The 139,585-nt window shown below is 63.5% G+C and overlaps 2 protein-coding genes across 4 annotated transcripts; both read right to left on the bottom strand.

Annotated features, from left to right (window-relative positions):
- Window positions 1-19,505: 19,505 nt before the first annotated feature.
- Window positions 19,506-23,013, bottom strand: FADD (Fas associated via death domain). Its single transcript, XM_056131956.1, has 2 exons — window positions 22,669-23,013; window positions 19,506-20,434 (listed from the first exon to the last, which is right to left on the bottom strand). The coding sequence occupies exons 1-2, from the start codon at window positions 22,952-22,954 to the stop codon at window positions 20,157-20,159; spliced, it is 564 nt and encodes a 187-aa protein (XP_055987931.1). The 5' UTR covers window positions 22,955-23,013; the 3' UTR covers window positions 19,506-20,156.
- A 10,819-nt stretch (window positions 23,014-33,832) lies between these two features.
- Window positions 33,833-133,612, bottom strand: ANO1 (anoctamin 1). 3 transcript variants are annotated; one of them, XM_056131692.1, is made up of 27 exons: window positions 133,549-133,612; window positions 84,579-84,748; window positions 78,641-78,958; window positions 72,555-72,653; window positions 72,038-72,189; window positions 70,905-70,959; window positions 68,719-68,770; window positions 67,323-67,388; window positions 66,949-67,004; window positions 64,135-64,176; window positions 62,671-62,735; window positions 62,339-62,473; window positions 60,180-60,340; window positions 57,015-57,097; window positions 55,180-55,251; window positions 53,399-53,476; window positions 52,743-52,817; window positions 50,014-50,215; window positions 49,813-49,924; window positions 49,121-49,178; window positions 47,793-47,893; window positions 47,503-47,645; window positions 45,426-45,578; window positions 38,341-38,393; window positions 37,065-37,249; window positions 35,428-35,533; window positions 33,833-34,108 (listed from the first exon to the last, which is right to left on the bottom strand). In XM_056131692.1, exons 1-27 carry the CDS (start codon window positions 133,604-133,606, stop codon window positions 33,860-33,862), a joined length of 3,099 nt encoding a protein of 1,032 aa, XP_055987667.1. In that variant the 5' UTR covers window positions 133,607-133,612; the 3' UTR covers window positions 33,833-33,859. The 3 variants fall into 3 exon arrangements, with proteins under 3 accessions (XP_055987667.1, XP_055987668.1, XP_055987669.1); XM_056131693.1 differs by lacking the exon at window positions 67,323-67,388; XM_056131694.1 differs by lacking the exons at window positions 53,399-53,476; window positions 67,323-67,388.
- Between the last annotated feature and the right edge of the window lie 5,973 nt (window positions 133,613-139,585).

The following is a 139,585-nucleotide window of genomic DNA, read 5'->3' as shown; positions in this document are numbered from 1 at the left end:
ACCCCTCGCAGCACCCCCCCAACCCGCTCCTCGGGGGCTCCCCACAGCTCAGTGCTCATTTTCCCTTGCGGCCCAGCCCGGGCCCAGCCCCAGCTGCACACCTGTCGGACGCAGCTAACAGCACACGGCCGACCATGCTGGGACCTGAGGAGACACGGCCGGAAATGGGAGGTGGCCGCCCTGGCACACTGCCCAGACCACTGACTGCACCAGCTGGCACCCTGCCCAGTCCAGTCACCGTTTCCCTCCTGGAAAGGCACTTGGGCACACTGGTCCTCCCCCTGTGGAGCAGGAGGGACTGCTGAGTCACTTCACCCTGCTTTGGGCACCTGCTGGGCTCTCTTATCGTCGGCTGAAATGCTGGACCTGGAGGAGAAGCTGAGCCAGGCCCTGCTGGCCCCGCAGGCAAGGTTCTACCCGCAAGGTACCCACCTCTGACTTCCGGGAGAGTGTTCAAAGACTCACCTTATGCTCCATTGGGAGTCTCTGGGGATCGGTGGCCTTTAGGTCGCCCAAGTGGTGCTCCCTAGTGTCATGGGTTTGGCGGAGTCCTCCCTGGACACCTTTAGAAGAAGTGGACTAGTCAATAAAGATTTTGCAGCGAAAGGAAGAAAGAAAGAAAGAAAGAAAGAAAGAAAGAAAGAAAGAAAGAAAGAAAGAAGGCAAAGTGGTAAATTTTATGCTAAACTGATCTTGCCACGGTCACGGTCACGGTCCTCCCGTTGTTCATCAATTTGCTCGAGCAGGCCCAGTAACGTTTCCAATCGTGAGACTTATTGTTACTGTGTTTGGCATATCAAATACGTCACGGGTAGCTTGCCAGGCTCTCCCATGCGGGCGAGATGCTCTCAGTGGCTTGCCGGGCTTGCCACAATAATAATAATTTGGGGGGCCACGCCCAGCGATTCTGAGGGCTTACTCCTGGCTCTACGCTCAGGGATCACTCCTGGAAGTGCTCAGGGACCATAGAGGATGCCGGGGATTGAACATGGGATGACGGCATGCAGAGCAAGCACAGTATCTGCTATCACTACGGTCCTGAAATAATTTTAAAGAGCAAACCTGTCCTCTAGTATGGCCCAATTCAGGAAGGATCTGGACCCGGGCCGGAGCCAGGCGGAGCCAGGCCAGCTCTCCTGGGAGACAGAGGGTGGAGATGACACAGTGACATGGAACTGTGATTGAGAGACATGGAGGGCGACAGCGGCCAGACATGAACCTTGGCCTTGGCTGGGGAAAAGCATCGCCAGGGAAAAGGGAAACCGAAGCCGAAGTCAATGGGGCCCACATCAAATCAAGAAGCTTTACCCTGGGGGCTGGAGCGATAGCACAGCGGGTAGGGCGTTTGCCTTGCACGTGGCCGACCCTGGTTCAATTCCCAGCATCCCATATGGTCCCCTGAGAACTGCCAGGAGTGACTCCTGAGTGCAGAGCCAGAAGGAACCCCTGTGCATCGCCGGGTGTGACCTCCAAAAAAAAGTAAAAAAAAAAAAAGAAAAAAGAAGCTCTACCCAGAGAAATGGAGGATGAAAATGATTTGCCCCGTCCTGAAGTGGCCGCAGCCAGCTCAGGTGCCAATGCTCCATCTTCCCGCACCCTTGCTCTCTCTCTGTCTCTCTGTCTCTCTGTCTCTCATTCTCTGTCTCTCTGTCTCTGTCTCTGTCTCTCTCTCTCTCACACACACACACACACACACACACACACACTTCCTAAACAAACTATGTATTCAATTTTTAAAGACACCTCAGGACTGGAGTGAGAGTGGCGTCGGGCGCGTGCCTTGCACGTGGCTGTCCCAGGTTCGATCCCCGGCACCCCCATGCGGTCCCCTGAGTCCCACAGGGAGTGAGCCCAGAACACCACTGGGTGTGACCGAATACCAAAATCAAGAAAAGGAAAAAAACAAACAGAAATGAGCTTAACAAAACAACACAGACAGATTGTCAGCGCAGATAAGAGGTTGGGGCGGGGGGGGGGGGGGGGGGGGGGGAGGAGGGGAGATGAGGAACAGGGTGACGTAGGTGGAGAAGGTGGGGGCGCTGTAGGAGCACGAAGGACCAGAACACGCGGGTTCTCGCCGGGCTCACCTTAGACTTCAGAAGCACGCGGGCTTGGCACAATTTTTGCCTTGGACTCCTAAAACCACAGGGGTTTGTCGCGATATACGGCTCAAACCCTCAGAACAACACGGGTTTGTTGCGATGGGCGGCTCAAAACCACACGGGTATTTTAACAAATGAGAAATGTTTTTAAAAAATAATAAAATTAAATTTAAAAAAAAACCACGGGCTTGTCGCGATGGGCGGCTCAAACCCTCAAAACCACATGGGTTTGTTGCGATGGGCGGCTCAAAACCACACGGGTATTTTAATAAATGAGAAATGTTTAAAAAATAATTAAATTAAATTAAATTAAATTAAAAAAAAACACGGGTTTGTCGCGATGGGCGGCTCAAAACCTCAAAACCACATGGGTATCTTAATAAATGAGAAATGTTTAAAAAAAATAATAAAATTAAATTAAATTTAAAAAAAAACACGGGTTTGTCGCGATGGGCGGCTCAAACCCTCAAAACCCCGGGGGGTTCGCCGCGATACGCGGCTCCCCCCCCCAAACCACAAAGGTTTGTCACAACGCTCGCCTCAGACTCACAAAATCACGGTTTGTCACAAGGCGTGCTGAGAGAAAATCACACAGCTTCGTCACGAGGCTCTCCTCAGACTACCCAAACCACACAGGTTGCCGTGAGGCTCACCTCCAACCCTCAGGGTCTGTCACAATGCTTGCCTCAGACCTCGGAACCTTGTGGTGTCACAATGCTCACCTCAGACCCTCATGATGCGTGCCTCAGACCTCCCAGCCTCAGCTACTCTCACCTCAGACCTTCAGAATGTCCTGATAAAATGCTGTTTTCTCTGAAAAAATGAATTCTAATACAGGACCATGAAGCGATCTGTGACTGGATATTTGTGGAGGGGCAGGTTTTTATTTTTTTCATTTTTTTATAATTTTATTTATTGAATCACCGCGAGAGCAGTTACAAAGCTTTCGGGTCTAAGTCTCGGTCATACAATGAAACCCCCGTACCTTCACCAGTGCCCATTCTCCACCCCCAACAACCCCAGTATACCCCCATCCCACGCCCTCCCCCTACCTGTGGGGCAGAGGATCTCCACATTACTCTCTCTCTACTTTGATCTCATTCAATATTTTGACACCAGACCCACCATTATTGCTTGAGATTTTACCCCAACACTCAGATCTGCTGAAAAGGCAACACTAGACAATTTGTGTTCTATTGCTGGTTATGAATAACACATGATGTCGCGTGGCTGCAGTAGTGGCTGCAGGATTTTGAAATTCCAAAATTTGAACACTTAAATCTGGAGGGGTTTCTGCCAACACCTGCTGGGTTTCGAGATTTGGAAAGGCAGTTTTCCTCTTTCTATTCCTGTGCTTTTTTAGGGGGGAAAGAGGGAGGTTGGGAGCACACCTGGTGGTGCTCGGAGCTTCCCCTGTGCTTAACAATAACAACTGGTGGAGTTCAGGGGGTCCATATGGGGGCCAGGGATAGAACTGGGTCAGCTGTGTGCAAGTCAGGTGCCCTGCCCTCTGTACGATAGCTCTGGCCCCCAAATCTGTGGAATTATCTTTAAATGCTTCTTTCAGGGATGGGATTGGGGCCACACTTCACAGTGCTCAGGGATCACTCCTAGTGGGACTCTCTCCCCAGCCCACCTTTTTCCCTTCTTTCTTTCTTTTTTTCTTCGCTTTTTGGGTCACACCTAAGTGATGCTCAGGGGTTCCTCCTGGCTCTGCACTCAGGAATTACTCCTGGCGGTGCTTGGGGGACCCTATGAGATGCCGGGGATTGAACCCGGGTCGGCCGCGTGCCAGGGAAACGCTCTCCCCACTGTAACTGTAGCTCCAGCCCTCCCCTCTTCTTCAATGCTTTCCACGCTCAGAGATCTAGACCAGATAAATAGTTCCAGGCTCTTACCAATAGGGGCGATCGCGGTGGTGTCTGGGGCCCATGTGTGCTGTCTCCTGACCCCCTTTCGGATCTTATTATCACACTGTAGCACTGTCCTCCCGTTTTTCATCGATTTGCTCGAGCGGGCACCAGTAACATCTCACAACAAATGGTGAGACTTGTTGTTACTGTGTTTGGCATATCAAATACATCACGGCGAGCTTGCCAGGCTTTGCCATGCCGGCGAGATACTCTCGGTAGCTTCCTGGGCTCTCCGAGAGGGGTGGAGGAATCGAACCCGGGTCGGCGCATGCAAGGCAAATGCCCTACCTGCTGTGCTATTGCTCCAGCCCCTCAGATCTTATGAAAATAGATGCTTTGTGGGTTGGAGCGATGGCACAGCGGGTAGGGCATTTGCCTTGCACGCGCCCTACCCGGGTTCGATTCCCAGCATCCCGTGTGGTCCCCTGAGTGCTGCCAGGAGTGATTCCTGAGTGCAAAGCCAGGAGTAACCCCTGAGCATCGCCGGGTGTGACCCAAAAAGCAAAAAATAAAATAAAATACTTTGTTGAAGCAGCTGAAGACCTTCGGAACCAGCCACAGCCATGCTGAGACCACTCTCCACACGTTCGAACAAGCCTCATGCATGAAGGAACCGGCAGAGGAACCCAGGCATGCGGGTCCCGGGGCTGAGATCTCCAAGCCTGCTCGGATCGGGACTGGGCCTCCTCCACCCAGATCCCCATCTTCCAGTAGGTAGACGTCACACCCGCCAACTGCCTCCAGTGCCGTGTAATCCCCTCAACGGTCAAGACCCAGAGACTATAAAACCCAGCTCCTGGAAGTGCACAGCCGCATTTGTGGCCATGCGACATCTCATTATCTAGTTCTTACTCTGGAGAACCTGGCAGACTACCAAAAGTATTCTGCCCACACAGCAGAGTCTGGCAAACTCCCCGTGGCATACTCAATATGCCAAAACCCAGTAAGAATAATGGGTCTCATTCTCCTGACCCTGAAAGAGCCTTGAATATGGCACTTTCTAAAAATCTCAGGGCTAGGACTAAGGAGACGTTACTGGTGCCTGCTTGAGGAAATCGATGAACAACAGGATGACCGTGGCCGTGACTTTGTTGAAATATGCTGCCTTGCAATAAGGCAAACCATGGTCCAGCTCCGCCCACAGCGTCTCAACCCCGATGCCAGTTTTCCATGTCGGTGATAAACTGTGTCTCTGGAGACCCTCCGCCCTCACTGTGGCCCTCTGCGGCCTCCCTCTGGCAGGGGCGCGTCTCAGAGTCGCCCCAACTCAGGCCAAGCCCAGGCAGGTCCCAAGCAGGTGAGGGAAAAGCGCCCCAAACAGGGGACAGCCTCTGTCCCCTTGACCAGAGTCGCACCCCTGCCTTCTCCCATAGTCTGGCCCCCAGCAGCCCCCGGGGCTGCCCCCTCAAGCCCTTCCTCCTGACTCACTCAGCCTGTGTGGACCCCCCCAGTCTGCTGATTCAGAACTGGGCAGTGGAGGCACCCCTTCCTCGGGCTGCGGGGTGGGGTTGGTTGGCGTTTTGTTTGGGCAGTGGGTCGGGGCCACACGCAAGGGCTATCCTTCTTCTGTACTTGGGTCAGTCCTGGCCGTGCAGTGATGGGGGCCCATGTGAGCTGTCCTGACCCCCTTTCAGCTCTTATTAAAATAGATCATTTCCATCCCCATCTGCGGTGACAAGGACGGAAGCAGCAGGTAGGGCCCGTGCTGTGTCCCTTGTGCCATCTCTCCAGCCTGGGGAGGGGCTGGGATTTGAGCCGGTGGCTGAACTCCCGTTTCTGAGCCAGCAACCCTGAGGCAGGCCCCGAGGCCGACCCAGTGGCAGCTCTGGGAAGCCAGCAGGAAGGGACGTTGGTCTGAGTTCCTGGAAGAAGAGCCACGCGCCTCAGATGGGGTCAGGGGGGGACCTGTGATGCCAACCTCGACAGAGAAGCCCCAGGATTCTACCTGCAGGTGCTGGCGCCGATGCCAGAAGCCGGGCGGGCTCCAGCCGGGCACCCACAGCCACAGCTGCCGTGGGACTCCCCCTCGGGTGGGAAGGGGTGCTTCCGTGGGCACAGCCCTGGAGACACTCAGGGGCGCCCCCTCCCCCGCCCCAGCCCAGAGAGGGGAGCAGCAGCCAGTGTGAGGAGGGCAGGGCTGTCTGGGTCTGGGTCCGGGCCCACGGGGCGACTGTCAGGCTCCGGAGTTGGCCCTCGTGTTCCGTGCACCCTGGAAGGCCGGGGAGGGGCAGGGAACAGGAAAGACTGGGTCCCGGATCCCACGGGGAGATTAGCCCCGTCACCCCTTTATTTCTGTAATTGCAGGGTGACATTAGACGCCCCAGGGCAGCGGCAAACCTGGTCCCAGCTGACGTGGGGAGGCACGGGAACAGATGGGGCCCTCTGGAGCGATAGCACAGCGGGGAGGGCGTTTGCCTTGCACGCGACCCACCCGGGTTCGATTCCCAGCATCCCATATGGTCCCCTGAGCACTGCCAGGGGTAATTCTGAGTGCAGAGCTAGGAATAACCCCCTGTGCATCACTGGGTGTGACCCAAAAAGAAAAAAAAAAACAGATGGGGCCCTGGCTGGTGGGGGTTCGGCCACGCTCGCTACGCTCAGGGATTCCTGAGTACCAACCCCAACCACTGGCCCCACGGTCGAGACGAAGCCCCCCCGCCCAAATCCACTGAGCAGTGGAGGGCCCCAGACCCACCACCCAGGACTCCCCCATTTTTTGACCAGGCACTTTGTCTAATCTTTTCCTTCTGGGGGGACGTGCTGGGGGCCGACCCCGGGGTCTCTCACCCCCACGCAGACCCCCTGACCTAGGTTTTATAGGCCCCCTGCGAATTCCCGTACCTTGCCACCCCCACCCGTGGACCCTACAATGGTGGGTTGAAGAAAGGGGCCTTTGGGACCTGGCGGTCCAGTGCCTGTTATAATCTGATGACTTCATGCCTGTTATAATCTGATGACTTCATGCCTGTTATAATCTGATGACTTCATGCTTCTTATAATCTGATGATTTAATGCCTTTTATAGTCTGGCTTAATCCTGCACCCACATGGGCCAGCCTGGCTGCTCTTGCTTCATCGCTGGAATGTCCCTAGCACCCGTCTCAGCCCTGAGGGTGACTGAAAAATAGGTTCGCTCAGCCCCGCCCCGCCCAGTTCTCATGGGGGTGACATGAACTCTGGGACCGGAAGGATGGTTCACCCTGCGTCCTGCCGCCCACCCCTGCCCACCCATTGTTCATGTGCTCTCTGCGCTGGGCAGGGGTCAGCCTTTCCTCTGGGCCATGTGACCCCCCCCCATGCTGGGTCCCCATCAGGCCCCCAGGTGTCCGTCCCAGTGTCCTGCCCAGCTCACTTAGACACCCGAGCGCTCACTGGTGGGCAGGGCTGGTTCCTTCCAGCGTCCCCACCCAGGGACTGGACCCCTGAGCCCCTCCCAGCTGCCAGGCCTCAGCCCCGAGTGTGTGTGGCCCTGTACCTCCGTCCTGCTCACACCCACCACCGGACCCCCACAGAGCTGCCACGGGGGCTCCAGCCTGGAACGTCCAGTCCTATTGGCTGAGAATCGACAGGAGAGGTCGCCAGGGTCCCTGGGACTGCGTGGGAGACCCCGAAAATAAAAGGAAGATAAAATCAATAAAATCAAGATAAAATGAGATGAAATAAACTAAAAATGAGATGAAATCAGGCAAAACAAAACGCACAAATAAATACCATGACGCTTGTCCCCTGCTGTCTTGGCCCGTCCTGGCCAGACCTGGTGGCTTCTGGGCCCCCCTTCCCCTGAGATCAGGTGACGTTTCCGCCCCCTGGACAGCAGGGTGACTCCCCAGGTCTCCACTCGCTGTGCGTCTTGGGGTGAACCCCTCCTGGGTTTCTTCCCCACCATGCAGAACCCAGAGAGATGGAGGGGACCCAAGGGGGGCCGGCCCCACCCTGCAGGAAGGGGTGGGCAGGGCCACTGTCATGGGGGCAGCTTCTACTCCTCCCAGACCCGAGCTCCAACACTGGGGCGCCCCCAGCCCCACAGCCCCAACCTGGTGGGGGGGGCGCTCAGAAGCCCCTGAGGGGCTGAAAGTGAAGCCCAGAGAGACGTGGGGGACCCGTGGACGCAGAGAGGAAAGGACAGAGCAACAGCACCCATGGGGGCAGCGGGTCCCCCCAAAGTGCGTCCGTTCCATGCCCCAAACCGGCACCTTGGGGGGGGAAGGGGAAGGGGGCCGTGGGGTGCAGAGGGCAGGGGGCCGTGGGGAGGGGGGCTCGCGGTCAGCGTTGGAGTGACGGCCACCTGCAGCACATGGGCACCGGGATGTCACAGACGCACACCCCCTCCCTGCGCCCGCACAGAGGGTCTGCCCCACACTGGCACAGGCCTGGGCACCGGGACGGGGCCCGGAAGGCTGCAGGTCCCAGGGACAGCAGTAACGTGCAGAGAGCCGGGTGTGGGTGGTGTCGGCTGCCTCCACCCCGTCTGTCTGTCTGTCCGTCTGTTTGGGCAGGGCCTTCCTCTCACTCCACAGTGCGGGTCCTGAGCTGCCTTACTTGGGGACCCCCTGGGGGCCCCTGCCCTGCCCCCGCGCCCAGCAGTGACCAACTCCCCCACTTCCCAGTTATAAAGGCTTCTGCCCCCGGCGACCCCTAAGTCCTGAAGGTTCCTTCGTCCCCCGTGCCGCGTTGTCCCGTCTGTTTGTCTGTTCGTTCCACACTCGGCCTCACCCCGTCACGGTGTCCACTCTCAGAAGGTCGCTGATGGCCCCTGGGAGGGGGGAGGGGTTTATCCTGGCCCCAGGCTCCCACCGCAGGACCCTCAGAGTAGGGTGCCTTGTTCTCTTTTTTCTTTTTTGGGTCACACCTGGCGGTGCACAGGGGTTACTCCTGGCGGTGCTCAGGGGACCATATGGGATGCTGGGAATCGAACCCGGGTCGGCCGTGTGCAAGGCAAACGCCCTACCCACTGTGCTCTCTCTCCAGCCCCTTGTTCTCTTTCTCTTTCTGGTTTTTGGGCCACACTTGGCGGGGCTCAGGGGACCCTGGGCAGTGCTGGGAATCAAACATGGGCCTATTTGGAAACAGGGTCTTTGTGAGTTATAACAAGGCCACACTGGCACGGGGTGGGCCCCGGCTCGTGGCCCATAGCCATGAAGAGTCATGGAACCCCGGTCCCCTCCTGCTCTCTTGCACCCCCTCTGTGGCCCTGCGTTGGCCTCCCCGGCACATGGACCCCGGCCCCCATCGATGCCCGCTTCCGTGGTCAGCTGGGCTCACATCTGCTGCCAGAAGGTTCCTCCTGGACCCCTGCCCCACCCAATGGGGCCACCAGGAGAGAGCTGACCCTACCCCCGTCCAGTGACGTCAGTGACATGTTCGAACTTGCTGCCAAAGCCCATTCAGGAGCTGGTCCTGACAGTGGGTACGGTGGGGGCTGGCTTGGGTGGGCAGGGGCATGGCCCCCTGGGCCTTGGGCTACGCAGGAACGTGCCCTCACGCCAGGGGAGGCAGCTGAGGGGCCATCGGGCCAGACCGGCCGTGACCTTGAGCAACAGCTCGGAAGCGGAAGTCCTCCCCCAACCCCTTCCCTCTTCAGTGGGCACAAGCAGAAGGATGAGCGGGCTGAGAGGCGGGAGGCGCCACCAGCCCAATTGTGTCCCCTGGCAGTTAGTTGTCAACAGCAGAGGGGCCACCTTTTTTTCTTTTCTTTCTGGGTCCCACCTGGCTATGCACAGGGGTTCCTCCTGGCTCTGCACTCAGGAATCACTCCTGGCAGTGCTCAGGGGACCCTATGGGATGCTGGGAATCGAACCCGGGTCGGCCGCGTGCAAGGCAAACTCCCTCCCCACTGTGCTATCGCTCCAGTCCCCATAAGGAACATCTTGATAATGAAAAGTGTGTGTGTGTGTGTGTGTGTGTAGGGGTACAGAGAGATGGGACAGTGGGGACGGCTCTTGCCTGGCGCATGTCTGACTCAAGTTCGAATCCCAGCACCACACAGGGACCCCCAAGCCTCACAGGAGTGACCCCTGAGCACAGAGCCACGAGTTAAGTCCTGAGCACCACTAGGTGCGAGCCCCAAACAAAACTAGTGGGAGGGGCCTCCCCATGCCACCGCCAGTCTGGCTCTGCCCGCGTGGTTTTGGTCTCGCCCCGCGTTCCCAGGCTTCCTCGCACCCACAGCCCCCTCGGCAGCCAGACTTATCTCTGGAGAGACCGTTATCGTGCCCCGCCCAGGGCCCCAGCCCGTCTGCTCTAGGACAGAGTTCAAATTCCTCCCCTGGCGCTACAGGCCCGGCCAGGCCGTGGCTTTGCAGCCGCTGCCTTATCTCGCTCCTTCCTGGAATGTTCTTTTCTCAACTTCCCTGGCTCTGCCCTCTTGGGTCTTGATTCAGATACTCCTTTGCTGCAAGTTACATGCTGGGACCCCAAGGACTATACCAGCACAGATCTCGGCACACAATCACCCCTCAGTGCTCGAAAGGAAGTGCCTTCACTCATCTGAGGGCGTCTTGACGAGGAAAGGAGCAGCAGGAGGCAGCAGCCCCTCCACGGGTGCTGAGACGGTGCGTGGGCATGCAGAGAACGACTGATGCGGAGGGCACTGGATAGAGGCTGGTGGGTGGGTGGATGGATGGATGGATGGGTGGATGGATGCTGAGTGGATGGAAGGATGAATGATGGAAAGATGGATGAATGATGGATAGATGAATGGAAGGATGGAAGATGGAAGGATAATGTCTGGATGGATGGGTGGATGGGTGGATGGATGGGTGGGTGGATGGGTGGATGGATGGATGGGTGGATGGATGGGTGGGTGGATGGGTGGATGGGTGAATGGGTGGATGGATGGGTGGATGGATGGGTGGATGGGTGGGTGGATGGATGGGTGAGTGGGTAGATGGATGATGGAAAGATGGATGGATAGATAGGTAGATGGATAGAAGGATGGATGATGGAAGGATAATGTCTGGATGAATGGGTGGATGGATGAGTGGGTGGATGGATGCTGAGTGGATGGAAGGATGGATGATGCAAAGATGGATGGATAGATGGATGGAAGGATGGATGGGTGGGATGGATGGATGGGTGGATGGATGGATGGGTGAATGGATGGATGGGTGAGTGGGTAGATGGATGGATGCTGAGTGGATGGAAAGATGGATGGATAGATGGGTAGATGGATAGAAGGATGGATGATGGAAGGATAATGTCTGGATGAATGGGTGGATGGGTGGGTGGATGGATGAGTGGGTGGATGGGCAGTTGGATAGATGGGTGGGTGGATGCTGAGTGGATGGAAGGATGATGGAAAGATGGATGGATGATGGATAGATGTATGGAAGGATGGATGATGGAAGGCTGGGTGGATGTTACTGAGATGCATGTATACATGGAAGCAAGTATGCATATATGACTAGACATGTGATGGACAGGTGAGTGGAGAGATGGATACTGAGGGGGTGAGTGGGCAGATGTAGATGTGTTATTCAGAGAGATGCAGGGATGGATGGATGGAGGAACGAGTAGGTGGTAGGGGGCTGTGGCCAGATGGTCCAGTGTTCAGGCCCAGGGTTCCACTGGCAGTGTCTGGAGAGCCCATGTGGTGCCAGGGATTCCCGTGCCAGGAATGTGGCCCTGGTCCCCGCATTATCTCCCTGGGCACAATCAAACCCATTTGCAGATGAGCTTGACTGAGGCAGGTGGACATTACGCCCCCCAGGTCTCTTCCGTGGCCAGCAGAGTCCGACAGCAGGAGCCTGGCCCCAGAAACAGCTTCGGACCTGCAGCGTGTTGGGCAGTGAGCGGGCACCGGGTAGGACGGAGAAAAGAGGCGGACTGCGAGGGAGGGAGAAACGGGAGCTGGTGTCGCTGTGGGGGCAGGGCCCACTGTGGGGAGCATGGGTCGCTGGGAAGTCAGGCTGTACCCCAAAGCCTGTGCTCCCAGCCTCGGGGGTGTGGGCAGCTGGGGGCTGGCACTTGGGGCAGAGCGCCTGAGTATGATGGGCTTTCTTGTCCCCCTTGGCCATGGGCAGTGAGCCCTGAGGTCAGGCTGTGCTGGGGGGTCGCTCAGTTCTCTGCACCGAGCAGCGGGCAGTGGTCAGTCGCTGCAGGATACAGCCCTTTGCTACACGCATCGTTAGCGTTGCCCGCTGGCTCAACTCTCCCCTGTGTTTCCGTTAGAACTTGGCTTGTGTCCAGCGTTTCATCTGGAAATCCCCAAAGTCCCATAACTTGGAAAGCTATGTCCTTCTCTCTCACAAACACAACCTCAAGGGAAGAATTGCAGAGCTCACGGGGAAATTTATCCAGAACCCACGGCCTTTCCATCTCGTTGCTTTGTCTCCTCAGGATCCAAAGTGGCTGCCAGTGCTCCAACGACCCTGTGTGCATTCCGGCCAGGAGAGATGAAGGCACTGAGGTGGCACATCCTGTCTGAAGTCGAAGGCACTCTGTGTGCTGCTTCTGCTCACATACAGAAACGTTCTTGGTGTTTCACTTGGGGGCCACACCTGGAGATGCTCAGGGTTGACTCCCGGCTCTGACAGGGCTCAGGGCACCATACACAGTGCCAGGGATCAAACCTGGGTCACCACCTGCATGGGGGGGGGGGGCACCGTTCCCGCTGTACGACGTCTGCAGCCCCCAAAACTCCGTGGAATAGTCACGCCTCCCTGCCAGGGAGAACCAGAGCCTTTCTCTGGGGCTGCGACGTGGCAAAGACCACGTACAGCAACGGGTGCGAGCCGCAGTCTCTTCCAGGCCGTTCTTCCCGGGCTGGAGACGTCCTGCTTCCCGTTTCATTTAGAGGCTCCCTGGGACGAAATCAAATCATCGCAGGCGGCAGAGGGTTGAGGCGGGGTGACAGTGGCAGCTGGGCTGAGCACTGAGCTCCGGGCATCAGTGGGGACTGTCCTGGCCCCACAGGTGCTGTCGGCAATAACCCCTGACCTGCTGCGCAGGGGCCCCCAGGGGGAGCGTGGGCAGAGGTGCCCCCGAGGGGTGGGGGTAGCTTCGCAGGGCATGATGGGACCAGAAGGGCCACCCGTGTCCCGGGGCTGGGTGCTGGCGAGAGGGTCCCGGCTGCCTGCTTTGCTGCAGGTGCCGCCCTGGGACGCGGTGGGTGGGAGAAGAATGACGATTCACAACGGGAGAAGGGTGCTCGCGGCGGGAAGGCCAGAGGGCCAGGCGGAGAATCTGCCGAGCGGAGCCCGCAGAGAGGCGACAGCGCGGCTGACCGACCCATCCGAGGCCTCCTGGGCCCCAGTGCTGGGCACAGGCGGGCACAGGACGGTGACAAGGACACGGGGAGGGAGAGCGGACGAGGCAGTGAGCGAGGGAACGCACAGGCGACTCCACGGATAAACGTGCGAATAAACGTGGGGATGAGGGGGGGCACCAACGGGGAGACGGAGGAATGGACGAGCGGGTGGCCGCGGCAGTGAGCCAACGAGAAAGAAGCCAATGGATGAGTGTGTACCCGGAGAAGGCGCTGGGGGGTCCCTGGCGGAAGGGACAGATGAGCGAAGAGGTCGCTGAACAAAGGAGGGAACGAGTGTCTCTGTGAAAGAATGAATGAATGGCTGGAGCCATAACACAGCGGGGAGGGCGTTTGCCTTGCACGCGGCCGACCCGGGTTCGATTCCCAGCATCCCATAGGGTCCCCCGAGCACCGCCAGGAGTAATTCCTGAGTAGCCTGAGCCAGGAGTAACCCTTGTGCATCACTGGGTGTGACCCAAAAAGATAAAAAAAAAAAAAAGAATGAATGAATGAGTGTGCAGAGGCGGGAGGAGCTGAGCTGGCGCATGAATAAGTGACTAAGCGAGTGGCCAAGTGACTCAATTAGGCGGGGGGGGGGGGGGGGGGGGGGGGGGGGGGGGGGGTGGGAGGGCCGAGCGGCTCCGTGAATGAAGGTGTGAATAAATGTGTGAGTCCGTGAATGAATGAGCTGTGCGTGGGCGAGGACGGGGATGCGGGTGAATGAATGAGTGAGTGAGTGAATGAATGAATGAGGAGTGACCCTCTGCTCCGTGTGCCTCAATTTCCCCAGCGAGGGGCAGGGAACCGTTCCTGCTGCCCCCCGTGCAGCCCTGGTGGGGAGTTTATCTGAGGATTCCTGGAGCCCGTCAGCCTTCATTTAGCTTTGGGGCTACTCTCACGCTAGCACAGATGCTCAGGGTCCGAGGCCGGAAGGGTGGAGCCCCCCTGGAACAGCCCCCCCCCCCGACCCCGAGCTCTACAGCTACCTCAGTCCCACTCCCAGAGAGAAGAATCAACACCAAGGGCCCCAGGAAAACATTCCAAACGCTCCAGCCCGTGCTGAGCTCACGGGAGGCGAGGGCTCAGCCCCGGCCCCGCAGGTCCCCTGGGCGATGCGGAGTGGACCTCCCAACGAACCTCACAGGGGCCGGAGCATCTGTGCAAGTCACAGGTGCAGGGAGTTCCCGGGCCAGGAATGTGGCCCTGGTCCCCGCGTTATCTCCCTGGCCACAATCGAACCCGTTTGCAGATGAGCTTGACTGAGGCAGGTGGATGTGACGCCCACCCAGGTCTCTTCCATGGCCAGCAGAGTCCGGCAGCAGGAGCCTGGCCCCAGAAACAGCCCTCGGACCTGCAGCGTGTTGGGCAGTGAGCGGGCACCGGGCGGGGACGGGAAAAAGAGGCGGAGTGCGAGGGAGGGTGTTTGCCTTGCACGCGGGCAACCCGGGTTCGATTCCCAGCATCCCACAGGGTCCCCCAAGCACCGCCAGGAGTGATTCCTGAGTGCAGAGCCAGGAGGAACCCCTGTGCATCTCCAGGTGTAACCCAAAGAGGGAAAAAAAGCCACACAACACAAAAACTGTGAGTCTTAACCCAGACAGGACAAGCTCCCGAGAGAGGGCTCTGGGCTTGGGCCACTCCTGGTGGCTGCGGATTGCGTCTGGCAGGGCCCTCGGGGCGGCTGTGTTCTAGTCCCCACCAGCCTGGGACAAGGGACAGGGACAGGGACGGGCCATCTGACAGGCAGGCAGGTGCTGCTGAGCCCCTGGAGAGGGACGGCCGTGAGGGAGCCCCGAGACAGCCAAGGTCACATGCACGAGGACAGAGGAGAGGAAGTGGCTGGCCGGGGCGCAGGGCCAGTGACGCGTGGCAGGAAGCACAGAGTTGCGCGAAGCAGCCGATGGCTGTCGGTGCTTTGGGGGGGCGGGTGGGCCGTCCATGGGGGTAGGGGGATACAGCGAGCAGGGAGCCGGGCCAGGCACAGTGCAGTGTTACCTAGTGGCCACACCAGCTCCGCGAGTTGCCGCCCTGCTATCCTGGGCTCCCAGGATGTGCCCCCTGAGTCTCGGGGAGGGGGGGGCTTTGGCTCTCCAAGACAAGGGCTGCTCTTTGCAGGGAACAGTCAGCCCTGAGCCCCCTTCTCTGCGCCCCTGCCCGCTGGAGAGGAACTGCAGGGACAGGCGCAGGAAGTGAGAGCGGCTCACTGAGGGATGGTGAGAGGAGGGAAGAGAGAGTTCTGGAAAGGGCCGGGCCATCTCCGGCACCACCCACAGAGAGCGCAGAGCCAGGAGCGAGCCCTGAGCACTGCCAGAGCAGCCCCCAAACTTAAAAGCAAATGGAACGGGGTTGAAGCGATAGCACAGCGGAGAGGGCGTTTGCCTTGCACGAGGCTGACCCGGGGTTCGATTACCAGCATCCTATATGGTCCCCCAAGCATTCCTCAGGAGAAATTCCTGAGTGCAGAGCCAGGAGTATTACCCCTGAGCATCACCAGGTGTGAACCAAAAGAAAAGAAAAGAAAGAAAGGAGGAAAGAAAGAAAGAAAGAGAAAGAAAGAAAGAAAGAAAGAAAGAAGCTATGTGTCCAAGTCGGGGTGCAGGGCCCCACATTACACAGGGACGTCCCCTGCCAGCGGGTCCTCCTGTTCCTCCCGGTGCCCCGTGGCCAACCTGTCCCAGCCCTGGACTGTCAGGTCCATGACCCGGTGGCACGCCCAGGGGCGCGATGCCAGCCCCAAGTGGCAGCCCAGCAAAGGCCTGGCTGCCCCTTCCAGGGGGTTCCTGCCCTGTCGTGTAGTCCTGAGGCCTGGGGGAGGGGGAGACCACTTTGGGGCTTGGGGTGAGAGGCGGCTCCGCCCCCGTCCCCACAGGGGGCGCAGACAGTGAAGCGGCTGCTTGAACACGTTAGAAGCAAGGCCGCAGGGTGACCCGGAAATAGACAGACCCATCCAGATCCCACTGAGGGCACAGTTCAGGGCACCCAGGACAGGGCACCCGGCACAGGGCACCCAGGGACAGGCACCTCTCCAGCGGCCTTCCCGCCCTGGGTTCTGGAGGCTCGAGGCATGCAGGGGAGGAATTGTTGGGGTGAGGCAAGACCGAGGTGGCCCCAGGGAGACTCGAGACCGGTTTTTTTTTTTTTTTTTTGCTTTTTGGGTCACACCCGGTGATGCTCAGGGGTCACTCCTGGCTTTGCACTCAGGAGTCACTCCTGGCAGTGCCCGGGGGACCATATGCTGGGAATCGAACCAGAGTCGGCCGCATGCAAAGCAAACGCCCTCCCCGCTGTGCTATTGCCCCAGCCCCTCGAGACCAGTCTTACAGCCTCATCTGAGCCCAAAACTCAAAGGGGCTCCAGGCTGAAGGTGGAGGGGACCCAGGCTGAGGGGGTCTGGCCTGAGGGCTGAGGCGGCGGCGGCCTGGTCCACACAGTGGTCAGTGAGGCCTGCAAGGCACTGGCCGTTGGCCACATCTTGGCGGGGGGATGAGGCAGCCCTTCAGCCCCGAGGGTGGCGGCTGACCCAGGCCCCACCCAGGCTGAATCACACCTGTGCTGTGCACGCATTACCAGAAGATTCCTTGTGTGCACCCTGGCTCGGGGCAGGACTCGGGCGGCCAGGGGTCCAGACCCCACCTCCTGCCCCAAATGACCCACTCAAAGCTCCCTCCAGCTCTGGGGTACTGCGCCATCCCCCCTTCCTGCCCCAACGCCCACTTCAAGTCGCCCATCCTGCCCTTCCCTCTGGCCCCAGAGCTCAGAGGTCTGTCCAGGCCCCCGGGGCCCGCTCGGGCACAGGCGTGGCTGTGGCATACGGGCGGCTGGAGGGTCTCACAGCACTCGGTGCCCACTTCATCTCCCCACTCTGGCTCCGGCCCACCAAACACGGGGTAACCGTTAGCTGGAAGGTTCCAAGGCTGGCGGCTGGGCCGAGGAAACCCAAGGGGCTCTCCCTGAATTTCTCCCTGGGAGAAGCATCCGTGAGTGTCAGAGGTAAGGGCCGTCGTGGCAAGTCATCGGGACTTTGTAAAGACCTCTGTGACAAGGACGAGGCCTTTGCGGTAACCCCCACTGGGCTGCCCCCCCCCCCCCCAGGGATGCTCATTTCCAAAAGGGCTCGCGTCAAGTTCAAAGGCGGATTGAAAGAGAAAAGGAAATACGAACAAGCTCTGAGCAGTAAATCCTGAAGCAGCTGCGGCTTGAGCCTGAAGACGCTTCCTCTCGAACCCAGACCTGCACCTGGAGAAACAAACCCGGCATGGCCGGGAACCCCAGGGTCATCCTCTCTAGGAAGAGCCCCCGCAGGGGGCAAGGAGAGATTCTTCTAGAAAGTTCTTAAGGCATAATAGAAACATCAGTTGCCTGGAGATGAGTTTTACTTCCTAAGCCCCAAACGAGTCCCAGGAGGGGCCGAAAGGGGCCGGGGCAGGTGGCCGGCTTGCAGGTGTCACGGCCACAGCGGGTCAGGGGCGCTGTCTTCCGGGGCCAGAAGCTTTTGGGGGGGGGGGGGGGCAAAAACTTCGTCTTTTCTTTTTCCCCCTGAAAATGTAGGACCATGGAGTGAAGAAAAGTGAAGACCAGGCTGGTGCTGCTGAGGGGGTGACCGCTTCTGGGACATGCCCGAGAGTGCTGGACACTTCTGTGCTCCTGGAGCTTGGCGCGGGGACTGCCCCGCACGACTGCATGCTCAGGACTTCTCCTCTCGTGTCCTGCACCTGCGACGTCTGTCTGTCTGTCCACTGTGTGCCCCTGGACGGCGCACAGCTACCCCCTTGGAAATCTGCATCTCCTGGACCAAAGCTGAGATGCGGCCCAAACCCCCAGCCTGCACCCTGCGCCCCGCCGCGGGCACCCCTCCCCACAGCCCCCTCTGCCCATCGGTGGGCCGGCTGGATACGGACACAGGGCTTCTATCTCCGGGCAAGCCCGTGCGGGCACTCAGTGACCAGAGAGGTGGCCCCTGGGATAGCTGCGGGTCCACATGGCACACCCCCCCCCCCCCCCCCGTGGTGTTGCCTGTGGATTGGCAGATGTGGAGGCCACCCACCTCGGGGAGCTGCCCACAGCTGAGTGGGGGCTGAGTGGACAGGAGACGGGCCACGGGGTGCATGTGGCACTTGAGGCTGAGGTCTGGAGTGTGGAGCACGCATGGGTGCGGTGAGCACCACTCTCAGGTAGCCTGCAGGGGTGGCGTGGGAGACGGGAGAAGAGACCCAGGGGCCCGGCCTGCCCATGGCATAAGTGGGCAGCCGTGGCATGCATGGGGTGGAAAGAGCTGCAGGGGTGTGGAGCGGGCAGGACACCCTGACCGCGGGACACTCAGATCCTGGTCCCGGATGCTTCCTCAGACCTCAGGGTGAGGTCAGGGCCAGAGTCATGTGGGAGCCCGGACGGAGAAGGCCAGTGGCACTGGGGGGTAGGAGTGGGGGGGCAGAGAGAGAGAGGCCGGAAGGGAGCGGAGGGCCCTGGAGTCCAAGCAGGGCACGTGCAGGGGGCACCCAGGACTTTGGCGAGCATCGTGCAGGGGGGGCCTCGGGATGAGGGAGGAGGGTAAGGCAAACAGGATGAAGAGGAGGGGCCGCCAGGCCTGCTGCAGGCGTGTAAGAGAGCGACCGTCAAGAATGCATGTGTGCATGTATGTGTGTATGTGGATGTGCTACGTGTGAGAGCATGTGCACGTGTGCATGTGAGTGTATGTGTAAGAGTGTGTATACAAGTATATGTGTGCGTGTGTGTGGACACTGGACCCCGCCCCACCCCCATCCCCTGTCCCCCTGCCTGTCCGGGGCAGTGAGCAGAGTGGGTGCAGCCTTTCTGCCTCGGGGAACACAGCTCGGGTGCTCCTTCTCAGGGCTCCAGAGCGAAGGGGACGAGGAGATGCGTGTCCTCCTGTGGCAGCCCCTTTCAGGGTGGGCCCGGACCAGCCCCGAAGACCGCACGGGGCCGGGGAGGCTCAGCACGCATATCCTGGCCCACCGGGGGGGCAGTGCGTCCTTGAAGGGCAGAGCAGGGCACCGTGACCACTCCAGGATGCTCCCGGGGGCAGCGCCAGGCGCGACGCTGCTAAGTGAGGTCCCTCGGCCCTGGGGGATCCTGTGTCCCCCTCTGCCGGCGTCGGCGGGGTCAGCAGCCAGAGGTTTAAGTGCCACAGCTCGGCATCCCACAGGCCGTTGTGGGGCCTGGCCGGATGGGTGGGTGGGCAGAGCCGCCTGGCCGGGAGGAAGTTCACTGGAGCTGGTTCCCATGGAGAAGGCACCTGCTTTAATGGAGCGGGCAGGGGTGGCCGGGGAGGACGGGGCAACTCCCGCCAACAGCCAACTCAGCACGAGGCTAGCGATTCAGCGTGAGACGGCGCCACGCCGTGGAAGTGCGGTATTTCCAGAAGGTTCCTACAGGTGGGGCAGTGTGGCGGCCCCTGAACCGGCCGACCGGGTCCTCACTGTCTGACTCTGGGGGCCTCTGCGCCCGGACTCACACAGGGCCAGGGGCGGGCGCCAGGGGCCTGCAGGGGCGGTGTCCAGGTCTTCGGCCAAGCGTGGGGTGACATCTGCCAAGCAGAGCGTGCAGAGCCCACACCCCGACTCTCCTCCGTCTCGGGCTGCCTCTACTCCCACACGCTCTCAGTGGGTGGCCAATACGCGCTTTAGGCTCCTTCCTGGCTGGACACGGCCCCATCGCGTCTGCCTGCAGGAGCCACAACGGGGCCGGGTCCCGGGCGATCACCAGGTCTGACGGGACCTACGGGGACACCGGGGCCCTGGGCCAGCTCCACACCGCCGACCAGCAGTCCCTGCGGAGCTCTCCTGCTGACGGAGCTGGCCGGCAGGACGCGGCCCGGGTGACAGAGGCCCACGGGCAGAGCGGGGTCGGGGCCAGGGCGTCTCCCCCGGGTCCTGCTCTAGGTGCCCTCGGCCTGCTTGGCGCCGGCCTCCACGAAGTCGGCCACCAGGTTCATCTGGCAGGCCCGCAGTGCCGCCACCAGCTGGGCCACGGTCGCGGCCTCCCTCCGGGCGTTCTTCCAGACCCGCAGCATCTCCCTCACCTGCTCGGGAAGCTTCCGGGGAAAGCGCTCCTCGATGGCGTCGATGCGGGCGTCGGACAACTGCAGCCGCCGCGCCAGCTGCCGCCAGTCCCTGCCCACGTGCGTGCAGACGATGTCGAAGGCCGCGTGCAGCTCTGGGGACGGAAGGACAAAGCGACTCGTTTCCCTGGGCCTGGGGGCTCTCGACGGCCTCCCGGATGCTCGGAGGAGGGGGCCCAGAGGGCCGGTGGCCACCAGCCCACGTGTGGCTCCCGCCCTGGGTCACGTGGCCGGGTGGGCTGGAGGGACATTCCCTGCCGAGGACGGGGGACCGGGGGGGTGGGGGACGGGGGCTGCTGAGACAGAAACGAGGCTGCCCCAACCCGGCCCTGAGTGTGCCAGGAAAGCGGCTTCAGCACGAAGGCCCTGAACCAAAGAGGGAACCAGCTGAGACCGCTCGGCCGGCCACGGCCGACTCCCGCCGGCCAGGGCTCCGTGGGGAAAAGGACAGGGGTAACGTGTGTGCGTGTGAGAGGGGGTGTGAGTGTGAGAGCGTGCATGCCTGAGCGTGTGTGTTTCTGTATGTGTCTGTGTGTGTCGTGTGTCTGTGCACGTGTGAGAGCATAAGAGTGCGCATGTGTGAGTGTGCCTGTATGTGTGTGCCTGTGAATGTGTGCCTGTGAGTGTGTGAATGTGTGAGAGTGTGTGTCCGTGTGAAAGTGTGTGAATGTGTGAGTGTGTGCCTATGTGAGAGTGTGTGCTTGCGTGAGTGTGTGGCTGTGTGTGTGAATGTGTGTGTGTCGTGTGAAATTGTGTGAATGTGTGAGTGTGTGCCTGTGTTGTGTGCCTGTGTGAGAGTGTGTGCTTGTGTGTGTACCTGTGAGTGTGTGTCTGTGTGAGTATGTGGATGTGTGCCTCTGTCGTGTGCCTGTGTGAGAGTGTGCTTGTGTGAGTTTGTGCCTGTGAGTGTGTGCCTGTGTGTGTGTGAATATGTGTGTGTCCGTGGAGAGTGTGCGAATGTGTGTCTGCCTGTGTTCTGTGCCTATGTGTGCCTGTGTGAGTGTGTGAATGTGTGAGAGTGTGTACTGGTGAGTGTGTGAATGTGTGAGAGTGTGTACTTGTGTGAGTGTGTGCCTGTGTGAGTTTGTGTGTGTGAATATGTGTGTGCCTGTGTGATAGTGTGTGCCTGTGAGAGTGTAAGTGCGTGTGTGAACCTGTGTGAGTCTGTGTGTGCATGAGAGTGTGAGAGTACGTGGGTGTGTGAGCAGAGTAGGCGGCGCCTGAGGCCGGGAGCTGGACAATGGCAGAGTCTGGAGGTGTGCCCCCCCAGACCCCTTCTCAGTACTAAGGCCCACCCTCCCCAGCCCCACCCCAGCACCGTCACCCGGACTCCTCCCCATGGCACTGGCCCAGGCCGCCTGGCTGAGAGGCTGAGCTGCTTCGTCACAGGTTTCGTTTCAGGCAGCTCTATCGGCCCCGGCCCCAAGAACCCAGGAAACAGGACGCCCTGACCCACCGTCCACACAGCACCGTGTACACGGATGAGCGTGCACACGTGCATGTATGGGGGTGTCCGACTCTGATTTACTTGCCATACTGTGTACACATGTACACACACATTGGCGTGGACAGCGGAAGCCTGAGGCTGTCTCCCTGGACACGCACACACACACACACACACGCACACACCTGGGCCAACTCTCCCAGCCCACTCTGCTCCTCCTGCCCGGATGAGGGGTTCACCCATTCTCCGGGAGGAAAGCAGAGGCTGGGGTGCCGGATGGGTGTGACTCCCCCATTCTCCCCAGTGAACGCGTCACGTATCCGCAGGGCTTGGAGGAAATCCACACACTGTGCACGGGGTAAAATTAGGGTTCCATACTCTCCTGCTCTAGAACCCCCCCGCTGGCACCCGCGGCTCTTCTGCCTCCTGCCTGTGACCCCCACAGCCGGCTCCCAATCCGGCCCACCTCACCGAGTTCCTGCCCCACTTTGGCCCCGCCCCACCCGCCTCCAAGCCCCGCCCACACCGGCCTCCAGGCCCCGCCCACCTACCCCGCCCCAGACAGTGTTCTCAATGGGCTCCAGGCCCCGCCCACCACCCCGCCCCCAGGGTGCCCAACGGGCTTCAAGCCCCGCCCACCCTCCCCGCTCCGTGTTCCAGGCCCCTCCCACCTTCCCCGCCCCGGGCTCCAGGCCACGCTCACCCCCCACCCAGGCCCCGCCCACCATCCCCGCCCGGGCTCCAGGCCCCGCCCACCTGCCCCGCCACCAGTGTGCCCAACGGGCTTCAGGCCCCGCCCCGGGCTCCAGGCCCCGCCCACCCGCCCGCCCCGGGCTCCAGGCCCCGCCCACCCGCCCGCCCCGGGATCTAGGCCCCGCCCCCCACCTCTCAGCTCGGCGGCTGTCTCTTCGGCCGCGCCCGCCTCGAAAGCGTCCAGGAGCTGCAGCAGGTCCTCGCGCCGCACGGACGAGAGCAGGTGCCGCAGCAGCTCGGTGTGCTCGCGGTCCAGCGCGTTCTGCTCCAGCAGCACCGAGAAGAGGTCCAGGCCGCTCTGCATGCGCTCCAGCTTCCGCTTGCCCACGCGGTCCTGGCAGAGGAACTTGAGCTGGGTCAGCTCTTCGCTCGCCAGCTTGGCCGACAGCGAGTGCAGCAGCACCAGGAACGAATCCATGGCGCCGGGCGGGCGCGGCGGGACCGGCTCCCTGCCGTCGGGGCCCGGGAACCCGTCGCTTCCGACCTCCCCGAGTCTCGCGAGAAGTGGGGAGCTCGCGCGTGCGCCCCGAGCCCGACTGTAGCCATTTCCGCCCGTGCACTCCCGCCGCGGGATGGCCAATGCGCCTGCGCACATCTTCTCTCCCCCGCCCACCCTTCGGAGGCTCTTGGTAGGGGTCCTATCTGGAAGGGCTCCCTGTCTTTCCCGAGGACGGTGGCACTACGGACGCCAAGAGCATACCCATTACTAATAACTGTAAAGATGCGAGATGATTAATGCCCCATGGACATCTCCGCAGAGTTCCACGTTGGCTTTAATAAGATTTTAAAAAACATTTATTTATGTAGCTTTGCTTTTTGGGTCACACCCGGGGATGCACAGGGGTTACTCCTGGCTCTGCACTCAGGAATTACACCTGGCGGTGCTTAGGGGACCCTATGGGATGGTGGGAATCGAACCCCGTTTGGCCACGTGCAAGGCAAACGCCCTACCCGCTGTGCTATCGCTCCAGCCCCAGCACATTTTTTTTCTTTTCTTTTTGGGTCACACCTGGCGATACACAGGGGTTACTCCTTGCGGTGCTCAGGGGACTATGTGGGATGCTGGGAATCGAACCCGGGTCGGTCGCGTGCAAAGCAAATGCCCTACCAGCTATCTCTCCAGCCCCAACAAATTTATTTATGTATTTATTTATTTATTTTGGTTTTTGGGTCACACCTGGCGATGCACTGGGGTTGTCATTCATGGTTCTGCGCTCAGGAGTTACTCCTGGCGGTGCTCAGGGGAACCATATGGGATGCTGGGACTCGAACCCGGGTCGGCAAGGTGCAAAGCAAACGCCCTACCCGCTGTGCTATCTCTCCAGCCCCAACAAATTTATTCTTACTGAATCACAGTGACATACACAGAACAGCTTTGAAAAAAGTTCATGATCGCCTTTCAGTCACACAATGTTCCAACTCCCGTCCCCAAAACGGTGTCGATTCAGTAAGATTTACGGGAACGGGAGAGATCACACCGCGGGCAGGGCACTTGCCTTGCAAGCGTCGCACCCGAATTCGACCTCAGGCACCTCACGTGGTCCCCGAGCCCACCAGGAGTGATCCCTGGGCACAGCCCGTTGTGGCCCCAAACACGAAAATTTTAAAATCAGTAAGATTTAAGACGGAAAAACTCTTAGTCATGTCCTCAAAACACGCTGTGGCGCACCTACTGTGTACCAGGGCGTGGTGCTGGCAGCAGGGATATCCCTGCTAACCGGAAAGGTGCCAGGTAGCAAGGCCTGGAGCGGGCCCGAAGGCCACGTGGGCCCGGGCCGAAACCGCTCCCGGGAGCCGGTCCGGCAGCCTTTAGAGCGGAAGGGGGCGTGGCGGCGGCGGGCGCGCTGATTGGCTGCGCGGCTGCGTTTCTCATTGGTGGAGCTGTTGCTGGGCAGCGTGAGCTGAAGTCTGCCAGTTTGCAAGTGTCGGAGTGATGCTTTACCTGGGCGCGTGGCCACGCCGGTGTGTGCGTGGGGACTGGACACCGCGGCGTGGCACTGCCTGTGGCGCTTGGGTCAGCGCCCGTGCCCAGAGCCGGAGCCCCCTCTGCTGGCCCTCCCTGCGCCCAGCTGCAGGGCTCCCGATGGTTCCTCCTCCGGAGGATGAGGACCAGGGCACAGGTGGTCTGGGGCAACCCTCCCACCACTTTATCGTTTGATGGGGCACCTCCTTTTATGGGCGTCACTTTTTTTGGGGTTTTCTTTTGCAGCGGCGCGCGTCACCTGCGATGCTCAGCGGTTACTTACTCTGGCTCTGCACGCAGGAATTATTCCCTGGCGGTACTCAGGGGACCACCTGGGATGCCCAGTTCGAACCCCCGTTGGCCGCGTGCAATGCAAACGCCCTCCCCACGGTACTCTCGCTCCGGCTCCTGTAGGCGTCAATTCTAAGATTCCCCCATCCCCACACCTTGGGCCCACAGATGTTCTCTCTTTCTTGCAACCTTTAGCACTTCCACTGCACATTTGTCTAGAACACATTTCGGGGTCACCTCTTAGTGGGTTTTAAGGTGTTGTTTTTTTTTTTTTTTGCTTTTTGGGTCACACCCGGCAATGCACAGGGGTTCCTCCTGGTTCTGCACTCAGGAATTATCCCTGGCGGTGTTCAGGGGACCAGTTGGGATGCTGGGAATTGAACCCGGGTCGGCTCCCCTGTTGTGTGTGTCTGATCTGTTTCTGTCCCTGCAGCCTCTTTTCATGGTAACTACACCTGAATGTCTGGAGGGTCATTTCTTGTCATGAGTCTCCCAGCTGCTTTAGGGCCGGCATAAGTTGGAACGTGAGTTTATCTTTGTCTTTGAAAAACGGCGTTGTTGGATTTGAACGGGAAATTGCCTTCAACTCCACAGCAACCGGGGGGAGATTTATTGGCACCCTGGGGACTCTTCCAATCTCTGAGCACAAGAGGCTTCTCCATTTATTTGTTTTTTTCTTGAAAGCTTTCATCATTCTTTTAAAAAAAATAATTTTCAGCACACAGAGTCAGCGCTTAGTTAAACGAAGATATAAATATTTTCTTTGGGGTGATTTTTAAAAGGGGACTATATATTTTTTCTATTTTTAATTTTTATGTGATATGTACATGATTTTTCTAAGAGCCATACCTGGGTGCAAATTATTTATTTTGTTTTGGGGGCCACATCCGGGGATTCTCAAGGCTTCTTCATGGCTCTTGCTTAGGGATCACTCCTGGCCGGGCTCAGGGGAGGATTTATGGCCCAGGGATCAAATCTGGGTTGGCCGTGTGCAAGACCAACAACCTCCCTGCTGTACTATTGCTCTGGCCCTGGTACAAATATTTTGACTTTTATTTTCTTCATGTTCTCTGTTCGTATATAGAGATGTGATTAATTTTTTCCCCTGGAGATGAAAATAAATTGTTGGATCAGGAGTGCGTGCGTGTGTGTGTGTGTGTGTGTGTGTGTGTGTGTGTGTGTATTTAAGATTCTTTTGGCTCCTCTCTGGAAACCATCAGTCATCTGCCAGCACAGACAGTTCTATTTTCTCATCTGTGTGCTTTTTGCCCTTGCTTTGCTGCTTTGGCCAGAACTTCCAAGACACGGTTGAACGGGAGTGTTGCCAGGACCCACCCTCACCTTGTTCCTGATGAGAGGGCCATGCGTGTGTTTTTCACATTAAGTGTGATGTTATCTGCAGGTTAAAAAAAAAAGAAAAACCGGAGCGACCCCACAGAGGGTAGGGAGTTTGCCTTGCACATGACCGAACCGGGGTTTGATCCCTGGCATCCCATCAGTTTCTCTGAGCACCACCAGGAGTAATTCCTGAGTGCAGAGCCAGGAGTAACCCCTGAGCATCGCCGGATGTGACCCAAAAAGCCAAACAAACAAACAAACAACCCAAGTTAAGCACTGCTTCCTTCATCCTCCTATGCTAGAGCTTCAAAAGTTCGGAGTGTGCTGAATTCTGACAGGTGATTTTTCTGTACTCATTGATAGGACCATATGATTTTGTTTTTGATTTTGGCTCACATCCGGCGATGCTCAGGGGTTCTTCCTGGCTCTGCACTCAGGGATCATTCCTGGCGATGCTCAGGGAACCATATGTGGTGCCGGGAATCGAACCCAGGTCAGGCACATGCAAGGCAAACACCCTCCTTGCTGTGCTATCGCTCCAGCCCCAAGGACCGGATGATTTTTCTTCCTCTGGGTGATATGGTCGGAGAGCCCGGCAAGCTACCGAGAGTATCTCGCCTACATGGCAAGCTACCCATGACGTACTCGATATGCCAAACACAGTAACAACGAGTCTCATGATGGAGACATTACTGGGCCCACTCGAGCAAATCGATCAACAACGGGAGGACCGTGACCCTACCCGTGACCGTGAGTGATATGGTACATTGCCTGAATTCATTTGTGTGTGTGTGTGTGTGTGTGTGTGTGTGGTGTGTTGGACAACCCTTCCATGTCTGGAATACATTTCACTGGTCAGGGTGTATAAATAATTTTATTTGCAGTTTGGATTTGTCTGCTAATATATATATAGGATATAAAACACTGGTAGAACTTTATTATTTTTTCTTTTCTTTTTTTTTTAAGTGAAACACCATGAGGTACAGTTATAGATTTACAAATTTTTGTGCGTGGGTTTCAGTTGTACAATGATCAAGTACCCATCCCTCCACCAGAGCCCATCCTCCGCCACCACGGGTCCCAGCATCCCTCCCACCCCCCATCCTCTGTGGCAGGGCATTCCGTTTTGTTCTCTCTCTCCTTTTGGGTTCTGTGGTTTGCAAGAGAGGCATTGAGTGGCAATCATGTTTAGTCTATAGTCTACTTTCAGCAATTGTCTGCTAATATTTTGTGGCGATTTTTTGCATTAAGACCATAAGAGGGTGGGGGTGGCCGGATGGGGGGAAAAAAGACCATAAGAGATATTGGTGTGTTGATTTTTTTTCTGTTTTTACATATTTTGGGGTCTGTTTCTGGTATTGTGATAATAGCAGCTTTAAAAAGTAAGTGAAGGAGCTGGAGCGATAGCACAGTGGGTAGGGCGTTTGCCTTGCACGCAGCCAACATGGCCGACCCTGGTTCGATTCCCAGCATCCAATATGGTCCCCCAAGCACCGCCAGGAGCAATTCCTGAGTGCATGAGCCAGGAGTAACCCTGACCATCGCCGGGTGTGACCCAAAAAGCAAAAACAAAAATAAAAAAAGTAAGTGAAGAAGTACTGCTTCCCCTTGCCTTTTGTGGACGATTGGAAACATTTGATGTTAGTTCTTCTTTAGGGGATTGATTGCCCATCTCCAGTCAAACTGAGCCTGGAGATTTCTTTCTTGGGGAATTCTTAAGAACAGGTTTCGTTATTTTGTTGAGGAGAGGACTGTTCAAATGGCCTGTTTCCTATTGGTTGAATTTTGGTTCTTTGAGGCACTGATTCATTTTTTCTTCATAGTCCCCAGAGCACTGCCAGGAGTGAGCCCTGAGCACAGAGCCGGGAGTGAGCCCTGAGCACAGAGCCAGGAGTCAGCCTGAGCACAGAGCCGGGAGTGAGCCTGAGCACAGAGCCGGGAGTCAGCCTGAGCACAGAGCCGGGAGTCAGCCCTGAGCACAGAGTCGGGAGTCAGCCTGAGCACAGAGCCAGGAGTCAGCTCTGAGCACAGAGCCGGGAGTGAGCCCTGAGCACAGAGCCAGGAGTCAGCCTGAGCACAGAGCCGGGAGTGAGCCTGAGCACAGAGCCGGGAGTGAGCCCTGAGCACAGAGCCGGGAGTCAGCCCTGAGCACAGAGCCGGGAGTCAGCCCTGAGCACCTCCAGGGGTGGCCCCCAAACTGAAAAAGTGAATGAAGGGCCCGATCCCACATGGGGCCAGCCTAGCTTCTTTCCATTCTCATCTCAACAAGGAGCGGAAATGCCCTGGCCACGGGGACAGGTCGCAGGCCTGGGGTCTTAGGTCCTGTGTGCACGCCCCTCCCTGCGTCTCGCCCTCCCCGCCTCTGACCTCTCTGGGATTATGGACTCTGTCGAGCTGCGTCTCTTTCTAGTTCCCAAAAGTGCGATCTCCACTGGGCCTCAGTCCCAAGGCTCCGGGAGGGCTGGAGCGATAGCACAGCAGCTAGGGCATTTGCCTTGCACACGGCTGACCCGGGTTCGATTCCCAGCATCCCATAGGGTCCCCCGAGCACTGCCAGGAGTAATTCCTGAGTGCATGAGCCAGGAGTAACCCCTGAGCAACGCCAGGTGTGACCCGAAAAAAAAAAAAAACAAGGCTCGGAGACTCGGGGTTAATTCGGGGCAGATCAAAGGGCCCGAGGTGTGGCTGCTCTGGGGGCCAGCAAAACAGGCAAACCGGCAAAACGGCAAAAAACGCCTGCCCCTCCCCTGCTTATGGGCTCAACGCCTGCCCCTCCCCCGCCTCGCCCTTATCTCCTTTTGGTCGCTCCAAGGCTGCCAATCCCGGGGCAGCAAGGGCACGTGGGAAACAGGGCGACGCGGGCGTCACAGACACATAAACTTGCTCGTTTCCAAATCAAACACCCAGGCAGGAGCCAGAGCACAGCCCGGAGGGCGCTGGTCCTGCACGCGGCGACCCCGGGTTCGATCCCCAGCACCACATCACATAGGGCGCTGCTAGGGGGAAGCCCTGGACACAGCCCTAGGGACTCACATACGAAACCAAGTGGCCCCGGGGGCCCGTGGACACTGCTCGGAAAATCCCTCCTCCCCCAATTAAGGGCCCAAATAAGTCTCTAGCCAGGCAGATACAAATCACTTGCGTGGGGGCTGGAGCGATAGCATAGCGGGTAGGGCATTTGCCTTGCATGCAGGCCGACCCAGGTTCGAATCCCAGCATCCCATATGGTCCCCTGAGCACCGCCAGGAGTGATTCCTGAGTGCAGAGCCAGGCCTGAGTGCAGAGCCAGGAATAACCCTTGAGCATCGCCGGGTGTGACCCAAAAAGCAAAAAACAAAAACAAAAAAAAACAAAAAACAAATCACTTGTGTGACTGACCCTGGCCGGCCATGTAATGGCCAGGGCTGTGCAGTGAGCGTGCGTGTGCCCCCCCAACCCCCCCCATTCACACTGAGACCCTCACACCCACGCGGGGGACTGGCTGGGGCTGGGAGATGTCCCGGCTCCTTGGTTTCCCTGGTCCCGATTTCCAGCCTGGCTCTGCACGCAGGGCGTTCACGCGGCCCGATTCCCTTCCAGCTTGCTGGGATGTGTTTCCCCGAGACCTGTGGACTGTCTTGGCGTATGATCCACAGCAGCGTGTTCTGATGGGGGCGGGCGGGATTCTGTGTGTCTTATCAGGCCCATCCCGTTGGTTGGTTCCGTTTCAACAGTCTCCTTTCCTATGTCAGTCTGTTTGGGGCCTCCGTTGTGATGCCCAGCCGTGATAGCCTGCTCCCCTCTGCGCCCGGCCCTGGCATTCTGTGTGGGGGAACACACTTTTAGGATGGGTCAAGCTCCCCGGGGTCGTCCCTTCCATCCTCGGGGTTCGTGCTGTGTCTGCTGGCACTGATTTTCACGCGGGAGCCTGGGCTGTGTGACAGCGGTCTTATCACTCTTGCTTCTCGGAACGTCTCAGCCACACCTCCGCCTACTGCCTTCCTTGCCAACGGCTTTGGTTGCTGGATTTGTTTTGCTTTTGTTTGGGGGCCACGCCTGGCGTGCTCAGGGCTTCCTCCCGGCTCTGCGCTCAGGGATCACGCCTGGTGGTGCTCGGAGGACTTAGGGGTTTGCTGGGGATCAGCCCCGAGTCGGGTGCAAGGCCAGCCCCCTCCCCGCTGCCCCACCTCTAATCTTGTCAGCGGCCTGGAGAGGGGCGAGGGTGGGTTCATTTCTCACGGACACTGAGTATGTGCTTCATGCCGTCGAGCCTGGAGGGTTTGAGGATGGGGTCCCACGCACCCCGGTGCGCTCCCTCCAAAAAGGAAACCCAGAAGAATGGAGTCTGCTCTGCACCTCCTTCTGGTGGTCCACACAGACATTTGCATCAAAGGTGACAGTGAATGTGTTGGTGCTCAAGCCTGCCACTTGTTTATTATTATTATTATTTTGCTTTTAGGGTCACACCCAGCGATGCTCAGGGATTACTCCCGGCGGTGCTCGGGGGACCACATGGGATGCTGGGAATCGAACCCAGGTCAGCCGCATGCAAGGCAGACGCCCTACCCGCTGTGCTATCGCCCCGGCCCCCTGCCGGTTTATTATTACTCTCACTGGTTCCTCGGTCTCTCTGCTTTCCAGAGTTCCAACTGCCTTTACCTCCAAGGACAGCGGCTGGCCTGAGGCTGGCGTGGAATCCATTGGCCCGCACAGCTGCTTCTCCCTGCCCAGTGCTCACTCGCAAGGAAAAGCGAACTCTGGGTGCTGAGCCCTGTTTTGTGGTGGTGGGGACTGGGGGCAGCGGTAGGGGGTCATCCAAGCAGTGCTGGGTGGGAGGCCCAGAGCAGCTCTGACGGGTCCCGTCCTGGACCTGGTCATGCAGTGTGCCTGGGACCCTCTGGGGTGCTAGGGATTGAAAGGGGGTGAGCCCCGCATGCAAGGACGTGACCCGCTGCTATTTCCCTGGCCCCGATTTGTGTGGGTTTAAGCCGCCAATTTCGTGGTGGTCCCTCTGGGGCTCCAAGCCAGCACAGCCTGCGCTGCCCCTGAGCTGCTGCGTGTGTCCGGGGCTGGGGAGGGGAGCCCCGGTTTCTCCCTTATGCAGCTCCCACAGAGGCCAGCAGGGGGCAGCAGCCACCAACCAGTGGGACCAGCAGGTGGGGGGTGGGGGGAGAGAGGAAGAGGGAGGGAGTGTGTCTGTGTGTCTGTGAGTGTGAGTGTGAGAGCGTGTGGGTGTGTGCGGGGCGTGTCTAAGCTAGAGTCCTTGAATGAAGGTGTGGTGCACGTCTGGGTGTGAGCATGTGGATGTGTGCTGTGTGTGTGTGTGTTGTGTGCCTCTGAGTGTGAGTGTGTGTCCAGGGTGCTGTGTCTGCGTGTGGCCTCTCAGCCCTGAGAGGGGCAGGAAACTGGCTTGTGAGGACCCCTCTGGAAACTGTCCATCCCAATCACAAGCGCCTTCCTCCGAGTGCCTCTGTACCAGGGTATGTGGGTGGGGCCAAGACATGGAGGGCAGAGAGAGAGCAGAGGGTGGACGTAGATCCCACCCACCCATTACCCAACCCCCACCCACCCATCCATCCTCCATTGCCGTCCGTCCGTCCATCCATCCATCCATCCATCCATCCTCCATCAGTCCATCCATGCATCCGTCCATCCATTCACTCATCTGTCCATCCGTCTGTCCATCCATCCATCCACCTGTCCACCAGTCCATTCATCCACTCATCTATCCATCTGTCCAGCCGGCCAGCCAGCCACCGATCATCTGCCCCTGTAGCTCCGGCTAGAGTCCCACCGGAGGGAAGGCAGGGGCTGCTTTGCTCCCCAGGCCTGGGGTCCCCCGGCTGCGTGTGCACGACAGCCGGGGCCACTCTGCCGGGTGCAGGAGCCCGGGACCCCGCAGCAACGACGCCTGATCCCTCCCTCCAGGGGCGTCCTGGGCCTGGAGGTGCAGGCTGAGCTGGGGGCCCCAAGCTGCATTTGCTCGCTGCAGGACCCCACCGCGAGGGGGCGCTCGGCCCGCGGCCAGACGTCGGGTCCGGCCGGGGAGGGGGGCGGGGGTGCTTCTGGGCAGGTCACATGATCCTCTTTTTTTCTTTTTGGGTCACACCCGGTGTTGCACAGGGGTTCCTCCTGGCTCTGCACTCAGCAGTTACTCCTGGCGGTGCTCAGGGGACCATATGGGATGCTGGGAATCGAACCCGGGTTGGCCGTGTGCAAGGCAAACGCCCTCCCCGCTGTGCTATCTCTCCAGCCCTCCTTTCTTTTTTTCTTTTCTTTTTTGGCCGCACCCATCGGTGCTCAAGGCTTACTTCCGGCTCTGGGCTCCACGCTCACTCCTGGAGGGTGCTGGCCTCGAACCTGGTCGTCCAGTGTCAGGCAGCGGCCCCCCAGCTGTGCTGACCCCCATCATGTCCTTCCTGCAGGGAAGCTCACAGTGGCCCTGCTCCCATGAGGGCACCAGCACCTCCACCCTGGACCCCCAGGAGATGGGGTGGGCGCGGGGGGAGAGATTTTAGGGCCCCCGAAATCCTAAACCCTGGGTTGGGCTGGAAGGATCTGGGGCAGTAGGGGTGGGGGGTGCGATCTGGGGCAGTGGGAGAGGCTGCTGGGAAGACACGTGCACAACTGCCCCCAGTGCTCCTCACACAGTGCTCCCACACAGCACACACATGCGCACGGCATGGGCACCCGACCAACTGCCACCTCCGCAATGCTCCCCACAACAGTGCTCCTGCACAGTACATACATGTACATCCCTGCACGGCACAGGCACAGACACTGAGTAGGGGGAAGTGACAGCGAGTCGTGGGTGATGTCTGAGGGTCCCCCGCTCGCACCCCCAGGCCTGGGGCAGAGCCCGGGGCGAAGGTCACGCAGACAGGCTCCGCCGCACAGTCACGTTTATTTGGAGGAATGTTTATTTGGATGTGGGTACAGCCACTTTTTAAAAAAAGGTTTCCATAAAATGATTCATTCTTTTTGGATAATCACCTAATTTTTAATACAAGATATACAAAACCCCGTTTCAAACCACGTACTGTACAAGAGAAAAGAGAAGCAGGGAGCAGGCCGAGCGCGGGGACCGGGGCCGGGGTGGGGGCTTCGCCCCGTCGCCCCTGCCGTCACCCGGTCACTGGGCCTCCCGCTGCGAGCTTGGCACGCGCGGCGTCCAGGGAACCTGCTCTTACAAGCTGCGAAAAAGCGAATCGAACAACACGAGCTTTCCTGTAGTAAAAATGTAGAGAAGAGTTACCAAAATAGAAGCCTTTATTCATAAAAATCTTTGGTAGTAACAGTATTTTAAATTTCGATGATAGCTGGATACCTAACACCTTCCACCTTTGAGTACAGGAAAGAAAAATCCCTCAAGCCTCCAAACCACCCTAGAAATGATTAAAAAGTGAACAACCACCCAATAAATACCCTGACTGCCCAGGGCCGGCGGCTGTGCAGGCGGCTGGCCCCGGGGGTCGCAGGGCCCCGCTGCCCGGACTGGCCAAGGCTTCACTGCCCTGGGCCTCCATCCCGCCCTCCGGCACTGGAGGGGGGTCGCAGGGTTCCGCTCTCCCTCGCCCCGACCCCCTCATGACCTCGGCGCGACCCTTAAAGACGAAGGAGAAAGGAAGCCCCGGCAGGGCGGTGTGTGCAAAAAAACGAGGGGGACACAGGAAGGGTCAGGTGGGCTTCGAGGTCCGCCAGGCGGGAGCCACGGCCCGGCCCCGGGAGGCCCGCTGGTCAGGGGCGGGGGCCCTACAGGGCGCCCCCAGGGTCCTCGGGGCCCAGGCTGCGGGCACGGGCCACGGGGCCGTGGTTGTTGCTGGGCGTGTCCTGGGCGTGGCCCTTGTCCATCCACGTGTCCAGCAGCTGCTGCTTGTCCTGCTCCTCCCGCATGAACAGCTCCACCATGAGCACCTTCTCCTTGTGCACCTGCTGGCTGATGTCCTTCGGGATGTCGGGGATGACCCAGTCCACGAAGTCGCTCATGAACATCACCAGGTTCTGCAAACGGGCCCCACTGAGCAGGGAACCTCGGCCGCCCCGCCCCCACGCTGGCCACGCCCCTAAAGCGGCTCCCCGCCCACCACGTGAGGCCCCGCCCACAGCCCACCCCGCCCCAAGGCCACGCCCAAGAGGCACCCGCCCCGCCCACCACACAGGGCCACGCCCCTAAGGCATCCCCGCCCAACAACCTGGCCCCGCCCACCAAGCGAGGCCACGCCCTTCACACGCGGCCCCGCCCACACGCCCTCCCCATCCCGCCCAAGAGACACCCGCCCCGCCCACCACACAGGGCCACGCCCCTAAGGCGTCCCCGCCCAACAACCTGGCCCCGCCCACCACACCGGCCCCGCCCCCACCGGCCCCGCCCGAGGCACTTGCCCCGCCAACCACACAGGGCCACGCCCCCACACCAGACCTGCCCCAGGTGCCAGCCCCGCCCACCACACATGGCCACGCCCCCACAGGTACTCACCCCTCCCATGTGATCGCCCCGCCCCAAATGCTGTTCGCCCCGCCCACACTGACGCCCCCATAGGTGCCAGCCCAGCCCACCAACCTGGCTATGCCCCCTAGACGCCCAACCCACCTAGTATACCTGGCCACCCTCCAATGTGCTCGCTCCACCCCCGCCCCAAATGTACTAGCCCCACCCCCACTGATAACTTGCCCCCAAGAACCGGGCCACACCCACACTCCGCCCCATCAGGCTCCTGCCACGCCCCCACCTGGCCCCACACAGACACACACGCACCTGCCCATACACCGGGTACCCTGCCAGCCCCGGCCAGCCCCTGCCACCCACGGTCCCCCATCACGCGCTCCTGCAAGCGGCCAGGCCACCCTCATCACACCCAGCTTCAGGCTCTCTCTCCCTGCCAGGGTGACCCTTTGGCAGCCGGCAGCCGTGGCCTGGCCATGTTGGCGACTTTCTGAAAGACCCTGCTCTCCCTGCCCGGGAGGTGTACGGGCGACCTGAGCGCCCAGGCTCCCCGAGGAGGCTTCGGGAGAGTTGCTGGGGAGCAGCCCTCACGGGGGAGTACCCCAAGCCTTCCTGGGTGCAGTCCTGGGGGCTCCGGGGCGCTCTGCTGCTGCCCAGGAGCGATTTCGGGTGCTCCTGGAGAAGCTTTGGGGAAAACACACATCTCTCACTTTTCCTTTAGGGACCCCCAAGCAGTGCTCGGGGGGCCCGGGGGCCACGGCCAGTGATAGACTGGGGTTCCGAGGGCTGGGGGTATGGCACCGCAGACAGCACGGATGGGACTCCTGGGACGCTGGAGAGGTCGCGCGCTGCCCCTCCTCCCACAGGCCACACCCACCTGGAAGACAATGACGAAGGCCAGGCGCGCGGCCAGCACGGCCCAGAAGTCCTTGGAGATGTCGTACTTGTGCTCCGACCACGGGGGTTCCCGGTAGTCCTTGTACCTGCAACAGGCGGGTGAGGTGCTCGCGGGCGCTCGAGGTCCCTCGGGGTGGCTGTGGGTCCGCTGTGGTGGGCTGTGAGGTCCCCGACTTCTCAGGGGGCATCTTACCCACAAGGACCCCCCTGGGGGGCCCAGCCTGTCACCAGGTAAGACCCGAGATGGGGCGGTCCCCACATGCCATGGCCTTTGGGGGCCTGGGGGTCCCCAAGAGCAGACTCTGCTCCCGGAAGCAGGCCCACCTCGCTGTGTGCCCCTGGGCACGGGGCTGCCCTCTCTGGGCTTCTTCCATCCTACCAGAGACCCTCCAAGCAGCTCCCTGAATCCCCAGGGGGGTGTGGACCAATGAGGGGTCCTGATCGAGGGTCCTTGGCAGGCAGTGCTGCACCCAGGAGGTAGCCGGCTGAGACTCCCCAAGGTAGACATGGGATCAGGCTGGGCTGCACCAGTCCCTTCCCACAGCTCAGCTTTCCGGATGCTGAGAAATGACCATGAGCCAGCTGGCAAACTCCTATGCACCCCTCAAAGCCCACGGCTAGATGCCCAGAGACCGTTCCCACCTCCATCTGAGAGCATGCGTGCACGGCCCCTTCCCTTTGCTTCTGCCTGTGCCCCCGGGAAGGCAGACATGCTCTCTGAGGGGCAGGAGCACCAGGGAGTACAATATTCTTGACACAGGCGAGGGCCACCTGGCACACCACTGGCCCTGAGCGGCGCTGGGTGCTGGGAGCCGGGAGCACCCCAGGGAGGGCCTGGTGTGACCCGCCTCCTGCCACAGTGGCAGCAGAAAACAACCTTGATGTTGTCGTGGTAGTGCCCCAGGGGGCAGGAAGCCCCACTCGATGCTGGGGAGTATCGGGACCCTGGGGCCTACCCCCCCCCCCCAATTCAAATCTCCGAGGAACCTTTGGATCAGTGCCCGCATATGCTCCTTCCTCCTTTCTAGAATGAACCGAAACTTGGTTTGATCTGAGCAGGATGAGCCTGGAGCCGTGGGGGGTCACACTGGACGCAGGAACCACCAGCGGTGGGGAATCTGGCAGCTGGGGGAGGAAGGAAGCCCGGCTCCCCCTGACTTCTGGGCACCTCCCCTCCCCGGGGGGACCTGGTGGAGGCTGGACACCTTTCCTGGGGGTCTCTTGCCCAGAGAGTGAGTTCGATTCCAAAACCCTGAGGCTGTGCCAGGTCGCTGCGACCCACGTAACACAGGACACTTCCAATTTGGTGCGACTGGTCACACTTGGGCAGCTGGGAGGATGGAACACAGCCTCACGCCAGGCGGGTGCTCCATCGCCGAGCCATCCTTGAGCCCCAGAGGACCCAGTGAGCTGGGCCCGGTGACAAACAAAGGAGCCTGGATCAAGCCCAGCCTGAAGCCCACCCGCACTTTTCAGTGGCAGGAATGAACACGGCTCCTCCCACGTGCCAGGGGGCATCTCATTTTTTCTGGAAACCAGGCTGAGCTCTGAGACACCCCCACCCTGACCGAGAATCCTGCCCGAACTGGGGTTTCCGGCGGGCGCGACCAGCGGTACCTGCAGATCTGCACCTCGTAGCCCAGCTCCAGGGGGTCGTTGGGGGCCGTGCCCGCCTGGAAGTCGCTGACGTTGAAGGAGGAGAGGGTGTGGTTGACGAAACCGCGCATGGTCCCGTTCTTGCTGTACATGTACAGGTACACCAGGCGGGGGATGAAGTCGGACGTGAAGGAGATGACGAAGGCCTGGAGGGGACAGGGGGTGAGTGCGGCCCCCACAGCGCGCCCCGGGACCCGGCACCCAGCTGACTGCCACACCTCCCGCCGCTGGGCCACGCCCCGGCCACCTGGGCAGCAGGACGGAGGGTACTGAGCACAAAGGAGGAAAGGAGGGGCGTGGCGCAGGGGGATGGCGCCCGTCCTGTGGGCCTCCAGAGCCCCGGCCTACCCGGACCCCAGCGTCCTCGCTGGACAGGGCAGCAGGGAAGACAAGAGCCTACCCAGCCCAGGGTGGTGTGCTGTGCGCATGCGTGCCACGCACCTGGCCTGGGCAGATGCCGAGCCCCGGCACGTGGAATGTGAGAGCCACGCGTGCATGTGAGTTATACATGCATGTGTGGAGTTGTGCATGTGTGCATGGCATGTAAGCATGTACATGGCATGAGGACACATGAACACACACATGTGGTGTCTGGGCATGTGTGCATGCATGTGCGTGTGTGAGCACGGCATGGTGTGTGTATAGTGTGTGTGCGTGTGCACATGTGTGTGTGCATGTGCATACGTGTGTGTGCATGTGTGAGTGCACATGTGTGTGTGTGTGTGTGTGTGCTGGGGGCGGCTGGTTTTGGGGGAGGCTGACAGATTTTGGGAGACCCTTGTTGAAACAAGGGGCCCCAAGCCTCTTTTCATTTTTAATAATCAGTTTCGAAGCTGTACTCAGAAATTATTCCTGACTCTGTGCTCAGGGACTACTCATGGTGGGCTCAGGAGACCACATGGGGTGCCGGGGATTGAACCTGGGTCCGCTGCGTGCAAGGCAAGTGCCCTCCCTGCCGCTCTATGGCTCAGCTTCCGGCCGAACCTGCTGTAATGAGCGGCCTGTGCCTCAGAGGAAGGGGACAGATGACCTCTGACAAGGCACAGGACCCCACCAGAGGCTGGCTGAGTGTCTGTCTGCTCCCAGAGCCTGTCTGTCTGTCTGTCTTTCTCTCCTCCTCCCTCCCTGGGGCTCAGGAAATAGCCCAGGGCTCCTGTTCTTCTGCCCGGTGCCACAGCCCCTCCTCTGGATGGGACCCAGGACCGTCCCTGGACACACCAGCGCAGCTATCACTCACGTTGATGATGACGGCCAGCTTTCCGATGCCACGGAGGATGTTGTACCAGATTCCTGGGGGGAGGGGAGCAAAGGCCCCAATGAGGCAGGCTCCTGGAGCCAGCCCAGATGGGGCTGCACTTGGGTTGGGGGGGCCAGAAACAGGAGATCGGGGAGGGGGAGGACATGGCTGATGACATGCTTGTAGGTAACGGGGCACCCACTTTAGTGCCCAGGTGAGCGCTCATAGCGCCCCCCGAGGGCCAGCCCAAGAGCTGGTCCCTGACAGGCGCAGCAGAACCGTTTCCCTGAACTCCGGCTCCGCCTGGGTGCAGCTCATGTCCCTGAGGGTCCCTGGCCTGGGATTCGGAACGGCACACTCTACTACAGCAGGGGACCTGGGGAGGGGACCGCAGCCGAGGGAGTGGCACGCGGCACTGGATTCCAGCCTGTCCCCGCTGGGTCCCCCCCCAGGCCCGAGGCAGCACCCAGAGACACCTTCCCTTAGGGTCCCAAACTGGGCCTGCTGGAAAATGGCCAGCATCCTGCTGACCCCACCCCACAGAGCACGTAGGGCGGGCTCTGGGGTCTGTCCCAGCTAGGGGGATCCCGCGGGTGGCAGCAGCCACTGGGAAAGGGGGTGGATGACAGAGAACAAGGCAGGGGCACGGGAGCTCCTGCTGGGGAACTGGCCCCTGGCGGACGGTCACTCCCAGCACGCTGGGGGCCTTTTGGGCCTGCCCAGCTGCCCCCGCCATCTCCGTGGGGCAGGCTGACCTTCACCCAGAAAGGAACCCTTCCTTGCCCCAGAGGGGTCCCGATGCCTCCCGCCCCCGGCCCCTGCCCCTGTGGATGGCACCTCCTCACGAGGCCTGGGCCCGGCTGCCCAGGTTGCAGGTGGCGGACACTGGGCCTTTGCTGACTCCTCAGAGCTCTGGGCGGCTGTGGGAGGTGCAGCTCCCCAGGCCCGATTGGTGCCCTGCCCGCAGGGCCTGCGCGTGCCACCCCAGAAAGCCCTTCAGCCAGAGTCCTTCCACCACCCAGGCCCCCCCAGAGTCTCCGCCCACCACCACCCAGGCCCCACCCAGAGTCTCCGCCCACCACCAACCAGGCCCCGCCCAGAGTCTCCGCCCACTGCCACAAGGCCCCGCCCAGTCTCCGCCCACCACCACACAGGCCCCTCCCGCAGACTCCTCCCACCATCCAGGCCCCTCCCACAAAGCTGACTCCTCCCATCGAATGAGGGCCCTCCCATAAAGTTAATCCCGCCCACCAGTGAGGCCCCGCCCACAAATCTAACCCCTCCCACCAGCCAGTGAGGTCCCATCTGTTAGATTACAGTCCTAAGCGATTTAAGAAATAACATTGGTTTCTCCTTTCTTCCCCTCCTCCCGCCCCCCTTGCAGGGAACTTAGGTTTATTGAGTTACACCCACCACAGTGCTCCAGAGGCACACCCAATTCCATCAGGCACTCCCAGTCCTTAAAGGTATTCATCTCTAACCTCTCCTTTGTGCTCATTTTCCCCTCTCTGTTCATTACAATCATCCCTGTTGGGTAACATTGCTTTGTCCCTCTACAAGAAGCTTAGGTTTTATCTGGTTACACCCATCAATCTGGTTACACCCATCACAGTGCTCCTGAAGCACTTCCACTTCCATTGTGTTTATCTGTAAACAGTCTTCCCTATGCTCTCCTTCCCACCCAGTTAATCAGCTTTCCCCTTAATCAGACTTTGTTAATTTGTAAGATCAGTTTCCCAGAAATCTATGATTTTATATGTATGAGTGAAATATTGCCTTTCTCCTCTCCATATGCCTTATGAACAGTTTACCTTAAAGTAATATCCTTTTTGTATAGATACAGGAAGACCATTAACATTATGCTTTGTAACTTAGGATTTGATTGGCCTTGAATATTATTCCTGGGCATCTGCTTTCTCGACTTAGCCTCAGTTGCCCTTAGATCCTAACACCCCAAAGCAGGGTCCCGACGAGGGACTGAACGGATCCAGGGCAAGCAGTGAGCTACCCTGGCAGCGAAATGGGCCAGGCCAAAGTGCCACGATTCTTAACTATAAGAGTTTGATCATAGACAAATGCTGTCATGATCCAAAGGTAACGACGAGACTAGGATCCTGCTAGGGGTGGGAAAGACTATCTGGCCTGAGCACCGTAGTCTGAGATCGAGATGGCCCTAGGAGAGCAATTCTATAAATTTAAGATATTTCTTACTGTATCCATGCAAAATGATTTATATTATATTCTTAAATGCTTGTCGGACAAGGAGAGGAGAGGCACGCCCATGGGATTATGCTCTAGGGTGGGTCCTCCTGCTGAGGAAGGATCTGTCCTAGGAGCGGTCTTCCCTGAGGCCAAGATTTCTACCCCTATTGATTGTGACCTCACCTATGTGTAATTGTTTCCCCAATTCCACATGGAGAGAGGATTTAACGAGACTGTAGGAGCGGGCTGGGGGCAGAAGGAAGAAGCAGAGGTTCAGAGAGGATCAGAAGGAAGAGGAGGATGAAGGGGGATGGAGAAGGAGAATGAAGTAGCATGGGGGAGAGACAGAAGGAGAGATGAGGAGAGAATCAGAATAAACTACGACTAATACCTACCAGCCTGGCCCTCGTTCCTTCCTCTGCCTGACCATCGCCATCGACCTCTCCGGGGTGGGAGAAGGGTGAGACTACCGGACGTGGGTGGCGGGAGAGATAGAGCCACCGCCCCTGTGGGTGCCGTGCCCCCTCTTGTGTGAGCTTACACACATCCCCAAATCAGACCCTGTGACTTACAGAGTCAAAATCTTCTGTAGGCGCTGGATTTTGTGCATGTAAGTGAAATCCTGCTTTTCTCTTTCCTTTATGTCCTTTGCGTGGTTTAGAGCAATGTCCTTGTTGTATAGACACAGGAAGATAGTTAATGCTATGCTTTTATGACATGGGAGTTAATTGACTCCGAATAATATTTACCCCTGAGCATCCATCATATTTATGTGACTTAAGCCTCAGTTGCCCTTCCTCCCTAACACCCCACAAGGAGGGTCCTGGCAAGGGACTTGGAAGGACCCAGGGCAAGCCGCAAGCTACCCTGGCATCAAAAAGGGACTGGCTAAGCACCAGAAGAAGTATAATAAGAGGACAGTCATGGAACAAACTCTGTCATGACCCAAAAAGAGTCACTGAATAAGGACCCTGCTAGGGTTAGGAAAGACTAGCCTGGCCTGGGGACTGTGGTCTGGGACATACAGTGAGATGTCCCCAGGAGAGCCACTCTTTAAGCTAATGTGTCTCTTACTGTGTCCATATAACATGGCTAGAAATATTAAGAAGTAAATTTAAGGTGATTGTTTAAATGGATTCTGGCTATGGAAAGGGGAAAGCAGTACGCCCGCCCTCGGAAGGAATTCCACCTTGGGCGGGTCTCCTAGCAGGAATCTAGAGTCCTAAGCACTTAAGTGACATTTTGTCCTTGAGTAAGAACTTCCCCTCAAGGAAGGGCTTTGCATCTGTTCATTGTTTATGATAATGTTTGATCACACCTAAGGGTAATTGCTACCCCCAACCCTTCATGATTTCTCTTTAAATAATGCTGAGATTTGAATAAATGGCTGATTACCAACCAGATGGGTGGGCCCCCTCCCCCCCCCGCCCCCCCCCCCTCCCCGCACGTCATTCCTTCATTCAGCAGGGGGTGGGAGAGATGGTGATCGTCCTAATGCAGCAGGAGACCCTCAGGTCACCCAGAGCAAGCCAGTTACACCCAAACCAGAACAGCAACTCGGCCCACAAAGCAGACTCCTCCCACCAACCATGCCCCGCCCACACACAAGACTCCTCCCACCAGCTGGCCCCTCCCATGAAGCAGACTCCTCCCACCACCCATGCCCCGCCCACGAAGCAGACTCCTCCCACTAACCACGCCCTGCTCACACACAAGACTCCTCCCACCAGCTGGCCCCTCCCATGAAGCAGACTCCTCCCACCACCCATGCCCCGCCCACGAAGCAGACTCCTCCCACTAACCACACCCTGCTCACACACAAGACTCCTCCCACCAGCTAGCCCCGTCCATGAAGCTGACTCCGCCCACCAGCTGGCCCCTCCCACGAAGCAGACTCCTCCCACCAGCTGGCCCTCTCACAAACCAGACTCCTCCCACTAGCCATGCCCCGCCCACAAACAAGACTCCTCCCAGCATCTGGCCCCTCCCACAAAGCTGGCTCCACCCACCAGCTGTGCCCCGCCCACAAATCAGATCCCGCCCACCAGCTGGTGCCTCCCACAAAGCTGACTCCTCCCCTACCATGCCCCTCCCACCAGACAGACCCTGCCCACCAGCCAGGCCCCTCCCTCCAGACAGACTCCTCCCACCGGCCAGAATCCTGCAGAGTGTGTGTTTGGGGCCAGGCAGGATGACAGATTGTTTCATCTGTCTGTTTAACAATGCCCAGCATAGGGGCTGGAGCGATAGCACAGCGGGGAGGGCGTTTGCCTTGCACGCTGCCGATCCGGGTTCGATCCCCAGCATTCCATATGGTCCCCTGAGCACCGCCAGGAGTAACTCCTGAGTGCAGAGCCAGAAGGAACCCCTGTGCATCGCCAGGTGGGACCCAAAAAGAAAAAAAAACAATGCCCAGCATAGCTCAATTTAAGAGTTATCAGTTGTGCGGGCTTGTCTCGGGGACAATCTGGCCGCAACTGAAAGCGCCCCTGCAGGCTGCACTGCGCCCTGCGGTTCCGGTCTCCAGAGCTAACTCCCTTTGTGAGTGTGTCGAAACCCACGTCCACTACGAGATGGGTGGTGGGAGGCTTGTCAAAATATGCAGCGGGCCTAATGTTCCCAGGACAATAGTAAGCGGCCGGGGACATGGTCACAGGTCTGCAGCGCAGGCCTGGCGTGCACAGGGCTCTGGGTTTGACCCCGGCACCGTGCGTGAGGCCGGGTACCTCTGGCATCCCTGGGAATCCCACACCCCCACAGAAACAAACCAAAACAAAGGAAGCCAGGACGGACACCGTGTGGATGGTCCAAGTGTGAGAGCCCGCACTGATGTGGGGGTGAGCCAGCAGAGGGGAGTCGGAGGCAGGGAACAGCACGTGAGCTCAGCGCGCAGAGGCAGGATGGGGGTCCAGAGGGGGGGTGGAGGCTGACTGCGCGCACCCAGGGTGCCTGCATCCTTCATGTCTCTTTGAGGGGGATCTAGGTCACACCCGGCAGCAGTCAAGCGTTGCCCTTGGCTCTGTGCTCAGGGGGTACTTGTGGAGTGCTCAGGTTGGTTCTGACCCTGAACAGTGACCTCTGTCCAGGCTGGCGGCCCACTATGGGACCCCCACATCAGCAGCCTAGGGGCCGGGTTCCGAACCCCGAGCTGGACTACAGGTGTGGCATCATGTGGGAGCTGATTCTCGGGGCACCCAGAACCCTTCCCCTGGGTGACAGAGGCTCACCCCAGTCACAGCTCTCGCTAGGATCCGGGGGGGGGGGGGGCTGTACGCTTTGGGGGAAAACCTTGGGACTTCCTTTACAGAGACTCAGAGGGGTGCGCCCACACGCATCCCGGGTCACGAAGCCCCTTCCCACACACGCCATGCCTGGGGGTCTCCCTGGAAGCTGAGGGAAGAAGCAGGGAGCATGTGAGCTGCGTGTCAAAGGTCAGGGTCAGTGAGGACGGAGGGCAGGCCGCTGACCTTACATGTAAACGACCTGGATTTGAATCCCAGCACCTCCTACGGTGCCCTGAGCACGCCAGGAATGACCCCTGAGCACAGAGCCAGGAGTGAGCCCTGAGCACCACCAGGAGTGGCCAAACACCCTCTCCCCCCAATAAAGGTCAGGTCATGAGGGGCAACAGGTGCCAAGAGGGCACGGGCCAGTGCCCAGGGCCTCTCGCCAAGGCTCCCTCCCCACTGGGCGGGTGCCTCTTTGTGGCAGAGCCCCAACCCATTCCCGGCCGTGTGGGCAAAGGTCCTGGGGCCACCAGGCCACCAGGGGCTCTCATCCCCTGGGGCCGTGCATGGATCACAGAAGCAATACAAAAGATTTTGCTTTCCTCTTCAAGGAAAGGTTATGTGCTCCACTGAGGGCCGGGAACCAGGAAGCCGGCAGCTGAGCCAGAACTGGGGGGCGGGGCAGGGGGGAACGCAGCAACCCCCCGAGGACATGGGTCCGAGGAGGGGTGTGAGTGGGTGAGTGGAAGTAGAGGGAGACCACGGGACCCACTCTGAGCTCCCTCCTATTCCGGGGGCAGGGAGGTGCAGGGTTCACGATGCTGGGGGGGGGGGGTGTGGGCAGGGCTTTGCCAAGTGAAAGGTGCCAAGGCAAACACAGCCGCTGGCCAGGGGCCGCGGCCCTGAGAATTGGCCCTTTGTGAGTCGGGCAGCGCTGGGGCCACTGCGTCTTGTCTTTGGTGCCACTGGGCTCAGCCTCCAGATCCCCCAGGACCGTCCAGGAGCCTGGCACGTTGCCCTGACCTCTCGGTCCTCCCGGGGGCCGCTCTCCAGGGCAAAGCCACTTCCCCGGGGGCCCCGGGGCACTGCCCACTGCCTGGCCACAGTCTTTCCAGCTGGAAGCGCGGCTCAGGGATCTGCCCGGGCCCCTCTCGGGCCCCAGGACCATTTCCAGGTGACACAGTTCAGCGCTCGGGTGCCAAGCCCCTCAGTCTGTCAGGCTGTGCCCGGGCTGCAGGGAGGGACGCAGAGAGGGGACCTTGGGTCCGGGAGACCCGGAAGAGGGGAACTCGCCAGGCCGCTCTCTGGACTGGAAGCCGCGGGCACGGACACTTCCGGGCAGGGACAAGAAGGGCCATCTGTAGATCCGTCAGTTCTGGGACGTGGGAAACTGCTGTAGCCGCCCAGACAGGCCCCACCGGGTCCCGCCAAGAGGGCGGCCGGGTCTGCAGAGACCGATGCTGCCCGGACCAGTGGCCATCCCCAACCTCCAAGCTGCCCCCCACCCCGTCCCCCTTCTCCGGCTCACGGCTTCCGGACCCCTCTCAGCAGGGCGAGCCGGACACTGGGTGAAGCCCACCCCTTTCCAACCCCGAGGGGTTCTAGGGCTCGGTGTCCCCCAGCCGGGGCCGGGACCCCATGGCCGCCCTCACTCACCGATGTCCTTGGCTCTGACGGCCACCGGCCTCCGCAGCTCCGTGATGAACTTCTTGGCGTCCAGCCGGATTTCGATGATGTTGTTCAGCAGCGCAAAGAGCGGGGCCAGCGGGAAGGAGGCCACGAACAGGGTCACGAAGCCGAACTGGATGACTGTGGGCAGAGCAGGAGGGTCAGCAAGAGTCCCCCGTGGGCTCGAGGCCCGACTCGCTTCCGGTGGGCGAGGGGGACACGCCCTCCGTGCCCAGGACCCGGTGATCTGAGCGTGTCCGTGCTGGCCGGACTCGCGCTGGACGCTCGTCACACTGGGGCCTGCTGGGACACTGACCCTGGGGCTGGAGCCCCGAGAGTCCCCTGTGTCCGGCTCCCCCAACCAACCGGGCCCGAGGGAGGGTCTGGCTCCCAGCCTTCTCCCTCCAGCACGTGCCTTTGGGGGCTCCGGGCCTGCGAGAAGGAGGACAGGCGTCTGGGTGCAAGGGATGGGGGGCGGTCAGTGCTGCACATGGGCAGTCGGGGAGTGCAGGGGCGCGAGGGGAGGGGGCTGGGGAGGACAGAGGCCAAGGGATGAGCCGGCTGCTGGGGCGGGTTGGGCCGGAGGGAAGACGGAGGGGCCAGGCCGGCTGCACAGACCCGGGTCTTCCCGTCGCCTGCAGCTGTGCGTGTGCGGGGAGCGCGGCTGCACCTGCTTGGCGCGCGCAGGAGCAGCCCGGCCTAAGGAGCTCATTTTGCCAAAGGAATGGCCCTCAGCCAATCCCAGTGCAGGTCTTCATCCCTCAGCCAATCCCAGTACACGTCTTCATCCCTCAACCAATCCTGATTTAGGTCTTCATCCTTCAGCTAATCTCAGTTCAAGTCTTCGTCCCTGAGCCAATCCCAGTGCAGGTCTTCATCCCTCTGCCAATCCCAGTTCAGGTCTTCGTCCCTTAGCCAATCCCAGCTCAAGGCTTTATCTCTCAGCCAATCCCAGTTTAGGTCTTCGTCCCTGAGCCAATCCCAGTGCAGGTCTCCTCCCTCAGCCAATCCTGGTTCAGGTTTTCGTCCCTGAGCCAATCCCAGTTTAGGTCTTCGTCCCTGAGCCAATCCCAGTTTAGGTCTTCGTCCCTGAGCCAATCCCAGTGCAGGTCTTCATCCCTCAGCCAATCCCAGTGCAGGTCTTCATCCCTCAGCCAACCCCAGTGCAGGCCTTCGTCTCTCAGCCAATCCCAGTGCAGATCTCCTCCCTCAGCCAATCCCAGTGCAGGTCTCCTCCCTCAGCCAATCGCAGACCGGCTTTATTGTGGGCGTCCCACACCCTGGATCCTAACAGGAGTGTTAGGGAGTTGGGGAGTTGCCTGCCACCCCTGGTTCACATGGGTTTGATTCCAGCAGAAAACACCCACTCACCTCCATGGACTCGGGGTGACTGGGGGGACGGGGCAGCCACTCGCCTCCATGGACTCGGGGTGACTGGGGGGACGGGGCAGCCACTGACCTCCATGGACTCGGGGTGACTGGGGGGACGGGGCAGCCACTGACCTCCATGGACTCGGGGTGACTGGGGGGACGGGGCAGCCACTGACCTCCATGGACTCGGGGTGACTGGGGGGACGGGGCAGCCACTCGCCTCCATGGACTCGGGGTGACTGGGGGGACGGGGCAGCCACTGACCTCCATGGACTCGGGGTGACTGGGGGGACGGGGCAGCCACTGACCTCCATGGACTCGGGGTGACTGGGGGGACGGGGCAGCCACTGACCTCCATGGACTCGGGGTGACTGGGGGGACGGGGCAGCCACTCGCCTCCATGGACTCGGGGTGACTGGGGGGACGGGGCAGCCACTCGCCTCCATGGACTCGGGGTGACTGGGGGGACGGGGCAGCCACTCGCCTCCATGGACTCGGGGTGACTGGGGGGACGGGGCAGCCACTCGCCTCCATGGACTCGGGGTGACTGGGGGGACGGGGCAGCCACTCGCCTCCATGGACTCGGGGTGACTGGGGGGACGGGGCACCCACTCGCCTCCATGGGCTCGGGGTGACTGGGGGGCGTGGGGGCACCCACTGATCTCCCTGGACTCGGGCGACTGGGGACACTCACTCATCTCCATGTACTCGGGGGTGAGGCCGGCGAAGGGCTCGAGCGTGAAGTCCACCTCGTAGCGCTGTTTGCGCTTCACGTACTCGTGGTCCGCAGGGCTGCGGTGCTTGAGCCTCAGGTAGCGGATCAACTTCTTCATTTTCCTGGGGGACACGCGGAAAGTGACACAGAGCTCAGCCGGCGGACCCCGCCTTTCTGACCTCGAGCTGGGGGCCGGCTGCCCAGCCGCCCATCACAGGGACGCAGCCCCTGACTCTCGGGGGACCCCCGCACAGGCGCGCCCCACTCACGGGACGCCGATCTCGAAGAGGTTGTTCTGGATGAGCTGCTTCCCCAGCATGATGATGCTGAGCTGGATGCAGAGCTCCATCAGGCAGCCCCCGGGCGCGCACTGCGGGACACGGGACACGCCGCTCAGCCCCAGCCTGCCCGAGGGTCCCACGCCCTGTGCTCGGTCAAATGCGTCCCCGGGAGAGTCAGGCAGGGCCGGCCGGGGCTCCGGGGCCTCCCTTCACCAGGAGACACCCCCGGCCCTTCTTGGCGTGACCCCAAAGCAGAAGGAAGACGCGTCCTCATGTGGACCCCGGGGTCAGGAATGTTGCCTTGTTTGGTACCAGGGCGGCTGGCCTGGGTCCGACCCAGCAGGCGGGTGGGGTGAGGCCGCAGCCCCCAAAGTCCACGACAGTCACAGTGGGGTGACAGCCGGGGGCAGGGGGTGATGGAGTGACGGCCAGGCACAGGGGGAGGCAGGGTGACAGCCGGGGGACAGGGGCTGACAGGTGACAGCTAGAAGACTGGTGACAGCCGGGGCAGCCGTCGCAGACTCCAGACTAGGGGTAGGGTGCCAGCCTCGGCCCCAACCCGCCCCCGGCGGCCCTGCAAGGAGGGTGCACTTGGGGGGTCGGTGGGCTGCTCGGGGGGGTCCCACAGTAGCTGCCCTGCTCTGAGGCCCAGTGCTCATCCCTGCGGCTTTGTGACCGCGTGAGCTCGGAGGGCTCCCTGGGCGCTGAACCCAAGGCCCGGTCGGTGCGTCCACCTGCCAGTCCCGAGCAAGTCTCCTCATGCCATCCCGCGCACCCTGGCCTCGGGGACGCATGGTGGTACCCCCTTCTCCAGAGCGTCGGCTCCCACCCGCACCCCTGCCGGAGACTGTTCAGGAATTGGGGGGTCACAGGCGGGGGGCAGCTTCGGCAAAGCTCCGTTCCCGGGCTGAGGCCCACGTCCTCGGTGTCCAGTGCCAACACAAGGGGCGCCTTTTATTCTGAGTGCCAGGCAGCTAGGTCAGCCCGTGCCTGAAGGCCACCGTGAGCTCCTGAAGCCCCGTGCCTTTGCTATGGGCCCACTCCCCTATTTCCCACGAGCAGAATAATTCTGGAAGATTCCACCAGGCATCCCCTAAAGGGGCACCTGGGGCTGACTGAGCCAAGAGCGACCCGGGAGTCAGGACTCAACTGTGCCAGCCAGACCCCGAGAAGCCAGTGCCGGCACCTGGGCGTGCGGCCATTGTCAGGGGAAATGGGGACAGCGGTGGGCACCCCTCGCCCGGGGGCATCTTTGCCCAACAGAGGCCTGCGGTGCTGCCCCTCCCCGGCTGGGCGGAGGCCGGTGACCCACTTACCTCCTCCATCCGGAAAGAGTGGAAAATGTAGACGTAGTCACCCGGGCGCCCCACAAACCTGCAAGGGGGGGCGGTTGAGAGGGCGGAGCCTCTGGGAGAACCCAGGAGGGGCAGGGAGGGGGAGCAGGTGCCCCCAGTGGGGATGGGTCCCCTGTGCTCGGGGCTTGGGGCCTCTGAGGTGCTCAGGACCCCCAGGGAGGGGGTGGCTGTGGGGTGACCAGGAGGCACCAGCCCCCTCCTCCCTCTCCGATACCCTCAGGGGCCCTGGACCCCTCTCCATGGTGGTTCATGGAGCCCCTCAGTGGGAGGGGGCTTGGCACAGGGGGTCCAGGGTCTTTCCCATCACTCTGAGCAGGAGTGGCTGTTTGGGGGCTCACAGTCTGCCTGGTGGGGGATGGCCCCGGAGGCCCCGGGCACTGGCCATGGCTCTCACCGTCCCCTTGGGCTCTCAGCCTGGACTCAGCCCCATCCACAGTGGGGGCTCCTGGGACCACAATCTGGGTCCCCACTGACTCTGCCTCCCCCACCTGCCCCCTCGTCTGCATTCCTGCTATTTGGGGAGTCTATGTTTGGGGTCCCAGTGACCCAGGATCCGCCCAGCTTGGGTCCTGGCTGTCTTGGGCCCTCTACCTGGGTCCACCCCCCCCTGCTGTGGCCCCTGCCTGACCAGTCCTGGGCACGAGCGTCCGTACCGGCCTTTGAAGAAGGCCACGTAGAAGATGGGCGTGTAGGAGTTGACGAACTTGAGCAGGAAGGCCTTGAAAATGAGCCGCTCCTCGAAGCTCTTCTCCGTCTTGGGGACCTCTGGGGGGAGGGGACGCATTAGCCCCCTGGGGGAGGGGGCGCCCTCCCCGCGCCCCGCGCCCCACACCCCGCGCCGCGGCGACACTCACCGATCTTGGTGAGCCAGCGGGCGATGCAGCCGTACACCTCGTCCAGGAGGATGATGACCACCAGGTTGATGATGACAGCCGTGGCCGTGACCGTCACCCGGATGTTGGAGCGCACGGAGGGTGACGAGTTCATGGCCAGGGCGGCCGCCGTGGAGATCCTGTAGATAATCACGCCCAGGACAATGGCGAAGGTCACGGCGATCTGCGGAGTGGGCAGGTGCTAGGCGGGGGTCCCGGCCCCGCAGCCCCACTAGGTGGGGGTCCCAGGCCTGCAGCCCCCAAAGCGGGGTCCCGGCCCCGCTGGCCCATAGGAGGGGGTCCCAGGCCTGCAGCCCCAAAAGCGGGGGTCCCGGCCCCGCTGGCCCCTATGAGGGGGTCCCAGGCCTGCAGCCTCGCTAGATGGGGGTCTCAGGCCTGCAGCCCCCAAAGCAGGGGTCCTGGCCCCGCAGGCCCTAGGAGGGAGTCCCGGCCCTGCAGCCCCACTAGATGGGGGTCCCAGGCCTGCAGCCCCCTAAGCAGGGGGTCTGGCCCCACAGAACTGCTAGATGGGGATCCCATGCCTGCAGCCCCTAAGTGGGGGTCCCTGATCCGCAGCCCCCTAGATGGGGGTCCCGGCCGTGAAGTCTGTGAGGCTCGAGCCGGCGCGTGTGCCCCATCCGTGCCCTGCCCAGCTCTGTGAGGGCCTCGGACAGGTGTGGTTGGGGGGGCGGGGGGAGCGGGTGTTCCTGTGCTCCCTCCCAGACAGACAGACGGCTGTCCCGGCTTCACCCCAGAGAGGCCTGGGTGCCTCCTGACCCTCAGGACTCAGGGGGAACCAGAGGGCCGAGTGCCCACATCATTCAGGGGCCTGCGCTGGCTCACAGCCTTCCAGGGCAGCGAGTCCCGCTCACAGCCGTGACTAAGAGCTTCAAAGAGCTGCTCCCACCACGCCCGGGCGGAGGGGCTCTGCGGCTCGGGGCCAGCCCTGACCAGGGCTTTCCTTGGAAATTCCCTCACTCCTGCCAAGGGCTCCGCCCAGGGAGAGCCAGGGGCCGCATGTGGGGGTGCAGCCTGGCGCGCTGACTCAGCCGAGGGCTGGCACAGCCCCAGGGCGGGGACCTCAGCCGCCGGGGGCCGGAGCCAGTCGGGGCTGGTATGTCTGTGCCGCAGCGTGCCAGTCCAGGAATGCTGCGTCGGTGTCCACCCATTACAAACGGAGAGACGAGACGGTGGCAGGGCGTGGAGCTGACGCAGGTTTGATCCCAAGCCCCTTGTAGGGTCCCCAGAGCCCGCCAGGAGTGAGCCCTGAGCACTGCCAAGTGTGGCCCAAAGCAGCAGGCCAGAGAGTGATGGCACAGCAGGGAGGGCGCTGGCCGTGCACACCGTCAGCCCAGGGCCAATCTCCACGGGGTCCCCTGAGCACCGCCAGGAGTGATTCCTGAGTTCAGAGCCAGGAGGAAGCCCTACCACTGCCTCCAACCCCCACCCCCCCCAAAAAAAAATCAATCAAAAAACGCTCCCGGAGGTGGACAGAAGTGACTCATCTGTCAGGGGCAGACGTTCCAGGAGTTGCGGCCACTCCTTGCCTGTGGCCCTCCTGGGCAGGGCATCGTCCACTTCCCAGCCTTGGAGAGGACTGAGGCCGCGGCGGGCGGCAGGCAGGTTCTCTGGGGAAGCGCGTCCAAAGGGATGATACCTCCCCTAGCTTCCGCCTCCAGGGAGCAGAGGTGATGCTGGCGCCCAAGCAGCCACGTTGTGGGCAAGAGGGGCCGGAGGCCCAGGGCAGGGGAGCGGGGTCTGAAGGGCCCCGCAGGTCCCACCTACTCAATTCTTATTTGTGTTTGGTTTGGGGGTCACAAAAGCTGGAAAAACTCAGGGGCAACCCCCGGCCTGATGCGTGAGTTGGGGGGGGGGTGTCCCCACGCCTGGCAGCTCAGGACACTGTGGTGCTCCGGCTCGCACTCTGGGCCCCCTCGTGCAAAGCCACACGCTATCCTGAGCCGTTTCCTGGCCCTGTGTCCAGCTAAGGCCACTCCAGGTGCCTGGGCACCAGCCCCCGCGCTGACTCTGCCATGGTGACACTGTCCTTCTTTGCAGGAGGAGCCCGGGCGCAGGGGCCCTTCCCAGTCCCAGTCCTGCTCCTGGTCCCTGTGGGGTGAGCCTGGGGCACTCTGGGCGGGGCTGAGTCCTCGAAGGCTGGTGCCCAGCTGGGCGAAAGGGACAGGCTGCTCAGGTGTCCGGGCCCCCGCAAGGCTGCCCTCCCTCTCCCGGGCCTGGAGCAGCAGGACAGGCCATGCCCGTGGGGGCCCGGGGCCGCTGGGAGGCCTGGCCACTGGCTGGCGATGGCCTGGGGCGGGGGGAGCTAACCTCAAGCCTCAGTTTCCCCACAGGTGGTGACAGGCAGAGTCTCTTGATGCCCACAAAGCCCCCCACCCGGGCCAAATCGGCCCTAAAGCTTGGGTGGGCGTGGGGACAGTCACGTGCAGTGACCACAGCCTCCCGGCATGAGGGACAGAAGCAGAGGGCATAGGGGCCCAGAGTCTGCAGGTGACCCCTGCAAGAGGCCCAGCGGGGAGGGGGGAGGTCTCTAGGGATCTCAAGGCAGCCACTGGGCAGCACTGTCCCCTGTGGAACATTTCGTGGGCCCCCAAGAAGTGCTCAGGAGTGTTGGGGCCTCTCCTGGTGGTGCTGGGGACTGGAGCCGGCCCGTGCCCCTGTGCTAACTCCCGGCCCCCTGCGGGGGGACCTACCATGAAGATGATGGAGACCAGGTTGGTGACGTAGGCCGGGAAGCGGTCTCTCCACGTCAGCTTCACCTTGTCTGTCTGCCAAACACAAGGCAAGGGGGTCAGCAGACCCGGCCGGGGCGCATGCGAGCAATCGGCCCGGACAGCAGCCGCGTGGACGCCCGCAGACGCGGCCTGAGTGCCCACGGAATGTTCCAGAAGCGGCGTCTGGGCCTCGCGGGGCTCCGCAGGGGTCCTGGGGTGCCCACCCCACCCACACCGTCCTCGTGATTTTCCTGTCACCGAGCGAGTCGTGACGGGCAGCTGCACACAAGGGTCAGAGGCTGCGCTCGGGCCGGGGTGCGGGGCTCGGCCGCGCTCGGCCTGGGGCTCTCCGGCCGGGTCCAAGCACCCCCACGCCCAGGCTGCTCATTCCGGGGCCGGGAGGCATGCACGCGCCACCCAGGGCCCAGGACGCCCCACCCCCCACCCCGCGGGCTGTGAGGTGAGCAGCAGGCCCCAGCTCCATGCAGTGACGGCCCACGCACGGCTGGCTCGCTGGGTGCAGGGCGGAGGCAGGCAGGGGTGAAGGGCAGCGCGAAACGCAACCGGCGCGGCTGTGGGACACGGGGCGCAGGTGCCGGTGCACTGGCAGCCTCCCGGCGCCCAGAGACAAGTACCAGCTTCACCCCTGCCAGGGCCGTCCTAACCCTCCGCTGCCACTGGTTTGTGGCCTCCTCGGGCACATGCCGGCGCTTCTGAGGGCGGATGGGGAACAAGAGAGCAGAGGGGGGTGAGGCGGGGGCGCCCCGGCCTCGGCCCCCTCCCCGACCCGTCCCGAGTTGTTGAAGCCTCCAGGCTCTGGCTGCCACGGCTATGCTGGCACCGCTGAGGCCCAGAAACCCCCTTGGGGTGGCACAGACCACGTCCCACAGGGCAGGCCACCAGGGCGGCCAGGGCGCGGGGCCGAGGCTTGGGGACAGAGGCCGGGAGGTCCCCGAGGGCCACATGCTCCTGGCCGCTCACAGCTGCACCCAGAGCCAACCCCAAGAGATGGTGACGGCCAGCTGGGGTCAGCCGGGGTCAGCCGAGGCCTCCCTGCATCTCCCCATGCCCCCAACCCCCGTGCATGTGGCGCCATTGCTAGGGGTGGGACAGGAAGCCCCCGGGTGGGGGGGTCTCTGGGAGAAAATAAAATAGGAGAAAAGGGAGAGTGGGGTGTGTGGTCGGCGCTCCCCAATTCCTCCCTGTCCCTTTGTGGGGGCCCGGGACATCGAGCCCTTCTCCATCCTGGGCAAGCGGCGAGTCTCCCTAGGGTGGGGACCATGGGCTGGGGACCCCAGGGGGCTTCAGGCTCTTCCATCCCTCTGGTTCGGAGGGCGGAAGTGGGGCGTGGAGTGAGCGGCCCCAGGAGGGCTAGGGGGGTCGCGTACTGCAGAGGTGATTCAGTGAGACCCGCTTTCCACCCAGTTCCCAGCACTGAGACCCGAGTGGGGGAAGGGCAGCCAGGGGGCCCAGCGGGGGACACGCCCCCAAAACACTCCTCCCTGGCGCCTCCCGAGGGCGAGACAGACAGTCTGGGTTGGGGTGAGTGTGCACAGCCCTGAGTTGTGGGGTCCAGCTCAGGGCCTGGAGGGGCGGGGCTGTGGTGTGCTGTTTTGGGGGAGGTGGGCCCAAGGGGGTCCTGGGCACCTCCCCGTTGCCGCCCGCCCGCCAACCCCTGTCCAGGAATCAGTGACGAGGAATCGAACCGGAGATGGGCACGCGGGGCCCAGTGCGGAGTGTGCAAATAGCGGTACCTTCGGGGGCCCCTACGCACCCCCCACCCCTACACCTGGCAGAGACCTCAGGGGTCAGACCCTGCCACACGCCCTCCCCTGACAAACTCGCCAAGTGCCTCTGAGGCCGAGTCTTGGCAGGAGACGGGAAGCGAGGTCTGGGGAGAAAGGAAGAAATTCGCATCGGAAACTCCCGATCACGACTCGGCCTCCCGGCTCAGCCTCGGCGTCCAAACCAAGCCAGGAGCAGGCGGTCATGCCCCCACTGGGCACGTTTCCCTCCTCCACCCAGGCCTCGCGTGGCCCCTGATGCTCAGGGCACCTGGAAAAGTCCCAAGCGACTGGGTATGGCCGTGAAGGTTGCGTTTCTGAGAGCAGCCCCGGGACGGAGCAAGAGGTGGAGTATTTGCTGGATTCTGCCAGCATGTGGGGTCGAACTCGGCCCTCCACTTGCCTTTGTAAATAAAGTTTTATTGGCACCAGCCACGCCCGTTACTCAGCTCTGCAGAGCCCAGAGCGGAGGTTTCTAAGAGCCGGTCCTCAGGAAAGTTCCTGCTGCTTCCACTCAGCTGCCCGAGCGTGGGAGTGCCCTCCCCCACTTCCAGTGCTCCTTAGGCGAGAACACTGGTCCTGACCCAGTCTACACCGCCGGGAGGGACCCACATCGGGCGCGGCCACCGTACCTCTTTGTTCTTGGACTCTTTCCGGAGCGACTTCTCCAGCACTCTGGCTTCGTACTCGGCCCGGGGATGGTCCTGCCAAGGAGACGGGGCCCCGGGGGGCTGTGAGCCTGGCCGCCCCGCATCCGGACGCCCTTCACCTCGAACCCCTGGGGGCCAGCTCACAGCGGGCTGCGACCCCTACTTCCAATTTCGGCCTCCAGGGACGTGGCCCTGGACGCCGCCCACACTGGGAACCCCGAATCTGGAGGCAGCCAGGCGCAGGCCGAGACGCCCCGACGGCCTGGCCCCTCTGTGGCGCCCCAGCCGTGAGCTGGCCCCCGAGACCCGTCTGCCGAGAGCGGGGGTCAGAGAGGACGAGCAAGCAGTCAGGCCCGAGACCGGCCGGCAGCGAGGGCGCTGGAAAGGAAGACGGGGTTACCAGCGGGGAGCAGAGGGGAGAAGCCGAGCCCCCCGCCCGTGGCGGCAGTGCTCCGGGGCACCGCTCGGCAGGAAAGAGGCGTGACAGGTGCCAGAGGGGGGCCCTCTCCCGGGAGACAGGAAGTGGGAGCAGAGGGGAGACGAAAATTCCAAACCTTAACGGCCTCCTGCGGGGACCCCGAAACGTGAAAACAAAGACAAAAAGGTTTGGTTACTTCGGGGCTGTCCCGCACGGCACGGGCCGCGGACACACGGGGAGGGTTCCGGGACCAGCACTCGGGGGGACCCCTGCGCCCGAGTCCTGGCGGGTCCAGGGGGATCGGGGAGCTGTCCACTGTGTCCACTGGCTGGGCGCTGGCCATGCCGAGGCGGCCCCAGGGCCTTGGCAGCAACTCAGAGAACACCCCCCCACCCCAAGCTTTCATGGGGTGAGAGTCACACACTTGGAGGAACTGGGACCATAGGCAGGAGTCTTGGGGTCCCCCGACACCCACCCCTGTGACCTCACAAGAAGGTGACGCTGAGAGGCCGGCCACAGTGGCCTCGGCTCTTGGAAGCCTGGACTGAGGTGGCCGCAAGGACAGGCCCGTCCTGCTTCCGACTCCCAGGGCCATGCCTGGGTGGCCCCGGCCTCGGCCTCTCTGCCTGGGGACAGGACAGAGCCCAGGGGGGGTCGGGGGACCATGGAGGGGCCGTGGCTGGCTGTGGCCTTGGAGAGGTGAAGATGCGGCCGCACAGGCAGACACAGACTCTGCCCAGCTTGTGCGTCCCCGAGGCTGCTGGGTTCCCCTAAGGTTGCCTAGTCCCCCCCGAGTTCCCCTGTCCCCCCCAGGTTGCCTGTTCCCCACCCACACCGGGGCCGCCTGGTCCCCCCCGCGAGGTCTCCTGGTCCCCCCAGCGGCCTGGCCCTGCAGTCCCAGCCTGCCGCCTGCAGTTGGCACAGAGCAGGCTCGGGACAGGCCAGGGGGTGGTGCAGGGCCTGAGACCCCCGGGAGCGATATTCTCAGTGACCCCCACAGTGGGGCTCCTCTGGAAACGGCTGTCACCCGGAGGCGGCACCAGTGCCCGTCTGCCTCTACGCAGTGCTCGGGGCCCTGTCCCCTCTCTCCTGGGCCATCCTCGGGGGTCCCTGACTGTCCTGCCGCTCCTAACCCCCCTTCTGGCATCACGGGGTGCAGCAGTAGCAACGAGGCCTTTCGGGGAGACCCAGGGAGGGGTCCCCGCCTCAGGGGGTGGAACCCAGACTCTCCTGAATTGCAGTGGGTCCCGGTATTTCTCAGGGAGTCGCTCTGGGCATCGGGCTCAGCGCCTGACCTGGGACCCTCTAACCAGGGGGGACGCCGGAGCGGTGAGGCCAGGGCTGGGCCGGGGCCGGGCGGGAGCTGGGGGGTGGGGGAGGGGGGCCTCACTCGTCTCACCTCCTCCTCCTCGAAGCCCGTGAGGTCCCAGTGGTAGTTGAGCCGCATCTGTTTCCGTTTCCAGTGCTCCATGAAGGTGGCGGCTGCGGACGAGCAGGAAGCCAGGGTCAGCACAGGGAAACTGAGGCACAGGCAGGGCGGATGCCGGCGTGGGGTGGGTGGGGTTTGTGTCGGGCAGGCTGGGCCCTCGCCGCTACTCTTTGACCTCCAGCCCCAAGCTCCCGGGGGTGGGGTGTGTGGAGAGGAGGGTCGGTGGGTCCGAGCGGCATTGCCCACCCGCCGCGGGGTCTGGCTCGGCGCTAACTCGTCCCCTCCCGACTCAGAAAGGACCAAATCCGCGGCCGAGGCGTCCACACGGCTGGCGTCGGACACCCGTGCCCAGGGCAGAGCGAGGCTCTTCTGGGGGACGGGTCAGCGTGGGGCCTCGCTGTTTGCTGCCCCCGTGTCCAGCCCACTCCAGCCGAGTGCAGCCTGGGGTGGCAGGTCCTGGGCCAGGGGACAGCCAGGATGGGCACCCACGCCCTGCACGAGACCCGCACAGGGGCTCTGCCCCTCCCCTAGGCCTTTCTTTTCAGTTTTCTCTTGGTTTTGGGTCACACCCAGTGGCGTCAGGGCTGACTCCTGGCTCTGTGCTCTGGGATCACTCCTGGCGGGCTCAGGGGACCATACAGGGTGCCAGAGGTGGGACCCAGGTTGACCGTGTGCAGGGCGGCACCCTCCCGGCTGCTCTACGGCTCTGCCCCCGGAGCCCCTTCCTCAGCCTTGCCCAGAAACGTTTTTGCTGGACCCGGGAAGGGATGGAGAGACCCATGAGGATCTGGGTCGCGACTGAGCACGGCGTTGGGACAGTCTGTGCTGTTCCGGGGGATGGAGACCCGTGAGAGCAGCGTGAGCTTCAGGCCCGGGCCTCCAGGTGCACGAATCTGGCCTCATCAGCCAGGTGACACTGCACAGACAGCACAGGAAGTGACGGGAGCACGAGGGGACAGTCACAGGGGACAGGAGTGGGAGGTAAGAGGAGAGTGAGGTGACAGGAGCGTGAGGTGATGGTCACAGGGGACAGGAGAGTGACGTGACAGGAGTGAGTTAGCCATCATAGAGGTGACAGTCACAGATGACAGGAGCGTGATGTAACAGGACTAAGGTGACAGGAGTGTGATGTCACAGCCATAGGTGGTGACAGAAGTGTAAGATAACAGTCACAGGTGACAGGAGTGTGAGGTAACAAGAGTGTGAGGTGACAGTCACAGGGGACAAGAGCGTGAGGTGATAATCAGGGATGACAGGAGTGTGAGGTAACAGGAGTGAGGTGACAGGAGTGTGAGGTGACAGTCACAGGGGATAAGAGCGTGAGGTGATAATCACAGATGACAAGAGTGTGAAGTGACAGGAGTGAGGTGACAGGAGTGTGAGGTGACAGCCACAGGTGGTGACAGAAGTGTAAGGTGACAGTCATAGGTGACAGGAGTGTAAGGTGATAATCACAGATGACAGGAGTGTGAAGTGACAGGAGTGTGAGGTAACAAGAGTGTGAGGTGACAGGAGTGTGAGGTGACAGTCACAGGGGACAAGAGAGTGAGGTGATAATCACAGATGACAGGGATGTGAGGTGACAGGAGTGAGGTGACAGAAGTGTAAGTTAACCATCATAGGAGGTGACAGTGACAGATGACAGGAGTGTGAGGTGACAGGAGTGTGAGGTAACAGTCACAGGTGTTAGGAGTGTGAGGTGACAGGAGCGTAAGGTGACAGAAGTGTGAGGTGACAGTCACAGGAAATGACAATAGCAAGAGGTGGCCCGCTGTGCTATATGAGGACAGTGGCACGATTGGCCCTCAGAAGGTCTAGCGGGGACCCCCTGCAGGTTCCCACGCGCAGGAGTGGGCTGACCCCTTCCCGGGCTCCAGGGCTCAGGGAGATCTGGGCTGGGCTGGGGGAGGTATCTGCACCACGGGGGCAAGGGGCCCTTAGCCCTCTTCCCCCCAGGACTGGGCCTGGCCCCCCACCCCAGTTTGCAGTAAAGGTCGGATTGTGACTGAGCCGAGTGGCGTTCCAGTCGCCTGATGCGTCCCGCCTGGTCCAGCTCCAGGGCCGCACATTGGCTCCGAGCCCCACCCCGGAAGTCCTGGCACGGGACTCGGGTGCAGCCTGTCCTGTCCTCCCGGACGTCACTCTCAGGCACTGAGTTGGGTTGGGAGCTGAGGGGGCACTGGTGAGGTCGGGGTGACAGCACAGCAGGAGGGCGATCGCCTGGCACCCGGCCCACCTGGGCTCGATCCCCTGAGCCCCTGAGCCCCGCCAGCAAGGATCTCTGAGCACTCAGGAATGGGCCCCGAGCATCTCCGATGTGGCCCCAAACTCAAACCAAAACCAAAAAACATGGTGCTGGGGGGGAGAAAAGGACTGAGAGGGGTGGCAGGGGCCCTCCTGAATGTGGTTCGGGGGGCCCAGGCGAGCCGTCCCGGGGAGACGACTGTCCCACCTGACCCTCGGATCCGAGCGCCTCCCCTGACAGGCGGGCGAGGGCAGCTCCGGCCCCTGAGGGAGGGAGGGTCCCTGGCAGTTCCCCACTTCCCTGGCACCCCTCTAAGCACCACGAGCTCTGGGACTAGCCGCCCTGTGCCCGGAGGCTCCTCCGTGGCCTCTCTGTTTCTCCGCGGGGCCCTACAGCCACAGCCAGCTCACAGCCGCCCCAAACTCAGCTCAAAACACCTCCTCCAGGAAGCCCTCCTGACGTCCTGCCCCTTCCCCCTCCCTGCGCCCACAGCGCAGGGTAGAGATGGGACAGCTCAGAACCCAGACCCCCGGCACCTTCGGCAGAGGGGGTGACAGACTGGCAGGGAGCAGTCCTATCTGCGAACCCGACCCGGGTGCGGAGCCCCTTCCCACTCCCAAACCTCCCTGCAAGGGAAGTGATCCCAGGTGGGGCAGGCTGGGTGGCTTCCTGAAGGAGGTGGTGTGGGGCTTGGGGGCTGAGGTGTCCTGAGCTCAGAGGGTTCTGGAATGGTCTCTGTTCTCGCCCACGGTTGCATCCCCTCCAGCACTCGGGCCCGTCCGTGGACACGGGACGTGCAGGGCTGGAAGTGGGCGCCCTGGGCCGCTCGGGTCCCCTCCCGCTCCTGGGAGCCTCGGGGGTGCAGTGCGGGCTCTCCTGACAGTGCTCACCCCACAGGGCCATGAAGACGGAGAAGAAGACGGTGGCGGGGTTGTCGAAGAGGTGGCTGGCGCGGGCCGTGGCGCAGGCGGAGCTCATCTTCCAGTAGCTGCAGGTCTTGTCGCAGAGCGGGCACATGGTGATGTTGTATGTCTGGTCACACATCTCCATGCTGCAGGACACGGCAGAGTGGGGGGCCCGGCCACGGCGAGGGCGCGGCCGCCCGGAACTGCGTGTGTGGAAGCACCCAGCACCTCGCACGTGTGACCGTCCTGCTTCTGCTGGGCTTGGGGCCACACTAGGCAGTGCTCAGGCCTGACTCCCGGCTCGGTGCTCAGGGGCCACGCCAGGGCCACTGCTGGTAGAGTTGAGGGAGCCACAGAGTGTCAGGGCGTGCGCCTGAGGCTTCGCCTATTGGGGAACAGTCCCGAAATTCTCAGTGGATATACTGGGGGGCGCCATGGGCGGAGCAGCCCCGGGACCGTGCGGCGCAGAAGCGGAAGTGGCTGGAGGGACCTGGTCTCTCAGCTCGAGGAGGGAGGGCCCAGAGCAGGCCCCGGCCCGCCCGGGTCACGCGAGGCCACGGTGGCTGGGCTGACCCCTCACCTCTGACTCACTTTCCCTTCCCAGGATGGGATGGACGTGTGTGAGCTGGGAGACACGTGTGTGCGCATGTGTGTGTACAGACGAACACGTGCATGTATGAGGGCAAGAGAGAATGCGTGTGCATGGGGTAGGCGATGTGCGTGTGTGAGCAGGTGGCATCTGTGGACGCGAGTATATACATACATGCGTGTATGGCACAGGCGTGGACGTGCGTGAGCGTGTGAGATCCGTGGATACAGGCACACACACAAATGTATGACACAGGTGTAGAAATGTGTGTGTGAATGTGGACATGGGTATATACATGCGTGTGTGTAACACAGGTGTAGACATGTATGTGTGAGCCTGTGGGATCTGCGGACGGGCGTGTCTGCACACACGCCTGTGAGTGACACAGGTGTGGACTGTGTGTGTGAGCATGAATGTGCCCTGCTCAGGGTCTGACCATCAGCAGCCCTTTGTGATCTGTGTGGCCAAGGGTGCTTTGCTGGGATGCCTGGTGACTCAGTTTCTCCGCCTGTATCACAGGCAGTGAAAGCTTCTTCCCTGAGGGGCCACCAGAGCCAGCTGGCCTCAGGCCCCTGGTCCTCTCTGTGGGCAGGAGCCCCTCTCAGGGCCCCCACTGTCAGTGTGCCTGGGGTGGGGAGCTGGGAGAGGGCGGGGCCTGTTGGGGGCGGGAGCCGGGAGAGGGCGGGGCCTAGGAGAGGGCGGGGCCTGGGTGGAGAACTGGGAGAGGGCAGGGCCTATGGGGGCGGGAGCCGGGAGAGGGAGGAGCCTGGGGAGGGCGGGGCCTGTGGGGGGGACCTGGGAGAGGGCGGGGCCTTCAGCTGCAGGGCCTGGGGGTGGGGAGCCTGGAAAGGAAGGGCCTGGGAGAGGGCGGGGCCTGAGGAGCGGGTCCTAAGAGAAGGCGGGGCCTGTGGGGCGGGGCCTACGGGGGGCCTGCAGGGCAGGCGCAGGAAGAGGGCGGGGCTTAGGAGAGGGCAGGGCCTGGGGTGGTGAGCTGGGAGAGGGCAGAGCCTATGGGGCGGGAGCTGGAAGAGGGCGGGGCCTGTTGGGGGCGGGGCCTGGGAGAGGGCGGGGTCTTCAGCTGCAGGGCCTGGTGGTGGGGAACCTGGAGAGAAGGGCCTGGGGGCGGGGCCTGAGCTTAGAAGGCGGGGCCTGCGGAGCCGGGAGAGGCGGGGCCTGAGAGAAGGCGGGGCCTGAGGGGGCGGGGCCTGAGGGGCGGGCGCAGGGAGAGGGCGGCCTGGCTGCCCACGCTGGCCTCTGCCGCTGCTCTGAGTGGACCCTCGGCTCTCCCGCCACCGCCCGCAGCCGAAGCCAAGGCCTGAGGACGGCTGGCTGCTCCCTGCCCGCCGCAGAGCCCCCAGGCCCCCGTGGTGCTGCTTTGTGGGGAGGGGCGGGGCTCCTGGCTGGAGGGGGCGGGGCGGGGTCGCGGGACCCTCGCAGGCGGCCCGAGGCGGAGTGTCCGGCCGGCCGGCCCCTGGACCCTCCGCAGGAGCGCGGGCCGCAGGGCCGGTCTGCTCTCGGCACGGGCCGGCCAGGACCCCGCAGCGCCCCCGCCTACCTGGGGATGTTGTCGTCCACCGTGGCGCAGCCGTACAGGAAGACGATGACGCCCACCACCGAGGCGGGGATGAGCATCTGCGTGTAGACCCCCAGCCAGGCGAAGTACAGGCCGATCTTCTCCCCGAAGTACTTCCTGGGCGCGGGCAGGCGCGTCACGCCGGGCGCTGGCACCCCACCCCACCCCACCCCACCCAGGGGCGCCCGGGCTCGGGGCAGGTGGGGACCGCGTGCGGGCAGCTGTGGTCGTCGGTCATCGCCCCGCGGGGCGGGGTCCCCGGTGAGGTCACCGCCAGCGGGGGTCGCGGGTTGCGGGGGCCCCGGCCCGCCTACCTGACCAGGTCGATGGGCTGGTACTTGTAGAAGACCCCGTAGCTCGCCCACTCCTCGTACAGGAGCTGTGGAGGGGGGCGACAGCAGCCGGGGAGACCCTGCTGGGCTGCTCTGGGCACACGCTCATCCGCTCATTCACCCACTTCTCACTTGGTCTGATTCACTCATTCGTTGGCTCTTTCACTCCTTCAGTCATTCTGCGCTTTCACTCATTTATTCACTCATTTGCATATCTGCTTATTCACTCACTGATTCAGACATTCGGTCGCTCATTCCTTTGTTCACTCGTTCATTTAACATTTGTCCACTCACTTATTCATTCATTCAACACTCATTCATTCATTCATTCAGTCACTCAACACTCAGGACCAGCTGCCCTGCCCTGGGACGGAGAGTGAGAATTTCTCTCGCCCTCCCCGCTCCCTCTCTCCTCCTCTCCCTTCCTTTCTGCGTTCCTTCCTTCCCCCCATCCGTCCTCCGGTCCATCTAATACTCCACGGCTGGGCCTGCGCTTTCAGCTGGCGGGAAACCATCAGTGGGGGGAGGCGGTGGCAATAACGGGATTCCTGCACTGGGCCTGGCACTCTGAGGTGATGTGGGGACCCCAGGAGAGTGGCCGCTGACCCGGGCATCAGCTGAGTGACCCTGGGATGGGATGGGAGGGTCCGGAGTTGGAGCTGGGATGGGTCTTGGTGGGGGCTGGGCGCTGGGGGTGGGGTTCCCCCAGGAGCGGGTCCCGGGGCGCAGAGGGGCACTGTTGGATGGAGGAAGCGTGTGTGTGGGGGGGTGGACCGGCGTGGGCGGGGCTGGCCGGGCCTGGTCTCTGGCAGACACGGACACCAGATGTTCCGCGACCAATAACCAAATATGTCATTTTCTGCTCAACCAGATACCATCTCCGGCCGGATTCCTGGGCGGGCAAGTCGTATCCGGAACGAAGGGCTGCAAGGCGGGAATGGAGAACATTCCGCAGCGCGGCCGGGACAAGGAGCCATTGTCAGCCTGCCCGGAAGGGGGCTCCCTAGGGGGGAGGCAGCGGGACTTGTCTGGGAACCCCAGGGGAAGGCAGGAAAGAACCTTCTTGAGTAGGAGGGACAGAAGGGCAGTGGTGGGGGGCCAGCCGAGCAAAGCAGCGGCCCTCGGTGTTCCCAGAGTCTGTTCCCCGGAACACCCGTCCAAGAACCTTCTCATTACAAAGGGTTCCAGGTCCAAAAAGTTTGAGCGAGGCCAATGGGACGACGCCAAGTGTCCCCTATTCCCTGTGCACAGGTCTCTGTGCTTTCAGTGCGGGACGAAGGAAAACAGCCGAAAGTCAGCCGTGGCGGGTCCAGTCTGGCTGACATGGGTCTGGACTTGGCCGAGCTAAGGGAGGGGCCGAGCGCTTCCTTTCTCCTCTGTCCCTCTCCGCTGACCCCTGTGCCCACCTCCCGGCCCTGACGCCCTCTGCCCCTGGGGACAGCTCACCTTCCTGTCGTTGAAGTCCATGTTCTCGCCTTCGTAATCCCCCTGTAGGGGGAAAGGGAAATTTTCAGGGTCCCCGATGCAGACACAGGCCCCAGCCCCCCGTGGACACAGGAAGTGACCCTGAGGAACTGGGCGCCATGACACGGACGCGAGGGCCAGGGGTGCCCAGCAGAAACTCAGAGTTGGAGACACACCAAGAAGGGGTTTTGGGGGCTGCTAGAATCGCGCCCGTGGGGGCCCAGGTGGGGCCTGGTGTGGGCATCCTGTGGCAGCGAGGTGGAGCACTGGGCCGCGGGGTCAGGGGGTGCTTGGGGGACAGGGAAGTGCCCCCCTTCAGGAGACATAAGCCCAGGGTACGGGTGACAGGAGGCCAGTGGTGACCTGCTGTGTGTCCGGCACTGCTCCGGGCTCCAGGCCTCTGGCCTGGGCTGTGCGTGGCGACTTCCTGCTGGCCCTTGGGTGGGTCAAGCCCGGGGCAGGCGGACAGGCCTCCCCCTGCCTGCCCCAGCCCTGGTCCAGAGGCCACTTAGCTGGTGACCTCCAGGGCGCCGATGTCACTCAACAAGGAAGCCACAAAGCGCAGGTCAGTGTGGGACTCCTTCCTCCCTCAGGCGAGCACGCACAGGCCACGAGGAACAGGGCAGGGGTGAGGAGCGAGGGGATGCGGGCGGCGAAGGAGGGTGGGGGAGGGAGGGAGGGATGGGCAGGGAGTGGACGAATGAGTGAACAAGTGAATGAGTGAGCAGATGAAAGTGAGTGAATGAATGAATGAATGAGTAATAAATGAAGGATTCGGCATGAATGAATGACTGACTGGGTGCATGGGTGGCTGGGTAAATGAGTGGGTGTGACTTAGTGAATGAGCCCATGACTGAGTGAATGAATGAGGGGTTGAGTGGGTGAACGAATGAGTCAGTGAAAGAATGCGTGAATGAGTGAGTAGGCGACTGAGTGAGGGAATGAATGAGTGAATGAATGAATGTGTGCCCGAATGAACCAGGGCGGATTTCTGCAGCAGGCCCCGGGTCCCACAGGGAGGCCGAGCCCCGGGCCCCAGATTCCACAGGTTCCAGCAGCCGCGGTACCCCCTGGCCCAAACCAACAGCCGTTTTCTGCATCCACGGCGGCCCAGAGACTGGCCGACCAGTGGCCTTCGGCGGCACAGCACGCACTGAGGGGCGACCCTGGCATGGCCCCAGCAAGACACCCCAGTGCTCAGCGCGGCCCGAAAGCAGACGGAGATGGCGCCAGGCAGCTGTGAGCAATGGCAGCCTCAGTTTCCCCAGCTGTGAAGCGGATTCAGTCCCTAGTGTCAATGTGAGAGGCACGAGGGGTGTGCCGGGGGCCCCAAGCCGCATACGGGGCTGTTTACCCTGCAGCCAGAGGGCTTGGCCCCCAGGAGGCCGGGTGCCAGTCTCAGCCTCGCCTGGTCCCCAGGGCAGCACCAGGACCGACCCTGAGCACTGAGCCTGGAGCAGAGTCTGAGCATCACCAGGTGTGGCCCCAAACAGCAAAGAAACAGAAAAGTGGCGAAACTGCACAGTGGCTTCCTAAGACAGAGACAGCAGAGTGAGGTCTGGGAACGGGGCAGTCTGACCCCCGGGAGGGACTCGGTGGTGGCAGTCCGGGGACAGGGAGGAGAGAGGCAGCGGACACTAGGACTGGCTGCTGGCTCGGCTCCCGCCCCGGGGCTGGGTGACGTCAGACAAGCTGCTGAACCTCTCTGGTCTCTGTGCCTGAGGAACCCAGTCCTGCGCCCACAACAAGCGCCCAGACACGCCCAGCCTCCCTTTGCCTTTCAGTCCGACGGAGGCCCGAGGCGTGTCCCAGCCACTTGGCGGGGTGGCCAGCTGGAAGGCCGCAGGAGCAGGAGGCAGATCTGGGGACAGGGCCCTGGGTGGACAGCACAGGCCCCAGTGGAACCCGGACCCTGGCGAGACGGGAGGTGGGGGGGGACCGGCCCGCAGCCCTGCCTCAGACTTTCACGGGCTGGAGTCTGAGGGGGAGGGGTGCTGGGGGCTGCAGGGTGCAGGGAGAGCCGGGTGAGGGGTCCCTGCACCCCCACCAGGGGTGGGCTGTGGGGAGCAGGGGAGCTGAGCTTCCTGCAGGGTTGGGGGCCTGGTGGGCATCCCCCCTGTGGGCGCCACACAGCACTGGACAGGCCACTAAGATGCGTTCCAGAATGCCACACAGAGGGAGCCGGGGGCGGCGGGGGTGGGGGGGCTGTCTCTGCTTCCCGGCCAGGCCAGGGGAGTCTCATGGCTGTGACACGAGACTTGGGGCCACTCCCCGCCCCCGCCCGCCTGGCCCTGCGGCGGCCTCTGGGCTTTGCAAACAATGTGCTTCTGGAACGTTCCAGGCCGCTCCCCGCAGGGTTCCCACACTGCTCGGGCCCCACAGCCCATCCCCAGTGCCCCCGCTGAACTCCGGCCCCGTCTCCACGGAGACGATCCCGCGACATCCCTCTCCGCACGGCCCCGCTATATTTGTCAGGGGGACCAGAGGGAATTGGGAGCCGCTCAGGGAGAAGCGGGCCCCCGGGGCCTGGTCCTGCCTGCCGGGTCTGGGCCGATTCGACACCGAGTTGGGCCACCGGGGTGTTCCGCTGGGGCAGTGACCCCCGGGCCGCTGTGTGCGTGGGGCTGTTCTGGGGTTCGTGCCTCCCCGGCCCTCTGGGGGAACCAGGAAGGCCGGGGCCGGGCTGACATTTACGGGACGGAGGAGCAGGAAGCCACAGGATAACGAGAGCCGGGGGTGTGGCCCCCCGGGACCCGGTGACGCAGCGGACACAGACAGGCCGTCGGGGTCACTTACGTCGTGCAGCGGGTAGGCGGCCGAGTACACGCCGTTGGCCAGCAGGCTGGTGATACCTAGGGAGAGGGGGACGGGGGTCACCGGGCTGCCGTGCCGGGGGGCCGCGGGACCCACTCGGCCGCGCCCGGCCGCACCGCCAGGCCACCTCTGCGGTTTCCGCCCTGGGTTCTACGCGCAGCGGGACCACGCGTGCTTGATTGGTAGAATCAGGAGTGAGAGGAGACCCCAGCACCCAGACCTGCCGGCACCAGCGCCCCCCGCCTGCTTGAGGCAAGCCTGCAGATGAGAAAAGGGGGGGCGGGAACGTCGGAGAAGCCAATCACCAGGCCGGGGGGCGCAGCGGGGGGGTGGGCGCCTCGCACTCCCCCACTCACCGTATTTCCCACACTTCCGTCTCTTAGTTACAAGGGCAGAGTCCTTCTTCCTCCCCTCTCCTTTCCCTGTTTGTACACGGCGGTCAGTGACGGGCAGAGCCGCAGGGGCAGGAGCGTCGCGGCCCCGAGCACAGAGCCGGGAGCAGCCCCCCGAGGACGCAGGACTTGGCCCCCAAACAGACAAGCTGCGTTTGCGGGGGCTGAAGGGTCACGAGGCCGGACCCTGCAGCAGCGGCTCTGCTGCTCCCCTGGGAGGGGCCTGGAACGTTCCGGCCACAGCCACGCCACGGGGGCCGGGGCCGAGACTGCACCTAACTCTGCACAGGGGCACTTCTGGAAAGTTCCTGGCTGGTCTTGAACCCCCTGGCTGACCCGAGGCATTCCCTGCAGCCGGGGGGGGGGTCTCATTTCCAGGGACTGGGTGTCCCTCCACCAGAAAGGCTTTGAACAGAGGCGTGGGGCCACGGGGGCCACGGTCAAGGGCATGCAGGGGAGCGAAAACCTCGTGCTCAAATGAGTGTGGGGTCTGAGTCGGGGCTCCTGGCTCTTTCTGTTCCAGAACATTCCAGGGTGGGTGGCCACAGGGCCTTTGCACTATCCACTCCCACAGTCCCAGGAGCCTCATCAGCAGGCGACCGGCGGATCCCCGCTCCTACGCCTGCGGTGCCCACACACTCGGGAGCGAGGCCAGGAGGGGCTTGAGACCAGCTGCCCACACGGAAAGGGGGCGCAGAGAAGGTCCTTCCGTCCATCCCCTGGCAACAAGGGCCCGGACACCAGTGCAACCAGAGACCCGGGGGACGCACAGGGGCCGCCCAGCTGGGATGGCCCAGATTGGAACAAGCCTCAGCCAAGCAGCCTCCAACCCCCAAATCACAGACAGCTGCGTGGGGACACACCTGGCCTGTGGGGGACACTCCTGCCCCGTGGGGACACACACCTGCCCGTCTGACCAGGTCCCTGGAGGTTCCTTTTGGCGGGAGATGAAGGTGCAGCGAAGTCTCCCCCCTCTCCCCGATCGCCCCCGAGATGTCACCGTCCCGTGGGGCCGTGACAGGGGCTGGCCTCCCCACCCCATGGCCCTGCTGTGCTGAGTCCAGGGGAACCCTGCAAGTGACCTCTCCCCTTGCTCCCTGTGGCCGGTCCCTGTACCCAGAACACCCTCCCCTCCCCCCTCCAGCCGCTCCCTGCCGTAGGTGACGGAGCTGCCTTGCTCGGAACCGAAATGGGCGTCTGTGCTCCGAGCTAGCTACCGGGGCGTCAAGGGCCCCTTCCTGCCAGCCTTGGGGCGGGCCTGGCTGAGCGTCCCGGTTGGTCCCCTTGAGGCTGCTACTGACACCACTGAGGAGAGTTCTCAGCCCACCGCCCCCTCCCCCGCCCCCGGCCCTGTGCTCACCCATGCTGTACTTGGCCTTGGTGCACGTGGTCCTTTTCAGGATCTCATAGACCTGCAGAGACAGGGCAGGAGTGACCCGCGGGGGTCACCCCAACACCCCCGGCCCCATCCGTGCCGGGACCCCGGACTCTGCCACTGCCAAGACCAGAATTCGGATACGTCTCTCACTAGCGGCAGTCAGCCCAGGGACCCTGCACCTGGGCACCGCCCCCTCTGAGAGGTGACAGGGCCCAGCCAGCCGCTCTCTCCTGGGCTGGAGCTAGGAAGGTTCTAGAAACCCTGGGGCAGGGCGGGGTGGGCAGGAGGAAGGGGGTCCATTCTGAGTCACCCCAGAATCTTGTCCTGGTGGATTCTCCTGGGATAGCCCACCCCTTGGACTCTTGACCCCCTTCACCATGGACCCCGGGGACAGCCCTGGCTAGACCCGGGGCTAGTCCGTGGACCGGACACAGCACCCAGGGTGGATGCAGGGGGTGGTGAGGCCCCACCATGGCCTGAAATTCCACCCCCCAAAACTGGATTCTGTCAGATCTCCAGAATTTGTACTCCCCAAGGCTTACTCTGGGAGTGGCTGTTTGGAAAACAGCTATAGGGGGCCCTTGGGGCGACACCCTTTCCCAGAGGTAGGTGGAGTCACAGGCAGTGCAGGGAACCTTCTGCAGCTCGGGACCCCAACAGCTCCACCCCCACGGCTCCTGGCCGAGTGACTTCTGGCCCCACCCCCCAGCCACGTCCCACAGGGTGGACCCCCCTGTGCTTCTAGGGGTGCACCTCTTGGCAGCCCTGGCTATCTTATAACGTTGGGGCACGTGTGCAACAAGTGTATGCCTCGGTTTCCCTGGCTGCCCATGCCCGTCTCTGCTTTCACAAGGCTCTGGGATTGGCACACAGGTCCGACTGGCTGTCTCTGGTCACTGCCCAGGAGAGGCCGAGCCCTTGGCACCAGAGTGTGGCCGTGGGCAGCTCGGGGTTTTGACTGGGACATTTGGTGGCTGAGTCCGCCCAGTGTCACATGGCACGCCCGGGGTTCCCTGGAGGGGGCGCCCGGTGGTCCCGGGGAGCCCGGCCTGCTGGCAGGTTCCACGGTCCCCACATTGCGCCGGAGAGGGCCTGGTGGCAGGTGACCGTGATTCCCTCCAGGCTGGGCCCTCAGGGCGGGGGACAGGCAGCAGCTGGCCACGAGCTGCTTTCGTGTCTCGAGAGAAGAAGTCGGGTGCTGAGCTGGGCAGGGCCCAGCCTGGCGGGCTGACAAGTTGGCAGCCAGCAGAGAAACAGAGCCGGCGCGGGAGGGCACTGCCTGCCCCATGCACCCGGGCGGCCTGGCTCCTGGGGAAGGCCAGAAACGAACCCCGGTCTGTGTGTCTGTCTCATCCCTGAGCCCTCCTGCCTGTCCCTGGCTCCGGCTCTGGTCTGGGACCCCGGAATCTGGTGGGGGGACCGGGAAGGACCAAGCAGTCGAGAGAGCTGGGGTTCAGCCAATGACGTTCTGCGGCTCTGGGCCGTCCCGCCCCGTCTCCCACTTAGCCCCGCCCCTCCCCACTCGGCCCCGCCCCTCGCATTCGCCCCGCCTGCCTGTTCCCACTTGACCACGCCCCCTCCAATTCGCCCCTCCCCTTTCGGCCCCGCCCCTTCCATTTGCCCCTCCTCACTGGCGCCTCTCCTCCCCACTCGGCCCCGCCCCTCGCATTCGCCCCGCCTGCCTGTTCCCACTTGACCACGCCCCCTCCAATTCGCTCCTCCCCTTTCAGCCCCGCCCCTTCCATTTGCCCCTCCTCACTGGCACCTCTCCTCCCCACTCGGCCCCGCCCCTCGCAATCGCCCCGCCTGCCTGTTCCCACTTGACCACGCCCCCTCCAATTCGCTCCTCCCCTTTCGGCCCCGCCCCTTCCATTTGCCCCTCCTCACTGGCGCCTCTCCTTCCCCACTCGCCCCGCCCCTCGCAATCGCCCCGCCCCGCTCCACTCGGCCACGCCCCTTCCAATTTGCTTCTCCACTCGGCCCCGCCCCTTCCCATTCGCCCCGCCCCTCCCCTTCAGCCCCGCCCCCGCCCCCGGGGAGCCCCCAGCCCACCTGGTTTTCCTCTCCTTATTTCTGCCACCGACAATTAGTGCGGCTGTTCCCCCAGCCCCCAAGTCTCCATAACGAACCCATCACTTATTTCCGGGGCTCCAGGCCCCGCTACTCACAATCGTGCTCCGGGTCTTGCTGTCGAAAAAGGAATCTTTGTCAGACAGGTCGAATCTGTAGGAATGGGGGCGGGGAGCAGAGACCCCATTGGCCTGAGCCCCCTGCCAGGGCTTCCGGCGGCGGGGCGGGGGGTGGGGGGCCTGGATCACGCTGTCCCTTGCAGGGGGCTGAGACACGGGGTGCAGGGGGATGGGCTGGCTGGAGTGGGGGTCTGCAGTGGGGGCCAGCTAAGAGTCCCCCTTCCCCCTGCGTCCTGCTGAGAGACCTCCCCAGCCCCGCACAGGCGCTGCAGAGGACAGCCTCCCAGCCCCGGGACCCACAGGTGCTCAGGCTGGAGTGGGCGCTGCCCGGGGGTCTCCGGGGCATCCTGTGGGGAGCGTGACCCACTTTCTACACGACCCAGTGAAGCCGGGGCGGCGGCTGAGGGGGTGTCTGAGGAGGGACGGATGAGACAGGCTCCCGACTCCCAGAGGTGCGTTTCCCCTAACACCCAGGTCTGGTGTGTGTGCGCAGGTGTGTGTGTGCGTGTGCATGTACGTCTGTGCATGTGTGTGTGCGTGTGTGCACGTGCATGCATGCGTGTGTGTGCATGTCTGTGTGTGTTTGTGTGTGTGTGCACGTGTATCTGTGTGCACGTGTGCATGTGCGAGTGTGGGTGTGCGCGGGGTGGGGTGGGGCCACGGCCGGGCAGAAGCCCAGACCTGGTGGCGCCTTGCAGCTCTTCCTCCGGCCCTGTGAGGCCCGCGTGTTCCGGGTCCCCCTCACCCCACCCTGCAGGTGCTTTGGACCAGTCCCACGGCCCCCTGGGGCTCCCGGAACCCCTGCGTCCTCTCGGGCAGGTGGCTACGCCCCGCTGGCCCTGGGGATGGGGGAGGATGCGGCCGGAGCAGGTGCGGCCGTGCCAGGCAACAGCGGGTTCCCACGGCGGGGACGCAGGGGGGCCGGGAGGAGGGGCCGGGCAGGGGCTCCTCTGAGCTCCCCCACCCCAGGGCCCAATAAGGGTCCCTGAGGGTCGCCCTGCAGAACGAGACTGACCCCACCCTGGGTCACCGGTCCCGGGGTCTCCGGGCACCAGAGCCGGGGTCCCAGGAGCGCGCGCTCTTTGGGGGTCCTGGGGCAGCCCCCCACTCACAGGTGCTGCTTCTCGCGGGAGAAGGGGTACGAGAGGCGCTTCATGGTCTGCGGCCGGTGCTCGGCCACGCGCGGCTGGATTGGGTCCGTGAGCTTGCGCAACACGGAGTTGATCTTCCTCAGGATCCCGCGGGCCTCATGCAGGCGGTAGACCTGGGGGGGGGGGGGCATCTGCTTCTTGCTCTCCCCGGGCACACCCCGAAGGCTCTGGGCCTTGTGCTTCCGGAACATTCCAGGAAGCACCCCCGCCCCCCCCCCCACCCGCCTGACTCTGGTGGGCGTGAGAGGCTGGGGCGGGCTGAAACCCAGCACGGTGTCACCGTCCCCTCTCTGGACCCCAGCAGCTGCAGGTCATGGGGGTAGGGGGACGCTGACCGGGAGGCACGGGGGTGGGGGTGGCCGCAGGACTAGGACATGCACGCCTGGACTCAGGCAGCCTTTTCCCTGCTAACCCTGGACTTGGGACCACCGCAGGGCGGTGCGTGCAGCCCCCCGGGGCCCCGCGCGCTGGCACCCACCTTCTTGGTGGGCATCTTGAGCTTCAGGAACTCGGCCTCCCTGCACAGCACGGCCCAGGGCGCGTGGATCTTCACGAACCCGACCCCCGGCAGCTTGGTCTAGGAGAGAGAGAAGGGAGGGGTCTCGGGGTGAGGGGGGTTCCCGGGGATGAGGGCGTCTCTCTCTCTCCACCCCTCCAAAGCGAAACAGGCACTCAGAGGGCTCCGGGAGGGTCAGGGGCTCCAGACTCGGGCCGTCAAAGCCCCCATCTCCTGCCCCCTGTCCCCTGCACGCCCGCCTCCTGCCGAGTACGGGCACAGCCCGGGCACACTGTGGGTCCAAGGGCGGGCGCTGGAGGCCCAGGCTTGATCTCAAGAAAGCGCTTCAGCTCTGCTGACTCCGTCCGGGTCAGAGGGCGGCCACGGGCGCCGACGCCCGGCCTTGCCCCACACCTGGGCTCTGCATTGTGCCTTCCTGGCACCGAATCCGGGGAGAAGGACCAGGCGGGGTAGTTGAGGCAATGCTGAGAGCTGGATGCGGCAGTAGGGGAGGGGCCCAGGCTGCATCCGTGCGGGTGAACGTGGGCCCGGCCGGCTGTGAGCCTGGGCCCGGCTGGGCGGATCCTTGGTGAGACCCCACCAAGCCATTCCCGCGTGACACTGGCCTCACAGAGAGGGGACCCCACAGCCCAGCGCCCCACCCCCCACTGCTGCCCACTATCTCTCCCTGGCCGCAGGGCAGCCGAGCCCACCCGCTTCCGTGCCGGCCCCGGGAGTCTGGAGGGTCAGGAGAGCCGAGGGGTGCAGCCCACAGTCTTGGGCACGGGCAGAGACCACCGGTGGGCAGAGAACTGCCCCTTCCCCCGCCGGCTGCAAGCCCAGGGTTACTCCTCCGTGTGCGAGGGCCCCGCACGGGCTCTGGGACCCAGGGGTCCCTCCTGGAGAGCTGCGGAGCCCCCCGAGAGCGCACCTCGGTTGACAGCGCACTCCGCCCGGGGAATGTCAAGGGGCGGAGGGAAGGGTCACGGGCCGGCGGATGTTTTCTGTCCGGCCCCGGAGAAAGGTCCCGTGGGACAGCGGGGGGTGGCGGGAAGGGGCGCCCCCACCCACAGCGGTTTCTGTCCGGGGACCCGCGGAGGCGTGGGGACCCGGCTGGGGGAGGACGCGGTCAGCGCCCCCGAAGGTCACCAGACCAGAGGGTGTGCGGGCCAGATTGAGCAGTGCCCGGGGAAAGGCTGGAGCCGCTCGAGGCCGACCTTCTCCAGCATTTTCCTTCGGAAGGAAGAAAAAGATCAAACACAAAGAGAGTCCCGTGGGTGGGGGGTTGTGGAGGGGAAGGGCCTGGGGGCCGCGTGCTCCCTGGGCCAGGCCAGGCGGGCTCGGAGGTCACACTGGGATGCACGGGGCTTCCGCCTGCTCCTGCGTCCCGGAGTGCTCCCAGGAGCACCCTCTCTTGGGCCGGCTCTGAGCACTGCTGGGTCACCCACAGTCCCCAAGCCGGGGGCGGGGTCCTCCCCTGCCCTGGCCGGCGGTCAGGAGAGGCAGCAGGGACAGTGAGACCCTCGGCCACGCCGCGGGCCCTGGCCGCACCAGATGCAGCGCCGAGCTCAGCCCTGGCTGCCCGTGCAGAGCCGGCCACGGCCTCCGTCTGTTCTTCCTGTTGGCAGCTGCTTGCGGCACGGATGTGCCGTGGCCGGGGCCAGCTCCGTCTCCCGGGCTGACGGATGTGCCCCCAGGACGGGCCTGGCAGAGGGGAGTTCGGTGACATTTACTGCGGTGCCACGGGAGGGGGTGCGGGCATCTGCTACGTGCGGCCGAGGGCGCCCCCCACACCTGTCCTTTGCCCCAGACCACCGGGCTGTGGTGAGCGTGAAGCCGGTGGCCATAAGCATACTGGACCCACTCGTGTTGGAGGCAGGGTCACTCAGACACCTGCTCTGGTCAACGGCGCCACAGGCTGGTAACACCCAGGGGTTACGGACACGGGTGGGGCAGACTGGCCCCTTGTCCACGAGGCCCCGAGCCGGGGGAGGGGAGTATCAGATGTCATGAGGCCAGCCAGCGGCAGCGTCCCCAAAGCAGCTGGGAAGGAAGATGAAGGACTGACCCCCTCCACCATGACCGCTGCATGGGACCCCACGTGGGGTTCAGCCCTGGACCCCGGAGGCTGCGTGGAGCCGGCCCCAGAGAGGGACATGCATGGAGTCAGCAGGGGACCAGGGGACTCCCCGAAAGACCAGCAGCCTGGGTTTGAGCTGCCCACGGCCAGGTCTCGACCACAACAGAGCTCCCCACTGCCCCCATGGCGGGCGGGGGCAGACCAGAGCCCCGGCCCGTGGGCCTTTGCACCTCGCTGAGGGAGACGCAGCTGGGGCCCAGGTGCCGGTGCGGCAGGAAGTGCCAGGGGAGGGCCTGGCCAGCGGGCACGGGGCCAGCCAGCTCGCAGGGCCGGGAGCGGCACCAAGGCCCGCAGACAGGTCTGTGAGGCTCAGTCCCGCCGGGAGGCCCTGGCAGGGTGCCCCCCCAACCCCCCGCGTCGGGAGGAGGACGTGGCCTGGCCCCGCCCGCGGGCTCTCGGTGTCGCAATGTCCAGGGTGCCCGTCCTCCCGAGGGGCGCTCCCGGGGCTGGCAGCCTGCTGCGCGCAGGAGAGCAGCCAGGGGTCAAGACGTCCTCCTCCCCAAGGCAGGCGAGTGGACAACAGGCCGGGGGACTCGGCACGGCGCACTCGGAAGGCACCCGCACCCCCCTGATCCCCACAGCCTCCTGGCCTCGACAGTGCTGACCCCGACTGTGCTGACCCAACTGCCTGACCCTGACTGTCCTCTGACCCCGCCTGCCCTGCTCCCCGCCAGGCGGGCTGGGGTTGTCTGATCCAACAGCGCCCCGAGAAGCAGAGGCTCGATGACCTGCCACCCCTCCATTGTAGGACCCCTGAGACCTGAGGGGGCCCCCAGAATTCAGGCTCACCCCAGAACCTCTGCCTCCTGCCCATCCACTGTCCCCGCAGTCCCGTCCACCTACTTCCATCTAGGCCCAGAACTGCACCTGCAGGGCCGGCGGTGGACCCCAGTGGGCTGCGGGGCGCAGAGGCCGGGGGTCTGGGGGGCCTTACCTCAGCAGGCCATCAGTGTCAGGGTCTAGTCCAGCCCCATGGGACCTCAGTGCCCCGAGTAGGCCCCAAGATGCCCCTCTTGGGGCTGAGAGCAAGAGGGACGGGAGCGGTAGATAAGGGGGAGACAGGACCCTGGCCTTGTCCCCAACCCCCAGTGCTGTCGGCGTCGCTGATGGGGGTCCCTCTCAGACCCTCTGGGCGGAACCAGCTCTGGGGGCTGGATGCCTCTGGGTACCCCGAATGCCTGCATGCAGCCAAGAGCCTGGCTCCCTGCCTGCCCGCGTGGGGTACGGAGGGACCTGGGGGTCCCTTCTGGCCCTTCCAGAACATCCAGGGCTGGGGGCGCTGTCTGGGGGCTTCCCTGGGCCCCCCATGTCCTGGTCGGAGGGCCCGGTGCCTCTGGTCAGCCACACTGGCCCGTGCATGTCCCCCGCGGCCACCCCCAAATACCGACCCAGAGCCCAAGTGCTCTTGTCCTGACCCCAGCCCCACGGGGACAGCGGGGTCTGAGCAGCAGAGAGGGTGCTGGTGCCCCTCCCCCGCCCTCCCTGGGGGTCCCGCCCAGGCTGCACCCTCGGACCCTCCGGGGGCCCTGCCCGGGGCCAGGCCTCAGCTCGTCCTCACCTGCAGCTCCGGCCCCGCCCTGCGAGGACTGTGGCCCCTTGCTGGGCCCCATGCTGGGGGTCCCTCGGCCATGGTGGCAGATCGTCAGGGCCACTGTCAGCAGGGGCCGTCAGACCCCTCGTACCCACATTGCCAGGCTCTGGGCCACTCTGGCTAAGGGGCGTCTCACAGCAACCGCGGGGCACTCAGCACCGTCGGGTGCCGCGCCAGGCCGCGTGCAGTACAGAGGGAACAGAGGTCCCCAGGCCAGGGGGCTGACGGCAGCCCACCCAGAAACGTGCCCACGCCGCTTTCGGCAAGCTTGGGCCACCGGCTCCCTCGTGCATCTTATTTCCCAGCTGAAAGCTCCCTCCCAGTGAGCCGGGGGCGCCGGACAGGCTGCCGGACAGACAGACGGACAGACAGATGGAAGGACAGATAGACAGATGAACACATAGGCAGATGGACAGACAGGCAGACAGACGGACAGACAGGCAGGCAGACAGACAGACAGACAGACGGACAGATGGACAGACAGGTGGACGGTCAGACAGATGGACAGAACAGACGGACAGATGGGCAGACAGACAGACGGACGGACAGACAGACAGATGACAGACAGGTGGACGGACAGACAGATGGACAGACGGACAGATGGATGGACAGACAGACAGATGGGCAGACGGATAGACAGACAGATGGACAGGCGCATGGACGGACAGACAGACAGATGGACAAACAGACGGAAAGACAGACGGATGGACAGACAGAAGGACAGAGGAGCTTCACAAGAGCATTCCTCCTGGGACACTCCACGCCTGTTCAGCCCCGCTGGGCCTGGAAGGCCCCAGGACTCCTGGCACCCCCTGTGCCGAGGACCCTGTGCCGAGGACGGAGCCCAGAGGCTGGTCTACACCGCAGTCATGTGTGTAGCTCAGGTCTACACCACAGTCCCGGGTATAGTCCAGGTCTATACCGCAGTCACATGTGCAATTCAAACACAGTCCATCTACATACAATCACATGCACAGTTCAAACATGGCCTGTCTACACCGCAGTCACGTGTGTAGTTCAAACACAGCCCTGGTCTACACCGCAGTCACATGTGCAATTCAAACGTGGCCCGTCTACATCACAATCACAGGCACAGTTCAAACATGGCCTGTCTACACCACCATCACGTGTGCAGTTCAAACACAGGCCGTCTACACCACCATCACAGGATTTGTTCAAGCACGCTTGAGCACGGATGTCACGGGCCCTCAGAGGACGGCGCCTAGTGAGACCCGCAGCCATGGCCAGGAAGGCGTGTCACTCGCCCTGGGATGCAGGGACCCACCTCTCGCCACTGCCAGCAGGGGAAACTGAGGCCGCAGCCAGGGAGCAGCGTGGGGGCCCGGAGGTGGGCGCCCATGGATCGAGTTTCTGCTGGGTGAGGGGTCGCCTGGCTCTGACTTGGGTCCACACTGGGAAATGCCCGGCCTGACCCTGGCACTCGGGCCCGGCCATCAGAGGAGCCCCTGGGGAGGATCCCGGGCCCTGCGCCCCAGGTCACAGCCGCAGACCCCCAGTTCCCACGGAACCTGCATGCTGCACCGGGTGGCCTGCAGGAGGCAACTGCCCAGGGTTGCCCCGTGGCTGGACTGTCCACCAAAGAGTGGGGGGATGGGGTCGCAGAAAAGGGACAGGTGGGGCTGCCAGCTGGCCCACACCTGTGCCCACAGTGCCCTCAGAGCCGGGCAGCCCCCAGCAGGGGGTGGGCACAAGTTTCCTGAGACCCTTTGCCTGCACCCTGGCCTGGCCCAACCTTCCCCGCCGCAGGCGTGCAGAGGCTCTGGGGGCCTTTGCTCGGCCAACCGTGGGGGGCATCGTGACCACATGCCCCAGGGACCCCAACACCCATCACTGGGCCTAAGGCCCCGCTAGTGGGTGAGCACGAGGGACCGAGGGGCACCCCAGTTTGCCCGGGCCCTGCCCCACTCACTGGTGATCTCTCGGACCCCCATGCTGAGCAGCCTGGAGTGGGCTGAGACCCGGCGGCCACCCCCGGCTCCAGCCAAAGCCCCACGCGGGGGAGGGGGTGCAGGAGGCGTGGAAACTCGGGGTCCTGCTGCTGGCGCCGCACCACCCTGAAATCTTTCTCCTGGGAGGGTCTTTCCGGGGGGCATGTGCTGGTCACGGGGCTCCAGGGTGACAGCACCCAGGGCAGAGGGAGAAACTGAGGCACGAGAAGGGCCGGGTCAGGCCTCAGGAAAGTTCCAGAGACGCTCTGGGGACGGGAACTGCCTCCTTGCACGGTCCCACGAGGCCAGCCTGCCCCGGGTGCGGGTGACTGGGGGGGGAGGAGGGTGTGGGTGGCTGGGGGGGGAGGGGGGTCCCGGGGGGCCTCACCTCCTCGTCGTGCTCCAGCTCCAGCCCCGCCTCCAGCAGGTTGCTCTCGTACTCCTCCCGCCGAGAGCGCTTGTCATCCTCGTGGTAGTCCACGGCGGGCTCAGCGCCCAGCGGCGTCCCCGAGCCGGGCAGCGGCTGGTCCGGCTTGACGCTGCGGGCGGCCGGTTCCCCGGGCTGCACGCGCCGGCCCAGCGTCCTGCTGGCGGCTGACCGCTTGTGCTGGTAGACCAGGATGTAGTCCACCTTCCGCCGGCCGTCCCGGAAGTACAGGCCATACTTGCACTCGGCGTCGGGGTCCACGGACAAGGAGTTGAGTAGCTGCAGGGCGGGGAACCCGGGGCGTGAGCGGGGGCGGGGCGGGGGGCATCCCCGGGCCAGACGCCCCCGGCTGCGGTGGGGGGTACCGTGAGGGTTCAGCCCCGGGTGCCCGCATGCTGGGCTGTGGGTTCCTGCAGGGCAGAGGTGACCAGGGGCGGACACTGACCATGGGGGTGGACACTGACCATGGGGCCGAACACTGACCATACGGAGTGGACAATGACCATAGGGGGTGGACTGTGACAATGGGAGGTAGACACGACCACAGGTGGAAATTAACCACAAGAGTGGACATTGACCACAGGGTGAATGCTGACCATGGGGGTGGAAACCGACCATGGGGGTGGACACTGACCGTAGGGTGGACACTGACCATGGGGTGGACATCGACCATGGGGGTGGACACTTACCATGGGGTGGTCACCGATCATGGGGCTGAACACTGACCAAGAGAGTGGACAATGACTGTAGGGGGTGGACTGTGATGATTGGAGGTGGACACTGACCACAAGTGGAAACTAACCAAAAGAGTGGACATTGACCACGGGTTGAACGCTGACCATGGGGGTGGACACCATGGGGGTGGACGCTTACCATGGGGGTGGACACTGATCATGGGGCTGAACACTGACCATAAGAGAGTGGACAATGACCGTAGGGGGGTGAACTGTGACGATGGGAGGTGGACACTGACCACAGGTGGAAACTAACCACAAAAGTGAACATTGACCACGGGGTCACCCCATGGTCAGTGTCCACCCACATGGTTGGTGTCCACCCCATGGTCAGCACACTGACCATGGGGGTGGGTGCTGACTGTAGGGGCTGGTCAATGACTGTGGGAGTGGACGCTGACCATGAGGGTGGACGCTACCACCCGCGGGGTCAGCCACCCCCAATAGTCTCCTCCCCAAAGCAGAGCCCAAGCCTGGTGGGATAATTTAGGGGAGACCCGTGGGAAGGTCTGGTGGAGGTTGCTGGGCAGGCTCTGGAGCCCTGCCTCAGTTTCCCCATCTGCGGAAGGACACTAGGGGTCACGCTCCCTGCTCTGCCCACACAGAAGGCGGGGGCCAGGACAGACACTCACTCCCGGTCTCGGGCTGGGGCCAAGAGCCCTCTCCCTCCCGGTTCCCACACACAGGAAAGGTGCTCCCAGCCGCACCCCTACCGGCCCCTGCCCCGGGAAGCCTTTCTGGGGAGCAGAGGGAGAGGCTGGCCAGGGGCTCGGGTGGGGCCCAGTCTTAGCTGGCGAGAGAGTGGTGTGTGCGGGGAGGCTGGAGCCCAGGGGGCCCCACCGCCCGGCTCGACACAGCCGGCAAGGCCACAGCCCCAGCCCCCGCGGAGGCTGGGGACCCCCTCCACTCCCTGTAGCCGTCCGACCCGGGGAGGCCCCTCAGAGGGGCGTCGTGCTGACCACACCCGCTGCTCCCAGAGGTGCCACCAGGCACGGAGCATAATCTCGCCGATCCTCGGACCCCCCCGGGGAATGAGGGTTCGAGGATCAGCTGGTGCCCATCAAACCCCACACTGCCCCCGCGGGGCTGGGCGTTACGACGAGCCGTGTCACCGCACCCAGTGCGAGGTGAGCCCTTGCCAGAAGCCGCTCCCGCGGGGGCTGGAGGAATCTGTGGGTGCGGCAGGGGAAAACCAAAACCCACCCGTCCCGACGCGGGTGCCGCGGGTGCCGCCAGGACCAGCAGGAGGCAGCACTGAGCAGAGGCGGGACGGCAGGGGCTCGCCCAGGCCTAGTGCGGACCCCCAGCTCCCCTGCCTGGACCTAGGGGGGCCCCCTGCTTTGAGTCTGGGTTTCAGGAAACAGGGAGTGTGAGGGGTGGACATCTTCTAAGACAAAGTGTGCGGAGAGATAGCACAGCGGGGAGGGCATCTGCCTTGCACGCGGCCGACCTGGGTTCGATTCCCAGCATCCCATCTGGTCCCCTGAGCACCGCCAGGAGTGACTCCTGAGTGCAGAGCCAGGAGGAACCCCTGTGCATCGCCGGGTGTGACCCAAAAAGCAAAAAAAAAGACAAAGTGTGGACACCCAGTAACTACCCTCAGCCAAGCCCGGGCCAGCAACTCTGAGCTGAGCTCAGAGGGGGTGGAGGCGCCCCCCCCCCCCCCGTGGCACACGTGCCGTGGTTGTGTGTGGGACGGGCCTCTGCAGTGGGTCACCGGGGTGGCCGCCAGATTTCTGGGTGCTGCTTCAGTGCCCTGAGAGATGCAGAGACCCTAGCAGGGGCCTGAGCTGGGGGCAGGGAACTTCTCACCTAGGAGACCCTGGAATGAATGAATGAATGAATGAATGAATGCAGGCCCCCAAGGAGTGAATGAGTGAATGAATGCATGCCTCCGGGAGAGAATGAATGAGTGTACAAGCCAGGGAATGAATGAATGCATGCCCCAGGGAGCGAATGCACAGCCTAGGAAATGAATGAACGCCAGTCCGCGGGGATGAGTGAATGAACGCACACCTAGGGAATGAATGAATGCACGCGAGCACTTGTCCGGTAGAGACCAGACCAAGGCGGCCCAGACCCCGCCTGCTTGAGCCCCCACTCACGAGGACAAAGGGGCGGCCCGTGGAGTGACGATGGGAGAGGCAGGCCCGTGCCCCCGTGTGTACCCTGGGCCGCTGTGAGACCCCCCCACCATGTTTTGTTCTGCGGCCTCGTGCCGCGCTGGACCGAGCTCACCCCCCGGGGGGGCGTGGGATGCTCTCGGGTCCGACCACACGGGGCCTGGAGGGGCAGCAGGCGGCGCCTGCCGTGGCCCGGACCCGGGCGGGGATCCTGTTTCAGGGGCCTCTTTTCTCTGCTGCCAGCCCTGCCCCTCAATCTGTGACCTGGCCGCGTGCCCACGCCCTCAGCCAGCACCAAGCATCGCTGCAGACACACTGGTTCTTATCTCCTGGCCGGCCGTGTCGGGGCTTGTTGGCCCTCAGCCCTGGACGGACCACAGCCAGCCGCCGGCCGGCATCTCGCAGCCGGGCACGCGCCCACCCCCTGGCCGGCCCTTCCCCGGGCGCCCGCCTCCAGGTGCAGCCAGCGATGCCGGCGCTCAGAGGGGCCCCGGGAGAGGCGGGAGGGGCCCAGCAGCGCCTGCCAGGCTGGGCCTGCTGGCAGGGTCGGGTTCTGTGTCTGGGAACCGATAGGAACTTTCTGGAATGCAGCCCCACGCCCTGCAGCCTCTGCAGGCACAGAACCGCCTGGCGGGTGACTCAACCCCAGGCGAGAGCCGCAATTATTGGCTTGGGCAGCGCCGGGGGTTCCTGGGACGCGCTGGCCCCCGCCCCCAGAATGCGCACACACAGACCACCCCCACCCACCCCTCCAGCCCTGACTCCCTCTGGACTGCCCGATCCGCGGCTCGGCACAGGGGTGGGGGGCCTGGGACCCCACACTGGAGAAGGGCGGGGCGGCAGCGCGGGCACCCGGGGCTTGAGGGCAGTTTGGAGGTCCAGGAAAAGTGGGATCCTCAGAGGACAATGGCAGAGTCCGGGGCTGTGGGCTCAGGGATCCCGGCTCTGACCTCACATCCGAATGGTCATCGCAGGTCACCCGGCAGACACCCACCAACCCTCACGACCGCCATCACCTTTCTCCTCACTGGGGTCCCCACTTTGTCCCACCCTGTGGTGACTCTGGGCTGGCAGATCCTTCCTGGCACCCCAGGCCTGTCCCAGCTTCTGCCAGTGCACAGGGGACAAAGGACAGGCCCTGCTTGGCCTCAGTTTCCTCATCTGTGGTAGCAGCTCCCCCGCTAAGGGCCCGCGGTGCTCCAGGACTTGACCCCTCAAGCTCATGTGGGCGCCGGGAACGTTCCAGGCGTGGGGGCCTGTAAGTGTCCGAGGACCGCTGTGCCCCTCCAGCCCCCGCCCTGCCTCCTTCCGTCAGGCGCTGGCGGCTCTAGGAGCCCCACAGTGATCAGGGAGGGGCGGGGGCCGCTGGCTGATGCCCCCCGCCCCAGGACCAGGATGCTGCGCCCCCCCCCCAGCCTGGGCTAGACAGAGAGACGCAGGGGGGCGTGGGGGAGGGCACAGTGGGGAGGGCACAGGGGGAGGCCCCGGAGGGACGCGCCCTGCTGGCCACCGGCCACCTCAGCTCTCCTCTGGGACCAAGACTTTGTCCTTCCTGACTTTCTGCCTCCCCCACTCGAGGCAGCAGGCCCAGAGCTGAGTCCCCTCTGGTACCCCAGACCAAGCCCAGCCAGACACCGTGGGAGCCAGAAGTGGCTCAGGGACTGACCCCGCAGAGCTGGGGGGCCCCGCTCCCCTCCTGCAGGCCAGGAAGAAGCGGGTGCTCCCCACCCTAGAAAGCTGTCCGGGGGGCCTAGCGGCTGGTCACATCCCCCGGGGGGCATCCGCGGGGAGGGGGGGTGAAGCGTCCCCAGGGCCCGCCTTGCGCTCTGTGGGATCCGGGGTCCCGCCGAGCGGGCTGGGGCGCCGCACCCCTGGGCCACGTGCACGGGTGGGCGCCCTCGGCAGCGCCCCGCACGTCCCCCAAACGGCCCGGCCCGCGGGCCGCAGCCACCGCCCTCCCGGGAGCCGGCGCGCAGGTGCGCTGCCTGGGCACCCCGCAGCCCCGCGCCGCCGCCTGCCGTTCCCGCACCCCTGCTCCCCTCGCGCCCCCAACCCTGCACTCACCGCGCCCCGCGCCCCCGCGCCCCCAACCCTGCGCTCGCCTCGCCCCTCACTCACGGTTCCCCGAGCCCCCGGTACCGTGCGCCTCGCGCTCCCCGCGTCCCGGCCCCCCATGTCCCGCGCCCCCTGCGCCCCGAGTCCCCCCCCCTGCGTCCCGCGCCCCGACTCTCCGCGCCCCTGCGCCCCTGCCCCGCGCCCAGCCCGTGCAACTCCCCGCGCCCGCCCGGACTCCCCGCGCCCCTGGCCCGGCCCCCGCGCCCACTCCCCGCGTCTCTGCCCCGGCTCCCCGCGCCCCTGCCCCGCGCCCACTCCCCGCGCCCGGCCCCGCCTCCCCGCGCCCCTGCCCCGGCACCGCGCACACTCCCTGCGCCCCTGCCCTAGCCCGCGCCCACTCCCTGCGCCCCTGCCCTAGCCCGCGCCCACTCCCTGCGCCCCTGCCCCGGCTCCGGCGCCCCTGCCCCGGCCCCGCGCCTTGCCCCGACTCCCCGCGCCCTTCCCCGGCCCCGCTCCCACTCCCCGCGCCCGCCCCGACTCCCCGCGCCCCTGCCGGCCCCGCGCCCACTCCCCGCGCCCTGCCCCTACTCCCCGCGCCCTGACCTGACCCGACTCCGCGCGCCCCTGCCCCGCGCCCACTGCCCGGGCCCGGCCCGCGCCCACCCCCCGCGCCCAGCCGCGACTCCGCGCGCCCCTGCCCCGCGCCCACTGCCCGGGCCCGGCCCGCGCCCACCCCGCGCGCCCCTGCCCCGCGCCCACTGCCCGGGCCCGGCCCGCGCCCACCCCGCGCGCCCCTGCCCCGCGCCCACTGCCCGGGCCCGGCCCGCGCCCACCCCGCGCGCCCCTGCCCCGCGCCCACTGCCCGGGCCCGGCCCGCGCCCACCCCGCGCGCCCCTGCCCCGCGCCCACTGCCCGGGCCCGGCCCGCGCCCACCCCGCGCGCCCCTGCCCCGCGCCCACCCCCCGCGCCCGCCCCGCGGCCACTCACCGTGCCCTCGCTCGCGCGGCGGCCGCCGTCCTCCAGGGCGCAGATGTTGATGATGTGCACGCTGCGGTCCTCGGCCGGGAGCGTCGAGTAGCTGTCGTGGACCCGCATCGCGGCCGTCGGTGCGCGGGGAGCGGCCGCCCGCGCGCGCTCCGCATCCACAGCGGCCGCGGCTGCAGCGAGGACAGCGGCGTCGGCGCGCGCACGGCGCCCGCCTCTCCCCGCGGGACGTGGCGCCTCCCGCCGCCGCCGCCCGGCCCCGCCGCGCGGCCCGCGGAGCCCAGCCCGGCCGCCCGCCCCGCCCGCCAGCGCCGCCGCCGCCGCGCTCACCTCCGCCGGGAGCCTCCCGGCCTGCCGCCCGCGCGCCCGCCCTCCCTCCGAGGCCAGGCGGGCGGGGACGGGGGTGGGGGCCGGCGCGGGAGGGGCCTCCTGCCTCCCCCCACGCGCACCCGGGACCGGACCTCCCTCCCCTGCCGCCGCCGGAGGACGCCCTTCTCCAGGAGGCCCGCTCCGGTTTCCCTCCCAGGGGCCGCGGGCCACCCTGCCCAGTGGGAAGGAAGTTCCTGCGTCCTCCTTATATCCTGTTGGTGCTTCCCACAGGGTGCCAAATGCCACCAACTGCAGGAAGTCGTCCGGGATTGCGCCCCACCCAAGCGCTCAGGCCAAAGAACCCGCGGCACCTTGATCACGACACCTCCTCGACAATGTCTCACGGGCAGTCCAGCACGGCTGGCGCCAGGGAGTGAGTGGCTGGTGGCCCGGCTAGCGGGAGGGATTCGAAAGCAGCTGCGCAGGAGGACAACTCCTCACTGGGGCGGGACGTGGTGGGGGTGCTCCTCACCCAGCCTGTCCCTGGACCGCCAAGCTCGTGGGAAGAACATGGGGGTCGCGGGGACCCGCCCGGCCCTGTCTCAGCCCTGCCTGGCGCCCCTATGGGCCCTGCGACCCGGAGAGGCTCGGAGGCTCGGGCTGGACTGTCCTCTGGGCGGGCCTGGCCGGTGGCTCTGGGTGGCCCAGGGTGGGCCGGCAGAGCTGGGTGGCGCCCCCATGCTGCCTGCTTCTTGCCCGAGACCGCCCGAGACCGACGTGTTCCCTAAGGGCCAGGTTGGGCTAGAGGAACCGTACACCACACACACACACACACACACTCACACACACACTCAGGCTCAGGCATGCACACACACCACACACACACACTCACACACATGCACTCACACACACACACACTCAAACACATGCACTCACACACACACTTACACACATCAACACACATGCACACACATGTGCACACACAAACACGCATACACATGCACTCAGGCACACACACGCATACTCATACACTCACACACACAGGTACACTCACACACATGCACTCACACATCAACACACATGCACACACATGTGCACACACAAACACGCATACACATGCACTCAGGCACACACACGCATACTCATACACTCACACACACAGGTACACTCACACACTTGCGTATTCACATACTTACACACATTCTCGCACACTCTCACACACATACGTACACAACTCACGCATGCACTCGCACACTCACACATATACTCACGTATGAACACACGTGCACAAATGCACGCTCACACACACACTCATGCACACACACTCACGCAAACACACACTCCCACATTCACACACATTTGCACACACATGCACGCATGCACACAAATGCACACTCACAAACACACAGAAATGCACACTATACACATGCACACGTGCGCACAGTTTTGTCCCTTCACGCTAACTCTCGTTGGCAGCAGCCCGACTGTGTCCCCCAACACGGCCTCCGCAGGCCTGGTGCGGACAAGGGCACCTTCCGGAGGTGGAAACACGTGTGCTGCCTTCCGGGCCCCCAGGCCCCAGGTGTGGAGTGACCCTTGGCCGTGACCCCGAGATGCCCGTGACCTCCAGCCGCCCGTCCACCCCTTCTTCAGTCCCTGCCTTATGGTCATTCCCTCGGCGCGGCCGGACGCCTGCCGGCCCCCCGCACCGCTGGCTTTGCACTGGCCAGGGTCCCCGGGGCAGTGTGGGGACCAGCCGTCCGCTGCAGCGGGGAGGGGACACTCAGGAGGACAGACCCCCACTCTGCTTGGGGGCCTGGGACCCCCCTCAGGCGCTGGCTGGCTGCCTGTCCGCCCGGGGGCGGCTCTGCCTGTGGACACGGCACTGGGGAGCTGCCCGGCACGTGGAGCCCGGCAGGTTCCGGGCTGCCCTGCCCGCCCGAGGTGGCCCCGCGGTGCCCTGCGTGTCACGGTGTGTCCCTCAGAGACATTTACGTCTTTGCTGACATTTCTTTGAGCGTGGCGGGGGGGCCGTGCTCCCCCACCGAGGGCCACCCCCGCCGTGCTCGAGACCGTGTCAGCCTCTGAGTCTCCGGGAGCTGAGAGAGACCCCCGGGGCGGGCCTGGCCACTGGGGCTCATCCTGGGGTGCCACTCAGTCACTCGGGCGGGGGGGGGGCAGGGCAGGTCCTAACAGGCCTGGCTGTCCCCAGGCATGGCTGAGTGTCCCCTGAGGGGCAGTCACCCCCAGGAGGACCTGGAGCCCGGGGGGGGGGGGGATGATCTTATCAGCCCCTTCTTAGAGCACAGGCGGACGCCCGCCAGGTCACCCCAAGTCTGGGCACCCTGCCTGAGCCCAATTCCACGAATCCCAGGCACGCACACACATGCACACACACCCTTGTGCGCACACAAATCCCTACACACACGAGCACACAATACACACATGCACACGCACACAGGCACGCACAGGCACACACGCACATACACACACATGCACACCCACGCAACCACACCCACACACGTGCACACCCACGTGCACACACTCACACACACACAATGCACACACATGCATGCACATGCACCCATGCCCACTTTCACACACGCACACACACATGTACACATACTGACGCAAACACACTCACACACGCACACACACGCACATGCACACACAAGCACACAATGCACACACATTCATGCACGTGCACCCACACACACCTTCACACACGCACACGCACATGCACACAAGTGTACACATACTGACGCACACACATCCACACTCACACGCACACACACACAAGCACACACATCCTCGAACACGCACACCTACGCACACACCCCCTCAGACACGCACGCACACGCACACACTCTCACGCAGATCGAGGCGCAGGTTGGCTGCTGTCAAGGCAGGTGGGCCCTTTCGGGGGGTCCCAGGGGGCTGCCCACGGCAGGGGAGGGGGTGCCCTGGCCGGGCGGCTCTGCTCTTTGCCCGGCTGGGAGCCCGAGGGGCAGCCCCGGCCGGGTCCCGGCGGGTGAGGCGGTCAGGGCGGGGCACGGAACAAGTGAACGGCTATGACTCAGGCCAGCGGGCGGGAGGGGAGAGGAACGCCCCCCCCCCCCCCCCCGCCCGAGCAGCGTGAAGGCAGCGGCCAGCGGTGGGCACGCTCACTTCCTTCCTCGGCCTGAGGTCAGCGTCCCGAGCAGAGGCCGGGCAGCAGCTGGACGCCGAGTCTGCGGGCATGGAAACCCGCGGCCGGCCGGGGCTGGCCTGCCGCCAGAGCGTGAAGTCCCGTCCGCGGCTGTCTCCCGGCTCCGTCCACGGGGCCGGTCTCCATTGGAAGGTTCTCAGACGCTTCAAGGGCTCGGGCCGCCCCAGGAGGAACGTGAGGCATGCCCCTGGGAGACGCCCAGCCCCGCCGCCACCTCCTGCAGGAAGCCCTCCAGGATGGCTCCGTGGGCCCCCGCTCCCCCGTGGCTCCCGGTGCCCAGCTCAGTTCTGCCCCGTCACCCTGAAGTGTCTGCCCCGATTCTGGGCTCCTCGCTCGCTCCCCTTCTCGACTGGGGGACACTCTGGCTCCCAACACGGGTCTGTTCCAGTCACAAGTTTGCTGCGCCACCCTGGTGGCCTGGGTCTGCCCGGAGGCAGCCACACCGCGGTCCTTCCTCTGGACAGGCCCAGCGGGGACCCTTCTCCCTGCCACCCTGTGTGTGTGTGTGTGGGGGGGGGCAGGGGAGGGGGCGTCCCGGAAACTGGGTGGCGACTCAGCGCCTCTCCTGACCCGCCCTCGCTGACCGCAGAGCCGCCCTGGTCGCAGGGGGACACCCTCTGGGGGCCCCGCCCCGGCCCCTGGAGTGTAAGACAGATGCCGTGTGCATGTGGGACCCCCAGCCTGGGCTTGGGGGCTACTCAGCGCCTGATCTCACTGGCAGCTCCTGGGGCCTCGTGCCGGCCCCCCCAGGGCCAGGTCCTGCTGCCCCACCTGGCTCCGAGCGTCTGTTGTGGCCGGGGCCTCGGTCAGGCCCGGGGGCTCTGCCCAGCTGCGAGGCGCCGTGTAGGGATGCCCAGCGCTGCCCTCTGGGCATCCAGCCTCAGGCCACAGCCCCAGGGAGAAATGAGGGAGAGAGGAGGGAGACGGGGTGTCCTGCCCGTCAGCAGGCCAGGGCCAGCTCGGTCTCCCGCCCGGGCCATGTCGGGGGCCACCCGGAGCAGCGCTGGCCGGGAGAAGCACCGGGTGAGGCAAAGGGACCGTTGGGGCGGCTGGTCGGCAGCGACCGGGCCAGGGCGACAGTCCAGCGGGCAGGGCGCTGGTCTTGCACACGCTGACCCCCCCCCCCGTTCCGTCTCCAGCCCCCCACCGAGTGCCCCGAGCCATGCCAGGAGTGATCCTCGAGCACCGCAGCAGGAGTCAGCCCTGAGCACCTCAAACGGGCAACGCCAAACAAACAAAGCCGCGCCCGCCTGCAGCCCGACCTGCCTCGTGGCCCTGTTGTCGGAGACACTTGCAGGGGACCCCTCTCAGGAGCCCGTGTCCGGGCTCTGTGTCTGGCGGGCAGGGGTCAGCGTGCCGGAGGGAGGACTCTCGGCACTGTGCTCCCCGGGGGTCTGTCTCTCCGACTGTTTACCAGAATCCAACTGGTCCCCACACGGGCGGGATGCGGCCTTGAGCCATGCCACATGGGGGCAGCGGGAGGCCCCGTCACGGGCCCGGGTGGACACGGATGCAGGGGCGTCCGCTCAGCACCGACTCGGACAGACCCGCCACCCTTGGCCGCAGCAAAATGCCGGAGCCTGACTGCACGGCTCCTCGCTTGGCCGGGGTGGGGGAGCCCAGGGCCGTGCCGGGCTCTCTGCTGAGTGCTCACAGCATGTGCACCAGGTGCCGCCTCATCCCACCGGGCGCCTGTGCCGGGCACGGAATGGGGACGGGGCCCAGGGGGTGGCTGGGGGCAGCCCCCGACCCGGTGGCGGCTGCCTTCATGGCTCACCGCGATTAATTCTCTCCCGTGCTCACGCATGCGCTCACTCCTTCATTCATTCCTCCACTCACTCCTTCACTCCCTCACACGCCCACTCCACTCTCCGAGGCTCACGCCCATTCATTCCCGCCTCGGGCCTGCATCCGTCCGTGCATTCATTCATTCACTCACCCTCTGGCACACTTCCTCACTCGTCCCTCATTCATTAATTCATTCAGGCATTCATTCCCCCTCCCCCTCTCCTTCTCCTGCCCCCCAGGCCCTCGCAACAGCCCCTCGCCTGCCCCACTCCGCTCTCCTCTGCCTGTTGCCGCCTCCTGCGCGACTGGGCTGTCCACTCAGCTTGTCCTCTCTGGCCTCCTTCAGACTCTCACGCCTGGAAATAGCCCCTGAGGTGAGGAGCCGGGAGTAGAGCGGCCCCCCAGAGAGAGCACTGTGGAGAGAGCAGCCCTCAGGGAGAGCACTGTAGGGAGAGTGTCCCTGGGGAGAGCACTGTGGAGAGAGTAGCCCCCAGGGAGAGCGCTGTGGAGACAGTAATCCCCAGGGAGAGCTGCAGGGGAGTAGCCTTCAGGAGGAGCACTGGGCAGAGAGCAGCCCTCAGGAAGAGCACTGTGAGAGAGTTGCCTTCGGGGAGAGCACTGGACAGAGAGCATCCCTCAGGAAGAGCACTGCATGAGAGTAGGCTTCCGGAAGAGCACTGGGCAGAGAGCAGCCCTCAGGAAGAGCACTGCATGAGAGTAGGCTTCCGGAAGAGCACTGGGCAGAGAGCAGCCCTCTCTAACCCTTCACCCACGCAGACAGAGCACATGGGTCGAATCTTGAAGTCTGTGAGCGCACACACATGTGGGCACACCAACACGCAGACATGCAGACATACACACGTGCTACACACGTGCACATGCCACACACATACACGAGAGAAACATGCAGACACACACGGGCACACTGACCCAGGCGTGCACAGGCACACGCACCTTCAGACACGCGAGTCCCACGTGCATCCTGAGGGGTTCCCGTGCCCACTGCGGCCAGCCGCGCCCCGGCCCGGTCAGGGGGTGGGCAGGGACGCCCTGCCCATGGCCACCCACCCGCCGAGCCGCACCGGCCCGAGGCCTGAGAGCAGCGTCCAAGGGCACCACGGCCCGCCCGAGCCCAGACTGTGGGGGCAGCTGAGGCCCCCGGGGAACAGCACCGCCCCCTCCCCCCCAGCGCCTGCAGCTGCCCCAAAGCCAGGCCCCACCCCCTGCCCGGCCTGCAGGACACCCCAGCGGGGGGCCCAGACACACACAGCCCCAGGCTGGGGTCCCCCGCCCCCGCTGTCCCCGGCCCCAGTGACCTCGAGCCCGAGCTGGGTGGACGCGCGTCCCCGCCCTCACACGGCACCAGCCGAGAGCCAGCCTGAGTCCCAGCGCCCGGCGGAGCCCGCACCCTCGTAGGAAGGAAGAGGCCAGTGACAAGTGTCCCCTTAGGGCGTCCCCGGCAAGGATGCCAGAGTCGAGTCCTGGCCAGCGGCTGGCTGTGAGCACTGGGGTCAGCCCCCACCCTGGGGACAGGACACTCTCCGCTGGGGATTTGTTGTCATAACATTTTCGAGCGGATGAGCCGCTGAGGAAGGTTCTGGAAGCCCCATCCAGCTTCCACAATAGCCCCATTGACCGGCCTGGGGTGTGACTGTGGCGGCTGGGCTTCGCAGAGGCCCCTCCCTGGGCTGGGAGCACTCTGGGGTCTCAGGGGGTGGACACCTGCCACCCCGATGTGACGCCACCTGCCCTTGGACCTGTCACCTGGCATGTCTGATACGCTCTGGAAGCAAGCGTGGAAGGGTCTGGAAGGTCACGAAAGGTTCTGGAAGGCTTTACAGGGGCGTGTGGCTTCCTCCAAGTCCTAAAGGGTCACGGGGAGCCGGGGAACGAGGAACCTGTGGGTGTGGAGGGAGGGGAGGCCGCCCCCTGGGAGTCTGCGGCCTTGCCGGCAGGGGGAGCACAGGCTCCCCACCCCAGAGGCCGACACAGACTCCCCAACACGGACCCTTAATGCGGACACCCTAAGATGGAACCCTAACACGGAAACCTAACAGGGAACCCTAACACAGACACCCTAACATGGAACCCTAACAGAACCCTAACATGGAACCCTAACAGAACCCTAACATGGAACCCCAACAGAACCCTAACATGGAACCCCAACAGAACCCTAACATGGAACCCTAACACGGAACCCTAACATGGAACCCTAACATGGAACCCTAACAGAACCAACCCTAACATGGAACCCTAACACGGAACCCTAACATGGAACCCTAACAGAACCCTAACATGGAACCCTAACACGGAACCCTAACATGGAACTATAATGCGGACACCCTAAGATGGACGCCCTAACATGGGACCCTAACACCGAACCCTAACGCCTACACCCTAACACAGACACCCTAATGGAGACACCCTCACACGGAGCCCTAACCCAACCCTAACATGGACACCCTAACACGGAACCCTAACACGGAACCCCAACACGGACACCCTAACATGAACACCCTACCATGGACACCCTAATGCAGACACCCTAACACGATGCCCTAACACGGAACCCTAACATGGATGCCCTAACACAGGACTTGAACATGGAACCCTAACACGGAACCCTAATACAGACACGGAACTTGAACACAGAAACCTAAGGCAGGACCCTATCACGGAACCCTAAAATAAACACCCGAATTCAGACGCCCTAACACGGGACCCTAACAGGACACCCTAACACGGCCCGCTGGACCGCACGGCCCCGAGCAGCGTCCAGGGGGGCCGCCTGGGGCCCAGAGCGGGGGTCGCCTGTGTGGAGGCCGTCTCGGGGTGTGGGCTGGTCCCTTCTGCTCCCCAGAGGGGCTGGAGCTGCCGTGTCCACCCAGGCCCGGCACTGTGGGGGCCCGGCCCTCCCGGCGGCCAGCAGGCAGGAGCAAGGCCATCTTGCTCCTCGGGGGACCGTTCCCACGCTCTGCCCTGTGCTGTGGCTGGGAGGCTCAGCCCTACAGAGGGGAGGGGAGGCGCGGACGAGGGACGGAGGGATGGAGGGACGGGGAGGGGGGGACAGGCAAGGGTGGACGGGGCATAAGCGTCCCCGCCGTCACTCCCTGGCTCACTGTGCCCCAGATCCGCTGTCCTGAGAGGTGCCACCAGCAGCCTTGCAGGGGGACCCAACAGGGTCAACCCCGAGGAGGGGCTGTGGCTGCTCCCCAGACCCCAGCCGGGAGGACCTCGGGGCAGAGACCCCCATCCTGCCCATGGGCAAACTTCTGACTCACTCACCAACAGCCCAGTAGAGACTCCGGCCCACCCCGACAGGGCGGTGTTTTGGGGGCCACGAGCCCTCCACCCTCTGTTTAATTTATTTTTGGGTCATACCCGGCATTCCACAGGGGTTACTCCTGGCTGATACACTCAGGAATTACTCCTGGTGGTGCTCAGGGGACCAAATGGGATGCTGGGATTCGAACCCAGGTCGGCCACATGCAAGGCAAACGCCCTACCCGCTGTGCTATCGCCCCAGTCCCGCCCCCCACCCTCTGTGCCGCCGGCCCAGTCTCCTGCCATGCCCAGGGACTGTGATGGGTGGGTGGTCAGTCTGGGGGCGCAGCGAGGAAGGAAGAGGGAGTTCCCAGGGGGATGGGGCAGAGACCGGCCATGCTGCGTGCTGAGGGTCTGGGCTGGTCTCGCCCATGCTGCCCTCCTGGATGCCTGGGAGGGGCCCAGCGTGTGTCTGACCCCAGTCCGGCGTTTCTGACCAATCTCTGCAGAGCCAAGACGACAGAGCAAAGGGACCGTCGGGGGCTGCGGGGGGCTTGGGACACTGACAGGCGCGTCCGTTTCCTCTGGTTCTTCCTCATCAGGACCCGAGGCCAGAGAGCAGGGAGGTGGCGGGGTAAGGGCCTGCCTGTGCCCACCCCAGGGCGCGACGTGCTCAGTGTCCTTCCCGCTAAGCCCTGCTGGACACAGCTGCCCTCAGACAGGGAGTGAAACGTCGCAGGGCCGGGGGGAGGTTGAGGAACGGACTCTGCATCAGCCCCCGAGGAAAAGTCCCACATCGCCGGACGGCGCCAGCCAGCACAGACGGGGTTCTGGAGAACGGGGCCCGGGGGCCGTCATTCTGTGGCCCTGACCCGAGGCCAGGCAGTGGCCCACGACAGGGCGGGGCCCCTCGAGGGTCCACCCGCCAGAACCAGCTTTTCCCCCACTCTTCCCTGACCCCAAGGGCTCGGCCCTGCCGCACCCCTGCAGGATGCCGGGTGGCGTTCAGCGGTGTCACAGGCCACAGTGGCAGCCGCCTTCCTGCACGGAGACGCAGTGCTGGGGGCAGGCCGGCCCACGACTTGGGGTGCGGGCGGGCCTGTGCCGGGTCCGCATGCGCAGGGGCGGGGCGGCTCCCAGCGGAGATGGGGAGGACCCAGTTCAGCAGAGACACCTGCGGTCCCCAACCCCAGAGGCCTGGTCCCTTCCACCCCCACCCCCGGCGAGCCCATCTGGGAGGAGAGAGGCAGGTCAGAGGGAGCCCCGGGCCCTGCCAGGTGCGGCCCCTGAGCCATAAATAAACAAGAAAATTGATAAAACTGATGAATAGGTAAAGCAGCACACCTGGGGGGAGGGGGTTACCAGAGGGCGGTAAGCACCGACCCTGCTATTCGTCTCGGCACCAGGCAGTAAACGGGACACGGACGTGTGGCAAGCTGAGGGCAGGGAGGAGGGACTGGGGGGACGGGGGGAAGGTGCGAGGCTCCCGTGGTGGGGGTGGGGGGCTGGTCGTGCTCGCGGCCGCGTGGGTCTGGTCAGGAGGATCGCTGAGCACAGAGCCGGGAGTCACTCCTGAGCACCACCGGGTTGGCTCAAAAACAAATAAGGAAAAGGAACCAACAGAAGGACTCACGGAGGAGGGGGCGGGACGGCGGAGGCAGAACCTGCCAGGGATGAGCAGATACACACGGCGGGGCGGGCGGCTGACGGCCACTGCCCGGGAGGGGCCCACGGGACAGGCACGGCGAGAGCCAGGCCACGGGACGTGTCAGCACGGGGAGGGAAGCCCCAAGCCACCGACGCCCTTTCCTGAAGGTGGACACCAGGGGGCCGCGACGAGGGACAGTCCAGCGCGGTCTACACGGCATGCCTGACTCGGCACGGACAGATGCAGCCACACCCTGCGGGAGGCAGATGCAGACCCGCCCGGAACTCGTGCAGGACCTGTGACAGACATGCACGGGACACGCGGGACACATGTGGGACACGCGATGCACACGGGACACGTACCAGACATATACAGGACAGATGTGACACTTGGAGGGCATGTGACAGACAACACAGGACACGTGACAGACACGTACAGGACACACGTGACACATGTAGGACACATGATACGCATGGGGACACATGACAGACACGCACAGGACATGCATGACATATAGGGCACGTGACAGGCACATGCGGGGAACATGAGAGAAATACACAGGGCACATGCAGCAGCAGATGGGCAAGACATGTGACAGCCATGTATAGGACACATGCTGACATGTGAAGGACACACAGGAAAAGCATGTACAGGGGACGCTGAGAGCATGTGGGGAGCATGTGATGGCCACGCACAGTGCTCTGTGGACATGTGAGGGACACACGGGAACACGTGACAGTCGTGTAAAGGTCATGGGAAGGACATGTGCTCCCACCCACAGTGCTCCCACCCAGCCCTCAGTTGCTCCCTGAGCCAGCCATGGCGCTCCCACCCACAGTGCTCGTGCCCAGCCCTCTCTCTGGGGCAGGACGAGGCGATGCCACGGCGCCGGCTGGGGGAGAGGGAGGGCTCGGTCCGGACACGGGTCATTCCGAGCGAAGGAGCAGAATCAATACGTGGATTTGGCAGGGGCCCGGCATACACGGTTAATATTTAAAAGCCATTGTTCTAGAAGCCAGGCACAAGCGGAGCCGAGAAAGGCGCCTTTCGAACGCTACTTTCAAAACGCCATTGAAAGTACCCAAGGAGGGTTGGGGGATGGGTGGGCGATGGCGCAGGCCGGGGGGTGGGGTGGGCAGGACCCTCACTTCGTGGGTCCTTGACCGAGGGATACGGCAAGGAGCTTCCAACCACGCACACGCGGTCAGATGGGTTGGGCCGTGCCCCGGGTAACAGGGACAGGAACGGGCAAGCCGGCCCCGAGACACCAACCCGCGTCTTCCCGCAGGAACAGACGGCGGAGCAAAGGCTGGGCTGTCACGGGTGCAAGAACCAGCCACGGGCGCGAGAACAAGCCCACGGCGGCTCTTCTCACAGCGCAAGCGGCCCGGCCACTGCCCACAGAGGCTCGCGCCACGGACGAAGCCGCCACGAAGGACAGGCTGGACGCGCCACAGGGGCCAGGCAGGAGCCGGGCGCCCCGGCCACGGTCTGACTAAGGAACATCCCGCGCCACAGTTTGTCTTGGTCCATCCACAGTCCTCAGCGCGGCCGTGTCCTCGGTGGGGAGGGAAGCGGTACCCGCCCCCAGGCGTGAGGCAGGCATGCCGGAAGAGGGGGCCAGGGCCGCCCCCGCGGCTCCCTGCGGCCACCCAGGCCCAGGAGGGGCGGGTGTCAGCCCCCGCACGAGTGTCCTGCACGGCTGGTGTGACCCCAAAGCAAACCTCAGCGCCAGCGCTTGGCATGGGCGGCACCAGGGCCAGTACAGGCCCGTGTCCGGCGCTCTCAGCCCCTCTGCAGAGCTGGGCACGCGTGTGCGGGCGATGGGCTAGCGGGTCCCCAGGCCCACGGGGAATAGTTTCGAGAACGAAGGGGCAGAGCAGTGGGCCGAGTTTCGAGCCTTGGAAGGTCAGCGTGGCGAGTGACCGTCGGAGCGCAGGGGGCCACCTGGGGGCAGGACGGGGTCCCAGGCACATCCACGCGCCCCCCAAGGGCCTGGCAAACGTCCCCCAGGAGGGTGATGCAGACTTGGGCGCCAGCCCACCCTGCCTCCTGCCTCCTGGCGGAGCCTGGCCCCTGCTGCCCCTCCTCTGGACAGTGACCAGGGACCCAAGGGTGCGCCCTGACCTCGCCCACACACAGGCAGAGCCGGATACAAATTTCTGGAAGGCACCATAGTGGCCCCCCTGACCCGGCTGGACCCAGCCCCGCTGTCCCCCAGGGCCGGGCAGAGACAGTGGCCGCGCCCGAGGCCAGAACTCCGGGGCACAGAGATGGCGAAGCAGAGGCCAGCGAGGCGGAAGGGGCGCCTCTGGGGGCAGGGGGCCGGGGGGAGGGGGCACAGGGGCCGCACCCTGGGGGCATCAGGCGGGCCTGGGTGCTCCCTGTGCCCCCCGCTCTGCTCTCCGGGCAGAGAGGTGTGAGCCACTTCGGCTGGTTTGGTGGGGGTGACCCCAATGCGAGGGCCCCCACCCGGAGCGGGATTCTCCCAGCATGCACTCTGTCTGCTCTCTGCAGGGATGGAGGAGCAGGTCTGGTGGCTCTGCAGGCAGCAGGGTGGGGCCAAGGGGGAGGGAGGGGGGAGGGGGGAGAGAGATGGGGAGGGAGAGAGGGAGGGAGGGGGAGGGAGGGGGGAGAAGAACCTCTGGTTCACAAATGAACCTGTGGTTCATTTGTTCAGTCCTTCATTCATTCCCTCCTGAGTCCTCCAATCAACGCTTGCAGTTCCTAAGTCATCCGGTATTTTAAACCCGTCCGCTGCCCCCAGTAGTGCTGGGACACGGCAGATGCCGCAACTGAGGGGCGTCTGTGCCGCCAGCCACGGGACCGCATCATCGGCAGGGACGTCCTTATCCCCGCCCGACAGGCGAGGAGCCAGCTGAGGCCCCCAGGGATAAACTTGACCTGGGAGGGGGAGGGCGGCTGGGGACCGGGCCAGGTACGGCCACGGGGCTGGGACGCGGCTTTCTCTGCCGGGTGCCCAAGCCTCGCCCGGGCCTCGAGTTCACCCTCCCAGCGGCAGGAAGAAACGGCAGCCTGTCTGCCGTCCGTCCCTCCGCCCATCCATCTGGAAGCCAGTGCCCAGGGCTCCCGGCACACACGAGCCCCAGGAGCCGGCCAGAGCCCTGGACAGTCCAGAAGAACCTGTTTCCTCTGGCAAACACGGCCCGGCACCGGAATCCTGTCTGTCCACTTTCTGCTGCCCACGGGCCCCCAGGCACACGATTTCCTGACGAACAGAGGCCGGGCCCTGTCCCGAGCCTCCGACCAGCAGGAAGCAGCCGCGGGTGGCCCAGAGGGACGGCCAAGGTCCCAGTTCCGGCTCAGCCCTGGGGTGGGTGCAGGAGGGAGAGGAAGGGAAAGGGAGGAGGGAGAGGAAGGGAGGGGGAGGAGGGAGAGGAGGGGAAGGGGAGGAGGGAGAGGAGAGGAACAAGAGGAGGGAGAGGAAGAGGAGGAGGGAGAGGAAGGGGAGGGGAGGAGGGGGAGGAAGGGAAGGAGAGGAGGGAGAGGAAGGGAAGAGGAGGGAGAGGAAGGGAAGGGGAGGAGGGAGAGCAGAGGAAGGGGAGGAGGGAGAGGAGGGGAAGGGGAGGAGGGAGAGGAGGGGAAGGGGAGGAGGGAGAGGAGAGGAAGGGGAGGAGGGAGAGAAAGGGAAGGGGGGAGAGGAAGGGAAGGGGAAGAGGGAGAGGAAGGTAAGAGGAGGGAGAGGAAGAGAAGGGGAGGAGGGAGAGGAGAGGAATAAGAGGAGGGAGAGGAAGAGGAGGAGGGAGAGGAAGGGGGGAGAAGGGAGAGGAGGGGAAGGGGAGGAGGGAGGGGAGGAGGGAGAAGAAGGGAAGGGGAGGAGAGAGAGGAAGGGAAGGGGAGGAGGGAGAGGAGGGAAAGGGGAGGAGGAAGAAGTGGAGGGAGGAGGGAGGAGGGAGGGAGGGGAGGGAGAAGGGAAAGGGGAGAGATACATGGTCATTCACTTGTTCATTCATTCATTCATCAGGAGGGCCTGGGAGTGTGGTCCAGGGAGGAAGAGTGGGAGGGGAGGAAGAAGAAAGGGAGAGAGGGAGGGGGAGAAGGCAGGGCGGGCAGGAGGGAGGGAGGGAGAGGGGAGAAGAGAACCGGGTCCGAGCTGACGCGCGGGACGCAGGCCGACCGGCCTGGGCGCCCAGCCGCACGGCTCTTCTGGGAGCACGAGGGGGAGCACTGAGCGTCAACTCTCCCGTCTCTCGGGAGGGCCCTGCCTGAACCTTGAACTCTGGACTCCGCTCAACCCCGAGCGACGCCGAAACATCTAATAAATCGATCCAACGTATAGAAGGCAGACGGACGATTCAACAGGACAGCGTTTACTACGCTGCAAAATTCAGGCCCACTGGTTCATCCCTCGGGTAAATGTTTATCTCCAAGTCCAGGGGCAAAGTTAAACAGTCGGAATCAAATGGAATTAAGCCTGAATATTTTGTTTTACTTTGAGTACAGATGGAAGACAAAAATAATATCTCATAAAACGGAAAGTTTCTATTTCCACCAAAATATTTGGAGAAGCGATTTTATTTTTAAGGCCGATACCTCGGCTCAGCGCGACTTTTGCGAGGAGGCCGCGGCGTGCGAGCCGGCGTTTCTGGACCTGGCTCGGGTCCGTGTTTCAAAACATTCGTCCCACAGAGATACGATTTGTTTCCGACGGCGTCTGGGAGCCCGTGCAGGCGGCCTGGAACCCGGGCGCCTGCAGGCCCGCTGACGCCGCAATCCTGAGCTTTCTTCTGGGCCTTTTTTATGATGATGCTTTTATTTGTAATTATAAGCTTTTTTTAAGAAATTTTTTTAAAGAGCATCAAGGGAGGGTTGAAAGACAAAGGCGTCACCATCCAAACAACCACGCAGAAACATCTGTCTCTCGTCTCTGGGGACGGCTGAGTCTCGGAGACCCCGAGGTAAACAGAGGTCAGGCTTCAGAGCCTTCTTCGCTCGGGCCGGGTCCTCCCCCAGAGCCGCAGAGAAAGAATATTCTTCAGCTGGTCTCCCCCTCCTATAACCGTTCCTCTTTCTCCAAAGAACCAATGAAGTCGGGCCCCAGAGCCGTGTAGCACAGCAGGGAGGGTGCTGGCCTTGCACGTGACCCACCCGGGTTCGATCCCCGGCCCCCCCTGGTGTCCCCCAAGCCCCGCCAGGAGTGAACCCTGAGTCCAAAGCCAGGAGTCAGCCCTGAGCAGCACGTGGTAACCCTCACCCACCCCCTGCCAAAAAAAATAATAATAATAATTAGAATCAGCTCTTTGTTCTTAGCGGACGTTTGGCTTCTGGGAAGCCAGCTCACTCCCGCTCTGACCCTCACTGTGCCCCTTCACCCAAGCCAAGGGTCACTCGGCGGCCGCTGGCCCTCCCGCGTCCCCGGACAGCTCAGGATCACACTCCTTCTATGGGAAAACGCCGCGTTCTTACACCCAGGGTGTTCCGGAAAATTTGCTTTGAAAAACCGTCATTTGGGATGGGACGGACCGTCGCGGGGGCCTCCACGGGCAGCTCTGAAATCCGGGAATTTGGCGATTTGTGTGTCTCTCTCTCTCTTTTTTTTTTTCCTACCGAAAAACCGTTCATGCTGGCTGGCCACAGACGGGCCGTGAGTCCCCAGACCTGAGCTCCGCTCCGTGCCAGCCGCCCGGTCCTGCGCCCCGTCAGCAGCCCGTCGTGTCTGCCCATTCTCCCCGTTGTTCTCCATCACGCACTGGGGGTGGGGGGCTTTGAGACCCCCACACGTGCATGTCTGGAAGCAAAGGGGTGCCAGGGCGCCGGGAGAATGGCTCAATGGTGAACGCAGGCGACCCCTGCACCGCACCCCAACACAGAGCTGGGAGCTGCCCCCGAGCACATGCCAGGATGCTGGTGCCCGCACCGGGCATTTCCTGGGCTGACGGTGCCACTCAGCCATGCCAGCTCTGTCCCTGCATGTCCCTTCTTTTTTTTTTTTCTGCTTTTTTGGGTCACACCCGGCGATGCACAGGGCTTCCTCCTGGCTCTGCACTCAGGAATTTCTCCTGGCGGTGCTCAGGGAACCATATGGGATGCTGGGAATCGAACCCGGGTCGGCCGCGTGCAAGGCAAACGGCCTCCCCGCTATGCTATCGCTCCAGCCCCGCTATCACTTCTTCATCCTCCTTTGATGCTGGGTCCTGGGCCGCATGGAGTGAAAAGTGACCGCCACCACGCTGTCTGCCGTCACCGGGGGCTCTGCAGAGACGGCAGGAGCCCGTGCGCGCCCGGTCACGGGTTAGTCCAGCTCTGAGGCCGGTGGTCAGCTCCCCTGACCCTCCCCCGCACTCTGCAGGCCCCATTTCACCCCGTGGGGACTCACGGGCCTCGGCGGCTGGCGTGGCTCAGCCAGGAGCGTCTTGAGGCCTTGTCCCCACACAGCCGTCCTCCCTGCTGGAACCACCGGGAGCACCAGAGTTCTGTTCTTGACATGCACGGAGTCCCCACGGCCCGAACACGCGTGCTCCCCGGAATTCATTTGTCTGCGCAATCCTACCAGCTCCCTGAGGCTGCAGTGCTCAGGGCCAACTCCTGGCAGGCTGGGGGACCCTGTGGGGTTCCAGGATCGAAATCACGTAGGCTGTGCCATGGAGGTAGGGGATGGGGGGGAAGGGGAGGGGTGGGGGTGACGAGAGGGACACTGGGAACATTGGTGGTGGAGAATGGGCCCTGGTGGAGGGATGGGAACTCGAGCATTGAAACGCAATCATGGAAGTCTGGAAGTCTGTAACTGTACCTCAGGGTGATTCATTAAAAAAAAAAAATCTTTAAAAAAACAAAACAAAACACGTAGGCTACGTGCAGAGTGAGCGCCCGCCCAGCTGGCCTCTCTCTCTCTCTCTCTCTCTCTCTCTCTCTCTCTCTCTCTCTCTCTCATCCCTTCTCTTGCATTTTAAACTCATCATTTAAATGTCCGACCACGTCACAGAGAGCTTAAGAACCTTTTAAGCGATAGATTTCCATTCCCAACGGCTCATTCTCTGGACTCTTGTCATAGATATTTTTTTTTTAACACCAGCATCCATTATAATCAGGCTTTGATTTTGTCTGCAGGCCATGCCCCGTGGTGCAGGAGGGTGACTGCTAGTCTCTGCTGTGGGTGCCCTCGGGGTGCCCAGGGAACCCCGTGGTGCCAGGGGTCAAACCAGGCCTGGTCTCGTCCAGGGCAAGTGCCCTACCCACTGGACCACCTCTCCGGCCCCCAAGGCCCACTGTCAAACCCAGTGAATCATCTGATTCCGTTCCCACTAGTCCTGGAAATGTGTTTCTTCAGCCTTCCCTTGCTTTTTTCTTTCCTCTTCGTGCCCGCAGGTCAGCACTTGGTTTATTTTAACACTCGGAAGACTGTGCTCACCTGGCTGTGAGAACCGCAGCTCCTTCCTGGCAGTGTGGTCCGGCCCTGTGCTCTTCAGGACGCCCGCCTCTCCCTCCTGGTCTGGAATTTTTTTTCCTACTTTTGGGGTCACACCCAGCGATGCTCAGGGGTTCCTCCTGGCTCTGCACTCAGGAATTCCTCCTGGCGGTGCTTGGGGGACCCCATGGGATGCCGGGGATCGAACCCGGGTCAGCCGCGTGCAAGGCCAACGCCTTCCCTGCTGTGCTATGTCTCCGCTGGCCCCGTGCTCTGGAATCTTTACACATGAGCTTCCCTGCTTCCCCCAGCAGCTCAGGGCTCCTCCACGTCCTTGGACACACGCAGCACATCCGACATGTGTTTGAGCTTCCATCTGGGGGCACCCAAGCAGTGCTGAGCGGGGCTGGAGCGATAGCACAGCGGGGAGGGCGTTTGCCTTGCATGTGACCAACCCGGGTTCAATTCCCAGCATCCCATATGGTCCCCCGAGCACTGCCGGGAGTATATTCCTGAGAGCCAGGAGGAAGCCCTGTGCATTGCTGGGTGTGACCCAAAAAGAAAAGAAAAAAACAGTGCTGAGGGGCCCGCATGGGAGCCTTGTGGACAGCAGGTATGAGCCAGGGGACTGGGAGCGACTAAAACCTCATGGGAAGGGGGGCGTTTCGGTCCGCCCTTCACGCCCTACCGAGGCCACCAGTCGCCCCCCACGAGCGGCTCTCCAGCACGGCCACGACTCCAGAGCACAGAAACCAATTTCTTAACTATCTGACTTTCAGTAGAAATACTTCCAGGGTCAATAGGTAAAATAGCAGAAATCCAAAACCAACATTTAATTCTTGAACCCAGCCGTAGAAAGCAAATCACTTCACAATGCTTTTTCAGCATGTCTGATTTGGGGGGGGGGGTAAACTCTAAATAATAGTGGTGAATCTTTTATTGAAACAATGAATCTAATCAAAGCAGATAGAGTGCTAACTAGAATTCATCTGCCTCACAGGGACTGGGAGGGGTGGGGGGTGGGGTTTTATTGGGGTTCTTCATGGTAAAAAATAAGTTTTGGTAAAGGGAAATGTGCTTGATATTTGCATGACTGAGACCTAAACCTGAAAGCTTTGTAACCTTTCCCATGGTGATTCAATAAATAAATTAATTAATTAAAAAAAAAAAACAGTGCTGAGGGGTGACCGAGGACCCAGTGACATTCCGACAAACTGAACAGGCTGGGTGATTGAGCGAGCAGCGCAGAGTCCCACGCCCTTGGGGCCCTCGCCAGGGCCCTCTCGTTCAGCCGCTCACGCTCTGATGCCGCGAGTCTCTGTGCCGGCTGCTTCCTCTCCTGTCCGAGCTCCGAGTTTTCCAGCTCCTTTGTTTCCTGGGTCACGGGGCCTCGCACCCGAGCGATGGCTCATCACTGACAGCAGCTAGCGGGACCAGAGCAATAGTGCAGCGGGCCGGGTGTCTGCCCTGCAGGCGGCCAGGCCAGGCTCAATCCCCGGCACCCCGCGGGGTCCCCCAAGCCTGCCAAGAGTGTTTGACGCTACAGCCAGGAGTCAGTCCCGACACCACTGGGTGAGGCCCCAAAGGAACAAACACAATGGCCCTTAGGGGTCTGGGGGGGGCACAAGGGACAGCCCGAGGGGAACGAATCCAAAGTCAGAATCAAATTTTCAGATCACCCAGAATTTCCACTTCTTGGCGCCTGCCCCAAGAGCCCCCCAAACAACATCCCGGAAAGACATGTGTGACCTCTGCTTCCTGCAGAGCTGCTCACGGCGGCTGAGAACTGAAAGGCACCGAGAGGCCAGGAACGGGAGACGCGTGCATACACAGGCGGCCCTGTGCACGCTGCTGGCCATGAGGGAGGCCCAGCTGCCGCCGCTCAGCGGCTCACGGGTCCCTGAGAACAGCAGGACTGTGGGGAGCCAAGGAGCGGACGGGATGGGACGAGCTGGCCCTCGGCAGGGTCCTGGAGGGGTGTGAGGACCCCTGGGAAAGGAGCAGCCCTGGGCGTCGGCACGCAGCACCGAGTCTGCATGGGCGTGGGGGGCTCAGAGGGGCGCTGGCACGGGTGGGGGTGAAGCTGGCACATGGCACAGCCGTGCAAGTGATACTGATGAATAAAAATCAGAGGGAAAGAGGGAAGGTGAGCGGGGAAAAGTGAGCCCTGAGCAGGGGACGATTCAGGACTGGGGGTGGGAGGGGAAGGGTCCAGGCCCCTGTTTCGACCCCGACACTGAGGGCGAGGGAAGCTTCCGGCAGAGACCGTTCATCTGGGTTCTCACTGCCCCGGGTCATGGCTCCTGCCCGCTGGGGTCCATGCCTGGTGTTCTTTGTTCTTGCCCGAGTCCACGTCTTCTTTTTTGCTTTTTTGTACCTGTGATGTGTTCAATATGCCAAACACAGTAACAAGTCTCCTAAAAATGGAGACGTTACTGGTGCCCGCTCGAGCAAATCGATGAACAACGGGAGGACAGTGGACAGTGTGCTTTTTGGGTCACACCCGGCGATGCTCAGGGGTTACTCCTGGCTTTGCACTCAGGAATCACTCCTGGCGGTGCTCGGGGGACCCTATGGGATGCTGGGAATCGAACCCGGGTCGCCCTACCCGCTGTGCTACTGCTCCAGCCCCAAGTCTGCGCCTTCTTAGCAGGACAGGAAACAAGACCCCTCCCAGGGAATCTGGCTTCCGAGCGCCCCACTTCAGGAGGCCTGGAGCAGGCACTGAACCCCTGAGCACAGAGACCCGTAACCCTGGCTACAGCGAATAAAGCGAGTTTGATCTGCAAGAATATCAAAAGAGAAATTCCCATAGCAAACCTCAGCACTGCATTGGCCCGGGACCTGCTAAAAAACCAGAGGACCAGACCTGGATATTAAGTACATGGGGGAGGAGCGTAAACTGAGGCAGGAACTGGACCGGCCGGGGCGGGGCAGGGCAGGGCAGAGCTGAGATGAGCTGGGCGGGGCTAAGATGAGCAGGGCGGGGCTGAGCTAAGTGGGGCGGGGCTGAGATGGGCGGGGCTAAGATGAGTAGGGCGGGGCTGAGCTGGGTGGGGCAGGGCTGAGCTGGGCGGGGCTAAGATGAGCGGGGCGGGGCTGAGCTGGGTGGGGCGGGGCTGAGCTGGGTGGGCCAGAGCTGATCTGGGCGGGGCTGAGTGGAGTGGGCGGGGCTGAATGGGGCTGGGCTGAGCCGGGTGGAGCTGAGCGGGGCGGGGCCCAGCTGAGGGAGGCGGAGCTGGGTGGGGCAGAGCTGGGTTGGGTAGGGCGGGGCTGAGCTGGGATGTGTAGGGCGGGGCCGGAAGGGGCGGAGTTGAGCTGAGCTGGGCGGGGCTGAGCTGGGCAGGGACGTGTAGGGCGGGGCGGGACGGGGCAGAGCTGAGCTGAGCTGGGTGGCACTGGGCAGGACTGGGTGGGGTTGGGCTGGGCCGGGCTGGAACTGGACTGGGCGGGTCTGGACGTGGCTGGGATTCGCCCCCTGCTGGCAGAAGCCGCATGTCGCATCTTGCCACCGTGAGGACAGCATGGGGCCAGGCCCTCGCCTCCTGCTCACACGTGGACCCTCCTCACTGCCCACCCGCTCTGGCAGTCCACGGGGGCACGGCTGGTGCCCCCTCCCTTGTCCCCTAGATGCCGCCTCTCTGGGGTTCTGGCTGCTGGTCAGACTCTCACTGCCTCACCTTCCCCTCTGCTACGGGAAGCAGCTGTGCTCCGCCCTGCAGTGACAGGTCAAGGCCATGTGGGGCGAGCCCAGCGGCTGGGCAGTGCCCACCGCCAGGGACGGGTCTGTGTACCCTGGGTACTGCTTTGCCGTGTGTGTGTGTGGGGGGGGGGCTGGATCCTGCCCCTGCAATCTTCCCCAGTGCCAGGCTGCATCCTGGAGAGTTGGTCCTACGGGGCCCGCATCCGGGCTCCTCCTTCCTGGGCACAGTCCCGGGGCCATCGGGGGCCGGGCACCCTGAGCGGATCCAAGGACCCTGTCCCGCCCAGCGCCCTGGGGAACCCCGTGGGGAGTGGGCCCAGCTGGGGGTGTTGGCCCCTGGCCCCGGGACCATCAGACAATCTAACACTCAGACCTCACGCGGGCCCCTCCCAGTCAGTGGGTGCAGCGCCAGACGCGGCCACACGCTCCTGCCCGCCTGGCCGGGGATGCAGCCAGGACATTTGCGGGTTCAGCAAATATTGACCCGGGGCCAGTGCTCTGTCAGCCAGCACCCCCCACCCCAGAGGGGCGAGGCCCGGCTGGTGTCCTCCTGAGTCCTGCCCTCGGGGGTTGGTCCCTTACAGCGATGCCAGATGCCCCTTTGCTGTGACCGAGACCCCCTCCCCCGGCCAAAGCCCCCCTTCCCCCGCCAGGGCTGTGGGGGCCAACGCATCGGGAGGGGGAGACGGAAGGATGCAGCTCCCCCCCCCCGCCCGGTGCATAATTGATGCGGTTTGATCGCGGCATTGATCAGGGGAGGGATGGCCGCTCTCCCTCCGGTTTGATCGCGGCATTGATCAGGGGAGGGATGGCCGCTCTCCCTCCGGCCCCCACACGCGGGCTCTGCGTCACCTGGGCCGGTCCCCGCGCCTGCCCCCCCCCCGCCCTCCCCCCTCCCCTGCCTCCTCGGCCGCAGCGGACACCCGCGGCCCACGTGGCTTCCTGAATCGCTCCGAGCTGGGCCTTCTCTGCCCTTGAAGCCTCTCAGGCTTCTCTCCCAGGGCACACGCCACCTCCGACCTTGCCTGTCACTGCCCTGGCGCCCGGAGGGTGCTGGGCGTGGAGGAAGGTCCGGGACTGATGGGGGAGGCCGGGACAGGGTAGGCCAGGATGAGAGAGACCAGGACAGGGAGGCTGGGACAGGGGAGGCCAGGATGGGGGAGGCCGGGACAGGGAGGCCAGGACAGGGAGGCCGGGACCTTGTCCAGGGCCCCTGATGCACCAGGGGCCATAGTGCAGAACAGAAACACTGGGGAGAGACAGCACCCAGGGGTCCTTCTGAGCCCAGAGCCTCGGGCACGGACAGGCAGAGAGTGGCCCCTTCTGTGGTCCCCTAGCAGTGACTCACTCTGCCCAGGGCGGCCACATGAGCTGTGACAATGAGTGGACATATCCATGTCCCTGCCGTGTGTGTCTCAGGGCTCAGGCGAGAGGCTCCGGCCCTGACCAGTACACAGGGCCCTGGAGAAAGGTCTCCGCCCAGGCTGCGTCCACCTGTCCCCTGCATCTAGCCACTCACCCGTCTCCCTTCCCACCTCCGCCCTGCATCCCGCCGCCCATCTGACTGTCCCTCGCCTACCCACCTCCTGGCCACTGTCTGCCCAGCATCCAGCCTCCCTCCGGCCACCTTTCAGCCAGCACCCACCCACCCACCCACCCACCATGTTTAAGCCTCACCCTGCACCTTCCACCCAACCATCCATCAATCCTTCCCTCGGACCCTTTCCCGCCGTCCATCCCTGCATCCACTTGTCCACCCCCTACAGTACTGCTGACCATCGTGCAGTCTCCGGCCACTGCCCGAAGCAGGAGGCGACAGAGAAGGAGACCGTGTCCCTGGTCCCGGGGCACTGAGACCCGAGGAGGCCGCGTGAGCGTCACGGCAGAGACCGGGCAGGACTTGTTCTCGGGCCCAGAGACAGGCGAGGCAGCAGTGCTCACAGACCAGCCATGGCATGGGGGCACGTGGGACCCCCAGCAACGCTGCTCCCCCTGCCCTTAGGACTGTGCAGTCTCCGGGCTTTCGACTCCCCATCTGTAAACTAGGGACAGGCAGATGCACACGGGGAGGGCAGAGTCCTGAGCACTGAGCCCGGATACAAGAGCCTGCCCCATCCTTCTCCAGTGCTTGGAGGCTGAGGGATGCGTGTGGTTGGCGGCAGGGCTGTGGGGATGCACCTGCTCGCACCGACGGGGCACAGAAGGGGCTGGAAGAGCAGGGGAGGGGAGGGGAGGGGAGGGAAGGGACCTGCCTCCCCTGGGCCCTCTGGTGCTCTGCCCACCCCATCCCTGCCTCCTTCTTCTGCCTGCCCGCCCATCTTCCTTCCTTCCTGCCCGCCTCTCCTCCCCCCTCCCCTCCCTCCCTCCCTCCTCTCTCTCCTGCTCTTTCCTCTCCTCTCCTTCCTCCCTTCCTTGCGGACCACATGCCTTGGCAGGGATTGAGCTGGGGTCAGCCACATGCAAAGTCATAGCTAACCTCTCCCTCCCTCTCCCTCTCTCCTCTCTCTCTCTCTCTCTCTCTCTCTCTCTCTCTCTCTCTCTCTCTCTCTCTCTCATTTTCCCAAATGCTCCACTGAAACTACAGGTGAACCCAACCAGTGCAGTACCGGCTGCGGCCTTCAGGGGGCGCCAGGCACTCCCAAGGGAAGGGCAGCCCCTCCTCCCCCTGCTTTGCCTGCATGCCCGAGTCCCAGCCACGTGACCTCCTGCCAGCTCTGTCCACTGCTTCCATGGGCAGTGATGGAAACGGAAATTAAGGTCCACGCAGGCCACTGGCCTCTGTCACGCGCAGCTCTGCCTCACATCCCAAGGAGCACCTCAGGACCTGGTGCTCCCAGGGGAGGGGAAGGGTAAGAGAAGCCCAGGCAGGAGCACAGGGGGCTGCGGGGAGTTGGGGGCAGTGTTCACACTCGCGGGCATGGGCAGGTCGCAGGAGGAGAGGGACACTGAGGTGAGCACTGGGCAAGGGAGTACTGGCAGGGTAGGGCAGGGAACTGTGTCCCCAGAAGAGTCCTCTGGCAGGACAGTGGGCAGTGACAGCCGGCAGGACCTTGCAGCTTCTGGGGAAGGAGAGCCAAGGAGGATGCGACCTGCACCCCACAAAGCCCGGCAGCGAGAAGAGGCGAAATCAGGCGGGAGGACTGTGCTCACCAGGCTCTGCTCCCTGCATGAGACACCCGCTTGGTTGTAAGCTCAGACCCCAAGTAACAGTGGTAGGGGCAGCGTTCACCCCCAGCACCCACGGCCATCATCCCCACCATCATCCCCATCATCCCCACCCTCATCCCCGTCATCCCCACCTCATCCCCGTCATCCCCACCATCATCCACCCTCATCCCCATCATCCCCACCCTCATCCCCACCCTCATCCCCGTCATCCCCACCATCATCCCCATCATCCCCACCCTCATCCCCGTCATCCCCACCATCATCCCCACCATCATCCCCACCATCATCCACCATCATCCCCATCATCCCCACCATCATCCACCATCATCCCCACCATCATCTCCACCATCATCCACCATCATCCACCATCATCCCCACCATCATCCCCATCATCCCCACACTCATCCCCGTCATCCCCACCATCATCCCCACCATCATCCCCACCATCATCCATCATCCCCATCATCCCCACCATCATCCACCATCATCCCCACCATCATCTCCACCATCATCCCCACCATCATCCACCATCATCCACCATCATCCCCACCATCATCCCCATCATCCCCACACTCATCCCCGTCATCCCCACCATCATCCCCACCGTCATCCCCACCATCATCCACCATCATCTCCACCATCATCCCACCATCATCCCCATCATACCCACCATCATCTCCATCATCCCCATCATCCCCGTCATCCCCACCATCATCCACCATCATCCCCATCATCCCCATCATCCCCACCCTCATCCCCGTCATCCCCACCATCATCCCCACCATCATCCACCATCATCCCCACCGTCATCCCCACCATCATCCACCATCATCCACCATCATCCCCACCATCATCCACCATCATCCCCACATCATTCACCATCATCCCCACCATCATCTCCACCATCATCCACCATCATCCCCGTCATCCCCACCATCATCCGCACCATCATCCCCACCATCAGATACCAAGAGTCGGAGCAGGACCCAAGTCCTCCCCCATGCCAGGAAGGCCTGAAGATTGGGGTGTCAATACTCAGTGCTGGGCCCTTGTTGGGGTCCAGGGCTGGGAGGGACGCGGGGGCGGGGAGATCAGGGCAGGGACAGGTCAAAGCCGCAGCCAGACGCTGGAGCATCTGACCGGTGCCCGCCCGGCACAGCGGCCTTTCTGCCAGCTGCTGCTCAAGTCCCGCCCTGCCTGCCGCACTGAGTGCCCGTGCGGGTGACCGGGGCTCAGGGGTCTTTGCGTCAGGAGCTCTGGCCATGGCAGCCTCTGCTCCCGCTACCCCCACAGCCCACCTGGCTCACGGCACTGAACCGCTCCCGGCCGGCCAGTCACAGCTGAGTTCTCCCCACTGAGCGTTAGGCTATCAGAGCTAACTCGGCGCTCTAGACCCAAGACCAGGGCGCGGGAATTCTATGAACTGTCCAGCACAGGGTGGACAGCTGTGGCCCCCGGAGAGTCTGCTGCAGTGGGCCCATCTGGGGAAGAGTTGTGACAGAGATGGAGAAAGACGGAGCTCTGGAGGGGCTGGAGCAACAGCACAGCGGGGAGGGCGTTTGCCTTGCACGCGGCCGACCCGGGTTCGATTCCCAGCGTCCCATAGGGTCCCCTGAGCACCGCCAGGAGTGACTCCTGAGTGTAGAGCCAGGAGTAACCCCTGTGCATCGCCAGGTGTGACCCAAAAAGAAAAAAAAAAGACGAACTTCTGGAGACACGAGCACCTGGATCCAGCCACACCTGAAGCTGGAATTTCCTGCCACCTACCGCCTAATCACTCCCAAAGAGAGCAGAGGGTCCCGTGGCAGCCCCCGTCCTCTTGCTCTGCCTCCAGGGACCCGGGAGAACCGCCCAGATGTGAAGCACCCCCGAGCCCGGCCGCCCTTTCTGGGCCGCCCTCTCTGCACCTCTCCGTCTGCAAGGGAGCAGGACACACACACACACACACACACACACACACACACACACGCACGCTCTCTGAGGAACAAAGTCCTACGTGGCTTCATTAGCAGGGCTTTCATCATTTTAAGCTGTCTAGCAATGGTTTAAATATTTGGCATTTCTTAAAATAAACCGCGATCTCCCCAGATGGGTCACCTTGCAGTCCGGGCATTAACTGCAGCTGCCAAAGCAGAACCGCAGAAACAGCCTCCCCAGGCCCGAGTCGCCGCCCCTGGGCCCCCGGCACCGGGTCCAGCCCGAGCTCTGGAGGGACCACATCCCCCCAGAGCGCGCCACCATCTCCCAGGCGGGCGGTTCCTGCGTCTCTGTGGTCTGGTGGTGCCTGAGAAGTCAGTCACGGACAGGAGACGCCGCCGGGTGCCATCCAGGGAACCCCAAGGGGCCAGTGCCGAGGGCAGCCTCACGGCCTCTGGTTTATGTCTTCGGTGAAACGAGGCGGAGAGCGGCAGAACCCCATCACCGTGAAAGGCCACCCCCTCTGCTGCTCAGGAGTTTCTAGAACAGACCAACGTAACTTAGAACCACCCACAGCGTTTGAAGTTCCAGAATCCGGAAGTCTGCTTGCGACTCCTGCAGTCACCCACTCCGAGGCCACACAGCAGGGGCATGTGGCCGGTGCGTCCTCACGCTCCCGGCCAGTGGAGATTGTTCCCTGTGGCCCTGGGCTGGGGCCCCTCGCTTCCCCTCAAAGGCAGGAGATGTCCACGCACCTCTGTCCCCTCCGTGGCTAACGGTTCCCCAGGCCCGTCTAAGGGACTCTGTGTCCACACAGACCCGCCCACGACAACCAGTCCACCTGCTCTGTCAAGACCACCAGCAGCCCACAGACACTGCCCTGTCCCCCCATGTCCTCCAGGCTGACTCTTCATGGGACTGACGGATACTCTGGGCAGTGTGTGTGTGTGGGGGGGCTCCCAGCTCACCAGAGGCAGAGCCAGAGGACTTGGGGGGGTCCATGGGACCCTCCGCTCTCTTCAGGAGTGGCTGGGATGTAAGTCACAGGGAATGTCCAGCTTCAGGCATAGCCAGATCCAGGTGGGTGCACCCCAAAGTGGGTCCCCAGGAACCCAAGCTCTTTGGCTCACATCGGCGCCCACCGGAGTGGAGGGTCTGCGTTCTTCATTCCTGCCGGCACAGCCCAGGGTCCTGCTTGCTCTTGCACACGGGGGGCTTGAGCACCGACCGCGTGCAGTGCACCCCCCCACGCCCCCTCCCCCGGGAACAGCCGAAGCCAAGAGACCGCCTGAGTCCCCTTCATCAGGGGTCTCGGAGTGAAGGTGAAAACAGATCCCCAGGGGCCACGTGGGGAAGGGGAAGGGACTGGGACTTTCTTGTCCTAGGGGCCACCACTTGAGGAAGCTTTGCCTTGCTGGGGAGTTCGGCCCCCAAGGGGAAACTGTCTCAAAGGGACAGAAAACAGGACCGGAGCGACAGCACAGCGGGGAGTGCATTTGCCTTGCATGAGGCGGACCCGGGTTCAATCCCTGACATCCCACAGGGTCCCCCAAGCAATCCAGGAGTAATTCCTGGGTGCAGAGCCAGGAGTGACCCGAGACTGAGTATCGCTGGGTGTGATCCAAAAAGCAAAAAAAAAAGGTGGGGGTCAGGAAGTCAGTGGCAGGCCTTTTCCTGGGAAACGGTGTTTCGGGGGCCGGAGAGACAGGTCGGAGAGTAAGGACTTGCCTTGAGGCGGCCGTCCCGGACTGGACCGGACTGGACCAGACTGGACCCCGACATCCTGTGTTGGCCCAAGCCCCAGCAGGAGTGGTCCCTGTGAGAGAGCCTGGACTAAACCCTGGGCTAAGCGGGGCACTTCCCCCCCAAATCCAACAGCCCCCCGAAAAAAGCAAGAGTGTTTTCTGCATCTGCGCACGCCCCAGCCCGCCGGGCTGTCTTCACTCCGGGGTCCTGCGTTTGCAGGAAACGCTCTCAGTCAGCGTGCGAAGTGCTCACCCGCGGGGGGGGGGGGGGGGGGGGGGCTCATGCTGCCCTGGCCCGTCGTAGGATCCATCTCCCGCTGGGATTTCTCAGCCACCAGCATGGGAACAGCGGAGGGGGCGGGCCGAGGAAGTGAGTGCAGTAAAAATAACGGGCGGCCCCGGACGCAGGGACGCAGGTTCCGAGAGAAAGCGCCAGCCTCCGGCTTATTTTAGAATAGACTTTATTTCCCATCCTGGCTCTGTTTAACCTCTGCTGATAGGGCTAAAAAAAAAAAAATAATAATAATCCTCCTTATTCTAGAAACTGAAATTAAATATAGCTTAGGAAAGAAGGCGGGGGGGGGGGGGTTGGGATATAGGTCAAGACTCTGGCCCGGGTCGGGGGAGGCCCCCCCACGCAGCGCCCGCCCCCACATAGTAAAGGGATCATTGAGAACTTGGAAACTTGAACTTTGGGGTGAGGCCAATGTTGGCTCCGGGAGAGGGGACGGGGGGGGGGGGGGGCGGGCTGCCACGTCTGGCGTTTGCTGTTTTCGTTTCCAGATCATTCCCCAGGCCTGAGTCTCTTCTTCGCTAGAGGTCACGATGGCTGAGGCCACAGTGAAAAGCCTCTGAACGCCCCCGTGACCCCCCATCAGCCCGAATCCAACGGGGTCCCAGGAGGATAGTCCTCAGGCTAACGGCATCTGTGTGGGAAAGTTTGAGCCGCGGTAGCAGAACTGGGGGGCGGGGAGGGGAGTGCGGGGTCGGCCCAGAGGACGGGGGTCCCGCAGTGGGCTGAGCCCGAGTCAGTCCCCAACTGCTCGGAAGGGCAAAAAAAGCACCCCAAGGGGGTCCCGGTGCCCCCGAGGGATCAAGCAGAAGGCGGATGGGCTGGGCCAAGGCCAGCCTGGGACTTAAGGGGAGTGGCCGGCCGATCTGGGCTTTGGAAACGGGGCGTCCCCCTGCCTCTCCCACACACGCCCGGCCAGCCTGGGGCCCGGCGAGGGGCTCCCCCAACTCAGCCGTGCTGAGGTCCCCGGGGGCCTGCTGGGGGGGAGGGGGGCTCCCAGGGGCACGGCCGGTTTCCCACGCGTGACAGCGGCCTGCCTGGCGGGGCAGTCACTGGTTTGGGGACCCCCCAGCTGAAGAGGTTCTTGGAGGAGAAACTTGAGCCTGAATTAAGTTCCGGGTAGGGGGCCCAGGGAGGGGTGTCCTTGCTTTGGATGGACACTCATCAGAGTGGACCCTCGGATGAGTCTCCATCCAGACAGCTGAGGTTGGACCACGGGGGGTTGTGATGAGAGAGGCTGCCCCCAAAGATGGGGGACACGGGTGTGAGATGGGGGTGTCAGCGGGTCACGGGTACTGGGGTGGACCCAGGCAGCAGCCTCAGTACTGTCCACCCTGGCAGGTGGTTGGGGGTCCAGGCTGTAAAACCACCAGAGCAGGCCAAGGAGAGACAGGCCGAGCCCCCCAAATGGGAGCTGCCTGAGAGCTGTCCCCTCCCCCCAGCCTTGAGCCCCGGCCTGGGTACAGCCCCCTCCCGACCCCATGCTGAGCCCCCCTGGGGGTCTACGAAGGGACCCCCCGCAGAGCCACTGTTCCTTGGACGAGCAGGGCTGGAGCCCAGCAGTGCCTGGAAATGCTGTGACGCCACCAAGTGACGTCCCCACCACGCTTGTCCCCACCAAGTGACCGGCAGGGCTGGGCCCAGCAGTGCAGAGAACAGGCAGGAAGTGGCCGCGCCTGAGAGGAATCAGACCGGCAGGGGGCGCTGCAAATGCTACCCCCAGACAACACCGGCCAGCGGGGCCAGGGCAGTGTCCAGAGGGGAGCTGGCAGGGCTCAGCGGGATCTGGTGGGAGTCCGTGGGAGCCGGGTGGAGCCGGTGGGAGCTGGTGGGAGGTGCTGGGAGCTGGTGGGAGAAATACGAGCTTCCCTGAGCTACTGTGAGCTGGTGTCTGCTACACCGCTGGTGTGAGTTGATGAGAGCTGGTGTGAGCTGGCGAGAGCTGGTGTGAGCTGGTGTGAGCTGGTGTGAACTAGTGTGAGCCGTTGTGAGCTCGTGTGAGCTCGTGTGACCTAGTGTGAGCTTGTGTGAGCTGATGTGATCTGGTGTGAACTAGTATGAGCTGGTGTGATCTGGTGTGATCTGGTACAAGCTGGTGCGAGCTGTTGTGAACTAGTGTGAGCTGGTGTGAACTAGTGAACTAGTGTGAGCTGGTGCGAGCTGGTGTGAACTAGTGTGAGCCGGTGTGAGTGCGTGTGAGCTAGTGTGAACTAGTGTGATCTTGTGTGAGCTGCTGTGAACTAGTATGAGCTGGTATAAGCTGATGCGAGCTGTTGTGAACTAGTGTGAGCTGGTGTGAGTGCGTGTGAGCTAGTGTGAACTAGTGTGATCTGGTGTGAACTAGTGTGAGCTGGTGAGAGCTGGTGTGAGTTGATGTGAGTTGGTGTGAGTCCATGAGAGCTGATGTGAGTTGGCAAGAGCTGGTGTGAGCTGGTGTGAGCTGGTGTGAGTTGGTGTGAGTTGGTGTGAGTTGGTGTGAGCTGTGGAGGCTGGTTTGAGGGGTGGCTTAGAGGAAGGAGGGGGCATGTGCCTGCAGGAAAACCGGGGCTGTGGCCAAAACCGAGTGTGGGTGTTGTTTGATGGGTCCCAGCTGGGCACCACCAACTCTGCCCTCCTTGGCCCTCGCTGTGAGGGGCCAGCCTGCCTGAGGTCGCCCATGTTCCGGCTCCCGGTCAGGGCACTGGGGGAGGAGCAACTTTCCCAGCACAGTCCCTTTCCCGGGAGCAGCCCTGGGAGAGAGAGCAGAGAGCCGGGCCAGCTGGGTTGGCCCAGAGCACTGCTCCGGGAGTCCTCCACAGGCTTCCAAACCGAACAGGTCCCGCAGTCTCTGGGTGCCCTCCCAACACGGCCCACCATGCCTGCAAATCCCCAGAGAAACCCCCTCAGCCCCCGGCTGGGCTGCTCGGCTCCATCCCGTGGCCTGGGGGAGCGGTTTAAGGGACGAACAGCCAGATGTGGGGGCGGGGCTGGGATACAGCAGCCCCCCGCCCCGCCCCCCGCCTGTGTGAGGCCCCAGCCAGACCCTGGCACTGGCCCCATCACCAAGTCCCACCCCCGGACAGCTAGCACAGCCCCCAGCACTGCGACCACCCACACGGTCATCAGAAGCGAGTGGAAGGCCAAGAGCTGGACACACGCTGGGCCCCCCACTGACGCGCGTGCCGGGGGCCAGGCCTGACCCGAAGCGTCTAGGCACGCCTGTGGCCGCCGCTCTCCCGTGCCCTGCGTCTCACCCAAGGCCGTCAGCCCCGAGACAGCCGCGCCAGCTGCCAGAGCTGCGGCTTCGGGGTCGGGGCTTGGCAGCCGGGGCTGCCCGTGGCATCTCCCGCGGCGTGCGCTCATGTCCCTATTAGGTCGTATTCCACCAGGCCCTGATTTAAAGGCTGCATCTGCCCGCTCCTCCGTGTGCAATCCCTCCCCGGTCTCCTCATCGGCCCTTCGGAGTGAGGCCAACTCACACCTGGGCTCACCGTCGGCAGCCCCCGGCCGGCCGGGCCAGTGGGTCTCCCAGCTCCTGCCTGAGCAGCTGCGGCCGCCCCACCTGGCAGCCTCGGGCGCGTCCTGCAAGGCCCAGTGTACACGCGTTTACTCCCCCGGGGAAGATTTCCTGATCCTGAACTCGGCCACATCCCTTGGAGGGGCCTTCCCAGCAGGTGACCCTGGCCAGCTGGAAAGGAGTGAAATGTTGCTGCCAGTGGTCATCCCCCCTCCCCAGGGCGTGAGCCCCTCTGAGAACACGGACTGTCTCTTAAGTAGGACCAGGGTGCCCACTGCCAGTGGGGGTTAACTGGCGGGGACCGGGGAGGGGAAAACGGACAAATGGATGGAGGGACTGTGGGTGGACGGATAGGTGGATGGATGGGTGGATGGATGGATAGATGGATGGGTGGATGGGTGGATGGATGGATGGATGGGTGGATGGGTGGATGGGTGGGTGGGTGGATGGGTGGGTGGGTGGATGGATGGATGGATGGATGGATGGTGGATGGATGGGTGGATGGGTGGATGGGTGGATGGATGGATGATGAGTGGGTGGTGGGCAGATGGAAGGATAGTGGGTGAATGAAAGGAAGGATGAATAAATGGGTGGAAGAAAGGGTGGGTAATGGGTGAGTCAAAGGATGGGTGGGTCAGAGGATGAAAGCATGGGCAGGTGGGTGGACGAACACACCAACTAATGGTTCGATGGGAGATGCACGGGCGGACAGTTTGAACGGGTAGCTGGGGAGTGCTGGGAAACCGAGTGAAGCAACGTGTCGCTAGGCTGGTGGGTACAGAGACGGGGAGAACGATGACCAATGAGGGGGGGGGATGGGCTGCGTTAGGGAAGAGTGGACGGACGGGTGAGTATCAGCCCCTATTTATTTCTCATCTCGACTCTACTTACAATAGAACAAACAATCCAGACACTTCTCTTCGGAGCCGGGACTGGGTGCGTGAGTCAGCGCTGGGCTGTGCTGGCCGGAGCGAGAGGGCTAAGAATACCGCGCGCGGCTGGGCGGCCAGTGCGGGGCTTCTTGAAATATTGATGCGCTTAAAGTGCTCGGGCCTGGAGACACCTGCGCGCTCCAGTGTGATGTATTGTCGGCTAATGCGTCCGCTCGGCCGCGGAAGGGCGAGTCTGGGAAACGGGTGAAGGACGTTCGGGGCTCCGGGTGCGGGCTGCGGGCCCTGGGTGCTCTCTGCAGCCCCCCACCCCGCCCACCCCTCACCGCTCCACTCCAGCCCAGGGCCTCACCTTTACTCTCACCTGCGCCCGCCACGCCCCCTCCCTTGGGGGGGTAGGGGGTTGTCCCCTGGGACCCGCCTTGCATGTCCCCTCAGACTCTTCCCATGCTGGGGACCCCCAGCACGACCGCCCCCGAGCACTGCACCAGGCGCACATCTGGGCGTGTGGCTGGGCGGCGGGAGCTTCTGTCTCCAAGCCCCCCCAGTCCTGCACCACCCAGAAGCTGGGGGTCCTAGAGAGGGAGTGGATCTCCGAAAGTGCAAGGCCAAGGGGGGCGGATGCTAGGCAGAAGGGCCAATCAGCGCCTCCTCTGGGAGGGGGCGTGGCCTGGTGGGCGGGGCCAGGCGGGAGCCCAGCCCCCACTGTGCCCAGCCCCCACTGTTCCTGGGGATGAGGGTAAATGATCGGTGGGCATCTAGCCCACCCCGCCCCAGAACTGCTCCTCTCGGCTCCTGCGAGGGGGGGAGGCTCCCCTGTCCAGAGACCCCAACCCCCAACTGCAGAAATAAACCAATGCCACCCTCAGGATTAGAACGAGGGCCCTGAGGGCGGCGTCCCCCCGCCCCCAAACCCAGGTGCTGACCCCCAGCTCCTGAGACGCAGCTGTGTTTGCAGCAGGGTGACCCCGATGTCCCCAACCCTCAGCCCGTGTCCCCTTGGGGAGAGGGATCAGCACACAGACACTGAGACTGAGGTGACCCGAAGGAGATGGGGTCTCTCTGTTCCCAGGAGTGAGGGGGGAGCCCCGGGCTCTGGGGCGGGGGGCGGACAGTGTCACCTCAAGGGCTAAGATGTCCTGTCCCAGCTCTCGGCCCCAGCAAACACGCAGATTCTCCTCCTGGGCTCGGGACTGGGCTGCCCACACAGGCACTGAGCTGGGGGTTAGGAGCAAGAGCCTGGCCACAGCCCACTGGACGGGTCAGTGTGCCCTCGCTCAGGGCCCAGGCCCGGCTGATCTCCTGCGGATGTGGCTCCTCTCTCTGGACCACCTTCATGCCCCCATTCCTTCAAGTTCCCTCTGAGACCAGCTGGACACGGCCCTGGGCAGTGCATCCAGGAGGGCCTCCTGGAGGAGGCATCTGCTCCGGGAGAGGTTCGGCCACACACCCTCTCCAGAGAGCTGGGCCCAGGGACAAACTCCCCCTGTGATGGCGGGTCCTCACTGCCTGCCACCAAATCAAATGCCACCGGTTTGGTCCAAAGTGGGTAAAAAAAAAGTCAGAGCGGCTTCAGACGGTCGGGAGGGCCTTGGCGCCCCACCTCATCCCCGACACACGTCAACTCCAAAAATGTCCGAGACGACACGCCAGGCCCGGAGCCCCCTAAACACGGGTTGGGGGAGTGCCTTGTGCCGCCTTGGGCCTTTTGCCGTCTCAGACATGATCCCAAACCCCAAGACCCCAGAGCAGGAAACGGTCTCTGAGAGGAGACAGAGAGCAAGGCCAGTGTGCCGAGGGCCCTGGACCACCGCGGGCCTGTCGCCACTCACGCCCAGCCGCCCGGCCGGAAACGCAGGCAGGAGTCGGCCCACAGGGCGCAGGGCCCCCCCAGAGACCACCGGGAACCACAAATCAAAGCTGCTGGGAATCAGCCCTGCCGGGAGGGGCCGCAGGACGGAGACCCCAGAAACCCCCAAGCTCACATCGGGGAAGCCAGGAGGAGGCTGGGGGCAGAGGGGGGGTGTGGGGTGCGCCGTGCGGAAAACACCACAGACAGCCCCCCCAAAACCAGACAGGACCAACGCGCCCGGCCAGCACTGAGCCATGAGGAAACCATTAGCAAAGCCAGGAAGATGCTTACACCCGCGGGGGCCAGCCGGGTCTCCGAGGGCTGGGCCGGTGACAGCACCCCAAGTGTCCATGGTGGGCAGGAGGATGGGGCTGCCACAGGCCCCCACACCCGGCTGGCACCAGCGGACACATCGCGCCAACACACAGGGACAGGCGCTGCGGGAGCTGCCGAGGTCCTCGAAGGGACCCGAACGCAGGGAGGGACATGGCCACGGGCACAGGAGCTCAAGCACTTCAGTTCCGCAGGATGCAGATAAATCGCGTAGAGATTAACCCTGGCAAAGCTACTACCGCACACTCAGAAACGCGACCCCCACAGAACACTGCCCGTTGGCAAATCTATCAAAGACACAAATTCTCCCAAACAAATGGCTCACGTTTACAAGGGGATCGCACTCTTACAGATGATAGTAAACTTGGACACACACACACATGCACACGCACACACACACACACACAATCTTGCAGGGCTGGAGTGACAGGACAGAGGGAAAAGTGCTGGCCTTGCATGAGGCCGACCTAGCTTCAACCCCGGCACCACAAACAGTCCCTCGAGCTGGCCGGAGGGGAGGGGATCCCTGAGCACGGAGCCAGGAGTAAGCCCTGAGCACTGCTGGGCGTGCAAAACCAAACCCAACTCTTTTTTTTGGGGGGGGTCACACCCAGCGATGCTCAGGGGTTCCTCCTGGCTCTGCACTCAGGAATTACTCCTGGCGGTGCTTGGGGGACCATATGGGATGCCAGGGATCGAACCCAGGTTAGCTGCGTGCAAGGCAAACGCCCTACCTGCTGTGCTATCGCTCCGGCCCCCAGACCCAACTCTTGTAAAGCACTAAAGACTCTGAAGGATCAGTATCGGCAGCAAAGAGGCCTGCATGGGGGTCTGTCCAATGCAGCGCAGGGGCGTCACCTGGGGGCCAGTGACCCCCTGCATGTGCTGGCGAGATGCCTCAGACAACAGCTGACCTAGGGCGGCCTCGGGGGTCTCCCTCGGGTTCCCAGTGGGCTGGGCACTGTCCCAAGAATAACACCTGTGGTTTGTCTGCCCGGAGCTGGGGGGCCCGGGAGGGAAGGAAAACCCAATCTCACACTTGAACCCAGAGCGTGGTGAATCTTGCAGTGATGGGGGGTGTTGGGGGGCACTCATGGTCCCACCTAGACACACACGTTCGGACGGGCAGAAAAGGAGCGAGAGGGGCTGGAGCGATAGCACAGTGAGGAGGGTGTTTGCCCAGCATGCGGCCAACCCGGGTTCGATTCCCGGTGCCCCATAGGGTCCCCCGAGCACTGCCAGGAGTGGTTCCTGAGTGCAGAGCCAGGAGGAACCCCTGAGCATCGCCGGGTGGGTCTCAAAAAGCAAAAAGAGGGGCCGGAGCGATAGCACAGTGGGTAGGGCGTTTGCCTTGCACGCGGCCGACCCGGGTTCGATCCCCGGCATCCCATATGGTCCCCCAAGCACCGCCAGGAGTAATTCCTGAGTGCAGAGCCAGGAATAACCCCTGAGCATTGCTGGGTGTGACCCAAAAAGCAAAAAAAAAAAAAAAAAAAGCAAAAAGAAAGAAAAAAAAAGGGCGAGAGATTCTCCAGTCCGCACACGGCTCCTTCCGGGTCAATAAAACAGGTTGCTGCGGTGAGAAGGCCCGCAGACCTCACGATATCTGTCTCATCGATAACGGTGACGGCAGATAGTGAAAGTCACCCAAGAGGGCAGGCAGGACGGCCGGGGCCCGCGTCAGCTCTCCTGCCGCCCGGCCCTCCCGGGAACTTTCCACTTGGAATTCCTGGGAACTGGTGAGTGCGCTGGGTCGGCCGAGGGGGGTGTGAATGGCACACAGGAAGTACGGCTGGGGGGGGGGGGGCGGGGGAGGAGGGGAGCGCAGCTTTATTTATAGAAACCTCATTTTTGCTGTCCATCAGAAAATAAACACGACCCACCTCACACTAAAAATATGCCTGCAAAGATCAACACAGGGGCCGTGTTTGACGGGCTCCATAGAGAAGCGGAGGGTTCGGGCCAGAGGAATTTCTCACCGACGTTCCTAGAACAAGCCGGCCCCGCGTGCCAGCCAGGATCCGTTTCATTGACGTTTTGTGCCTCGCCTGGTTCCGAGCCTGGCAGGTGGGGCGAACTCTGCCAAGACACCAAACCTCTCTCAACTGCAGCGTCCTTGCCGAGGGCGGAAGAGGAAACGCAGGGAAGAAAAAAAAAAAAATAAAACGCCTGACCGCAAATAAATCTCCGAGTCCGGGAGCTGTTCACTGCAGGGGGGCGGCGCGGCCGCATGTGGCGTCCTCAAAGCCCCCAGTCTGATCCCAGCACTGCCCGTGGCACTGGGTGCAGCGGGTGACTCGGGCCGTGCCCAGCCCAGGGCTGAGTCCTCAGGCCACCGCTGCTGCCTGGGTCCTGCTCCATGTCTATGTCCCTGCAGACATGAACGAGGTGGCAGATGGCGGAATGCCAGCCACAGTGCTCCGAGTCAGAGCCCGTCCATAGATTGGCTGACGAGGGGGCTCTGTCGGGACCTAGGGGTCCTTTCCCGAGGGGTTCACTGAGTCCAGAGGCAACCAGGGCAGCCCCCCAGGTCCAGGAGCTCCACACACACAGTCTGACGGCACAGGCTGGTACAGCGGCCCCCACCCCAGCTCTGCTGCCATGCGAGCACGGCCCCACTGGGGGACCCCGCCCCGGGCAAGGGGCCACACTTCTGCCAACTCAGCCATGTGTGATGGTGCCAGGGCACTGCGAGCGTCTGGGACAATCAATCAGCTGTGGCTGTTAGAGTGACTGGCAGTGGTGGCCTTTAGGATGGCGCGTCCCCCTGCCTGCTCAGTTGCTCCTGCCACTCGGCCCATTCAACCCACAGCCACAGAGCCCACGAGGGGCCCAGGGTGACACCTGGCTTCAGGTGCTGGCTGCCCACTGCGGTGAGGGCAGTGGGCACTCCTGCGGGCAGGACAGGTGCTAGGAGGAGGAGGACTGTCCCCTGGGGTCCCCCAGGCAGCCGTCACCCTTCTCCAGGCCGCACTGCTCATGCCCCCTCATCTGTTCATCCTGAGAATACCTTTCTAGAGTGGGTCAGGTGACTGACATCCATTCTGATCACTCTGCCCTCCTTTGGTTCATTGATCCATCAATCCATTTGTTGATCCATCCATTGGTTTGCCCATTATTCCATCCACCCTGTGTTCCTAGAATGAACAGACACCGTTCAGCTACACGGCATGCGACAGGGATGAATGGAGATGTTACTGGCACCCGCTCGAGCAAATCGATGAGTAATGGGAAGTCAAATGATCAAGTGATCTGTCCACCCATCCATCCATCTATACATCATGTGCTCAGCCATCCACTTGCCCATCCATCATTCACATGTTTATCCATAAATTAATCCATGAACCCTTTCATCCACTCAACTATGGATCCAGACGGTTGGTCATCCATCCACCCACCCACCCACCCATCCACACATCTACCCATCTACCCACCCACCCATTCATCCACCCATCCATCCATCCACACACCCACCTACCCATCCACCCATCCATCCATCCATCCACCCATCCATCCACACATCCACCCACACATCCATCCACCAATCCATCCATCCACCCATCCACCCACCCATTCATCCATCCATCCACCCATCCACCCACACATCCATCCACCAATTCATCCACCCACCCATCCATCCACCAATCCATCCACCCACCCATCCATCCACCCACCCATCCATCCATCCATCCACCCATCCATCCACACATCCACCCACACATCCATCCACCAATCCATCCATCCATCCACCCATCCACCCACCCATCCATCCACCCATCCACCCACCCATTCATCCATCCATCCACCCATCCACCCACACATCCATCCACCAATCCATCCACCCACCCATCCATCCACCCACCCATCCATCCATCCACCCATCCATCCACCCATCCACCCATTCACCAGCCACCCACCTACCCATCCACCCATCCCTGTATGCACCTACCTACCCATCGCCTACTCACTCACCCACCATCATCTCTCCATCATCCAGCCATCATCCGTTCATCCATCATCTGCTCATCCGTTATCCATCACTCATTCATGTGTCTGCTCAACCACCACTTATCCATTTATCTATCCCTCCACTCTTCCATCCATCCCTCCATCCATCCTTCCATCCTCCACCCATCCCTTTATCCCTCTCTACAGCCCTCCCTCCCTCCCTCCCTCCTCCATCCATTATCCCTCCGTCCCTCCATCTATCATCCATTCATCCACCCATCTCTCCATCCACCAAACACACATTCATACACTAATCTCCAGGGCCAGAGATGGGAGGGTCTTGCTGCCCACTGTCCTCCTTAGACAGCCAAATTCCCCGGACCATGGGCAGTGCCTGGAGCTGGGCTCACAATGGCTCAGTGGGGAACGAGTGTCCAGCAGTCGCGCTGCCCGGAGACAGGCGTCCAGTGTCTGGCTCTGAGTTATCTCCCAAGGAGCCTGTTTTCCCAGGCTCAGGCAGGGGACAGAGAACCAAGGGGCCCCTTGCTGGACATAAGGGCCTCTCGGCCGCGCCGTCTGCCTCTCTCTGGTGGCCAGCGGTGCTGTCTCTCCCAGCCCAGGGGCTCTGGTCTGACGCCAACTTCCCTATTGGTGTGTCGGTTCTTATCGAGTTCCTGGGTGCATGCGTCACCCCGGAGAGACAAGGGTCCTCACAGGCAACACCCAGGCTTCTCCCGTCCTCCCCGCATGCCTGGCAAGCAAACCGTTTCCCCGCGCACAAACAGTTTCTCCTTCAGCGCTTCTGGATCTGCTCGTTGCCCGAAAGACTTTCTCAAGGCCGCCTCTCGGCCCGTCTTCCTTCCCCCGTTCCTCCTCATCTCTTTCCCGTTAAATCCTTCAAGCATTTGGACTTGGTGCGTTTCCCACTTGGGTGACACACCCTGGGGTCCTGATACGGCTTTCCTCAGCCCAGAGCCCCCCTCCCCACCCACAGTCTGACCCCCACTGTGAGCCTCCCCCCTGCTCTGTGCATGGGGCAGAGAGCAGGTTCGGGCGTGCTGGTCTCTTAACCCCGCTGTCCCATCCACACAGCACGACACCCACACGCACGTCTCTGTCCCTGGCACTCGCTTCTCCCACTCTTTTTTTTTGGGGGGGGTCCCACCCGGAGATGCTCAGGGGTTACTCCTGGCTCTGCACTCAGGAATTACCCCTGGCGGTTCTCAGGAGACCCGATGGGATGCTGGGAATCGAACCCGGGTCGGCTGCGTGCAAGGCAAACGCCCTCCCCGCTGTGCTATCGTTCCAGCCCTCCCACTCCACACTGCTGCGTCCCCCACGCTCTCCTGAGGAAGGCCTGTGGCCATCCCTGACCTCCAGGGGGCCGCCTGCCTGGGCCCACAGGGTCGGCCCAGCTGGGGGGTGGGGGGCGGTGGCAGTGTCTCTAGTACGGTATCCAGTCCCACTGTGTGCTTTATCTCCTGACAGTACCTTCTAGAACGCTGGGGGCTTCGAAAAATAACCCCTGACCCCTTGGGTTGGTGGAATGAGGCTGTTTCTGGCCGTGTGCTGGGCACGGGCCAGAGTGGAGAGCTTCCACGTTGCTCTGTTTGGGGCCACGCGGGCAGTGTCGGGGGCTGCTCCTGGGGGTGCTGGTGTGTGTGGTGCCAGGGACTGGCCTGAGGCTGCAGGAGCAGAGGCCGCACTCGGCCTTCGAGCCGCCCCCCTCCCCGCCCCGTCCCCTTCAGCCTGTGTCTGACAGTCACCAGGTCCAGGGCCCCTCTGCGTGGCTGCGTGCGTGGCCTTGGGCTTCGTGTGCAGACAAGAGGTGTCCAGGCAGGGCTCTGAATAGCCCCGTGTGCCTGCACGTGCGTGTGTGTGTGTGTGTGTGTGTGTGTGTATGTGTGTGCATGTGTGTGTGTGTGAGCACTGGGGGGCTTCCTGGAGGCGGAGGCAGCAGCTGTCTGATGTGGGGACCTGCCTTTGGAGGTGCAAGGGGCTTCCTCCCTGGAGACCTCCCCGAGCCCGGCCACCCCCAGGTGCCCAGAAGCCCATTCTGCCTGGACACCCCTGGGCCCGCCCCCAGTCTGAGGAGGATCAGGTTCATACCAGGCCCCTGACGTGAGGGCCCAGCCGCTCAGGGCGGCGCCTCTCTCGGGAGCCCCCTGTGGGATCGGCTTCCACCCCCACCCACCCAGAGCGGCCCCAGCACACAAAGGCAGCCAGAAGCACTTTATCCGGGAACAAGGCCCGGCAGACCCACCTCTCCCAGAGGGCTGGGGGGGGGGGGGGTTGCAGCGCCCCCTCCCCTTGCCGGCCGCACCCACAGGTAATCTCAGCCGCCCTGACGGGGTCCACGCCCCCTCCTTCTCTGGGCTGCTGGCTGGCGAGGACGGCGAGTGTCCGGTTACACGCGGGCCTTCGCGCCTTTGTCCAGGCTGAGGGGCACCCCGGCGGGCCCCAGGAGGAGGAGGCCAGCCCCGCTCTCAGGAGCTCCCCTTTCACCCACGGCCCCCGGGACTTGGGGGTGCGGCAGAGACTTCGGTCGGCCCAGGTCCTCCGAGCCCCCCTCTCGGCGCCGGCTGGCTGGGCTGGAGGAAGGAGAGGACGGAAGGACGCCTGGCACCGGGCACCGTCTCTGTCCCCTGGGGCTGTGGCACACGGAGGGTCAGGTCCACCGCCTGCCCACGCCTGCCCACCTGCAGGGCCGGCACCCTGGGCTGGGGCTCGCGGCTCTGGGCAACTGAACCGGGACCAGCATCCACTTCCTGCGGGTCAGGCCCCCACGGCCTCCTTAGTCCACCTAGGAGGGACTAAGCATAGGGACGCAATCACCCGGGAATCTGCTGACCCTCCCCCCACCCCCTCCCACCCCCACGCTCTGCTCTGTCGAGGCTCTGTGAGCACTGACCCTCTCGGTCCCACACTCTTGGAGACCCTGCCTGTCTGCCCTTCCCGGGCCTGAGAGGTGGCTCTCAGGGGACGTGGGCACTCGCAGGGCCCCAATCCCCAGAGGAGACCTGGTGTCACTCTGCCCAAGCTCCCCTCTCTGTGCTGGCCCAGTGCTGTGTGACCTCGGGGATATCGCTTGTCCTCTCTGGGCTCCAGCTTCCTTCCCCGGAGAGGACAGAGAGGAGCGAGACGCTGTGTCCTCACTCAGGGGCGTCCGGTGAGGGGGGGTCTGGACACCCCTGAGTCCTCCTCAAAGGCAGCTGCAGAGACGAGATCAGGGGAAGGTTTCGGCCGGAGATGAGCTGGGAGAGCTGAAGGGAGGGAGGAACGAGCTCGGGACTCGGGACACGCGGGGAGGAGCCCGCGCTGAGAGAGGGAAACTGAGGCCCTGGGACGGAGGCGGAGCATCGGTGAGCCCTCGTGCCGCCACTCAGCTTGGCCTGCGTGGAGAACAGCAGGCGTCCGCCCTGCGGGGGCACCTGCTGGGGGCGCAGCCGGGTCATTGCACAGCCCCGGGGGGCAGGGTGGGCTCCACGCACGGCGGATGCAAAAGACACTCGGTTCGGAGGTGCCTGGAGCCAGGGGGCCCCAGGCGAGACGGCGGTGCCAACCTGACACCCCCACAACAGCCCAGGTGCTATGCCCACACACCTTTCCTTCCTCACGCAGGGGGAGCCCAGCTCCCGGCAGGAGCCCTGGGATGGGAAGGACCAGGGGGCTGGGTGCGAGGGGACCGGGCGGGAGGCTCCGGGCCAGGATGGCCGCGGGTGGCACTGTGCCCTCCCCAACAACTTTGTTGTTTTTTTTTTTTTTTTGCTTTTTGGGTCACACCCGGCCATGTACAGGGGTTCCTCCTGCCTCTGCACTCAGGAATCAACTCCTGATGGTGCTCGGGGGACCCTATGGGATGCCGGGAATCGAACCCGGGTCGGCAGCGCGCAAGGCAAACGCCCCCCACGCTGTGCTATTCCTCCAGGCCCCCCCCCCTTTGCTTGCAGGGTCTTTCGCTGACTCAGCTGTGTGGCGAGGATGTCCGGGCCTGAGCCGGTGCCCACTAGGGGTCTCTCCCCCCGCCCGGGAGGAACCAGCCACTGACCATCACGGGTCCAGCGGCGCCCTGAGGAGCAGACCCACATTGAGGGTGCCCATCCTGGAGGCAGGGGAGGGGAAGGGAGGGACTCGCCGCCTGGCATGCAGCCCACCCAGGTCGGACCCCGGCACCCCAGAGGGTCGCCTGAGCCCGCCAGGAGTGATTCCCCGAGCACAGAGCCAGGAGTCAGCCTGAGTCCCGCTGGGCTTGTCCCCAAACAAACCCCCTCCCATGCAAAGGGAGCCACGGCACGCGCCCAGCCCGGTGCACGGTCCCACCACCCGGCTGGTGATGCAGGAACCGCCTCCGAGAGGGGCGTGAGGGCAGCGGGAACCACAGGGGCTGCAGCCCACCCCCCTCCCCGACCCCAGGGCCCTGGGATCCTGCAGAGCTGGGCCCACCCAGTCGCCTGCAGCTGGTGAAGAACGTTTAGAGGAAGACGGGGTGTGAGACCAGCACCCCAGCCCCGGCCACGTCCCCCTGCACGTTTGTGCAAGGGTCCCGGAGGGGCGCTCATCACCACAGATCGACGCAAGCTGTCGAGGGAGAGGGCGCTGGTCCCCACGTATCAGGGCGGACCTCCAGGAGGAAGTGACAAAGCAGAGGGGGGCCGTGGGTGTCTGGATTGCAGAGACTGGGCACAGAGGCAGAAGGAGAGGCAGGAGTGGGGGCAGGAGAGGAGGGGAGGAGGGAAGAGGAGAGGAGAGGAGAGCCCCCCTCGGGCAGGGGCTGACCGACAAGAGGGACGCAGAGGGGCTCGGCTGGACACAGAAGGGCCAGTGGGGACATCCGTGGGCAGCAGGGAGGGAGGGCACAGCTCCCGGGTCAGCCGGAGCCGGCACAGGGCGGCACAGGGAGGCAGGACCCACCCCCCAGCTCGGCGACTGGCCAGGCCCTGAGCTGAGGGTTCGAGTTCCCGCCTCCTCCCAGGGAGAGCAGGCAGAGATTAATCCGGGGGTGCACTCAGGGGCCAGAGCCCAGCCCGTGGCCAGCCCCCGGCTCCCGCCCCAACGCTCCTCACCGCCACCGTCCAGGAACAAAGCCCCGAGAGGACGACGCCCCTCACGCCCCCGGTTCCTGGCTCGCAGCAGCCCAGCGTCACGCAAACGCATTCAAGATCATCACGCGCCCCCGGGTGGGGCTGGAGGACGCGGGTTGAGCGGGGAAGGGGAGGATGAAGCCTGCTGCGGTGTGAGCGCGGTGTGGCTGGCACACCCAGAGGGCAGGAGGGGCGCAGCTGCAGAAAGGGGGTGGGGGTCTGAGCCCCGAATCCCACCCCAGCAGGTGGAAGGCAGGGCCGGGGGCAGCAGGGACCCCGCAGGCAGCAGCTAGAAGGGAGACTGCCATGGTGGGCGGATGCAGGGCAGGCCCCCCCACCCCCACCCCGGGCCAGCTCACAGACCTGGCGTCTCTGCCCCGGCGGCCACGTGACCCCGCGGGTGGGTTTCCGAGGGCGGTCAGGCTTTGAAAGCCACAGCGGGCGCGTCGTCGTCAAGCAGCAGGTCCCAGGCCCCCGGGCCCAGCGCCAAGGCCGAGGGGGCGCCTGGCGGCAGGACCCCCGAGATCGTCCCCCCGCCCCCCAAGACAGACAGCCAGGGCGTGGGTGGAGGAAGCTTCCCTGCCCGTCCATCCACCCGGCCCCGAGGGCCTGCCCGGGATGGGCCCCTGGAGGTCCGACCTCAGGTTGGCTGCTCTTTCTGGGACTCGGTTTCCCCCTCTGTCAGAGGGTCTTACCACCAAGTGTGAAAGTCGGAGTGACAGGCTGTCAAGCTGTGTCGGAGGCTGGAGCAGAGACAGTCAGGAAACTGCCAGTTCCTCTGTCCGTCAGAGCCACACACACACACATACACACCCACATACCCACACACACACCCGTACATGCACCTTCCACCCACCTACCCATCCATCCACTCACCCACCCCGCTTCCAGTTCACCCACAAACCGCCCACCCCCCGGCCACCCTTGCGTCCACACCGCCCTCCGGTGTCCCCACGGCCTCCCCTGCCGAGAGGGCTGCGAGGACGCGCCCGCGAGAGCCGCAGAGCCAGGAGCGTTTACAGGGTTTACAGGACGGGCGTGCTGGCAGGAGCAGACCCTGCTCACGCCCCCCAGGGCCATGCAGTGCCCCAGCGGCACAGGGAGCGACCCCCGAGTGCCGCCCAACGTGGCCCCAACACAAACAAAAGCAGGAGGAAAGAGCGACCGTGACACCCGGCCTGGCCGAGCCCGGATCCGAGCCGACCCTGAGGGGCAGCTGACCCCAGCTGTGGCAGAAGGAGCCCTGGACACTGCCATCCCCGCCACAGCTATCCTGCCCACAGCCGTCCCGAGCACAGCCGTCCGGGGGGTATATAGTTGTCCCCAAGGCACACAGCTGTGCTAGGGTACACACAGCCTAGCCCGGGGCACACAGCCTGTCCCAGGGTACACACAGCCTGTCCTGGGGGTAAACACAGCCTGTCTGGGGGTACATGCACTCTGTCCCGGGGTATAACAGCCCGTCTTGGGGTTCTGGGGGTACACACAGACTGTTCCGGGGTACACAGCCTGTTCTGGGGGTACACGCAGTCTGTCCTTGGGTATACACAGCCTGTTGCGGGGTATACGCAGACTGTCCTGGGGTATGCACAGCCTGTCTGGGGGTACACGCAGTCTGTCCCGGGGTACACAGCCTGTTCCAGGGTACATACAGCCCGTCCAGGGTACACGGCCTGTCCCAGGTTATACGCAGCCTATCCCTAGGTACACACCCCATCCCAGTGTACATACAGCAGTCCCGGGATACACACAGCCTGTCCTCGTGTATACACAGCTTGTCCCAGGGTACACACAGTCTGTCCCGGGGTACACACAGCCTGTCTGGTGTACACTCAGTTGTCCCGGGGTACACACAGCCTGTCCCAAGTTATACACAGCCTGTCTTGGGGTACACAGACTATCCCAGGGTATACACAGCCTGTCCCAGGGTACACATAGCTTCTCCTAGGGTACACAGCCTGTTCTGGGGTACACGCAGCCTGTCCTTGGGTATACACAGCCTGTTGCGGGGTATACGCAGACTGTCCTGGGTTATGCACAGCCTGTCCCAGGATATACACAGCCTGTCCCGGTGTACACACAGCTGTCCAGGGATACACACGGCCTGTCCTGGGGTACATGCAGTCTGTCCCAGTGTACGCACAGATGTCCCGGGTTACACACAGCCTGTCACAGGGCATATATGCAGCCTGTCCTGGGGTATACACAGCCTGTCCTGGCCAGAGCCACAGGGAGGGACCCGGACTCCCGAGCACTGACTCAGAAACCGCTCCAGCGAAAGAGAAGGAAAGAAAGGACCAGTGCAGGGCGGCAAGGTCTGGGTGGGCAGGCGGGGCCGGGGCCGGGGCAGGGCCGGGGCAGGGCTGGGGACAGGCAGGGACAGGGCTGGGGCAGGGCGGCTCCAGGATGCCCACGGCCCTCGGCTGCCTCGGGAGCTTGTTTACAAGAGCCCCGGGCGGCTGTCAAGTGTCCTCGGTGCTCCGGCCTCGAGGGCCCTTGCGGGCGACGAGGAGGTGTGGGGACCCGCAGTGACCGGGCCAGCCCCGGCCGGCGCAGGACAGATGCAGCGGCGCCCTGCGTCTCCCGACCCCCTTGGGTCCCCGCGGGGCCTGTGGCCACTTCTCTACTGTCTTGGGCACCCGGGGTGACCGCTCGAGTCTCCCCGACTCCCGAACCTTCGCGCACCCCACACGGATTCCAGGCCTGGGCACGAGCAGAGCCTTCAGCCCGCCCCCTCCACGGGCCCCAGGCCTACCCACACATCGTGCCCCGCGTGCTCGGCGCCCCAAGCCTCCTGGGCACAGGACGGCACAAGGACCCACACTCGGCCCTGCGGGCCCGGGCTGCCTCTAGCGCTTCTCAGCGTCAGGACCCCAAGCAATAACCCTCTGGGCCTCAGTTTCCCCACCCACATACAGGCCGGACCCAGGGCTCCCTAAAAAGGGAAGAGCACCCAAGGAAGGCAGGTGACTTCCCAGGGGGGCTGCTCTGATGGCCCACTGGTGCCCAGCACACACACACACACATATACGCAGATACACAGACACACATACATACACACAGACACACACAGACACAAACACACACACAGACACACAGACACACAGAGACACAAACACATACATATACAGACACATACACACATACACAAACACACACATATACACAGACACACAGACACACACATACAAACACACACATACACACAGACACACACACACTCACAGGGACACACAGACACACACATACACAAACACACATACACAGACACACACAAACATGCACACATACAAACACACATATACACACAAACACACAGACACACACATACAAACACACACATACACAGACACATACACTCACAGAGACACACAGACACACATACACACATATACACAGACACACAGACACACACACATACAAACACATACATACACACACAAACACACACAGACACACATACAAACACACATACACAGGCACATACACTCACAGAGACACACAGACACACACATACACAAACACGCACATACACATAGACACACAGTCACACACATATACACAGGCACACACACACACACATAGACACACACAGACACACACACACACATACTTGTGCCCGAGCAGCCCGGTTTGAGCCGCACAAGGGGTCCCTGCAGGTTCTCCGGGAGGAGCAGAAGTGGGGGCCGGGCTCTGCCCCAACCCTCCTGCCCTGCAGGGCTGCCAGCCGCGGAATAAGGCTCGGTTCTGGGTAAGTACCTGGAGCCCGCAAACAGAGTGAGGGGCGCGCACAGCCCACGGGTCCGGCCTGGGTGTGGGGAGGGGGCGCCCACATCAGTCCTGCGCAGACCAGCCAACGCCAGGCGGCCCTGAGAGGCGCGGCCAGCCGCACAGGGCGGCGGGGTCTCTGGCCGCCTTCTCCCCACCTGTACCCCGGGAGCGAATGACCAGCGCCCCTAGCCTGCACCCGCCTCCCCAGGGTCCTTGGGGGGGGGACCGAGAGCGAGGGTCTCCCCGGGCAGGACGAGGTGCCCGGGTTGGATCCTGGCGGCCACGTGGCGGCCCCGCTGGCCTGAGCAGCAGAGAGCCCCGAGGCCTGGACGCGGACAGGGCTGGGGGTCCCCTGGGAGACGGGCCCTGCCGGGAGCGAGCGGTCAGGGCTGGGCGGATTTGGGTTCGGATCTGCCTCCGCTCCCCCGGGAGCGCCGCATCCCATCCCGGCCCGGGCGGCTCCTCGCGGCGGCTTCCAGGACGCGGGTGGGACCTGGACGGGCCCTCGGCCGCGGCTCTGGGGGGTCCCGGCGGTGGGGTTGGCTTCCCTGGTCACTTCCTCCGTGGGAGTTTCTCCGTGGGAATCCCCGCGCGGAGTGGCGGGACGGGGACAGACCCCCCCAGGGTCCCCGCGCGTGTGACGGGGGCAGGGGCGGGGGTGGGGGGCTCCAGCCAGCCGGGACCCGCGGGGGCGCTCCCCCCTCGCGCAGCGCCCGCCCGCGCCAGGAACATCACTGGGGTCATTTATTTTAAAAGGCCTGGTACAAAAATACCCAGGGTCGTGATTGATGCGCGGGGAGGGCCCCCAGGAAGCCCGGGCCGCCCCCTCCGGCCGCCTTCGCCCCCCCCCCCCGCCAGCTCCCCCTGCGACTTCAAGCCGTAGTAGTTACTTTGTATCGAAATAAATCTCCACGGAAATATTATGTGTATTAATAGCGCCAGCAAAAACATCCGAAACGGCCCATCCGCCCGCGGCGGACGCGGCCCGCTGGGGAGTTGCCGCGGGGTCGGCACCTGCCCGCGCCCCCTGGCCGGCCCCGGGGGGCGCCCGGCCCGCCCGCTGCAGCCCCCCACCCCGCGCTCTCCCCGGGACCCCCGCTCCCTCCCGCCCGCCCGGTCCCGCCCACCCGGCTCCGCGCCCCCCGCGCCCCCCCGCGCCCCGACGCGCCCACGCGCGCGCCCCCCGCTACTCACGGTCCGCGGGGTCCTCCCGGGGGCGCAGCCCCTCCAGGCGGATGTCCCCCTGCTGCATGGTCCCCGCGGGCGCCCGGCGCGGGGGTCCCGGGAGGGCGCGGTCAGGTCCCCCGGGCGCGGCCGGGCGGGCGCGCAGCTCCGGAGCGGACGGGCCGGTCCTGCCCCGACGCAGGATGCGAAGCGCCGCGCCGCGCCGGAGCCCAACTTGGCCGCCCGCGCGCCGCGGCCGCTCCTCCCCCGCCGCCTTTTGGGCTGGGGGTCCCGGGCCGGCCTCCCGCACCCCCCCCCGCCCCACTACCTGCGGCGCCGCCCCCCGATCCGCCCCACCCCGCCCCGCCCCGCGCGCGCGAGGGGGGCGCGGGACAGTTTCCCGGGAGGGCGCTGGGACCCGGGTCCCGCCCCCGCGCGCTCCCACCCGCTCTCCAGCCCCGTCTCGGACAGGGGCGCGCGCGCGCGCCGGGGAGGATGGGGGGCTTCCATCGCCCCCCTACATCCCCCCCCAGCACGGCCCCTCCCCCGGCGGAACCCAATTCCTCCCTTTCAGTGCGCGCAGGGAAGGGGGGTTGAGGCCAGTCGGGGGCCGCGGGGGGCAGCGGCCGCCGGCGCAGTCTGTGATTACAGATTCCGGAGCTGGGTGCCCGTGGGGGGCGGGGAGCCCGGCGAGCCCAGTGCCCAGGCCCAGCCCTGCCTCCTGCCTTGGGGAAGGTCTGACTGAACCTTCCTCTCCGCCCCGGCACCCCGCGGGGGACTTCGGGATAAACGCAACACATTTTGGGGTGCGGCCCTCCAGCACCCAGGGAGCTGCTCCTTGGGTCACAGCGCCCCGGGGCGAGGGGCAGCAGAGGCCGCCTGGCACTGCCCGGACCCCTAGCAGGGCCCTGGACGGTGCCCAGCTGCCCTGGGCCAGAGACTCTCAGATCCTTGGCCAAGGTCGCACCCCACTTTTCGGGGAGGCAGATGCCCCAGCTGGTGGGGGACCCAGGCCACCTCCACAGGGAGGACATCTGCCCCTGGGCTGCTGCCCGGCCATGCCACACTGCCACAACGGGCAGAAATGCTCAGTAGTCCCCCAGAGCAAAGCATGTACAGTTTCCCAGCCTTGCCCTCAGCTCCCTTGGGGGGCAGGCCAGCCCCCCACCCCCCACCCCTCCCGCAACCGTGTTCCCAGCACGGGGGACTCCTGTGTTCAGGGAGCACTGGGCCCTGAGGGTTTGTGGCTGGCCGCAAGGCAGAGCTGGCTGGGCCTTGCGGTCTGCCAGGAGGCCCTGGGCGTGAGCCGTGACCCCGCGCCTCGGGGAGGGCAGGGGGCAGCGAGGGGCGGCCGGCCACGGGGACCGCGCCGCGCGGCCGTCACATTGTCGTGCCGGAGTTCAGATAAAAACTCATTTTTCTTGGAAGGGCCGCGCGGGCAGCGGGCGCTTGCAGCCATCACCCGGTTGTGTAAATAGACAGAAAATTTTAGAATTCTTATCCCCGGAATGAAGAACTATAAACCAGAAAGGCTCAGTGGGGGAAAATGTAAATAGGCCCGGGGTTATTTTTAACTGTCATTGTTTACCTTGGGGGGGGGCGGGGCAGGGCTATTGTAGACGAAACTTGGAACCGGGCGTTATTTAATGCCCCGCTATTAGCTGTGCTGAGCAGTCATTAATAGATGTTGATTCATTCGCACCAAAGCCATTTTTCCTCTTTCCATTCCTTGGCTGGCCCGAAGCTGCGTTCTGCTGGAATCCTCCGGCAGGGCCCACGTTCGGAGAAACTGAGAAACGCTCGGAGATGCAGACCCGGCAGGGCCGGGGGACCCAGGCCAGCTGCCCCGGGGGGTCAGCGTGGTCGCAGGAGGGGCCAGGGCTGGGCTGGGCTGGGCTGGGCTGGGCTGGGCAGTGCCCCAGAGCTGAGGGGCTGCCCTCACCCCTCGCCGGCGTCCAGGCCTGGAGGAGTCAGGCTGAGTCCCCGGCCAGCCACGGTGGGTGAGGCCCGGCCGCCACTCAGTAATCGGGGCTGTACCACGCGTCTAATTAGGGGAAGCGTTTCCCTTTCCAGGGAGGGACACAGCTCCCGAGAGGCCGGCCCGGCCCGCAGCCTTGGGCTGGGCCCAGGTTTAAAATAGGCTCAGCGGGGCCGGCCCAGCCGCCCAGCAGTTTCTTGCACCCGCGTCAAACACAGCATGTGCCCTCGAGCCCTGGGCCCGGCCCCTTCGCAGGGGTCCCCGCCGCCACAAGCGGAGTGTCCCTCGACTCTGCCTCCGCCCCCATCATCAGCATGTGTGGAGGGTGGCACACAACATGGTTCCTGCTCTGGGGGGGGGGGCATGAGTCCTGTACACCCACACACATCTCTCCCTGGGGGGGCAGGGGGAGACTTCCAGGGAGCCTGGCATGGAGCCCCATCTTGGGGGCACTCTGGGTCTGGGACCCTCGAGGGGGAAGCTTGTGTGGTTGGTCCTGGGGATGGGCAGAGCCAGATCCAGGCCCTAGGAAGGGGCTCTAGAACTTTCCAGACAGCCCCAGAACTGTCCCACACACCTCACCCGCCTGCTGTATGAGTCCAGAGTTTGGACACAGCGCAGGGTTCCAGAAGTGCCCGGATGCTCTGGCACACGAGATGAGGCCACGGAACCATGGACCCACAGACACACGGACCCACAGACACACGGACCCACAGACCCACAGACCCACGGACCCACGGACCTACGACTCATGGACCCACAGACCTACAAACCACGGAGCCACGACCCACAGACACACGGACCCACAGACCTACGGACTTATGACCCATGGACCTACAGACCCACGGACCCACGGACCCACAGACCTATGACCCACGGATTTACAACCCATGAACCCACGAACCACGGACCCATGACCCACGAACCCCAAAACCCACAGAACCACGGATCTACAACCCACAGACCCATGGACCCCGACCCACGGACCTACGGACCCACGACCCACAGCCCCACAGCCCCATGGACCCATGAACCCACACACCCACGGGCCCACGAACTCACGGACCTATGACCCACGGACCCACAGACCCACAGACCCACGGACCCACGGACCTACGACTCATGGACCCATGACCCACAGACACACGGACCCACAGACCTACGGACTTATGACCATGGACCTACAGACCCACGGACCCACGGACCCACAGACCTATGACCCATGGATTTACGACCCATGAACCCACGAACCACGGACCCATGACCCACGAACCCCAAAACCCACAAAACCACGGATCTACAACCCACAGACCCATGGACCCCGACCCACGGACCTACGGACCCACGACCCACACCCCTACAGCCCCATGGACCCATGAACCCACACACCCACGGGCCCACGAACTCACGGACCCATGACCCACGGACCCACAGACCCATAAACCCATGGACCCACGCACCCACAGACCCATGACCCATGGACCCACAGACTCACAGAACCACGGACCTATGGACCCACGGTCCGCGGCAGGGCTCCCTCGGTCTGCTATCTGGGGCCCCTTGACTGCACCCACCCTTCAGCCAGTTTGTCTGTGGGGCGGGAGGGGCGGGCGGAGTCCCCGAACGCTTGCCCCGTGAGTCCCAAGTGTGACTCACGTCTCGGAGCTGTTTGACTCAAGGGCCGCAGCGCTGGACTTGGAGGAATCTGAAGGACCATGACGGACGGGACAAATATTGACAGGTCCTGCCCGGCCCTGGAGGAGGGCAGCCCTGGCGGGTGCCAGCAGCTGGCCCAGGAGGGGTGGGCGTCGCGGGACCTGGCCCACAGGCCGGAGTGACGGTCCACTGGGGGAGGGCGCCCGCCTTGCATGTGGTCAATCCGGGTTCGGTCCCCTGAGTCCCACCAGGAGCGATCCCTGAGCACAGAGCCCAGAGCAAGCCCGAGCACCACCGGACGTGGCTCAGGGACCCGAGACCAGGCAGAGACGGGCTGAGTGCGGGTCACTCGGGGACTCCCGCCCAAGAAGCTCCTGTCCCCTCGCCCGGCCCCCCGTGCTCCCAGAGAGGACGGAGGAGGCAGATTCCCAGGGAAAGGGGACACCAGCTCAGCGCCCTGGGGGACCCCACCCCCGCCCACTGGGGTGGGGGCTGGACTGTCCCTTTCAGCCCCCAGACGCCTGGGACGAGATAAGGGCTCCCAGACAGGGAACGTGAACTGGGAAAGCAAACCAGCCGCCCGGGCGGCGCTGGGCGGTGGCACCGGGCGGGTGCCGGGAGTGTCCCCACCCGGCTGGCTCCTGGGCCCTGGGAGGCAGCGGGGAGGGGGCCTGGGGGCCGTGAGGCCAGAGCCTGTGGGGCCCATTGGGTTGTGCCGTGAGTGCCTGCTCCCTCCGAGAGGGGCCGCGTCTGGGCTCGAAGGATCGTTGGCACCGACAGCGGGCACCGGCCGGGGACGTTGGCCACTCAGCACAGCCTGGTGCTGGCCACCCACACCGGGTCCCCCTCATCCCTGCTGTGACGTCCACACCGAGCGGGCAGCTGGGCAGGTGCAGACACAGCCAGGGGCGCCACTCAGAGAGTCGGGACCCACAAGGGCAGCCAGCACCCCCCGCCCTGGGGCACGAGGTGGGAACTGTTGCCTGCACCGGGGGTGGGAGCAGATGTGTCTCCAGAGGGACCCCAGAGTCCCCCCTGCACCCTCCCGCGCCGTGCTGGAGGCCGGGGGCCCGTCTGGGGGTCGCTGGGTTTGAGTCCCCGTGTGGGGCAGGTTCTGCCTCTGTCGGGGGCGAGGTCCCACCACGGTCCCAGCACTGCAGCCGTGGGAACCTCACAGCCACCTGGCCAGGACTTGGACCCCGGGTCCTGAGCCCACACTGTAAAGGCTCAGGGCACTGGCACGGGGCTCGGACGGGGGCCGCCCCTCCCCGCGCACCTGCCCTGCAGACACTGCCCGTTTCTCTGAACTGCCCGCCCTCCCCGCCATGAGTCATTTCTCTGAGGCCCAGGTCAGGCACCAGCCACCCACGTCCCCGACCGGGGCCCTGATTAGGGGGGGACGCCGCGTCCCACTGGCCCGTCCATGACCCGCCAACACGGGCCTCCGATTCTGCTCCGAGCCTGAGTCACCCGTTGCCACGTGTGCCCCCAGGCTCCAATATTTATCGTTTGCCCTTTTCTTATAAGAAAAAAAAACTTCCTTTTTTTTTAAGCTGGTTTGTGACCATCCAGAAAGATGAATATCCTGCTTTCGCTTGCAATTCCATGCGGCCGTGGAACAGTCCAGGCTGAAGGGCATGAGCGGAGGTGAGCGGGCAATCCAGCGAGGGTGCCCTTCACCGGGGCTCCACGAGCCCGCCCTGGGTGCAGAGTGGAGGGCTGGAGCTCGGCAGCCTTCTTGGGCCATGAGGTCATGAGGCAGAGGCTGGTGCAGAGTGTGCGGTGCAGCCCGAGGGCAGGGCTCCGGCTCTCTCAGGGCTCAGGCAGCCGCCATCAGCCCCTCTGAGCTATGCTCACGGGTCCACGGACACAGCTTGTCTGTCCCCTGGGGGCCCCTCTGGTTCCCGCTGGGGAGGGTGCAGCTCCCTGGTGCTGATGCAGGTGACAAAACAGCCCAAGGGGTGGGGACCTGCAGGGCTCAAGGGCTCCTGCATATCACTTGCCACTTCCCACCTGCAAGAGGTGACTGCTGAGGTAAACGGCACCACCGCCTCCAGGGTGGCCGCCGGGACTGATTGGGCATTGCCTCACAGCACGTCCACCGAAGGCCACATCTCTGTAGCTGGGACGTTAGGGAGGGCTCTGCAGCGCACACTGGCAACCGCCCTCCCTGGGGACACGTGGCGAGTGTGGGGGCCGGACCCTGAGTGCCGTCACCCTGGGGCGAGCTGTGTGCGGGCGTGTGTCCCAGGCCCCCTCTGGTGGGCCACCTGGTCCTGCCGGGCTGTCCCTTCCTTCCTGCCCCCGGCTTCCCCGGGGACCCTCTCCCGCCTGCGGAGCCCCAGCCTGCCTCTCTGCTCCCTCGGAGCCCCCTTCCGACTCCTCTTGGCGAAGGCGCACGAAGGGCCCCCGGGTCAGGACTCAGGGGCTCAG

The sequence above is a fragment of the Sorex fumeus genome, unplaced genomic scaffold, assembly GCF_029834395.1.
Source record: "Sorex fumeus unplaced genomic scaffold, SorFum_2.1 ptg000093l, whole genome shotgun sequence".
Taxonomy (NCBI): domain Eukaryota; kingdom Metazoa; phylum Chordata; class Mammalia; order Eulipotyphla; family Soricidae; genus Sorex; species Sorex fumeus.
Note: the sequence above shows the minus strand (reverse complement) of the source record. Positions and strands in the feature narration are given on the sequence as shown.

Bases quoted from the DNA above. Each gene is read 5' to 3' on its own strand.
- ANO1 (XM_056131692.1), bottom strand. From the start codon at position 133,606: ATGCAGCAGGGGGACATCCGCCTGGAGGGGCTGCGCCCCCGGGAGGAC. The intron at 57,098-60,179 runs GTGAGCACTGTC...GCTCGTCCGCAG, and splicing joins CGTCTTCATGGCCCTGTGGG to CCGCCACCTTCATGGAGCAC. The intron at 47,646-47,792 runs GTGAGTGGGGCG...CGTGTCCCCCAG, and splicing joins CTCTTCGAGATCGGCGTCCC to GAAAATGAAGAAGTTGATCC.
- FADD (XM_056131956.1), bottom strand. From the start codon at position 22,954: ATGGATTCGTTCCTGGTGCTGCTGCACTCGCTGTCGGCCAAGCTGGCG. The intron at 20,435-22,668 runs GTGGGGGGCGGG...TTCCGTCCCCAG, and splicing joins GACAGCCGCCGAGCTGAGAG to AGCTGCACGCGGCCTTCGAC.